This window comes from Lacerta agilis, chromosome 8 (assembly GCF_009819535.1).
Source record: "Lacerta agilis isolate rLacAgi1 chromosome 8, rLacAgi1.pri, whole genome shotgun sequence".
Lineage (NCBI taxonomy): Eukaryota > Metazoa > Chordata > Lepidosauria > Squamata > Lacertidae > Lacerta > Lacerta agilis.
The window spans coordinates 22,046,306-22,168,929 of record NC_046319.1 but is presented as its reverse complement, the minus strand read 5'-3'; the positions used below and the strand labels follow the sequence as shown (position 1 = coordinate 22,168,929).

At 46.1% G+C, this 122,624-nt stretch overlaps 3 protein-coding genes and 2 non-coding genes across 6 annotated transcripts; 3 read left to right on the top strand and 2 right to left on the bottom strand.

Annotated features, from left to right (window-relative positions):
* Positions 1 to 15,370: 15,370 nt before the first annotated feature.
* Positions 15,371 to 71,548, bottom strand: VWA5B1 (von Willebrand factor A domain containing 5B1). The gene is made up of 22 exons (XM_033156511.1): positions 71,387 to 71,548; positions 57,490 to 57,649; positions 56,507 to 56,665; positions 55,321 to 55,543; positions 54,574 to 54,719; positions 52,319 to 52,450; positions 51,674 to 51,798; positions 47,903 to 48,079; positions 42,395 to 42,505; positions 41,082 to 41,284; positions 39,901 to 40,015; positions 32,425 to 32,610; positions 30,788 to 30,983; positions 28,780 to 28,976; positions 25,583 to 25,811; positions 24,165 to 24,485; positions 23,393 to 23,530; positions 22,535 to 22,642; positions 21,253 to 21,327; positions 18,501 to 18,561; positions 17,757 to 17,880; positions 15,371 to 16,446 (listed from the first exon to the last, which is right to left on the bottom strand). The coding sequence occupies exons 2-22, from the start codon at positions 57,626 to 57,628 to the stop codon at positions 15,736 to 15,738; spliced, it is 3,876 nt and encodes a 1,291-aa protein (XP_033012402.1). The 5' UTR covers positions 57,629 to 57,649; positions 71,387 to 71,548; the 3' UTR covers positions 15,371 to 15,735.
* On the top strand, positions 20,877 to 20,950 carry TRNAK-CUU. The gene has a single exon. It is a non-coding gene; the product is annotated as a tRNA-Lys (tRNA).
* Positions 71,549 to 81,415: 9,867 nt separating the features above from the next.
* LOC117050726 (ATP-dependent RNA helicase DDX19B) lies at positions 81,416 to 104,444 on the top strand. Of its 2 annotated transcripts, XM_033156509.1 has the most exons (13): positions 81,494 to 81,555; positions 86,990 to 87,038; positions 87,157 to 87,231; positions 88,503 to 88,556; positions 90,293 to 90,428; positions 96,148 to 96,240; positions 98,246 to 98,348; positions 98,763 to 98,877; positions 99,393 to 99,570; positions 100,429 to 100,666; positions 102,155 to 102,317; positions 102,740 to 102,931; positions 104,226 to 104,443. In XM_033156509.1, exons 6-13 carry the CDS (start codon positions 96,179 to 96,181, stop codon positions 104,285 to 104,287), a joined length of 1,113 nt encoding a protein of 370 aa, XP_033012400.1. In that variant the 5' UTR covers positions 81,494 to 81,555; positions 86,990 to 87,038; positions 87,157 to 87,231; positions 88,503 to 88,556; positions 90,293 to 90,428; positions 96,148 to 96,178; the 3' UTR covers positions 104,288 to 104,443. The 2 variants fall into 2 exon arrangements, with proteins under 2 accessions (XP_033012399.1, XP_033012400.1); XM_033156508.1 differs by lacking the exon at positions 87,157 to 87,231 and having other exon boundaries at positions 81,416 to 81,555; positions 104,226 to 104,444.
* Positions 89,025 to 89,169, top strand: LOC117052540. Its single transcript, XR_004427280.1, has one exon. It is a non-coding gene; the product is annotated as a small nucleolar RNA SNORA57 (small nucleolar RNA).
* Positions 104,445 to 110,661: 6,217 nt separating the features above from the next.
* Positions 110,662 to 119,993, bottom strand: UBXN10 (UBX domain protein 10). Its single transcript, XM_033156510.1, has 3 exons — positions 119,809 to 119,993; positions 112,432 to 112,553; positions 110,662 to 111,630 (listed from the first exon to the last, which is right to left on the bottom strand). Exon 3 carries the CDS (start codon positions 111,613 to 111,615, stop codon positions 110,722 to 110,724), a length of 894 nt encoding a protein of 297 aa, XP_033012401.1. The 5' UTR covers positions 111,616 to 111,630; positions 112,432 to 112,553; positions 119,809 to 119,993; the 3' UTR covers positions 110,662 to 110,721.
* Between the last annotated feature and the right edge of the window lie 2,631 nt (positions 119,994 to 122,624).

The window sequence follows — 122,624 nt, the reverse complement described above, 5'->3', positions numbered from 1 at the left end:
CAGACCAACATGGCTACCCACCTGTAACTCCTTTTTCCAGGTTTAAGTTCCGTTCTCCACATTTCCACATAAGTTTGTTTGTGGGGTTTGTTTGTTTTTTAAGTTTTCATGTTGTCATTTTGTTGCAAATGTCTCCAAATCTACCAGTTTTTTGCAAAGCAATTTCTCCCAATCAAATCTCAATCATTAAGGTTGATGACCAGCACTAAAGAAGCAAAATAAGAAGCATATAGAATAACAACATCCAAATGTGTACAGTGAGGTTTATATGAAAATAAAAGTAGCATAAAGTAAAATAAAATGGGCACCAAAAATTTAAAAGTTGTAATCATGCCAGGAATTCCAAAAAAGGAAAATTACAAAATATTTGGGGTCAGCTCCCGGCGGGTTTTGAATGCTGCAGCACAGAAATTGGCCGCACTGAGAGCGATAGATGTATTTTGATCTGAGAGTCGTTTCCTACTGCTTGTTTGCTGTTTCTGGTTTCGTTCTCCAGTAGTTTTTGTTTTGTTTTTTGCACCCATGCGCGCACACACACAGTCATGTGCGCACATACATCCCACTGCAATCCACTGTCCGACCCACTCACCATCTGCAGCTTTCCTAACGCACAGGCAATTTCTCACTCCCCCACCCCCTGCTTTTTGCTACAGCCTCTCCTAGGTGCTGACAAGCCCCACCTCTGCCAATCTTCAGTTGACAAAGCATCCGAGCATCTAAACAACAACACTAATGAGCTGATATAGATCACTGCTGTTTCATCTTCTCATGCCTAGAAGCAGGAGGAGGAGAAGGGCTGGGCGTTGCGCTGAGGCTCATAATCTCCCAATGGGCTCTAACACAGATTAGAAAATTTGTGCTTTTGTCTCTCTCCCTCTCTTTTGATCTCTCTTTCATTTCTGGCCTTCATAGTTTCAGGGAAACATGTTTGTGCTGAGGAAAATGTGATTACACCACATTTCCACCTGGCCCTTGGCTGGTAGCTTTTCTATGATCCTGCTTATGGGCTGTGTCTCTCCCCCCCCCCCCCGGCTCTATCCCTGTGGAATGAGACACCCTGGGTTGCTTGGGTGTTGAACTCCTGGAGTTGGTTTGTGGTGGGTTATGTCCTGGCCTTTGCTGCTGGACAAAGAACTTGAACTCCCAGCTTTGTTTCCACCAAAGGTATTGATGCATAAATTAGAGGGGGTACCCAGGCAAGGCTCAGGTGTTGTAGCAGATTCAAAAGATGCATAGGACGCTAAGCAGAAGCTAAAAGGATGACCCAACAAGCGACTCTCCCCACCTCCCTTTTGGAGAGTGGCATGGGCACATCTCTTACTGTGGCCAGTGGGTGGGGCAGGTGAGCAGGCACTCCTTCCAAGTGGGCTGAGTCTATGATGTTTTGTTCATGGCAGTGTCGGCAACAGCTCACAATCCGATTTACTCTCAGTCACCTCCCCTGGAGAAGGAGGCTCCTCACTAACAGATGGTGGTGCCTCATTGGCAGGAGGAGGTGCTGGGGTCGTCCAATGTCACTCATCTGCCATCCCAGTTAGTCCCTCACTTGCATCCAGCTCTGCATTCCTTAGACCACTGGCCTGCTCCTCTGGGTCAGAGGTCATGATTCCACCTCCTACCTCCCACTAGCACCTTCTGCAGGGTCGCCTAGCTCCAACTTTCTGAGCTCTTCCCAGTCCTCCTCAAGACCCAATCATCCCCTCTACGCCACCTCCACAGGACTTGTGACAGATTGTATTGTGAGAGTTGCTGTTGCACTTGGGTCCTGCTTGTGGTCTTCCCATTGGGGCATCTGGTTGTCCACTGTGAGAACAGGATGATGGACTAGATGTAGCAACCAGGCTCCTCATACATCCTTAGGTTAGAGTGCACCAGCAGGACAGAGTCACTATTTTCTCCAACTAAATGGTTAGCTGTAATTTACTACTACTGATTGCATTCTTCTTTCAGTAGAAGGGAGATGCAATGTTGTCCTCTCTGTTACAGCTCAGTGGTGGGGGGCACCTGCTTTGGTCGCCAAGTTCAGTCCTTGGGTTCAGACATTCAGCAGGGATGCGCTTGTCAAGGCACGAATTCTCGTTCATACAATCACTGCCTGAGCCCCTTGCCCATTCCTACATCACTGTTGGCTCTACACCACCTGCTAGACTAATATTCTTTGCCAAAACTTATCCTCCACTGAGCTGAAAGCCAAGAAGGTGTTTGTTCTATGGGTTCCACTAGTCCTACCATCTGTTATTGATGGTTCAAAATATACCTTGGCAGCTGTAGGGTGTGGCAAGACAGGCTGTGTGTGATGCCTTCGTGTTCATGCACATGCAGTGACACAAGATGCACCCTCCCTTGGGCTGGAGAAAGAATTTGTCTGGAGGCGGCAATGCTTTTGAATACCAGTTGGTGGAAGCCACAGGGGGGGAGGGTTTCTCTTGTGCTCTGGTCCTGCTTGATGGTTTCCTACACGCATCTGTTTGGCCACTGTGAGAACAGGATGCTAGACTAGATGGGCCATTGGCCTGACCCAGCTGCAGGGCTCTCCCAATGTTCTTATGTCAGCTTTTCACAGTGGTCTGGCCCAATGCATCTGAACCTGTTTGCTGATTAACTCCTGATCAGATCACACACTCACCCGGGTTACACAATGCCGTTTCAGTCCATGAAAAATGTGCAGAAAAAGCCCTTACACACCTATTTATATGAAAGCTTTATTATACGTGGAAAGTATTGAAAAGCAATGAGAAATGTGAATTTTACATAAAAGTGTTTATTTTGCATAAAAAGTTTGCACATAGGGGTGCCAGCTCCAATAAAATATTTTGGGGGGGGGTGCCTCACATAGTTGATCACAGGATGTGGCACGCACACACTGTTTGGGTGGCATAGCCCATTAATTTTTTGGTGGGGGCAACTCCCTCAAATATTTTATGAGGGGGGCAAAGGGATCTTGACCTCTAGGAGTCGGCTCCTATGTTCATATATAATGTGTACACTTTAAATGCAGTTTTTTTTTGGGGGGGGTTGTTTGCACATTCCTTCAAAACAAAAATCTGCACAGAATGGGATGGGCTCTGCCTGGTTCATCCCTAATTTACCTCACACAGCTTCTATGAAAGGGCTTGGGGGCCAAATGTGGCCCTCCAGGTCTTTCTACTTGGCCCTTTGGAATGTCCCTAGGCCCCGTACCTTACTGCCCCTGCTCTGTGCCCCCTTGAAACCTTACAAAGGTAAGAGTCACATTCATGGCTCTGCCTCTGGCCTCACCCACTGCTGACGCGTGGGCCCCAGAAGGTTCTCCATGAGGGAATGTGGCCCCTGCGATGAAATCGTTTCCTCACCCTTATTCCACAGAGCCTCACTGAAGAACTGTAGCTTCGTGGCAGGCCATGGCTGTTGAATGCCGAAGGGGCCCAGGTTCAATGCCTGGCATCTCCACATCCCCTGCCTGAACCTCTAGAGAGCCGCTGACAGTCAGTGTAGGCAATATTAAGCTGAACTGGGAATCCTAAGTCGGGGCAGTGCTGCACAGCTTAGGCCCCAGATGTGAGCTTCCCATTGAGGCACCTCGTTGGCCATTGTGATGTTAGGATGCTGTCTGGATCTACAAGGACTTTTCTGATGTTTTCCCTCATATGCCCTCACTCTTACAAAACTGCAATTTGAGACTTGAGGGACCTGCCTAGGCTTCCCTTCAAGGTTCTGAAACCATTTGAACCCTAGTCTCCAAAGAAATGTATTGACAAAAGAAATCAAACCACCTTCCCCTCGGATTTTGCTTCAAACGAGAGGTGTGTCACACGGAGAAAGAGAACAAGAGGAAAACAGATGCCAAGGTGTTTGAAGCGAGGTGTTTTGTTGTTTAATTGGTCCCCGTGGGAAAGCGTTTTCCGATCACCTCACTGTTCCTTCAGGGACTAGGCCAGAGCACCTTCCCAAAGAGGCACAGTGTGTTTCTGTAGGCCCATTTCATACAAAATGGCTGCTGAGTGGCATCTGCTTGAAACTGAACCCCAGCTAGCGATCTATAAGGGCTGTTGTACTTGGACCAGTGGAAGTTTCTGAGGCATCTTCAAGGGCAGCCCGTGGATAGCTGATTGCAGCAATCTAGTCTGAAAGTTACCACAGCATGGAATACTGTGGCCAAGTCATCTCTGCCCCAATGGGACTGTAGCTGGCAAACCAGCCAGAGCAGGAAGTAGGGATTCCTAGCCAGCAAGAGACAATATTGAATCCACGAGAAACCCCAAGCTACAAATCTGCTCCTTCTAGAGGAGTGCGACCCCATCCAGAACAGGCTGTCTTTCCACTGGACTCAAAAGAGAGGGATGTTGAATTGAATAAATACTACTACTACTACTACTACTACTACTAAATAATAATAATAATAATAATAATAATAATAATAATAATAATAGGGCTGTATCTAATTTAAATTCTACTCCGAGAAGATCCATTGAAATTAATGAGCCTAAGTTAGTCACGACAACATTTTGGCGGATCCACTCTGAGCATGACTAACTTCGGATGCAAAATAGAAGCATGGTTAATTCTTAGTGCCCTGCAGAGAAAGAGGGGGCACTTAATTTGCAACTCCAGAATGAAGCAGAGAAATTCAGATGCAGGGGATTTCAGGAGTCTCTGCTCAGATACCAATGTATGACTCAGCACAACATCCCAGCATCCCAGCGTGGAATGCCTTGGGGTTTGTGTGTTTGCTGAGCTCCCCTGCCAAGCCCCACACATAGTGGCTGCTTTCCAGCACTTTCTGGCACTTTCCGGCCTCTCTGCTTCAGAGTTCAGGGCCCCCCTCCAGGAAGCTGAGTCCCTTTGATTTAGGGATGGACAACACAGCTTTGATTATCCTAATTCCGTTCATCCTTACAGCACTGCAATGTTTCTTTTTTTTCCCCCAGGGCAGGAGGGAGAGAGAGAGAGAGGAGAAGCCTGCAGTGTGATAATTGCAATTGCAGGCACAGCTCGCCAAAACCCATGGGAGAAAGCCTTTGTAGGAAATGGCGAGCATTAAACACTCCACCAGAAATAATGAGAATTGCAGATAGCAGAGGAAAAGTGGGGTGGTTGCTAAACGGTTTGTGATAACAAGATGGGCACAATGTTTATCGAACAGCCAGATAGCTCAGTTGGTACAGCAAGAGATTCTTAATCTCAGGGTTGTAGGTTCAAGCACCAAATTGGGCATAACATTCCTGCATTGCAGGGGTTGGACTAAATGACCCCTCCTGGCACCTTCCAACTCGACAATTCTATGAGCTGTGGGTGTCACGAAATGCATCCTTTCCCTCTGCAGTGCCCTGTCTGGCTTTCTGGTTTTGTGCCAAATCTTAGCCAATGCTGTGTTTTCCACTTCTGGGACTCAGAGCAAAGATGGGGGTAGAGCCAGTGGGTTGGCAAAGCAGAGAAATGGTTAGAGGGCAGTGGGGGGGGCACAGCAAGCCACAATATCCCGAAACCAAGTTCCAGTGTCACGAGAGAGGGAGAAAAACTTTTCTCGATCCACTTTCTGCACGAAATGCGTGATTTTTATAAGCTTCTATCCTGTCACCTCCTACTTGCCTTTTCTGTAAACTAAAAAGTTCCAGTCGCTGCAACCTTTCCTCCTAGAAGAGGTGAGCAACATTCCGAAAATAAGAGAAGATTGTTATGTCACATACACCTCCCAACCATCCCCATTTACTGGTGGGGAGGGTGGGGCTCCTTGTTTTCTAATCACTGTCCTAATTTTTGCCTTCTGGGGATTATTTTTCTTTTTTAAAAGTTATTCTGCAGAGTTCAGCCCACTGACAGTTAAACATCTCACATGGTAGTGACTAAAGAAGGCATCTTAGCCTTCTTCAGCTGTCCCTCCATATGTTCATGAAATATAGAAATATAGAAAGGAAGGGTGTGTGATCACTCCTGCTGGGTCCCCAGTCTCCACCTCTGCACATAATGGAATAATGTCTCCTATGCCTAAAGGTCTTGGCTAGAGGTCCTGGCTAGAGGCGTCCACTCACCACTCAGAGTTTTAACTTCCAGGACAAAGGAGGTGAATAGCAAGGCAACATGTTTTTTAACAAGCCCCCCCTCCCTACCGCCACATAGGGGCAAAACCAGGATGGCGATTTAGCAGAGACCAGGAAAGCAGGACTGTCCCAGGTCAGTAGAGACAGCAGGAACACATAGAATCCCTATTTCGACATGTAATTCTTGCTTTGGTCCAAGCGGTTGCCTGGGCAACGAGAGGCATCCGAGCTTGTTAAGGATGGAGTCTGGCTGTACAGCTCCCCCTAGCGACTTTTCCAGGGATGCAAGAGAGCGGCGGTCGTCTGCCTTGCTCCTGAGGCCTGCAACAGATGGATGGGCTTGTCCTCCTGGGATGTTCTCTCTGAGCAAAAGGGCCCTCTTGTTTTGCGGGATGAAAAGGAGCTGGAGCTCGGAGACCTGCGTGAGGAGAGGAGTTAGAAGGAGAGAGCTGAGATGGATTTGTTGACGAGGGCTCAGATGTGAGCGGTGGGCGAGGGTGGGGGGTAAGGTCCCTGCTGGGTCCGCCTAAGAGCATGTCAGAAGATCCGTGCTGGATCAGGCCAACAGCCCATCTCCTCAGTAAGCAAACTGAGATGCAGATGTCCTTCTAAGTTTGCACTTTCTCAAATCTCATAATGCAGATCTCCACCCAAAGAACATGTAGCAAAATGGATATACTGGTGGTAAAGTGTGCAGATTATACACACACACACACACACACAGTGGTACCTTGAGTTACAAATGCTTCAGGTTACAAACTCCGCTAACCTGGGAGAGTTACCTCGAGTTGAGAACTTTGCCCCAGGATGAGAATGGAAATTGTGTGCCGGCAGCACAGTGGCAGCAAGAGGCCCCTTTAGCGAAAGCACACCTCTAGTTAAGAACAGTTTCAGGTTAAGAATGGACCCCCGGAATGAACTACGTTCGTAACTAGAGGTACCACTCGTATATATATATGCAATAGTGAAAGTAACATTTTAAAAATGCATTATTTTAGGGGAACTTGCTTTGCAAAAAAAAAAAAGTATAGAGAAGGCAAACAAACATGCCTATTGAGAGAAATTTGCACTAAAATGCTGATGAGAAAAGCAAGGGGCTTTTTCTCAGGGTGGGAGGTGGGAAGATTCAACTTTCTGTATGTGTGAAGATAAAAGAAGTTCCAGTTACAGGTGAGTAGCCGTGTTGGTCTGCCATAGTCAAAACAAAATCAAAAATTCTTTCCAGTAGCACCTTAGAGACCAACTGAGTTTGTTCCTGGTATGAGCTTTCGTGTGCATGTGTGTGCATGGTATCTGAAGAAGTGTGCATGCACACGAAAGCTCATACCAGGAACAAACTCAGTTGGTCTCTAAGGTGCTACTGGAAAGAATTTAAGATAAAAGAAGAAGAAGTATTTGGATTTGATATCCCACTCTATCACTACCCGAAGGAGTCTCAAAGCGGCCAACATTCTCCTTTCCCTTCCTCCCCCACAACAAACACTGTGTGAGGTGAGTGGGGCTGAGAGACTTCAAAGAAGTGTGACTAGCCCAAGGTCACTCAGCAGCTGCATGTGGAGGAGCGGAGATGCGAACCCGGTTCCCCAGATTACGAGTCTACCACTCTTAACCACTACACCACACTGACGGCTACATAGATATAGATTTATAATCTTGTGTCTTATGATGAGTATTGTGTTTTCTTTTTCAATTTTCTTTTTTCTGTTTGATATATTGCTTTTTATTATTCCCTTTAATTTAGTTGGAATGTAATGCTACATTAGGTTGAAAACCTTTAATAAAATTGATTAAAGAACAAAACAAAATGCTGATGATCTCTCCCCCCCCCCCAGTTGTTTGTGTTCGTGTGTGATGCAGAAATGCGGAGCACTGAAGATCAGACAAACGAGAAACTGAGAGAATGGCCAGAACTGTCTTACCTGCACACAACAAAATGTTTGGGGCCTGTCCTGATTGCCTCGAACCCTGGGCTGTGCAGGACTGGTTTTCTTTTGCCCACATCAGTGTCTCTTGGGAGGAGGGCAGATCAAGTCAGGCAGGTGCTTGGCATCCGAAAAGCAACTACGTGTGCATTAACGAACACCATGGAGATGAGCACTTTATAAATACACCTGTGCTAATCATCCTCCGAACAATCACCCGAAAAACGAGCCAAGGTGTGGGCAGGAAGCTCAGATCCAAAGCACTTATCTGTCAATTTAGCTTTGCTGTGAAGCTTCACAAGCACTGCTGGCGGGGGGGGGAGACCCCGCGACGCCTCCAATACGCCCCCCTCCAATATTCCCCCCCTCCAGTCCACGTGCTGCCTAAATCAGCTGCAGCCTCCTCTTTCGGCACAGAGCTGTCAAGACTCAAGCAGAGGTGTCTAAAAGGGGTTCCCCACCCTTCACCCTGGGGATTTTTTGGGGGGAGGTATTTGCTTAAAAAAAAAGGAAAGCCTGGTGCTTGGGCTGGATTAACTTCCTACAGAGGAAAGAGCAAAGTTGGGTGGGGCTGCTGCGTTAGTCCTGCATTCTAGAACTGGGGCCACATTTTCTTCTCGGTTATTTCCTGGGGGGCCACTTTCCAGTGGCAGGCAGCACCAGAGGCAAAAGTGAGCAGAGCATGCTAGGTTTCTACACACACCTTTCTCCGTCTTCCATCCAGGCAAGCAAGAATCAGAATTCCAGGACGCATCCCAGCCAGTAGCAATGATGGCACCCACCAACCTGGATGGATTTAAAAGAGGATCAGACAAATTCATGGAAGGTGCGGCTGTCGACGTCTGCTAGGCACAATGACTATGCTCTGCCTCCACTGTCAAGGGGCAGCAATGCTTCTGAATATCAGCTTCTAGAAAACACAGGAGAGGAGACGGCTGTTGTGCTGGGATCCTGCTTGCTGGCTTCCTGCAGGCATCTGTTTGGCTGCTGTGAGAACAGGATGCTGGACTAGCTGGGCCATTGGCCTGATCCAGCAGGCTCTTCTTGTGTTCTTATCCCTGCTGTACAGTCTTTTTCCTGAGATGTTTATTATTAGATTTGAGCCCCACCCCGTTTTTAACTGGATAATTTGACCTTCCCCAAGTACTGCCATGCTTTCTCCAGATTTGGCTGTCTCCCTTCTGCAATATTGGGAAGGCGCAATGAAGGTGTCCCATAGGAGGATTCTTTGTGTCCCTGTAGAGATGAAGTAGTCAAAACCTTAGGTCACTTTAAAAAATAAAAATAAATAAACCCTGTAATCTTCACAGAGAACGACGTAACAGGCTACTTTGCCCCTTTCTGAGGAAACCTCCTGTAAGGACACCAGTCCAGAATGGTACCTGAAATCTAGATAGCTCAGTTGGTTAGAGCGTGGTGCTGATAGCACCGAGGTTGCGGGTTTGATCCCCATATGGGACAGCTGCATATTCCTGCATTGCAGGGGGCTGGACTAGATGAACATCAGGGTCCCTTCCATTGCTACAATTCTATGAAACATTTCTTGGCTGATACAAACAAGCTAATAGAGTCAGTGGCCAAGTTCCTGTTCTCTACTCAAAAGGTCTCATAAGGTGACACTCTCATTTTAATTGCAATTGGTAGTTCATTTTTTATCCTTGTCTTATGTTATTTAAATATGTTTACATTTTAATGATCATGTTCTTACTCTGTCTGTCCTATTTCAATGGGTCCCTGACTGTATAATAGATGATTCATTGATTGTTTTAATATATGCTTTTATAAGTCCCTTCAAGGTGTTTCTGTGAAAATTGCTGAGTGGGGCCCTGGCCATTTACCACAAAGTCCTTCCCTAAGGGCACCTCCTCTTCTCGGAGAGGTGCCGAAATCTGGCGATGAGGGAGCAGTGCATCGATTCCGTCAGTGCAGCCTCGCCATGCTTATAAAGCAACACAGAAAAGGTTTTCTTGCAGCAAGTTGTGGCTTTATTGCGACACTGAAGCTTTCACAAGAGAAAACCAACACAAGAAACCAGCCAAAGGAAAAATAATAATCCATGCAGTCACCATTTTGCTGATATTGCACAATGCCCTTCCCTCACCAAGCTGCTCCTCCAGCAAGCAAGCAAGCACACCAGCTAGAGTTCAAAACACAATTTGGAGAGGCATTTTCCTTTGTACGACCAAAAACACTCACCAAACCCCCATTCATAATTTGTTCCCAGATATTCCTAATGACTGTTACTGGAAATAGAGATAGAGAGAGAGAATTTTTTTTTTGGATGCTTCTGGTATTATTCTCATGTAAATTTCTCCCTAAATTCTGAAGTTCTGAATTACTTGATCTGGTTTCCATAACGGATCCGGTGCATTAGGAATCATCTCTTGTTCTGTCTTTAAGTCTCCACATTTTCGTGCGTGCAGGATCTGACACAGCTATCCATTCCTTCCAGCCTTTTGTGTGTTTCTCCCTCCTCAACACTGGGCCACACACATTGCTAAAACACTGCACAAAAGCAACCCTTAATATGACTGCGCATGCGATTGTGTCAAGATTCTTTTTATGTGGTGTTTTACCGATACGTTGTGCATTGGTGAAAACACTACACAAAAAATAATATTGGGGAGCAGATGTACAATGGCATCAATATTGCCTCTCTTTTTGGGGGGTTGTGTTTTATCAATGTACGTATATCTTTGAACTGGTAACCTAGAGAGCAAGAAAGAAAGAATTGATGCAAGTAAACTGAAAGTAGAGAAACCGATCACAGCTCTATTCCAAATGAGATTTAGAAATGCTTCTGATTAAGGGGGCAATCCTGAAATCAGCTTGGGCTGGCTGAAAGCGATTGGAGCCAGTGAAAATGCCACTTGGCTGGCAGAGAGCAACGCCTGGTGGGGCAGCATTTATGATGCTCCCAGAGGCTACTACTTAATAGCTACTATGTGGACTATCTGCAGCATAAGAGACAGCATTTAAAAAAATTCACTCAGTATATACTATCTATTCAGGGAGCAAGGGTACATAAAAAGACATTCAATAAAACCAGTCATACAGCAGAATTAGAGAGCATAATGAAAATCCTCATAGATCATAGATCAACTGCAAACTAAAAACAGCAATTCCGTTTGGGAAAGGCCTGAGAAAAACCATTTTTGCAGCACAGAGTAGTAGGCAATTGTCAAAACAGTAAAGAGGACAGAGTCCCATCCATTACGGGCATGGATATAGAGAGAAAAGTGGATTCTCAGCTATTCCAGTCCTGAGTTGTTAAGGCTTTATAACAGCACAATCTTAACCATGTCTCCTCATAAGTAAGTCTTGTTGAATTCAGTCGAGTTTACTACCAGGTGAATGAAGTTAGGATTGCAGCCTTAGACCATAATCTTGGCGTAAGGCAACCTAGCTGCTGCATTTTGCCCTAGCTGCAAATTTCAGCTCAACCTTAAAGGTAGAATGCATTGCAGTAATCCGGTCTGTGTCTGAATACCAGTTTGTGGAGACCACCAAAGGGGAGACTTCTGGCTCTTGCCCTCATAGCCTAAATGCAGGCTTCCCATCTGTTTGGCCATTGTGAACACAGGATACTGGACTGGATCGGCCCCTCCATGTTGGCGGAAAGATCTGCTGACGTCGAAGTACCAACAGCAGTGTTTCCATGGAGTTAGGGAGTAAAAGGGGGCATGTTGGAGGGGAATTAGGGAAGGTCTTGGACCCATAGGAAAAGGGCAATGATCTGTACCAGCTCTGGAGCTGATGACAAGGTTTTGTTTTGTTTAAAGTAAAAACAAAAACAAAGAATGGAACCATTGGAAATTCCACTTATTTTGAAAAAAGCATAGGAACCATTGAATCTGGCAAGCTGATGCTTCATATCCATCAACAAAAGTAAGGTTTTCATGTACTCTATTTAATTGGAGAGTGAAATACTCATTTAACAGATTTTAATCTTGGTTTTTTTATATTGCTGTAACCTTCCTCGGGACCTCATGGGTGAAGGGTGGCCAAGAAATCAAGTTGTTGTTCTTCTATTAATTTCCAGCTGGATTCCAAATGTAAAATCTGAGCTGAAAGTCAGAAAACCAAAACAAAACAAAAAAATTTTTTTGGGGGGAAGACCAAAGTTAGAATTTGTGGGTTGTTGTTCAATTACAAAAATGGCTCTAGTTTAAATTGAGGAGAGGAGTGCCTGATCCCGACTTCACCCAAAACCGTGCAAGCTGCAATAAATATGTTTTAGCCCACAGGAATACTCTGCTACATGAAAACGAAAGGGAGGCAAGAGAAGGTTTTATTCCCTCCCCCCACACACACTTTCGAGGTTTCGGGTGCATAGGGTGGGAAATGCAAAGCCCAGGCACCACAGTCGAAAGCGTCAGTGATATAGCAGGCGTGATCACATCCGGAAGGCACTTCAGACGTTAGGTAATCATATCATCACATTGAGCAGCAGGAACAATTATTGAAAGAGGCCACCTGGTGGACTGACACAACTAAATGAAGCTGCTAACACTTTGCCAGCGGTATGAACACAGCTCGGTGGAAAACCCCACTCCAACAGAGATGGGACACGTCCCTGGGGGCAGAGCCAAAGGGCTGGATTTAAGTGGCAGGCAGGGGGCTCCTTTAATTCTCCCAGTCTGAATTCCTCCCTGGAATAACTGGGAACTCTGACTCTATTTTCAAAATAAAGCTGGTGCTTTAGGCGTCTTCCACTGCTCTGTTTTAAACTTCCTCATCTTACATACAGGTATGTGCAATTTGCCATAGCTTTGTATTCCATGAGGACTGGGGTCTTATTTTACATTTAGGGGAAAGTCTATAGCTCAGGGTGGAACATCTGCTTTTCATGCAGAAGGTCCCAGGTTCAATCTCTAGCAGCTCCGGGTAGGGCTGGGTACGTGCCCAGGCTAAAACCCTGGGAAGCCACTGCCAGCCAGTGTAGACAATACTGAGCTAGAAGAATCAATGGTCTCACTCAATATTTGACAGCTTTCTATGTTTTTTCTTGTGTTGTGCCAAGACCCGCCCTTCAGTTACTCAAAAGTTTTCTCCCCCAGTTTGTCTGCTTGGTTTTCAGGGCAGTTTATGATTTTGGTAAATATGGGGCTTTGAGCTAAGCTTAGCAATGTAAGCATGCTATGTATGCTTTTCTTTACATCAAACATTTTCCTCCGTGCTCTGTAGCCTCCCCGGGTGCCCATCCTTCCTAGCCTCATGTGTGAAGTTACTTCATGATGTTTTCCCCAGGGCTTTAATTGAAGTGTGGGCACTTGGGAGGGCTGCAGAGTGCCAATCACAAGGGGTGATGATTTGCAGAGTGAAATAAAGGGCTGTGAATGTCTTGTCTTTCTCCAAATCACTTGCAGCCTTCCTAGGTGCCCTCAGCCACCTTGAAAGTAAACACAACAAAAAGCCACTGGCCCGTCCATTACAACCAACATTTTATCTTCCCTTTGGATGCAATTCCTTTTCTCATTAGTTGACAAAGGACGGTCCCTCCAAAAGAAAAGTGGGAGGAAGTTTTTGTGCTACAGCATTAGTCCTTTCACCTCCTCTGCATTACCAGTGTGTAGGAACGTGCTGATAAAAAAAAGACACTGCTAAAAACCAACCTTGATGGGACTGTGCATCTGCATCTGTCCTCACCACCATTCCAGTGGCTGCCTCAGTGGGAGAGATGAGAAGCAGAACTCACCCCATCAGCTCTACTGAAAGGCCAGATCCATCAGGCACCTCCAACCCCTAAACTGTTCCCAAGTGGTTATTATAAAAAAGTGCTATTAAACTTTAAGAACGGGTGCCTGACTGTTCCCTTTTTCTGTTGTGTGCCATGTCTTGTGATTGCAAACCTGTGGCCAGGGAATGTTCCGTTTTCATTGACTGCTTATAAGCCTCCATGGGATTCTTTCCCACAAAGCAGATTACAGTGGTGTTGTGATCTGCGGTCAAAATTACTATTTCTGCAGCAGGGTCTGTGTCCCCAGCATCCTAGAGCCAACCCAATCAACATGAAAGGGGAGATTTTTAGCCACTAAGAAGTCTTCTCGCCCTTTGTGCTGATTGGAAGAAATAAGTGTGAAAGGAGCTGAGCCAGCCAGTGAGGATTGGCTCCTAGGGTCACTCTGGAGAAGGTGTGTGGGAAGAACATTGAGAAGTTGTTGTTCTGTATGCTCCAAAGCTAAGCATTTAGGAACACTGACAACACAAGCTGCTCCAGTGGAACGTCAAGGTAAACACAGCTTAAGCCACTCTGAAAGAACATATCGGAGCACTCCGAATCCGTTCCCAACGTACACGGCACAGAAAATAGTAGATCCAGCTGAAAAGCAACAAATGGAGATTTATATTTATCATTGCAATGCATCCCTAATTATTATTGTTTTATATTTGTAAGATCATTGTATAATCTTAGAAGGTCATATAATCTTAGAAGTGGGAATGTCTGTGACTAACATGAAGGGCACTTCTGAATTTGTCACTACAGTACCGGCATAATATTTTTACATCACTCCAACATTTTGCAGAAGACAATACTGAGCTAGGCGGATCAATGGTCTGACTTGGTGGAAGGCAGCTTCCTATGCTTATAGAGGAGAAAGGCTGTAGCTTAGTGGTAGAGCAGGTGCCCTTTCTGGAGAAGATCCCAGGTGCAATCCCCAGCATTTCCAGGAAGAGATCCCTCTTCGAAAACGTGGTGATCTGCTGCCCTGCCAACATAGACCAGGGTAGTAACAACATAAGTCTTTCTCAACATCCGACTCTTCTAAAAATTAAGCTGCTGAGATGAAGAAAGTTTATTGGGAAAACCAGGAGTGGAGTTTTGTCTGGGACTGGACTGTAAGTTTAGATCTGGTGATAAAAACACACCCCTGGGCTGAGCAAATGCTGAGAAGCACCTTGTTCCTTAATTCTAGGCACATGTTGCCCTTCCCCTGACACTCTTTCACACTCTGATTGCTGGACTTTGACATTCACCGGCATCCTAATAAACCAAGAGCAGGAGTAGGACCCATGAGCCTGAAGTTTGCTGCTTATCCCTGGTGTCTACAAGAATGGGCTGGATGGACCTCATGGGCTAAGGGAGCTTCCACGGTTTGTATCTACAGATGGGAATAATATTAGCCAGCATCACAGGACCTAAGCAGGAGATGGTAATGCACATTGCAAGCTTGGACTTGATAGAAAAGGATGCATAATATTACCACCATTTAAATGATTCGAGCCCCATAGAAAATGTGTGTTGCTGGCACAGGATACAAGGCTGCAGGGGTGGGGAGTAGCCTCTGAAAGCAGCATTGATCATGGTCTGGGAAAACTTATCCCAGGGGCAGGGAACTGCTTTTCAGCCCAAAGGCCACTTTCTTTAGCAGGCAACCTTCTGGGGGCTACCTGGCAGTGGTAGATGGGGTGAGGCTTATGGTTAGGACTCCTTCTCTTCGTTCAACAGGCTACAGTCCAAACAGAGAGCAGTCAGAGAGGTTCTACATAGACAACTCTGCATCCAGGAAAGCAAGAAGCGTTATCACAGTCCAAGAACACATTTCAACCAGGTGAAAGAGCTCAAAGAAGCTCAGGAGCAGGGTCAGTGAGGGGTGTGACCTGTGAGGAGCCCCAAGGGGCAGATAGAGATGTTTGAAGGGCTGCATATGACCTCCGGGCTTGATATTCCCAGCCCAGACCTCAACCCAACATACAGGGGTGTTTCTGGCAGTAATTGGTAGGTTGTAACCTGGCTCGTGAATGCGCCACTGTGTGCCCACCCTCCCTCCTGAGATCCCACCCTCTCCTCCTCTCTATACATTATTAGGGTTGTAGCAGAGCAAATTGAACTCCAGGTTTTCATCCCAGTGCCTGAGCAGCACAAAGAGCTGCTGAGCTGCTGTCTTCACTGCCGGCAGGCTGCAGCCTTCGGGGAAATCTTGCTCGCTTAGCCAAAGGCTGGCCTTGGCTGCTGCCAACTCCCACTCAATGAAGTATGAGGCAGAGCTGTGCTCCAGCCAGGCTAGGGCCACGGCTGTGGCCCACAGCATTCCCTCTGGTGCATTCTTCTGCTGGAGCTCAATGTCCACTAACCAGGCCTGCAGCTCAGAGCTGTCCGTCTCAGAACCTCTCCCGCTGTCAGCCTGTGACTCCTGAGGCGATGGAATGCTTTCTGGAAAGGAGAAGCGCTGGATGGTGATGGCTGGAGGAGAAAGCTTGTTCTCAGCCTTCAGGGCCCCGGAGTGACTTTCGACAGTGCCACTGGCAAAATGGCAGGCCTGACCAGACTCACTCTCTTTGTTTGTCGAGGGATTGACATTGTCCAGTGGCTGAGTTCCCTCACAGCTCTTGGTTTCCTCTGATGTGGCTGATCTCCTGGAGGCGCAGGAGCCAGCCGAGGGGCTGGCAGTCATGCGGTGGCAGGCAAAAGGAGACGTCCACTTCAGCTTCTCCAGGGGGATGTTGATGGCCTCGCAGAAGGCCTTGTTCAAGAGGAAGGAGCCGCAGGCAAGCTGGAGAGACACCTGAGGAGAAGGGGGAAAACAGTAGTCCTTTTGGGTTCCCAAACAGGCAAGAAACTCGGGTGGTCGCAAAGGAGAGTGCTGGAATTCTCTAGAATACTGAGCTAAACAGCTGACAGGTGTGTTCAGTCTCCTACAAACAGGGCCGGCACATCCCATTTTGCCGCCACTGAAGCTTCCCTTAGCTGGGTTGTGTGGCCGTGCCTGCGAAGTGGCAGCAGGTTCCAGCGAGATTTCACAGAGCATACAAGATCTCATGAGATTTCAGTGGATAAGCTGGTGCCACTTCTCTTCCAGTGGTGGGGCGCCCCTGTGAGTGCCCCATCTCTTGGGCTTCTGCTACATGAGACGGCTGACTCAGCCTGCCTCATGGGTGGGCTGGCCCTGCCTAAGAAACCCTAGAACATCAGAATTGTAGCCAACTAAGTTATACTCAGATCATAACAAGGTGGGCAAGATGGCCTGAGCATATAACACCAATTTTGACCCGGCTGCACTGGCTACCAATTAGTTTCTGGGACAGATTCAAAGTGCTGGTTTTGACCTATAAAGCTTTGTGTGGCTCAGGACCCCAATGCCTCCAGGGTCGCCTCTCCCATCACATGAAGGCTGTGTCTATGTGCCTGCTCCTCGGGAGGTCCTGAGGGTGGGAATATGAGAACAGGCCTTTTCAGTAGTGGCTCCCTGCTTATGGAATACACTCCCTTAGGAGGCCCACCTGGCTCCATCATTACACATCTTTAGGTACCAGGCAAACACTCCCCACCCCACCCCTTGCCAGGCTTTAGGCTTTTAATTGTCTGAGGCCTCCCACAGTGGGTGGGATATTTTAATCATGCCTTTTAAAAACAGGATTGTCCTCTAGATTTCCTTTGTTTTCGTTTATATCCGTTTTGATATATCTTTGTTTGTTTATATATTGTAGGTCACCCTGAGTTACCCCTGGGTAAAAAAAAAGGTAACCAATACATCAAAGAAATAAATAACAAGAACAAGGTTGCATATGGAGATTACTATTATGAATGGAGGCACATAGGAACTGCAGACTGTGCGAAAGCTGCAGTCAGTTATTTATTTAGTTATTGAATTTCTATGCGCAACTCTTGTGCGAATGTCGGAAACAGGAGCTGTGCAACAAAGCATTCCTAATACCTGGGTTCCACTTCAGTAAAAAGTCAGAAGGAAATGCAGAATTCCAAAATAAGAGAATAAATTTTGATGATTTTTTTTTTTTTTGGGGGGGGGGGTTTGGAAGCATCCCAATGTGAATGCTTGGAGAGCAATGTCTGAACCTGGCGGGACCCAATACTTACAAGGGGCAGGTAGTCGATGTTTTCATTGTCGCTTTCCGAACTCGTCTCGCTGGTCCTAGTGGGTGATTTCCCCATAAAGCCTCGGGCTGCTCGTGTCAACAGTCTTGTTTTGTTAAAGGTGAGCCTGGACCACCAAGACAGGGATGTGCAAAGAAAGCAGAGGTGCGTTGTTCAGCCTTCAGCATGATGGCTGGCCTCTCCCAGTCAAGTACATGCTCTATGGCTGAAGAAAAGTAGTTTCTCTGTTCCACCACCCCACCCCACAGAATTCAAGTCAGTTTCAAGGAAAATATTTCACTCTGTGAGGAGCACATTCACCCTACTGACATCTTGACCTGCCATTTTTTTTTTTTTGCAAAGTTTTCTTGGGTGACATTTTAAACAAAATAAAGATCGCCCAACGTTTCACAGCTGAGCGCAGGGGAAGGCTTGCCACTAGAGCTGTGTAAAAACAACCTCTCAAATTCCACCATCCTCTTTGTCCACAGAGAAACTGGGAGGTGGGACAGTGTAGGCCTCTTATTGATGTAGAAAAGCTGCCTGGCCTGGTTGAGTCTTCCTTCAACACTGGTTGACAGAACAACATTCTCCAATGTCCCCAAGGATAGCAGGCTCTCCTAGGAGGTGCAAGGTGCGAGTCCTGCTCGCCATCCCTCCCCGCTCCTCGGCATTTGCCACCTGTGATGTTCACCTCATGCTGCCCTTTCAGGAGGAGAAATAGCCCACGGAAACATCAGCTCTTACCTGGCTGCAAAAAAGCTCTCAATGGATTTCTGAGAGGAGATAGATGGACTTCGTAGTGGAACTGAGGAGAGAGAGAGAAAATGGAAGATGGCGCCAGAGTCGGAACAATGACAGTTCAGTGTAGTGGTCAAAGCAGGTCTCTCTATCTGGCCCTCAGAACTCTCCCCAAGCTGCACCCCTCCCTAGTCCTGCTTTTCACCTTTCTTGAGGGTTGGTGCAATGGTGGAATGTGTCCCTGTACTCTGGCATGTTTGGGCAGAGGACAGAAAGAGGGAGGTAAATTTGTGTACAACCCAACCCACTGTAAGTGGAATTTGCATTCATTGCTCCACCCGCTTCTGCTTCACTGGCATGTGGCCCTCAGAAGGTTGCCTAGAAGGCAACATGGCCCCTCGGTCTGGAAAAGGTTTCCTAACCCTGAGATGGCCATGATCCTGGGCCTTCTCATGCCCTTTCTCTGGGGAATGAGGTTGGGGGGTCGCACTGGATTGCACAAATGCACACTGTGTCCTAAGGTAAACTGCTTTCTCAAGGATAATAATTCTAACTTATTATCTTGCAGTTTGTTTTCACAATGCTGAGATCAAGGGTCTGATTCAGTAAAATAAGGCAGCTTCCCATGTTTATTAAGGGTAACCGTAGCTCAGTGGTAGAGCATCTGCTTTGCGACCAGAAGGCCCCAGGTTCAATCCCCGGCATCTCTTGGTAGGACTGGAGAGCCCAGAGAGACACCGCTAATCGGTGTAGACAACACACTGTTAGGGGACTCATTTAAACTGAAAAGTTATGATCAAGTCAAAAGTCAAGTCCCTGACTGGTTGCAATATCATCAGGTACATGAAACTTTTAAACTAGACAAAAAAGTTGGTTTTCAGGTGGAGAAATCAAAACTGGAAACAGAACTGATCGAATCGAACTCAAAAAACCTTTCCAAGATGTACAATTTATTGCTAGAGTGGCATACTAAAGATGAGTTGGTTAAATCAACAATGATAGATTGGGCAAAAGATGTTGGTCATAATATTATGATGGATGACTGGGAGAGATTGTGGAGGAAAGATATTAATTTTACTGCTTGCAATAGTTTAAGAGAAAATGTAATGAAAATGTTATATAGATGGTATCTGACACCAGTTAAGTTAGCTAGAATGAATTCTAAAATGTCGGATGTGTGTTGGAAATGTAAATCGTCAAAAGGTACCTTTTATCACATGTGGTGGTCGTGTTCGGGGGTAAGGGCCTTCTGGGATAAGATCTATAATGAGCTTAAGAAGGTAATGAAAATTACCTTTTGCAAGAAACCAGAGGCTCTTCTCTTGAGCATGACCAATGAGGAGATACCCAGTCAGGATAGAGTGTTTTTTATGTATGCCACAACAGCTGCTAGAATTTTATTGGCAAGAGCTTGGAAGGGCGAAGAGACACCGACAATCGAAGAATGGCAGATGAAACTGATGGAGTACATGGAGCTTGCAGACCTTACCGCCAGAGTCCGAAACCAGAGGGAGGAGAAGGTGTCGCAAGATTGGAAGAAATTTAAAGACTATTTAGTTAATCATGTTAAAATGAATGTTTGAATGTTTGTGCAGGAATTCATAAAAGAATTGGCTTTAGTGGTATAAGTAGAGATATAATTGTTTAAGAATATATTTTTTGGTTGGATAGATATATTTGTATAAGAAGATGACAAGATGCAGAATATATGCTAAGGAATATTTTGGTTTAGATAAATTTAAAGAATATTAGAATATTGAGTATAAGTTAATGACAAAAGAAATGAAGCTACCTAAAAAGTATATAATGTTTTTGAAGACAGAGGAGGGACCAGGGGAAGTCCCCCTAAGAAGTCAAAACAAGTCTAGAAACAGAGATAAGTATTTAGTAAGGTTTGTATAAGTTTGTTTGGTTATATGGTTTTGTTGTATTTTTGTATTGTTGATTGTGTATTATGTTTTATTGTGTTTATGCATGTATGTTTATTGTTGTTTTGTTTTGTTTCATGGAAAATAATAAAATCTTATAAAAAAAATAGACAACACACTGTTAGATGGACCCATGTTAGATGGACGAATGATATAATCCAGTCTAAGGGTTCGTCCACACTTCCACTTGTCCTGCTACTTCTCCTCTGGGAAAACCCACTCTTTACAGCTGAAGTGGAGCAAAGGTCAACTAGATTTCCCACAAACTGCTGTTTCTAATTCAGCAGTAAAGAGTATGTTTTCCCTGGGGGGAAAGCAGCAGGCAAATGCAAAACTGTTGCCTGGAAAGCACAGGGCAAGTGGCAAAACTCTTTGACCCATGCTTTCTAGGAACTGGATGAGTGGAAGGCTGGATGAGTCCTAAGGCAGCTTTCTATGTTCCTAGTTAAATCAGTGCTTTATAGCTCAGTTGGTAGAGCATGAGACTCTTAATCTCAAGGTCGTGGGTTCGAGTCCCACATTGGGTGAAAGATTCCTGCATTGCAGGGGATTGGACTAGATGACCCTTATGGTTCCTTTCAAACTCTGCAATTCGATGATTCTTAGGACTGGAATCTTTCTTTCTCCTGAGGAGAAGGACCACAGCTAATTTGTGGAGCATCTGTTTTACATGCACAAGTCGCCAGGTTCGACCTCCAGCATCGAAAGCTAGGGCTGAGACTGTCCCCAGCCTGAAACCCTGGAGAGTTGCTGCCAGTCAGTGTGGACAATACTGAGCTGGAAGATCCCATGGTCTGACTTGGTGCAAGGTTCTCTAAGACGTTCCTTACCATCTGGGAAAGTGTAGCGATCCCATCCCGAGGAGGACGGTGTACTGCACGGAGACAGGCTGTTCTCTTCTGCATCTGCTTGGGGGGGGGGGGAGAGACAAGAACCAGTGACCACCTGGGTTAGCCTCTTCTGCAGCATGGTTGCTCAATGCAAGGGCATCTGTGAGGCTCTGCCAGGGTCCCAGAGTCCTCCTGCCTCCTTCCCAAACCCTAGTTGGTGCTTTCCCAGCTTCCAGGAAGAGACGGGAGGGCTCCAGGACCCTGACAGAGCCTTGCACCTACTTCTCAAAGCCAGGTGCTTCCTTACCTGCCTTTGGGAAGGCAGTGTGAGGACTGGGGAGGTGCACCAAATTTTGGGCTCACACAGGGCCCAATGGTACCCAAGTCTGCCACCACTCAGTGCAATTACCATTGTAGGCAAACCATCTGCTCATTGCACGCTGATAAAGCAGGGAGTCAGCAAGACTGGTGGCAGGTATGGGCATTCCAAGAGAGGAGTCAACATCCAATCCCTGGAGCTGATCCTGGAAGGAAACCCTCAAGAAACTGGGGTACGGTTCTAATTTCACCAGCTTCTTGCTATCAGAATAAGAACAGACCATTTAAATCCTGGGGAGAATTCAGATGGTTGATAAATAAATAAATAAATAAATAAATAAATAAATCCACGCCTTTTAAAAAAGAAACCTACTTTAGTAAAAAACCAACCAACCAACCAGAAGCTTTTCTTTTAGGGATTGCAAATAAAGAGATTCCAAAGGACCTTTAAATTTTGTTCTTGTATGCCACAACCATAGCCAGAATGGTGTTTTCCCAGAAGTGTAAAAAGATGCTATGCCAACTAAGGAAGAGTGGCTGATTAAACTGATGGATAATGCCAAAATGGCAAAACTGATGGATGTAATAAGAAACCAAGAGGGATGTTTTATTATTATTTTTAAAAATGGGGGAAATTTGTAGAATATCTGAAAAGTTCTGGCATGCCAATAAGTTCATTAGTAGGATTAACTTAACTTAAATCAAGCAGTTAAAAATATTAATAAGGTAAAAGGAAGAATAGCTTTAAAATGGAGTAAAGCGGAATATGCGGTGTTAAAAATCTAAAGTAGAAAAGGCGGGGGGAGTCAAATATGGAATTGTATTCATAATTTGTGTTTGCAAATTTCTGTGTCTTTGTCATATTGTGAAAACTGAAAAAAAAATCACATTTATTTTAGAAAAAGAAAAAGAAAAGAAGCCTATGGGAATGCTGTTATCTTACTCATGCCATGCAATTGGTCACCTGGTGCATCTTGACCACAGGTTGACTGGATGCGTCCCAGCCCAGAGGAGAGCGTTCTGTGCCGTCTGTTCTCAGAATTACGTTGGCTGCCTGGTTTCAGGGCTGGACCTTGGAACAAATCAGATGGAACCACTATAGAGTGAGAACTGGCAATTTTGAGGGTTTGGGAGGGGGTGGGCATGTCTTCTAACCCAATGGAAATGAAACACACAAACACACACATACACACCTGCAAAATGGAGCTATTTACAACAATTTCTCCACCCATGTTTGCCTACTGCTGGCATGGGGACCCTGGGAAGCTTCTCAGAAGGGAATGCAGGTATAACAACAACAACAACAACAACAACAACAACAACAACAACAACAACAACAACAACAACAACAAATTATTTATACCCCACCCATCTGGTTGGGTTTCCCCAGCCACTCTGGGCGGCTCCCAACCGAATATTTAAAACACAATACAGAATTAAACATTAAAAACTTCCCTAAACAGGGCTGCCTTCGGATGTCTTTTAAAAGATAGCCAGCATGGGTGTAGCTGGGTGGGTGGGCAGGGAGCGGCAGCTGCCCCCCTAAATCAATAAAAAATACATAGCTAACTGAGGTTCCCCCCCCACAACAAAAGACCTGCCCTCCCAACAAAAGACTTGCCCCCTCTCCAACAAAAATCCTGGCTACACCCATGGCAGGCAGCCCTGCATGAGATGGCTCCAAGGCCTGATTCTGCACAAGGCAGTCTCCTACATTTCTAGTCCACAGGAGCATATGCCATAACCCTTGCACTGGTCAGTCTTCCAGGTGACACCAGGTGCTGTTGCCCACAACCCTTGTGCTCCGGCTGAGCTCCTCTACCTGCATTGGGATATTCCACAACGGTCGGCAAGTAGCTGTTGTTGCTCAGGTCTGCGGGAAGAAAAGCTGTGTATTTGCTGATCACATTGCAGGCTTTGCTGGTGTGCACGGCAATCACCTGGTACCGCCGGCCGGACCCTGTTGGACAAAAAGTACCGGGTAGAGATAGTCAATCCTTTTCTTTTCCAGAGAGAGAAAAGTTTGCTTCCTACAGATAGGGCCTCCAATGTGACTGCACAGTAAGAAAGTCGTCCATATGAACCTACCTGGACCCTGAGATGATCATCTGAGGCCCTCCTTCATGTGCCTCCTCCTCGAGATGTCCGGACAGTGGCAACACGAGAAAGGGCCTTTTCTGCAATGGCTCCTCATTTGTGGAATACTCTCCCTAGGGAGGCTCACCTAGTGCCTTCATTATACACCTTTAGGCGCCAGGCAAAAACATTCCTCTTCAACCAGGCCTTGGGCTGATTAACACCCACATGTGTTTGTGGGAGCGGGTGGGGGAGATGGGGTTATTCATTTGTGGGCGTTTTTTAATCATGTATTTTGTGCTTTTATATTGTATTTTATGTTGTGAGCTACCCTGAGATCTGCAGATGAAGGGCAGTATATAAATTTTAATGATGATGATGATGATGGACAGGGCCCCAAGTTATATCTACAGCATGTTAAAACATGGTTTGGCTTACTGGGGGAACTCCATCTTCCACCCCCACCCCACCCCCCAGCAAAGAGTAGCACTTTCATTGAAGCTATCAATGCAAGTTACCGTGCTCAATTTCACATTCCCTCTCTGCGAGCTGCTCAAAGTCCCGGACGACGGACTTGGCAGCCAGGTGGTGGAAGGTCTCGCTCCAGAGATCATCTTCGTCGTTCCTCTTGCCCTCCCGACCTCGGAAAAGCGGCGCGATGTCAAAGAGTACCTCCCACTGGACCACTTCGTTGTTCCGCAGCCCTTTCACCACTGCCTTGCAGGTGGATCTTGGAGAGTGCCGCCAGCTGCCGCTGGCTGAGCCGATATCTGGGTCGTAGGATTCCCAATCCGACGACGTCTCCGTTTCAAAGAGGAAGGATGGGTGCGGGGCAACATCTGCAGGGGAGAGGCATGCAAGCAATTATGTGATACCTGTGGGACCTGCAACAAAATGTCTTGTTCAGGTTTCTACTCAGCCAACCATTCCCTTCTTCCAAGCTGCTCCATTCCTTTCCCCCCTTCCCCTTTGGTTTTCCACTGCAGTATTCCATCTCCATTGAGCATGCTCAGTCCCCATTGGAATGGAGAGGGGTTGGTGCCCTCTTCGTGGTGCTGATAACTCCAAGGTTGCAGGTACGATCCCTGTATGGGACAACTGCATATTCCTGCATTGCAGGGGTTGGGCTAGATGATCCTCAGGGTCCCTTCCAATTCTATGATTCTCCCCCTAAATCTTTTTGTACTTCTGCAGTCTTCTGGATCCCCTGCTACAATCCTGTTAGCGCTCACCAGCTGAGTTTGCTATTAGAGGGAGTGATATATGAAGCTACTTGAAAAGCCAGATCATTAGTCTGTCTAACTCAATTATTTTCAACTAGCAATGGGGCAAGGAGAGCTGAAAATAATGCTAATATATTTCACATCTGGCAACCGATGTGTACATGGGTAGTACATGGGTAGAGGTAAAGGTAACCATTTCAGATAGTACATGGGTAGAGGTAAAGGTAACCATTAGGTCCAATCGCGGACGACTCTGGGGTTGCGGCGCTCGTCTCACTTTACTGGCCGAGGGAGCCAGCGTACAGCTTCCAGGTCACGTGGTCAGCATGACCAAGCCACTTCTGGTGAACCAGAGCAGCGCATGGAAACGCCATTTACCTTCCCACCGGAGTGGTACCTATTTATCTACTTGCACTTTGACGTGCTTTCGAACTGGCAGGAGCTGGGACCAAGGAGCTCACCCTGTTGCGGGGATTCGAACCGCTGACCTTCCAATCGGCAAGCCCTAGGCTCAGTGGTTTAGACCACAGCGCCACCCGTGTCCACCCATGGGTAGACGAGTCTAAAAAGCCCGGGACACAAATTTCCATGGCCCTCTAGCAGCCACGGTGGCTCATTTGACAGAAGTAATGTACTTAGTGTTAACTCTGGAAATGTATACTCAATTCTGACCAAACTAAGCCTCCTAAGACCTGGTGATTTGGATGGCTTACCCAGATCCCCCGGGCTCCGGCTCTCTGAAAAAATGGACCCCGGGAGGGAGTCGGTCTCGAGTGGCCCAAAGTTCTTCCCAGTCTGTGCAAGGCTGACGTGCTGCTGCGGTGATTCTGGGTGGTGGCAGAAGGAGAGACGACTCTGCTGCAGCAGGGAGGGCCGCCTTGCTCCGACCCCCCGTATTCTTGGGGTAGATATTTGAGGGCTGGCAGAGAAAGCCTGAGAAGACTGAAAGGTCAGGAGAGGAGAGGTAGGATCCCATGCATACTCCCACCCAAACACACTCCGGGGTAACAAGGGCATCACTCAGGAAGAACAGCTGGTTCTGAGATAACAGTGACAACAGTGGCGTAGTGTTTGGGGGCCACAGGGGCAGTTGCCCCGGGCAGAAAATTGTTAGGGAGTGCAAAATTTCAACACCCTGTGCTGTGTCAATTCAGCTATATGCTTATGTGGCTCCATTGAAAATGACCTCTCCGTGTGAACCAGGAAGTAACCACTCCAGGCAATGAAGCAACTCTTCTTTTCTTATCTCTGCAGCTGCGATCTCCTGGGTAATGTGGATGTCATTAGGCAGTTGAATGCACATGTGTACTCCATCCTTCCCTGGGTGCTGGCAACCCACGCTATGCCACTGAGCAACAAGAGTGGTCAGAAATGGGGTCCACATGCAGCAAGGGAAGGGAAGGTTTTTGGCTCCAAGGGCTGCATTTTGGCCACCTTTTGGCGCTGCATAGGTGGGGCTTGAGGCAAAACTGGGAGGAGCAGGAGCAGATGAGACTCTTACCTTTGTGCAGCAGGCTTCATTCCAGCCACACCAAAGCCAGACAATTACACACACACACACACACACACACACACACACCACTCACTCTATCCAGCCAGGTAAAAGTGCTCAAGGACAATGTTGCCTGAAGGCCAGTTGGTAAAGCCTTGAGGGTGGCATTCAGCCCAAAGGCCAAAGGTTTCCCACTTCCAGGGTTAAACTATTGGTCGTCTTTTCTGAAAATGGTTGATTCTGGCTTGCATCAGCTTTGTAGGCTCTCATGTAGTGCAGAGTTTCCCCCTGTTTAGCTGGGGCTTTGAACTGGAGTTGCCGAGGACCAGAAACGAGACCCTCTCTGTGCAGAGCACGTACTCTAAGCCACAAGCCTTAAATAAGATTTTCTACTTTCAAAGGGTTTCCCATTCTCCAGCTCAGTAACTCTGATTCCTGCTCAGTTAGGTAGACCACTGCTACTATTCCTCAGGTTGCAGACTGGGCTTCCCACAAGGTCTGTTGGCTTATAGTAGCCCTCTAGATATTGTTGGGCTCTCAACCTCAGCCCATCAGGCCCATCAGCCTCAGCCAAGAATAATTGGGCATTACAGCTCAGTCAGTAGAGCATGAGACAAGGCCATTCAGAACTCAAAAATCTGGGGAGAAGTTTAGAAGCACCTATTTAAAAAAATGGTACAGAGAGCAGGCTAATAGGGGCCAACTCCTGGGTACCGAGTTCCCTTTGCCCCCCCTAAAATATTTGAGGGGGCTGAGGGTCCGCAAAGTTGATGGGCATTGCCATTCAAATGGTGTGCATATACCATGTCTTGTGATTGATTGTACGGGGCAGGGCTTACTTACCCCCTCCCACCCCCCCGCCCAATATTTTATTCAAGTTGACACCCCTGAGCAGGCATCTTACAGCAAGCTAAACCGAGTCTAAACAACTGCTTCCATGCTGTAATTAGAGGCAGCAATACTTCTGAATACCAGTTGCTGGAAACCCCCGGAAGGCATAGTGCTCTTGTGCTCAAATCCTGCTTGCTGGTTTGCTGCAGGCACCTGGTTGGCCACTGGGAGAACGGGATGCTGCACTAGATAGGCTGTTGGCCTGATCCAGCAGGCCTCTGATGCTCTTGTATTCTTAATCATGCTGTGTTTGAGCAAGAGAGATTCTCGCACTGCCTCCAAGACTTACTCCTTACAGCATAAGCTTTCATGCTCACTTTGTCAGACGCACTTTGGTTAAGTACCCAGTGCAGCTAGCGGCTCTCCACAATGATTCCAACCATGGTTAATCTTTGAGGTGCTACAAGGACTCTTCATGGTTTATAGAGCCAACAGACCGGCACCCTGACTCCTCTGAACGTCATGTCTAGAGTGATCTATGCTGCTCCACTTATTGGAAAGGTTTCGTTGACCTCTTGCGAGGTAGACAAAGCAAAATATATGAGCTTCAGTCAGCCAGCTGCTTTAATTACGGAGAGGAAGATTAGGTGTATGATACCAGGGCTCAGTTGCTTGGTAACCACAGCTGGAACCTCTGTGACGTTCTGTGTGTTTTAAACAAGGCCCTTTCTTAGAAGGGGTGGGGTGGGGATTAGTACTGAGAGGGTCACACTCCATTCCTAGGTTCACGCTTTTTTAAAATTCTTCTTTTTTTTAAGGATAGCTGTGTTTTGGTTTGCATATTGTTTAGGAATGTGTGAATCTGGGGAGACAGTCTACCATGGTGGGAGACAGCTTGTGCCACTTGCTCTGGTGTGCTGAACTTTCGGAGGTGTGGCAAATAAGCTTTCGACACACTCATTAAAAAAAAAAAAAGGCTGGTATAGACATTAAAAAACAAGACTTTAAACTTTTCCAATATGCAGTGACTGCGGCGAGAATCTTAATAGCACAAAAATGGAAACAAGAAGAAACACCGACAAAGGAAGAATGGACAGTGAAATTACTGGAGTATACAGAATTGGATAAAATGACAGGAGGAATTCGAGAACAGTGGGACCAGAAATTCATCAAAGACTGGACTAAATTTACGAATTATTTAAAAGACAATGGTATTCAATCAAATACGTTGATAGGATTGCAAGAAGCTTCGTAGATTATCGAATAAATGTCATTGTAAATATGAAATTATAGTGATTAAGTTGGATATGATGATTTAAAGCAATGATTGAGTTAAGAAGTATAGTATAAAGTAATAGATATTAGAAAATCATGTGGAGGGTTTGAGGGAAGTCATGGCCCTAAAAGGCCAAAATGTTAAATGAATGGAAAGATAAATGTGAGAGTTTTTCTCAATGTATTTATATAAAAACAATAAAAATGATATTTTAAAAAAATGAAAGAAAAAAAACAAAAAGGCACGCAGATAAACAGTTCCAGGGACACCCTTTCCAACGTATATTTTACTCAAAGTGCAAGGGAACTTACCTGAAACTCAACCTGCCACAATGGCGGTTCTGGGCTGAGTTGGGTGAGATCCTGCAACTGGGCCTTCCGAAGCGGATTCTTAATGAGGGCAGAGCTGGGGTCGCTAGCTGTGGGAACCTTCCGGAATGGCTCGTGGTCAGCAATTTGATTGGTGCTGTACGCCCTACGCCGTGACGGAGCTGTTGTCGCATCCACTCCTGGGAAGACAAAGTGCCAGTAGGTTGTAGGCAACTAAATCTGACTTAGACTAGGCCCACTGAAATTAATGAACCTAAGTTAGCCATGCCCATTAACTTCAATAGACCTACTTTGAGTAGGACCAGCCTTGGATACAACCCTATTTTACATAGCAGTATAGACAAGGGCGGCAGGGGGAAGTTTGATAGGCAAAGCTCTCCTCAAAGCTGCAATTCCCTTGAGAAATAAAATGAGTCAGGCAATAAAAAGGCTGGTGAAAGGCAGAGGCATGGGAAGGTCAGGTGGTACCCGGTGCGAAAAATTTCTTGTCACCCCCCCCCCCCAATTGATTCCCTCTCCCTGCAAAAAATGGTTTTGCGTTACTACATATTTTCTTACAAAGGAATAATAAGTAATAATAATAATAATAATAACTTTTATTTATATCCCGCCCTCCCCGGCCGAAGTCGGGCTCAGGGTGGCTAACATCAGATACATGATACATAACACTGGTATAAAATCAAACAATAATTAAATTGCCTCCTAAAAACATCTCAAAATCAAATTAAAGTCTAATTAGATGGCTTTCCACAGGGTTAGGGTTGGGAACAGTAAGTGCTCCACTGAACTGAAATTTCAGCCTTCATGACATAGGAAAACAGCCAAGTGAACAGCTATTTTGGTGGAGGAGGAGGGTCAAGATATTAACCGATATGCGTGAAATTTCATATATAGCTATAAAATCCCTAGTATAGTAAGATAAGACCTTTGGAGCAGGCATTTTTTTAAAAAAGCGAAATGGGAGGTTTTTTCTAAACTGACACAGAAATTGCATTAACCTAAATTGCGTGAAAATAAAAATAAAAATAAAAATTCTCCTGCGCCCAATTTTGGACCAAAAAATATTTAAAAAGTAATTTGAGGTTATCTCATAGGTATCTACACATTTTTAAAAAATGAAGAAAATATGAGTCATGAGAGCACATGGCACCAGGTGATTTTGCGTGGAATGACTCTTCAAGGAGCCTAACGTAGCATCTGTGGTTCTGCCCCCTCTCCATTTGACTCTCACAATCCTGTGAAGTAGGTTAAGCCCTAGAGATGGTTACTGATCCAAGATCACCCAGAGAGCTTCATGGATGAGTGGGGATTTGAACTCGGTCCTCTCCCAAGTCCTAGCGCAGCACTCTAACCACTTTGCCACACTGGCTTTCATCTGAAGTGTGGTGCTTTACTGCACCAGGTACAAATGCATTTCCAGGATGAGCCCCTGCACTTTGCACCATTGTGGGCTGTAAAGCGACATGCAAAAGGAACCAAAAGAAGGTGGTTTCTTTCCCAAGGACTTGGCAGAAAGACAATTCCATATTCATTTAAAGGTGAACCTACCGAATTCACACATTCTGAACCAATACACAGACTGGAGCACAACTCCTTCAAAACTAGCACTTCTCTAAATTCTGCAATGGAGATTTCCAACCAAACATTGCATACGAAAATAATAATTTTTAAAAATGAATTATGTATGGGGGGGAATGCACACATTTGTGAATATAATGCACATATTAGGGAAAGTTGCTTTGCAAAAGATGTGTGAATTAGGCAAAATTGGATAAAAGCATGTGTATCTGAAAAGAGATCTGCACAAGGACGCTAATGAATTTTCATGAGGTCGCCACACCACCACAACCAAACTTGATGTGGAAACGTGGAGAACGGTGCAAAACATCTGGAAAAGGAGGGGCGTTTAGGAACAGTAAAGGAGAAAATCTTCTTTCCCCCTTTTACATGTATGAACTACATCCAAGGAGCTGAAGGAGAGGAAACTGACCAGAGTCCACATCGGATTCACTTCCCAGGTCTCTGCCAATCCCCAGGAGTTCAGGGGTCCTCTCTGATGGCAACCCGGTTTCTGAATCCTTGAGGCAGCCCCAGGCATCCGAGCCACCTCCTTCATCTTGTGAGTGGAAGAAAACGGAGCTGCCAGACTCTTGGGAATGCAACATGCTGTAGCGTCGCCTCTTGTCCTAGGGGAGAGAGGAAAGCAAGGAAGGAAACTGGTTCAAAAGGATCATTCAGCTCCTGCCACCAAAGCTACCTGATACTGACCCAAACCATTTGGTCCATCTATCTCGTTGCTATCTACACTGACTGGCAGCAGCCATCTAGGGTTTCAGACAGGCTTCTCTCCCAGTCCTACCTGGAATTGAACATGGGACCTTCTGCATGCAAAGCAGTTGCTCTAATGATAAGCTACAGCCCTTCTCCACTTGCTGTCTTTTTTTCTCCCAGGTCTGATTTCTCAGGTAAGAGTGACCATTAATAAAAGATGCCACCTTACCTGGCTGAAACATTGCCTCATTGACTTCGGCATTGCCTGCTGTAACTGGGAGTGGACCTCCTGATTCTCAGGGCATTGTGTTTGTATAATGCCTTCTACACGGAATCATAGAATTGTAATGTTGGAAGGGACCCCAAGAGTCATCTAGTCCAACCCCCTGCAATGCAGGAATCTCAGCTGAACAGGGTACGGCTGTGACCTGGATTCAAGAACTAAGGTATTTACTTGCCCCCAAAATGGAAAGAACAGAAGTCCCAGCAAAGGAAGAATGGATATAAAAAACTTATGGAATATGCAGAAATGGCAAAAATTACCGGAAGAATAAGAAATTAAGATAACAGTTTTCTAAATAAAAAAATGGAAATGGTTTGTTGAATATTTACAGATGAATTATAAACAGATGAAATCATTGGCAGGATTGTTGTAATAATCTGCAGTTTTATAAGAGTATATATTTAAAGAAGATGAGTAAATGAGCAAATTAAGTTAATTTGGATATGCAGAAGATATTAAAACCGCAGAAAGAGGGGGAAGGAAGTCAAGTTTTGAAATGTCAAAATGATTGTAAAATTAGTGAAATGTATAAACTTGAAAAGTATTGATAGATAGACAATTTTTTTAAAAAACAAACAAAAAACTAAGGTATTCACCATCTCAAAAGAATGGCCCAGACTGGCCAGTTAATGTGATCAGTGACCATTATCTCGCTATCAGGAGAAAAGCCACACTCAAATTTCTGTTGTAGACCACCTCTTTCTATGATGTGTATATGATGCTTTTGGGTGGTCTTTGGTTAAGGGGCTGGGCAATTTCTAAGTTCTAAGTCTTTAGAAGTTCTCACACACCTTCGTTCTGGGTCCTCGCCTCTTTGCAAGGTGGGGAGGAGAACTCTGCTGCAACAGAAAAATAAGATCTACCTTGCTTTCACGGGATCTTCCCTCCATCCATTCATCTCTGACTGATAATGGACTTAGGGGACACTGAATCCTTTGAGGGAGTGTTGAGCCTGTAAAAGTCAACCCCAATTTTTTCTATAATGGTGGAAGAACAGGATGGAGCCAGATCCTGGAAGCATATTGTTCATGGCATTATATTAAGCAGAAGGTTTACTGTGGGGTGTTACTCACCATCCTGGGGTTAGAAACATACAGGGACGTATCACAGACAATGCTGTAGCCCACCAACCGGTCCCCTGGAAAAAGGCAGCTGGCACTGACAGGTGAGATTAAGACTTCGGCTGTTTCAGGGAAGACCCAGTCCACCGAGACATCGCTAATGACAGGAGCCATCGCCTTCTTCAGAGATTTTATCATCTGGAAACCCAGAGCAAGAACAAGTCTGTCAAATCAGATTCCACTCACATGTACTGGTAAACCTTTGTGCTGAGATCTGATCATAGTTATCCACATATTCAGGCTGGACTACTGCCATGAATTCTACCTGGAGCTGCCTTTGAAGGCCATTTGGAAATTTTGGTTAGGGCAGAATATGGACGCAAGGTTGCTCACTGCTATGGAAAGTCGGCAGAATAAAGAGCTTCATGGGTGCTTAGCTTGTTTCTAGGAATAATTGATGTACTGGCATTGAACTAGAAAGCCCTAAAAACCCAAATCATATCCCTATGTGTGATTGCAACAGGTAAAGCCCACTCTCCAAGTCCAATTCACAATCCACACATAGAACGTAACATAGAAAATGCATTATATATCAGGAAATTGCTTGGGGGGGGGGAAACGTGTTATTTCGGGGAGAAAATGCATACAAATGCACTTATCAGGAGAAATCTGCACAAAAATGCTGACGATTTTTTTGTTTTTTAAAGAATCACAAATGTTGCTGTGGAGAACTGAATTTAAGAATGAGAAACCGAGAGAAGCTGAAACGGACAGATTCCTCCATCCTTATGTATGAGTGAAACCGTAGAGTATGGCTCCAATTAAACAGAGTTAAGGAGGAGTGAAACACAAGACAGAGCAAACCCATGAAGAGAGTGAGTGTGTGTGTGTGTGTGTGTGTGTGTGTGTGTGTGTGTGTGTGTGTGTCTTGGGGTGCTGAATCTGCTCACTCCTAACTCCACCTTCCGAAAGCTTATGCTGCAATAAATGCATTTTAAAATGTATTGAAAGTGCCACAACTGCTTTGTTGATTTTGATTCATTCCTATGCTGCTTCCTTCCTTTGGTTAGTGCTCCAGGAACAGGGTGCATTAAACGCTACACTTATTTTAAAAAATAAAATAAATGTTGTCTGCAATGCTGCAGTCCTCAGAATCCTCTGCCTCTCCATCCTAGCCCATGGTGCAGGACCTGTTTTTCAGAGGCAAAAGAGAGTGAACCCTTCTGCTATAAATCACAGGGCAAAACAGGGAAGTGTTGTTTTAGATGAGGCTGCTCCATGTGTCCCCCAAGAGCAGTTGACACTGCTTTTTTCCAACAGTCCAACGGCCAAATGAATGGCCCTATAAATGCTTGCTTTCATCTCAGAGCGGAGAACCTCAAGCTTTTGAAGACACATAAATTCCATCCCCTCATTTGCTCTCTGTCTCTTTCTCTCCCCCCCCCCCCACCCCCACTTGGCTGATCTGCAAAAAAAGGGAGGGGTGCAAAAAAATAAATAAATTTAAAGGTTGTGCAAAACTTGTGAGCTGGCAAGATTTTATCCAGACTGGAAGGAGAAGAGCCGGTGGTCCACAGACTCTTGAAACCTTCTTTTCCAGCTGGACCAACCCTGATTAGAAGTGTCATTGCTGGACTGTGAGTTGGGAGGTCCAAACGTTTTGTGAACATTTATATATTCATGGCATTTTTATCTGACCTTTCCTCCTGGCAGCACTTGGTGTTTGTATGCAACAGCAGGAGGTTACCTTTAGCAAAATGGATCCTTGCTTGGAGCACACCTTTAACTGGAAGGCACTCGGACTAAGTGTAAGATAAGGAAGCTTATGTTTATTAAGGGAAGCGCATTCTTGTTTGGGAAGAGTTCTTATAGCCCTAGCTAACTAACTAGTTGGAGAAACAAAGAAGCTCCTATTGCCCCTTCTTTTTTGGAAGATGCAAGCACCAAGACCACGTTGCTTGTAAGTCCAGAAAAAGTGTGAGAGGAGGTGGAGGTGGAAGGGGAAAGAGGATGGAATTTAAATGACACTTTGACTTAAAAGGACAAGTCAGCACAGAGATCAAAGGGACAGAGACAATTTAGGAATCTGGACTCTCCCACTATATCTGTCTTAACACCACGCAGAGCCTTCTGAGCAAGCAGAGTTGCACCTCAAAATCCATCCAATGTCTCCAAGGAACGCAAGGAGCAATACACTTTCCCTCCTTTTGCTCTGATAATCATCTTCTTCTTCTCTTCTCTGGTGATCACTCGTAGGCAAGTAAGACTGTCTTCCATAAACATGGCTTTAACAATGAGTCGGTAAGTGACTGTGGAGGCCAATTCTGGATCCACATGTCCTTCCACAGTGGGGACATTGGTTTCCAGGCGGGAGTTGATCACGGTGTGGATTTGCCAAGCGTCCCTTCCTCTTAGCACGTTTCTCCCTTGCATCCTGAGTTCGTCTTGATCAGGCATAGGGAAATTCGGCCCTCCAGATGTTTTGGGACTACAACTCCCATCATCCCTAGCTAACAGGACCAGTGGTCAGGGATGGTGGGAATTGTAGTCCCAAAACATCTGGAGGGCTGAGTTCGCCTATGCCTTGTCTTGATAATGCCCTGATACTGATACTGTGATGGCCATTGGACAGGGATCAGGAAGGAGTGGGCATTCCTGGTAAAGAGGGATGCTTGGATAATATGGATAATATGAGAGGACGTTGTAGCAGTCAGAGTGCCCAAATGCTTGCCAAGCCAGGAAAAAACAACAACGAGATAGATCTTTTCAAATATTGGTGATAGCCACTCTTAAAATTATATGCAAACTAGCCTCTCAAACATCTTCACTCTGTTTGTGAGGTGGGATGGAGGAGAACTTTTATGTTACCAACATTTTAATGAGAAACAGTCTAATCTGCTCTTCTTGAACCAATACGCAAACTGAAACACACCTATCCTTTGAAATTCGCCCTTCTCCAAATTTCGCAGTTTTCCTGCCAAATAATGTGTGCAAAAGCGCACCTATTAAGGGCAAGAGTGCCCCAAAATCCAAATATCCCTGAAAGCAACATGCAAACAATGTGCATTATGTTAAGGGACTGCTTTGAGGGGGGGGGGGAAGGTGTGTGTATATCAAAACCGTGTACAAAAAAAGTGTTTATTAGGAGACATTTGCACTGAAATGGCTGACCAATTTTCATGAGGGTGTGTGGGGGGGGGGGAAGAAAGTTAATCAATCACAAAGTACTTCAGAAAAGTGGAGGACAGTATTTCAGAGTGGGGGCAATGAGAAACTGAAAAGCCCCTGGAAGAGCAGATTTGTCCATCCCTATTTGTGGGCACAGAAATTGGGAGATAGGGGAACCAGTTCACCTAAGTTCTCCAGCGGGTGGAGAAACTCTACAGGGCCATCTGGCAGAAGCAGAGCTTTTATCCTTTTCTTCCAAGTCTGGCCACCATCCTCCACAAGGGCCCAGGCTGAGCATCGTTCCAGGGCATGGCGTGAGGAAAACAATGGCTTTTTACTCTGGTGGTCTGAAAAAGCCTAACGTTTAAAGAGTTGTCGGTGTGGGGAGTCTGACACACCAAGCTGCTTTGACATCACACTCAGAGGCAAGCAAAACCAGCCCTGTATTATTGCTTCCCCCCTCCCCCGACCCCCTGCTTTCTGGCTAGTGAACACCCAGGTTCAGGCCCTGGCTAGAAAACAGAAGGACTGGTTCCACTTCTTGAGAAAGTTACGTCTCCTCTGCTTCTATTGTCTCCGATGCGGTGAAAGCAAATCCCTTTCTCCAACCAAGACAGTTCTTTCTTCCTGCACATAGACACGCACTCCCCTGCCAATCTCCCTGCTCTTACACACAAAAGGGTAAATTGCATCTCTCCGGTGACTGGTCCGCGGGGGCGCTTTTCATCCAACATAACTGGGCCCACTCAATGTGTGGGCGTCAGAGAGCGGAGAAAGAGCACCAGCTGCCAAACCGCCTGCCTCCGCAGTCCTTCTGAGATGGCAGGGGGGGAATCATTAGATGATCAGAAGTTTAGACTCAACTGCAAGACTAATGCTGTGTTGTCACATTAAAAGACCAGAGCATCTTGGAGGAATTTTGATTCGTAATGAAATCCGGGGGGGGGGGGTTGCTTTTTCTGGTGGGATGATGTGGTGTGTGGAGACAAGGAGACACTGCAGAGGCTGTGTAGCTACTATGTTTGATGGCTATTGTACTGCCTACCACTGACTGGCAGTGGTTCCCCAAGGTTCCAGGTGGGGGTCTCTCACAGCCTTACCTGGAGATGATGGAGAGTGAACTTGGGATGTTCAACAAGCAAAGCAGGTGCTCTTCTCACTGAGTTGTGGCCCTTCCTCCAGAAAACAGAATGTCAAAGGACGATGCTGGCCTCAGATATGCTCTGCCTGTTTCTATTTTTCAGGCATCAGTTCTGTTTTCTGGAACCTGCCCCTGACAAATCCCTGTGCCTTATGGATTTTCGCCTCTTGTTAGAATTTTGTTTGTTCAATGCACAATATCTTTTATTTTGTTCTAGGGATTGGATTCCTCCCTAGCATCTCAAGAAGCTACATCTCTATCAAACACACATGCCAGTCCAAGCACACAAACCTTTGGCCAAGCTAGGAATATCAGAAGCTGCCTGATACATGATACAAGCACATCAGGAGTGTGTGTATATATGTTTTGTGTTTGTGTGTGTGGTGTGTGTGTGTGTGTGTGTGTGTGTGTGTGTCAGGGAAAATACACAAAGGAAATGAAAGGTGCAGCAAATTGTACAGGAGCTTAGAAAGCTGCCTTATACCGAATCAGACCATTGATCCCTCTAACATGAGATTGTTTACAAAGACAATAAGAGGCTCTTTGATATTTCAGGTCTTTCCCAGCCCTGCCTGTAGATGCCAAGGACCTGGGACCTTCTGAAGGCAAAGGATGAGGTCTACCAATGGGCTACAGATGCTCATAATAAATACAGGAAGCTTCCTTAAGCACTATTAGACCTTCACATAGCTCAGTGCTGTCTACCTGCCAGGGTTTCAACTGTACCTGGAGATGCCCAAAGTGAAAATTGGAACCTTCTACATGAGGGGCACTGTTGCCTGGAGCTGATGGGAGCTGTAGTTCTAAACATCTGGTGGCACCAGGTTAGCAAAGGCTGCTCTGGTGCACCCTGAAGGTACCTTTGATCAATGATCCCAGTATGAGCCAGCAAATGAAACACTTCTTGAGAAAGCCTGGCTCAGATGCATGCAGTTGTCTTCTGTTCCCAAATGTGCTGACCTTAGGACGTTGGAGTAATATTGATAATAACAAGAAAAAATGGAAACTCTGTGTGGTCTGAAATAAAGAAAGGAGGCGGAGGGGAAGCTCAGGTATGACTGTGTTGGAAAGACAGAGTAATTGCCCTCACCTCCACTTAAAAACAACAGACAAGAAAAAAGAGACTGAGATTTGTGTACACTACTGACAGAATGAAATCTAAGATAAAGTTTAATTGGGCCATAAATCTCTTGCTGGAAGGAAAAGAATTTGGGGGCTGTGATAAGAATGCTGCAGAGACTCTGAGAGTTGGAAAGGAGTATTAAATCTTCAGTGCATTCAAAAACTGCCCACCTTTTCCTAGGCTGAGGGGGAAATGGTGAAGATCTGCGACTAGTTAGACGAAATGGTTTCCAGCAGACATCAAAGCAAGGGACGGAAAGATAAGACCTTTGAGAACCTTTGAGATTCAGTTCCGCCCCAAGCCACAATGGGAGAAAACAACAGCTGGGAAGTGAAAGAGACAACACCATATATGGACAGAAGGAATCTCCATGGATATAAGAGTTTTCACACCCAGGGCACAATAAAGATAATAGTTTGAGTTCCTCACTTAAAGCTTTATAAATTTATATACTGCAACATCACAAATGGAAATAATTAATTATGTAGCTGTTAACAAAGGGATTATTATTATAACTGAAATGTAACTGACATTAATTAGGATTATGGAACGCAGTGATATAAGATTGGAAATGCACCCAAATTATCATGCGGGGAGCCACTTTCACTAAGTGAATAATTGGGTGTTGATTGGCACTCTGATAATTGTATAGTTTGGGAATTAATTTTTACTGTTATAATTTGGCTATTTTGGGGGTATATTGGAAAACTAATAAAAATGTTATTCAAAAAAGTGTGCTGATCTTAATTGCCAATTTTGTCTTTGGGTCATGCTTCTCTGCCGTAGGGTGACCAAACTTAAATTGAGCTCATCCACAACCAATTAATTAATTATCATTATTTAATGATAGAAAACAACTGATTCCAAAGCACTTCAAAGTTTGCACTGGCTCCCTAAAGCCAAGTGAAAGCTCTCAGGCACACAAAAATGGGTGCACTGGGGCCATCATTCTGATGATTCTAGTCCCTAACGTGGGAAGATGGACTTGGAAGTGGTTGGTGTTCAGGGCACACTTTGCCCCTTCCCCAGAGTTATGGGGGGGGGCGCAGATCTATGCACATTTCCACAGTGGAAAAAACTCTTGCAATTGATTTGCTTTGGAGTGGATTTAAAGTTGCTTAGACGCTTTGGAGCATGTCTGAGAACCCACCTCCAACCACCACTTTCTGAATCATGGTTCACAAATTGCCATCTGTAGGTCCAGATAGATAGATAGATACACACACACACACACACACACACACACACACAGTGTTATGTCTTTTTTTTTGGAGTGTTCTGTCTTCTTTTACTTCTGCATGTGATTCTTGTACAGTCGTGCAGAGGACAAAGTGGAGGCAGCAAATGTATTGAGCGGGCAGGAACAATATCACCAGAACGATATTGCCACAGCACACTTCCCATCATTCCCAACAGTCCTTTTTGGGTTCAAGGGGAGCCCAATAGCCTGTTGTGTCAGAGCTTGGGGTCAGGGAACTGGAAGCCATCAGATAAGTTTTTCCAGGCAGGCTAAGTCAGGCAGAAGCAGCTTAAACAGACATCAGGACCCTGGACAGCTCTCAGTGGCCCCTGTTGGATAAACATTTCAGCAGATTGCCGAGTCCATCTGAAGCCTTAGGTAGCTTGGCAAAGCCTGTACTGTACTTGGCTTCTCCTCCTTGGAGAATCTAGCTATGCTATCTTAAAGGGCTCTTACCTGGTTGTGCAAACATGGCTTTTACAAGGTCAATGAGTTAGGTATGCTATTGGGAGCTTGCTATCCAAGTCTGATAAAGGTGGAAGGAGCTGCAGTATCTTCCCCATCAGTATCTTCCCCAGGGGTTACGTTTTGGGGGTCATGTGATAGAGAACCGTTTATAGATCAATGCATTTCATATGGAAAGTATGTGGGGTTGGGGGAAGAGAGAGGGAGAGAACTTTTTCTTCCCCTCTCATAATCATGTAACTCAGCCGGCTGGCTGGAAGAGTGAAGAGGAGCAGCCCACATTGCAACCCTTTCTTGCAGGCCCCAGTTGTTTCTCACAGGTGCAAAGGAGATGGAAAACCACAGCAGTACCTTTGGCTGCAACCTCTCTCCCTCGACCAGGAATTCCGCACTTCCTTTGGACACAGCAGCCAGGCCATTTACCAGCCTCCGACAGGCATTCTGCCCAATGCCAAAAGTATAGCACCTGCAAGAGGAAAGGACAGAGGGATTGGATGCGCCCGCAATGGTGGTGAAAGGAAATGCCAAGACTCTGGCAGTGGAAAGTTCTGCAAGGCCAGAATTCCAAATGAATTTTGCTCCCATCAACAACAGAAGCACAGCTGGTGGTGGCATGAGAGATAGACTTTTCTGTGGCTGCTCCAGCATTGTGAAATTCCCTTCTGTGCAGGATTAGACAGGATTCCTCCTTGTTATCCTTCCTTCCTGTTCCTTCCTTCCTATTCAGACAGGCCTTTGGAAACTAAGGCACAGAAGATGCTGGCCACTGTCATTTATTGGGGGTGGTGGTGGTGAAGGGACTTTGGCCGCTAGGAGCTGGCTCCTATGCTGTTAGGGCAGGCTGTACTCTAATTGCTGGCTCTAAATCTGTTCTGGTGCATCTTAATTACGGTATTCTTTTTAACTCATTTCTATTACTTCTTATTGTGTTCTACTACTTTTTATTTGTGCACCATTCTAGGATGAAGTGCAATCCAGCCAGGGGAGGTGAGAAAAGGCCCACTCATTCATCTCTATGGCAACAGAGGTCACTCTTTAAGATGCGAAGGATGGGTACTTAGCTGGCTAGCTAGGGCCATTACCTTAACAAAGGGACTACTGTAGTGTGACAAGTTCACCAGGTTTCCTCTTGTAGATTCTGCCCTCACAAATACAGAATTGTAGGTTTGGAAGAGACCCACAGGTATCATCATCCAGACTGACCTTCACCAAATCTATAACAGTCTACTAGCCTACAATGCCAATTCTCCTCCCTCCCCACCACGAGTTCTATCCACCATTCCTTTAGTTTCCTTCCAGTCAAACATGAAGGAGACATGATGGTCAGATTGAGAGCCTGGGAGCTCACAGAAAGAGCTTTCAGCTTCCACAAAGCCCCAAACTGACAGCCCAGAAAGACTGGGGAGATTTGCCTTTGCATTCAGCCTGGCATAAAGGTCACAAGTCAATAAATAGATTTGTCAATACAGTGTAGGATGGGAGAGGCTGTTGCAAAAGCAAGGGGGAGAGGAAATGCCAGAAGGGGCTTCTACCTAGTGGAGAATGAGTGGTTCCGGACAAGTTCAATGACCTTTCCCGTGTTGCTGACGGCGCCATCAGTCAGCAGGAAGAGCAGCCGTGGGTGGCCTTGGTGGATCGGCTGCCGGATGACCCACCTCAAGGGCGACAAGACGTTGGTGCCACCCATGTCAGCACGGATCTTCTTTATGCTTTCACATGCAGTGGCCAAGTTCTCCTGCAGAGGAGCACAAGAACCACCCAGGGGGCTCACACATGAACAAAAGGCAAACTGGCATTTGTGGTGGGGTTCACGTGGACACGAGGCAGGATATGGGGCAGGGTTATGTAAGGGTTATGCTAGGCGAGGAGCAACCAACCTTTGGGGGCCTTGAGAGCACACCTGCAAAACAGGGAATCTATTGTAAGCACAGCACTGCAACCAAACACACAACGCCATCGATTCTGTCAGCTGCAACACAATTGTCATGGATGCAGAAGGGTGGAGGGAGGCACCAGCTGGGAAACGCCCAAGGGAACAAGGCTCAGAGCCCAGGGATTTGATGTCCCCAAGTTCTAGTCTTACGAGAGAGGGAGAAAAACTTTTCTCTATTAGCTTCCTCAATGTCATGCATAGTTTTATAAATTTCTATCACGGCACCTCTTACCTTTTCTCTAAACCAAAGTATAATAACATCATATGTGGCCACCAACTTGGATGGATTTAAGAGCGGATTAGGAAAAAGGTCATGGTGCATAAGGCTATCAATGGCTACTAGGCACAAACTATGTTCCATCTTCAGTGATGGAGACACTGAATGCCAGCTTCTGGGACTTGCAAGTGGGGAGAGAGCGCTTAGGTATTCCTTATGGGCTTCAAAGAGGCATCTGGTTGGCCAGTGAGAAAAGGTTGCTGGACTACATGGGCCATTGGCCTGATCCTGCAGGGAACTTCTTATGTTCATATAAGAAGAGAGAACTGGGGGAGCGGGGCGGATAACTCATTTCTCATCAAGATCAATGAGATAGATGAGAATTAGCTGGGGGAGATAGAATCATGTGGATAAGTTTGACATTGAGGTTATTAGAAACTTACACACACAGGCCTAATCTACGCACAGTGAACTGGTTCCAGAAAATCCTGTTCATTCTTCAGCGAGTGGAGGGTGACAGGCCTAGTTGAGGGGGATGTGATGAAGGAGGCAGATCCAGCTAGCATGTCCCCACTGCTCCCTTATGTGAAACTCTGAAGGGAATTACGGAGTCACCACAAAGTCTGCTCATGACAGGTCAAGGTCTCTGAGGAAAGGGAGATTTGAAATAGAAGAGACAGAAAGCGTTCCCTCACCTCGCAGTAGGTCTGGCTGGAAGGAAACAAGGCCTTGAAGGTCGATCCAAATCCAATGATATTGAATAGACACGTTGGCATCAGACTCTTCAGAATGACCAGGAGGGCATCCTGGCAAAGGGAAGAAAGAAACAGAAAGTCAGGACTTCTGCTTGATAGTGGCATATATGTGGTTCCATTTTTTCCCAGAGACAGCTTTAGTTTCCTTTGGGGAAGAAAAGAAAATGAAGAGTGGAAACTTTAACATGACAAATAGCGGCTGAGGGGTCTGCAAACCAAGTCCTTTGAGGGAGGGTTGAAAGAGCTGGGAATGTTTAGTCTGGAGAGATGAAGATTAAGAAGATCATGCTTTTCAACTACCTGGATGGCTGTCTTGTTCCAGAGTGGAAATTGCATTTCAGCAGAACATTAGTAGAGGGCTTTTAATGTTGAGGACTGTTCCAGCAGTGAAATGGGCTCCTTCAAGAAGCAGTAGGCTCTCACAATCTCTCACACACACACCAGCATGGCAGCAGGCTGAGCAGTGAGAAATTCTGGGGACCATCACAGCTAAGGGAGCTAAGGCTTTGATTCATTTGGATCAAAGAGCAGTGGAGATAGAGGGTTTCCCTGCAATATTTGTTTATTTGCAAGTCCTCCCCTTTCAGCCAACTTGCAGCGCTGCTCTTTTCCTGGATTCCTATGTTCCTTTTATACTGCATTGCCCGTTGCATTATGTAACTGCGGCTTTTTGATCAACGTAATGCCACGTCACACCAGAAATTTAAATGGCATAAAAAAGTATGCCGGAAAACAACCATGAATTCCATCGCATGAAAATATGCAAAACTCCCAGGATTTTCTGGGTTGCAAATAGATAGATTCCTCTCCCCCTCCCAGATGATAACACAGAAGTTAGCACTAAAGTTCTGCAAGATTCCGCTAGCAGTTTTAGACAGGGGTCAGCAAACTTTTTCAGCAGGGAGCTGGTCCACTGTCCCTCAGACCTTGTGGGGGGTTGGACTATATTCTGAAGAACAATAACGAACAGATTCCTGTGCCCCACAAATAACCCAGAGATGCATGTTAAATAAAAGGACACATTCTACTCATGCAAAAACACACTGATTTCTGGACCATCTGCGGGCTGGATTGAGAAGGCAATTGGGCCGGCTCTGGCCTCTGGGCCTTAGTTTGCCTACCCATATTTTAGACCCCGGGCTAGGGACTGGTGAATCTGCCAAATCCAGTTGCTCTCAGTTTCTTAATTTCCCAATCTGAAGTCCAGTTCTCCACTTTTCGACATCAAGTTGTGCTTTTTGGCATTGTCTGTCACTTTCTTGGGGGTCGTTTAGGGGGTCCTGCAATGACAGAACCGTGGGGTTTGGCCCCAAGTGCTAAAGTTAGGTGACCCTGAGTTTTGCAGTCTTAGAAGGGCCCCTCTCTTTAGTTGGTAAAGTGTTTTGTTTCCACTTAATTCAAAATGTGTTCAGCTCTGCTGGGTGAGGTCCTGGGGGTGCCATAGCCTCCCAAGCAGCACCCCCTGCAGGCAAATTATCTGGGAACCACCCAGGGGCAGGGTGGTTTGTTTAAAATGATATTCCAGACTGTACTCAAGAACACATTCCTGCATTGCAGGGGGTTGGACTAGATGACCCTTGGGGTCCCTTCCAACTCTACAATTCTATGATTCTATGACTGCAGGAGAACCCAAAGTGACAGACTCATTCACAGCCATTCAACAGCAGATGCTCAACATCAAGCACACACACTATTCAACAGGGTCCCCTCCTGAGCTCTTCCAAGAGATGTAGATAAATAGACAGGCTAACAAGGAAGATTAAAAATTAAATACATACAAGGTGAATCATTGTCAGCTATTTACTCACCTTCAAAGGTATTTTTTTCCCTAGCACCAGAACATGTTTCCACACACCCCTTGGGAGTTTAAGAAATAAATCTAGATTTGTGATTTCCATTCAGGGAGCTGCCATTAGCAATACAAAGAGACAATGGGTTTCCGCTGCACCCAAAACCATTATTCCACCCACCCAGGCATAATCTTGTTTATATGAAGATAATATTCCCTTCAGGCGACCCATTTCCAATCTTGCTGTTCATAAACAGAAATTACAATTTCCTCAGACTATACAAGGTTGCCTTCTCCCTCCCTCCTCTGCTGCTTCTGAATGCACAACACAACAAAACTTTAGCAGGCCCAGCCCTCTGCAAAGTTGCTCGTTTTAAGCAAAACGGCAGGGCTGGGTTGAAAAGCTCCGTGACGGAGCACCTGCTTTCTGTACAGGAAGTTCCCGGGGCTTTTTTCAGCTGGAACTCACCAGAACTCAGTTCCGGCACCTCTCAGGTGGGGGTGCATTGCGATTATGTCCCACTCTTCCTGAGTACGTCCCTATTTTCATTGGAGAAACGTTGAAGGGTATGGAGTTATGCGACCCCCAAGCCCAGGAGATAACCTTTAGAAGACATCTAAAGGCAGCCCTGTATAGTTTTATTATGTTTTCATATACTGTATGTTGGAAGCCAGATGGGCAGGGTATAAATATTATATTATTATTATTATTATTATTGACACCCATATTTTCATCATTGTTGGAGGTTATGCAGGGCTGGCTGGCTGGCTGGCTGGCAGCAACCCAACAACATCTACAACCTCCATATAAATAGGTTTCCCTCCTGGAAGCGAGCTACAGGTGCCCCAAAGTTCTTGCTCTTCATGGGTACAGCTACTTGGCCTAAGCTTCCTGGGTGCTCCAACAGGCAGCTGTTCTCCAAGTGCAGCAGAAAATGGCTGAGGGAGCTATGGTTAGTATACACCACATTCAGAGAGAAAGCGAGAGAAACACCACAACACAGACCCACACCCTAAGCACACACATATTCACAACACAGAGAGACCCCTGTTCTCCGTACGGTAGGCGTTTCCCAATCAGGAAACCTCCCATGTGTCATTTGTTCAGTCACATAAATGCCGCTTCCCGTGCTCCGCTTGGCAAGAGGAGCGAGCGAGTGCCAAAGGCCCAAATTTGAACTATTCCACCCGCTTCGACTTTGTTCAGCATGGAAGAGCTATCAAGAGTGCTTAGCTGTGGCTGAAGGAGCACATTAAACAACATTATATGCCATTGTCAGGATGACAGAGCAGAATCCCTGAAGAATAATTAAGAAGTCACTTAGCTGAATGAAGGACAAGGAAAAGGAGACCTCCCTGTGTCTTGAATGAGGGATTGATGCACTGACGATGAGTCACCACTTTGAAAGAGTAAATAGCTGCAGCACTTCACCCTCCATTTTCCTAGCTGGGGTGGGTGAGGTGGGGAGGGGGGGTGTGACAGGAATGTGCCGATAACAGGGGGTAAAACATACCATTTTGGATTCCCACCCCCCACCCCCATTTATATTTCTGCTTTCTGAGAAGGTCAGCTCTCCAAAAGTGAAAAGAATACGCAACTTTTAAATATCTGAAAGTTTTGTAATGCCTGCATCGTAATGCCTGTGCAACACCTGAACTTCAGCCTTGTTTCTCATTCAACGTACAGTCCTGGCTTAACTGTGCATCACTTCCCATCCAACAATGCAGACCTGGTTTAATTTTATTCCCCAACACAGACCTGGCTTAACTGTGCATCGTTCCCTGTTCAACAGCACACAGGCTTGGCTTAACTGTGCATCGCCTCCCATTCAACAACACATGCCCGATTTAAATGTGCATCCATTCGTCAGCACAGATTTTGCTTAACCGTACACCATTCCCAGCCCAATGGCACAGGCCTAGCTAATCCAGATTTGCACTTGCATATCCCTCAACTGTCCTGATTAAATTGGGACATCCCATTTTGGGGGTCTTGTGTAAGCCATGTGACTCGCACGATAAGATGGCCCCAAAAAACAGGAATCACGTTTTTCTGCTGCAACATGTTGGAGGATATTCACTTGTCCCATGCTTAGAAAGAATAGGTCTGAGCAGTTTTGCCCTTGCCCCATGGCTTTCTCCTGGAAAACCCGCTGCTTATTGGTAAATTTTACCAGTTTTGCAGAACTGGTAAAAAAAAAAAATACGTAGCTTGGCTTCTCTCCAAAATCAAGGAGTGAGAATGGAATGTGTGTGTGTGTGTGTGTGTGTGTGTGTGTGTGTGTGTAATCTGTGTGGATTCTCTCCATTTTCAGGAAATTCCGCCCGAAACTGTCTAAAAAGCATGATAACGAAATAATAAAGTAACAAAACTGAACACAAACACATTTTAATAAAAGCAATCGCTTGAGGCCACAGCTATCAGCCGTCGCCATGAGAACGGGGCCGGGGAACACAGTGACGTGCAAACAGGACCACCAAGATCTCCCTGTGTGTTTGTTCTTGTTTTCAGCTTCCCTTCCCCTCTTATCTCTGAATAAATCTGGTGGCTCTCAGGGAAAGAAAAAACGCAGAGAGTTTGATTAGCCTTTACGTGTCCATGCTGAATGGATTGATCTGAAGGATGGTTCGTGCTGGGGGAGAAGATAAAAGAAACTGGGGGTGCGGCAGAAAGTAATAAAATGGTAACTGGGGTTTGTTTGAAACTGAATTGGGTTTCAATAAAAGGAAAAGACTTTGCACTGCTGAGTCTTTTAGAAAAAAGACTTGAGCACAAATTAGGTACAGCTAGGGGGCCATGTGGCTCTCCAATTTGCTCCATCCAGCCCTCCAGGTCACACACACCCTCCTGTGCCACCCCCCTTCTCCCTAGGCCACCCCCCCTTCACCATCCCTGTTTTGCACCCTCTAAGCCAGGGGTCAGCAACCTTTTTCAGCCGTGGGCCAGTCCACCGTCCCTCAGACCATGTGATGGGCCAGACTATATTTTTTTGGGGGGGGGGGGATGAACAAATTCCTATGCCCCACAAATAACCCAGAGATGCATTTTAAATAAAAGCACGCATTCTACTCATGTCAAAACACCAGGCAGGCCCCACAAATAACCCAGAGATGCATTTTAAATAAAAGCACACATTCTACTCACGTAAAAACACCAGGCAAGCCCCACAAATAACCCAGAGATGCATTTTAAATAAAAGCACACATTTTACTCATGTAAAAAACACACTGATTCCCGGACTGTCCGTGGGCTGGATTGAGAAGTTGATTAGGCCGCATCCGGCCCATGAGTCTTAGGTTGCCTACCCCTGCTCTAAGTATTTACACCAGTTGGAAAAGCATCTTTGAAGTTCGATAATGCTTGCTAGCTTACTTACCTGGGTGGGGGACAAAGAGGGCCATTGTATCTCTAGTTTGCTTTTAAGGGAGATGGTTGTCAGAAGGTTGCCTGCTCCCTGCCATTAACTGCCCCATGCTCCTTTCCACACACACTCTGCATTAACTTCCAGCATGGAAAACTGTGTCACCAGAGGGCCACTGCTAAGCATTGCATCGTGTGGCAACTCAATTTTCTACCCACTTGCCCAGTGAAACTAGAAGGCATTCGCGAACGAATGCCCTTCCCACACTACATGCAAGAATCATGTAGCCATGCACACCTTGACACGGTTGATGTTCACACCACTCATACTCCCACTGCGGTCCACGAGAAAGATGAATTCTCCGTGGCTCTTCCTGAGGTTGGGTTGGACCGTCCTCAGATCAGGACAGAAGTTCAACATGATCACCGGGTGGTGAGGGATGTCCTTGTGGAGCCGCTTCCTGATGATTTCTGTCTGCAACAACCAACAAGAAAATCAGTACAGGCTATTGTTGTCTTTCATTTAAAAACAAGCAAGCCGGTTTAATTTCTGAGAATGGAAGGTCCTTTCCATAAATTAGAATCATGGAGCTGAAGATGGTGTTTCCTGCTTGGCAGGGGGTTGGACTGGATGGCCCTTGTGGTCTCTTCCAACTCTATGATTCTAAGATAGCACTTCCTCTTATAACCTAGGGTTCATCCACACTTTCGCTTGGCCTGCATTTTGATTGTACCGTGAACTGACCAAATCCCCCCAGCCTGAGAACTTTTCTTGTTCCGCAAAGATCTGATCTTACTGAACTGGATCTTACCAGATGCGTGGAAAAGCCAAAGAGAGACTTTGCTTAACTAAGCTTCCATTCAGTGGGTAAGATAAGATTTTGGCAAGGCACAACTGTGGAGCAATGAGAAAAGCCGGGGAAATTAATTGGTATACGATATGATCAAAACAGGGGTCAAGGAAATGTGGGGCTGAGCCCTTATTCTCAGAGGTCTTTATACCTTTCCTCTTCGTGTGTGTGTGTGTGTGTACACATATTTCCCCTTTCCCTTCTCTTTTTCTTTTTTCTATGCTGTTCTTTACCTTATATACTGGTACCCTATTTCCATGCTATTACTGGTTACAGGTAGGTAGCCGTGTTGGTCTGCCATGGTCAAAATAAGCTTTCGTGTATCTGAAGAAGTGCAATGAAAAAGCTTGCCTTGATGCTTTCCCACCCCCCACTCCCAGTCCAGTGCTGCAAAGCTAGTTGTTAATACACACACACAATTGTCAACTCTGGCTGAAAAAAAGTATCTGAAGAAGTGTGCATGCCCACGAAAGCTCATACCAAGAACAAACTTAGTTGGTCTCTAAGGTGCTACTGGAAGGATTTTTTTTTTTTGTCCATGGTATTACTGCTATTAGTTTTATTTCTACACACTTCTTTTCCATTAAATCCTCATTCTCTCGGTATGTGTGTATGTGGAGGTGTGTGTGTCTCTTTTGTATTTCTTTATATTAACATGATCCCTAACGGATTGATTGAGATAATTATCTATGTAGTCACATCCAATGAAATGTGTCATTGCTTCTCTCTATTTGTCTTCAGCTTTTCATTATATAAATACCCGCTCACCCTGTCACACCCCGCAAAAAAGCAATGATGAGACGTTATGAAGATGTCAGAAATGCGTGACGACATGAAAACATTTATCTGAGCTTTTAAAAGGAAATAAAGGTGGGATTTGTTTAATAGGATGTCTTGTGTCGTGACTGATATGGATGTACCCATCAGACTACTTCCTCTCTCAGCAGCCATTTGGTAGCAACCATTCCATCAGGCTGTAATGGTGAGAGAGGAGAAGCAAAACATTTCATCAGCCCAGTTGAGAAGCCGGTGATATGGGGCTCCTCTCCTCTTCCTTAAACTGTTTATAATTTAATGGTCATTATAAGAGCTTTGTAACTAAGAACTAGTACCAGAATTCACTTTTCCTCCTCAATCCCTTCTAGGATTGCCATCTTTCAAAAAGTGAGAACCCGGACACAAAAGTTGAGCTCTCTTTTTTTTTTTTGGCAAAGCTGTTGAGCCTTCCCACACCCCCACACCCCTTTTTGGCCAACATTGTTGAGCTTTGTTTTGCACAATGTGGGAAAAAAATAACAAGTTTTGAGCTTTTTTTAAGGGAATTCGCCGAAATCTACACTTCCAACATGAGCTGCCATACGTCCGGATTTCCCCAGACGTTTCAGCGATTTCTGCCCAGACGGGCCAAATCCCAGCTATGGAAGGGAAATTCTGGATGTATTGCAACCCTACTTTTCCTCTTGTGCCATGTCTAAGGGCAGGGCCTCTCTTATTATAGATCTTGGTGAGTTGGTCTCAGAGTCTTCTTTTGGCTGAAGAGTGTAGGCAAACATTTCCCGCACTGCTAGCCTTGGTTTGAAACTCAATAGTGCAGCTGCTCTGCCAAGAATAAAATGCGTTTCTGCTTAATCATCTGAGTCCCCCTGTGCCTTGAATTGGGAAAGACATTTGCATGGGTTCTTATTAACACCCTCAACCCATTATCCAATTATGGTATAAACTAACAAAAGCTCATTAGTTGCCCACTGTTTCCCCAGGATGTTTGTCCCACGTAATCCCACTAGCTAACGAGTATTTGCATAACACGCCAAAGACAGGAGCTTAATTACAATTTCCTACCAACATTCTGAAACTTAATATTTTAAGGAAAGGAAGGAACTCCAGCAGAGTCTTGTGGAGGCTGTTTGCCACCAGAAATCGCTCCATTTGCTGCTTTCTTGGATATCGTCAACTGGGCACCCCTACAAGCTGCTGAGTGTAATAGGATCACTTTTCCTATTCAATGTACATTGATTTCACTAGCTATTCCTCCATAATATAATGGGGGACTTTGTCGAAAGCCTTACTAAAAATCAAGATATGCTACATCCACAGTATTCCCATGATCCACCAAGTTAGAAACAAAAAAGAAAACAATGTATCAATGAATATTATGTATCAATGGAAAGATAATTTAATGAAGAATGTAATGCAACAAAGTTTGTTCAATTATCTGTATTCTATCAAATGTTATAGCCAAATAACCAGAAAAAGGAAGCACAACTTGCTTAGGTTGATATGCAGAGGCTTTCCTTCATTTGAATGTAGCCAATGAGCATGACTGTGTAAAGAGAGCCAATCAGGTGTTATGAGCCACCAAACCCTGGAAATACACTTTTTCTAAAAGGTTCCACAGTTTTTGGTACTAATGTAGCATCCAGCTTTCTATAGTGGCCAAGGAAGTCACAGGCAACACCTGGGGGAAACATCCCTCCCCTGTTATTTCCCCACCAGGAATTCAGAGGCATGCTGCCCAAGAACAGGATGTACCTGGATCATAGAATTGTAGTTGGAAGGGACCCTGAGGATCATCTGGTCCAACCCCCTTCAATGTGGGAATATGAAGCCATCCCATACGGGGTTCGAACCTGCAACCTTGGCATCCCCGGCACTGCACTCTAACCCACGGAGTTATCAGCAGAAGTGGTGAGCCTGTGGGGGCCCCCCCCAGGTTGTACAACCAGCCAAGCTAATGTGACCATTGTTCAAAGTTGATGGGAGTTAGAGCCCATCAACATATTGAGGGCCGCAGCTAAGCTCCCCAAATAGTAATGAAAGCTATCAATACCCATCCAGACCCTCATTTCCTCAATGAATTTGGGCCAAACCGCACACCACCATTATGGTTGCAAACCATGCTTATCGCTGGCTGCTTCTCAGAGTGGTTTAAGAGTCAATCTCTCTCCTCCCAGGCAGTGGCGAAGCTTCATGCTCCGGCACCAGGGGCGCGGGCAGAGAGCAGGTGGGAGTGGGGCATGCCACCTGTGGGGATGTGGCGCCCAGCGCGGGCAGGGGGGCAGCCGTGATGGCACCTCACCGGGATCACACTGCCAGGGGCGGTGCGCTCCCCCCGCACTCCTCTTCCTCCGCCAGTGCTCCCAGGGAACTCTGAGAACTGTAGCTATGTGAGGCTGGCATATAAAATGGAGGGAAGACTGGCTTGCTCTTCTGCCCCTCACCTTTCTCTCTGCACTTGCATCTTTCTTCGTCCCTTTAATGAAGTCATTCCGCCCCTTCAGGTGCTGCTCATATTCCGTGGGGGACATGTCACCCTCTTCCATTAAAACATGGGGCATGTGAGGCTCTGGAACAGCAGGGAGATTGGGAGAGAAAAAGAAGAGGTCAGGTTTGCGGGATTTACTTTGTGATTTTTCTTGAACTTTGAGATCCACCGTCAACAGGAGCTGGGGGCACCAAGAATTGGGGGGGGGGGGGTTTCAGCCAGAGGATAGATGGGTAGAGTGTTGGTATAAACTAGTCTACTGTACAAAGTGTGGGATAACCAACCTCATATAACCAACATGCTTAAGTCTAATTAATGCACGAAGGGGTTAAGACCATAGAGTAAGCTGTCCTGCCAGGCTCAGCTCTCCTTGGGAGGGACTAGGTACAAGGTACATTTTTAACAAGCCACCCCCAAAATGGCAAATGCAGAGGCAAGATTGGATCGGCAATTTACCAGGGACCGGAAACTATGGACTGCCCCTGGTTAGGTGGAGCATATTCAAGATGTAATGTTTCTTGCACTGTCTAAACAGAGAAGGAGGGATCTCTGGGATGGGGAGGCCCCAGAAGTCATGAGACAGCAAGCATGGCCCACCTACCGCTTGGATGGATCAGGATCTCCACAGGTCGGTCAAAAGTATGTTTATTGGCCAGTGTGATCACAATGCTCTTGGCAGATCTGGCTGAAGGAGCGGCATCTGCGCGGATCTCGTGCGTTGGGCTTTCAACTCCTAGTTGGGGAAGCCAGCATGGGAAATATGATGGAGAACCCCAGAGAACTTGAGAAAAGGTATGTGTTTGTGGGGGGGGGGGGGAGCCATTGTGGAGTAGTGGTTAGAGTGTCAGACTAGAACCTGGGAGATGAGCGTTCAAATCCCCACTCAACTATGAATCTCATTGGGCAATCTTGGGCCAGTCACTGTTTCTCAGTCTAACCCACCTCACAAGGTTGTTGTGCGAAGATGAATCTGGAACCCGGAAAACTTGAGTTTGGAGAAAAGGTGGCAATCATAAGTAACAGCAAACTCATGCACTGCTGCTCTGAATGCTGCGCTAAAAAGCAGGATGGTAATTGATTTTAATACTGCTACTTTTCAACAAAACGTTTTCAACATGTTTGCTGTAGCCTTGCTTGCAGTTCAAACCCTACTGAAGTGTAAACTATACTAAACTCAAACTGAACTATGTTCCGGTGAATGTTACAGAAGTCATGCCTGCTTCACTCCTCCCCGACTTTTGCCGCAATAGGAGCCATGGTCTGGCTTAGCATGTGCCGTTGGTTTATTTCCAAACAAAACCATGAGCTGTGAACCAAGGTTTATTCTTTGCTTAGCACTATGGTTTGTTCGAGGGGAAACAAACCATAAGCCTAGGTCTGAACATAGTGCTAAGCCAGACAATGGCTTAGCTTTCAGCCGGGCAGCAGAAAAAGTTGGTGTGAAGTGTAGCAGCCTTAATTTTTATCCCTTGCACCAACACCACACACAAAACCATATTCTAGCTTGACTATGAGCGAGGGAAAGGGCCATAGCTCAGCAGCAGAGCATCTGTTTTGCATTCAGAAGACCCCATGTTCACTCTCTGGTAGGGTTGCCATATTTTGAAGAGAGAGAGAAGAAAGAAAGAAAGAAAGAAAGAAAGAAAGAAAACACCTTTGTCGACTTCTATTTTTAACTATGGACCACTATGGGGGAAGAGGTTGGGGGACGAGGAGAACGGGTGAGTGCTGCAGATGGTACGGGCAGATGAGACAGATAAGAAGAGTTTTACGTTTGTGCTCCACAACGAGGGCCACACCCTTTGATACATGATCATGAAAAATCCTGGAGTTCTGTGGATATAGCATCACCCATCCTTCTGAAAGAAAAATAAACCTCCGCATCCAGACCAAAGGAGGCCTACCGGCTGTTGATATGTTCCAGAAGGGGCTAGAGGATCTCATGGGTGTCTGCCAGCACGCACTCAGCAAATCTGAGGCAAGCATGGAAGAGTACAATGCCCAGAAGGATGTGACTATGGAGGAAGCATATTCTTGAGTTCCAATCTGCTGTTGAGTCCTGGCCACAGAACTTAGTCTGCTTTGGTTGTCCTGATGGATGGCCTTTGCAGAGTGTGGGACGGGGAGTGTGACCTTGCTCTTGCTTCTTGTTATCTCATTGGCATTTGATGCCATTAACCATGGTATCCTCCTGGACAGGCTCCAGCAAATGTGATTTGGGGACAGCGGTTCCAACCCCATCTTCAGGACCGAGTCTGACATTGGGAGGGTGCCTTTTGAACTGGAAGCTGCAGTTATTGCAGAATGCTGCAGCATCACAATCAAGCGGTGTATAGATTTCATTAAATGAGTAAACAATGGCACCACCGTGACTTAAATTGGATTGTCTTGTTGTGGGGAGGGGGTGGGGTTGAGAAAGAAAGGGTCTTGTTTTTTATGGACGAAAGGTTTGCCTCCCACCCCCAAATAAACATTGGATGGTGGAATCCATTCAAAAAACAAAAACAACTATGGACCACTATGATGACTCCACCCATGAAAAGAAGGACGTGTCCTGGTCAAAGAAGACATATGGCAACCATGTGAGATCAGCTGGGAAAGAATCCTCACTGAAACTCTGAGAACTCTGCCAGATTGGAGGAGTCGGCCATGGAGTAGCAGCACTGAGAATCAGAACTCACCATTGTCCCACAGAGCAGAGGTGGTGAACACGATGCCCTCCAGAAGCTGCGGACTACAACTCCCATCATCTCTGACCATTGTCCACCTTGTCTGGGAGCTGATAGGGGTTATAGTTCCACACCAGGCGGGTGTTCAAAAATGTTCCCATCCCTGCCCACTTTTATATAGACTTACCTGCAAGTAAGCACGGTCCTCTGATCTCCAGGTAGAAACTAAACTCGTACTCAGTAGGATTCATCGCCTCCGTTTCCAAAAGCCGAGCCAGACAGAATTTTCCAGGCTGATCCAGAGTAGCAGTACCACAGTAGTGTCTGTCTCTGCTAAGAAGGAGGCAATTTGTAAAGGGAATGCTAAAACGCAACTTTCAGGTTGTGCACAGGCCCATCTAAACCATCGAAAGGACTTCAAAATTCCCATCCAAAATCCTCCCTGTATTATTTTTGAGTCTTGGAACAATCTGGGGCTTTCCTTAAAAGCAGAAGCAAAAGTCCTGTTCTTTGTTACACCTCTAAACTTTAGATAGCATGGAGAGCTATCTATTCTCCTCGCAGAGCTACAATTCCCAGAGTTCCCTGTGAAGAGGGATTGATTGTCAAACCACTCTGAAAACTGTAGCTTTGTGAGGAGAATAAGGGTCTCTGAACAGCTCTCTGCACCTTTAACAAACCAGAGCTCCCAGAATTCCTTGGGGGAAGCCATGACTGTGGAAAGGGGTATCATAGGGCTTTCAGTGAACGCTGCGCATGTAGCTTAAGAGGCACACATGAGGCTCCCAGGTGATTCTGCCATAGTGTCCCTTCATGCCATGCTATAAAGCCTTGGCAGCTTTGCCCTAGGGTGTGGCAACGTTGTACCTCCCTCCCTCCCTCTTGTAGCGCTAGCTAAACCCATCAAGAGCAATATTTCATGTCGGTCCCTTACAATCGAAGGTGGTGTCCAGAGAGGGCGGCAGCGGCATCTGTGCTATTCTGGGGGACCTTAGGGACACACACAGCTGGAAGGAGGACCCTCACAGCACCGCTGGGAAGGGTCTGAAGCTCTGAAGAGGTACTGATGCAGATGGAGACATTTTCCTGAGGAGGAACGATGCCCAAATTGGCCACAAAGACGACCCTCTCCAAATCCTCATCTAGCACGATACGTCCTGTGTAAAAGAAAATAAATGACAAAATGTCAAAACATCCATATCCCCAGCAACCCCACCCACCTCTCTATATAAGGGTTGCCACAGTCTAGTTTTCAGAAGTTCTAACTACCACTAGCGATAGGTGAATCTCTCCATTTTGGTTACTCTCGTTTTCTCATGTTTTCAATCTTAAATTCAGTTCTTCACATTTCCACAGCTGGTTGCATTTTTTTTTAAAAAGCCCTCATCAGCATTTTAGTGCAAATGCCTCCAAATAGACATAGTTCTTGCTTTTCAGCCTAATATACAACAATTTTGTACACCGTTTTCATTAATATCCTCCTTTTACTGCGCACACTTTATCTTACTATATGCATTTTGGTACGCCACATCATCATTCACTATGAAAAAGTGTCAGAGCAGCTTATGAAAAGATGACAATATTAAGAATAACGCAAAAGCAAAGCAATTTATTTCAATAAAACAATTTCAGTATACCCATTTTGATCCTAGTCTGTATGTGTATTGGACTTGATTGTTTGTTTGCTTTGAATGTATGTACTGCTTGCTTCATTATTAAATTGCTTTGGGATGCCTTATGGGAAGCGATTCAAAAATGATACAAATAAATAACTCTCTGTGTAAAGGAATTCTACCCTGCATAGGACTGGGGCACTGTCAGATTGAGGAGTGGCAGGAGGAAGAGAAATTTCTCTTCAGTTTTCAGGAGGTGTTTGCTGTTTACTTTACTTGACCTTTCAAGGTGGCCAAAAGTATTCTGTTCCCACTCCTTTGCTTTTTAAACTTTCCCCCCTTAGAAAAGCACACAGTGGCAGAAGGCTGTTTTTGCCACTTCCCAGATAAGGGTGGCACTCGGCTGCCACTCTGCCACCTAGTGGCCCGGAGGGTCTACACCCTCACCAAGAGTTGCTACCATCTTAGATGTGGTTGTCTTTTCCTCACAAATAATTCTCTCACCACCTTCGTCCAGGGCCCTGCCATTGGGGAGGCTGCAGCAGTCAACGTAGCAGTCGTCAATTCTGGCCTTGTCTTTGATTTGCACGGTCACAACCCGTTCAGAAACCATCGCCTCAAAGCCAACCACAGTTGTGTATTCATCCAATGGGTAGACAAAGAGCCCTGCCAATGGGAAGCATCCTTTCAGGAGACATAACGCTTATGCCTGGCGTCAAAGGTCATTGAGGCTGGAGGTGGCTAAGGCAAGGAACCTCACACCTGGGAACCAAATCTGACCCTAGGGACTTTCTCCTCAGGCAACATCCCAGGCCAATGTTATGAGTCCCAATGAGATGTCTTGGAGGGGCTGGTCAAACCAGGATGAGAGATGGGAGGAGTTGGAAGAGTTACCCACAGATGACCCTAGGGAAGCTCTGCTGTCCCTTTCCCATCAGCTCCCGCACCAGTCTTACCTTCAGCGCTGCATCCACCACCTGCATAACTAGAACCCACCCCTAATCCAGCATCCCAGGAAGCACTCCACACCTAGCCTGGTCCACGGCTATTACTGACACCCCCTCTGTCACTTAGGTCATGGAGGACCAGTACCAGCATGGACAAACAGCTCATGCCCAGCCCAGCCCAGCTGAAGGAGTTCCTGTTTGGTTGCCCAGCGCAAAGAAACATCCTACTTGCCACACTGAAGTTGCGTCCACCCCAGTCCTAGGTACAGGGGCCAATGGGGCATGTTGTTTGCTGGATCAGCATCTTAGCTGATTTAGCCACGTGAGATTCCAGGGTCTGGATCAGCTGGGTTCCTGACATCACCACTAACACCAGGTGGGCTAACATGGATGGAGCAGGTGGCAAACTGCAGGACACCCTGCTGTGGGCCTCCTCAGAGAGGGTTGCCTCAGACTCTTTAGGAAGCCTCTCCCATGTGGACACATATCACCTGAGACAAGGCTTGAGTACGGGCCTGGGCGCACATTCCCTCTGTCCCTTACCTTCAAAGGGGTGAGCCTCTGAGTTGCTGTAGGTGAGAGAGGCCGTCATCCCAAAAGCATAGCCACTGACACAAGAGGTCACCTCAGAGGTCGCGAGAGGGAGAGCAGAGTTGGTCATCCGGTTGATGAGCCCCGGCATGGTGCCAATTGTCTCTCCAGACTGGAGCAAGGGGAGAAACCACAGTGACAGTCAGATTGTTAGCGTTTTTCTTTTCTTGGCAAGTTAACTTGAAGATTTATAGGGGCTGAGGATTGCTGGCAGTCCCATCACCTGCTACCGCTTGGGAGACTAATTGTTAACACCTGCCTGAGGGACGCCACCCAGAGATACTTGCTTACAGAATCACTCCTTCATGACAGGTGCTAGGCCAGGCCAATGGCCCATCTAGTCCAGCATCTTGAAACTTCCATTCTGGATGTGTTTCCTGATTGGTGGTTTCATACCCTCCAACATTTCTCCAATGAAAACAGGGACACCCTAAATAATAACAATAATAATAATATACCCCGCCCATCTGACTGGGTTGCCCCAGCCACTCTAGGCAGCTTCCAACATTTATTAAAATAATAATAATAATAATAAAACTATACAGGGCTGCCTTCAGATGTCTTCTAAAGGTTGTCTAGTTACTTGCCGCCTTGTCTCAAGGGTTGCTTAACTCCATACCCTCTGACGCTTCTTTGATGAAAATAAGGATGTCCTACCATAGCCTCCAACATTTCTCCAATGAAAATAGGAACCACTCCTAAGGGAAAAAAATGGGACATCCCAGGATCAAATCAGAAACTGCAATGACTTCTGTAAATCTGGGGCTGTTCCTGGAAAATAAGGGCACTTGGAGGGTGTGGGATCAGCCTGTTTGGCATTTCAAATTGCAGGTTGCTTCCAGTGACACCTTTAAGCAAATGGCAATAAAACGATATCACCCCAGTCAATTCCATAATTCGTTAAAATATGATCCACCAGGATGGTATCAGCCAAAAAAAATTATAATCCATAAAATGCCACAGACTCAATAAAAACATTAACTATGCAGCTCAGTCACACAGGCGTTCCAGCCTTTCTTTCTTGATTTAGATCAGGAAATCACTAATTAAACACATCAAATGGTGGGAACTTTACCAAGTAATGTCTGAAATTAGGAAACAACTAAGTAAAGGGCCAGTAGCCCAGAGAGGCAAGAGCTACTTTAACACACATCAAATAGAAATACCTTTCCCGATTGACAGTTTCAATCCTAAATGCACTTTCCAGGGAGCAGTAAACCACACTGAGCTGAATGGGACTTAATTACTTCTAAGCAAACATGTTTAGGATCTTTGCCCGTGGGGCCAGGCTATGGGGAATAAAGCGCTATATAAAGTTCTACATTGAGCCCATGGTTTTAATTTTGTTTCCTGCTGATTGTGAAAGAATTATGCCCCAGAGGCGCTGAAGTGTACTAGAGAGGAAAAGATGGTAGTTTTAATTAAGCGCTACCATTAACTATGTCTGTTGCTGGTTTAAAGAAACAATTACTGGTGAGAAAATTCATATAATACGCTCATTCTGGGATTACGCTACTTCGGGATTTGGCAGAGGCGGTAATCAACTTTGCATGGTTCCCTTGATCAAAACTCTCCAGCCCTGGAAATTTAGCTTCATTTAGAATTCTAAACTTTTATCTCTGACATGCAAACTTTTCACGAAAGTAAGCTCAGGTCACAGAAGAGAATGCACCCCTCCTGCATTCTTGAGAGGTACAAACCCTGGTTAGCAGAACTAACAGCTCCCTTAGATAGCTTCCTATTCATTTCAAGAGAGTTTGCACAAAACAGGTTTGCTGCGAATCAAGGCCTTAATTACATGAGTAGCAGCTTAAATCAGCTTAAATTGCGTTGCTGAAATGGAAACTCCTAACTAGAGGTGGATTTTTGTGTGTGAAAGGGCTGTGAACTCAGTTCAGTTTCTGGTACCAAAATCATAATTCTGTGCTCAGAATGTATTCAGAAGACCTCTCTGCTCTTTCTTTCTAACTCCAGACACCTTTGCAGATGGACCTGGTTCATAAAGATATTGGGATTCTAGCAGGGGGAGCCCCCCCCCCGACTTTTAGTAAGCAATGCAAATGCACTATAGCTGAGCTATAGGCCCCCTGAGCACATAAATCCTGTCCTTGATAACAGTGATCCCTTTGCAAACCTTGCAAAATTAAGATGGGGAAGACACCTAAACTCAGTGGGTTGGATGAAATAGGTCCCAGGTTCAATCTGCAGCATTTCGAGGCAAGACTGGGCAAGTCCTCTGTCTGACACCCCAAAGAGCCACTAGCAGCCACTGCAGGCAATACAGAGCTAAATGAACCCGTAGCCTGTTTTTGTGCAATGCAGACAGAGGTGTAGTAGTCAAAGATTATGGGAGGGAGAGTTGAAGACCCATTACTATTTCCACAGCAGGGTCCCAGCAGGGTCTCTGGCCCCCAAACCCTGGAGCTGCCCTATCTGTTATGTATTGAAGTTCTCACCCTAGGCCACTAGGGGTGTGTGTATATAGTTCATTCTGCTGCAGTTTTCACTCAGGTCAGCATATGCAAAAGAGGGATTGTAAAGTGACGTTCAGGGATTGGTTAACTACAGAAAGTTGTTACTGTTGCTTTGTAGCTGAGTTCTATATAAGCAGGCTGCTGAGGCCTTCAGCTCACTTCTGTTCCAGCCTGAGAATAAACAAGAGCTGCTTGGAAATCACTGTGTCGTCTGCTGTGTCCACCCACAACTTAACACTATCACCTTGAAAGGGGAACTTCCTTGCCACTGAGAAGAAGTCTTATTACTCTTTGTGTTGACTGGAGTCAATCAGAGTGAAAGAAGTTGAGTCAGCCACTGAAGATTGACTCCTAGGGTCACTCTGGAGAAGATGCACGTGAAGAACATTGAGGAGTTCTGTATGCTGCAAAGTTAAGCATTTAGGAACACTGAAAATACAAGGTGCTTCAGTTTCAAGAGGATGGTGTGCAAGTTCCGTTGCACACAACGGTACTTCAAGGGAAAACACGACATAAGTCACTTCGAAAGGAGAGATTGGAGCACCCAAAATCATTTTCTCACGTATGTGAACAGAAAGCAGTAGATCGACCTGAAAGGGCAACACATGGAGATCTGCATTGATCATTGCAATGCATCCCTATGCGTGAAAAGTATAGAGGGTTCTCAAAGAAATGCTTAAATCTATAATGTGCAGGTTGATTTCAAAATCTCAGCTTCACTTTGAGCTAATGCTTGAATATATCCCATGGTTTTCACATATGGACTAGTTCTTGTTGTTGACAAAGGTGCTTTCACTGTGAAATCGCATCAAGATATTTTATGGGAAGAGATTCATAAATGGAAGCAACTAAATAAATAATCCAAAGATTTACCCGAGGGACAGTGCTTTGTGCAAACAGATTCCTGCTTAATGACTATTATTATTAGGCTGAGCAAAGAAGGGGAGGGAAGAGACAGAGCTCAGTCCCCATAGTCATGGTGGAGATGGCTTCTCCTGAGGTCTGCCCAGATGGCGACTGGACCTTCTCTCCCAACTTGCAGCTTGCTAAGAGACTATCCAAGAATCTATTGTGCGTCAGCAAAGATCTGTGTAAAAATCACGCACTGCTGCAAACTAAGCAGGGGAGGGGGCTTTCCGTAGATCCTGGCAAGCCAAAACAGCTGGAATGGTGTGGACAGAAGCACAGCTGGGGAAGAAGGTTGCTAAGGGAAACAACAGCCAGAGCTCAGCCAATCACATAGGCACGGCACCAGGCTTTGCAAACTGAGGAAATGCGTCTGTGGGTCTTTGCAAATCTGCAGGAGGCCAGAGTGGAACGAGAACAGACTTCAGCCGCAGCTACTGGCTTGTGGATTGGTTGAGGCACCCTGGAATTCTGTGGTTCAAGTTGCACAGCTCTGAAGTGCAGTAAAGCTCAAAGTATGCTGGCGTTCGTCAGCCATCCACAAACACTAGTCTAGTGGCGGCTGGTGGCTACTGGGGCCGGAAGGGTGGAAGGCAAGGAGGCCAACACTAGATGGCGCCAGAGTCAATCACAGGAAGAGGTAGCAAAGCCTACTTTGGACCGATTCTCCTACACCTTGCTGAGTTGTACAGGGGCACTCAGTTCAGACGAAGGAGGAGGAAGCAGACAGCCGGGGCCATGCCTTGGGCTGGTTGTAAGTAAAAGAAGAAGAAAGCAAGTGGAAACTGGCCGACGTTGGTGGGGCAGTGCCCCATTCACTCCAATGGACCAACTTTCACTGTCCCATCATCGGCCGCCAACGTTCTAGTTCTCTCCTTGAGATGAACTGAAATTTCCTCCGAAGGCATTCTTTCAAGGGAAGGCCTAAGATTTTCATTGTCCTCAAGCTCCCCTAGCTAAACAAGCCCACTTTGCAGAATGTTCTCTGAATATTCATCACCATTTTTTCATGGCAACCATCACCCCCCCCCCCACTCCCAATGCCTGGGAATGGTGGTGAAGGGTATTGATAGCTACTAACCATGAAGGCTATGCTCTTCCTCCACAGCTGGGTTTCCCATACCTGGCCACTATGATGGGGTTGCCATATTTCTGGGTTTTCCTGCACATGTCTTCTTTTGGGGGGGCCAGCGTGCCTGTCCAGGTGGATTTTTGCACTTTAAATGAAATGTCCAGGTTTTCAGGGTTTATTTTTACTCATTCATTCATTTTCAGTGGGGCACATGCACGCTCGGGAGGGCACTGTGCCCTGGAAGCGGAAGCACCACAGCGGGGTCTGGAGTGAGGTCTGCAGCCTGTGCTGGTGCCACCTCTGCCGCGGCCATCTCCAGAGAAGTGGGCGGCCTGCCGTGGCCTGCTCTAGGTCTCTTGATGTCTCCAGCGGCCACCAGGCCTTACTCAGCCTTCCGGGGGGTGGGGACATCACTGGCCTGGGAGCTGCTCAGCTTCCCATCGTCTGGACACTAGCATCTCATGAGCAGGAGGCTGAAGACAGCAATGGTAATACAGGGGAGGGAAGGAGGGAATGAGCAGGCAAGCGAATGTCCTCTTTTTTGCTCTTTGGACTATGGCAAGCCTACACCGTGAGAACAGGATGCTAGACTAGATGGGCCATTGGCCCGATCCAGCAGGCTCATTTATGTTCTTATTTTCTTATGTAAGAAATCATTCTTTTAGTGTGACAGCACCTACGCCTGACACATAATTTCAGGATGCTCATTTATTTTTTTAAAAAAACTTGTTGATTTTCTATGTTTTGATCATTTTATTATGTTGGACGTCTGTTTTCTACTGCTGTTTTTATGAACGTATTATGCCATTTTATGTAAACTGCTTAGAGATTTTTAAAAATAAAATAAAATAAAACAAAATGGTACGTAGTTAAATAAGTTGGTTGGTTGGCATCCTTCTGTATCGGGAGAAAATGGAGGAGTGCCTCTTTGGGGGGTGAAGTCAAACCATTGGAAGGTTAAGTAAGTAAGTAAATAACAACGGATAATGGGAAACGTATCTTTATGCCTGAGACCCAAGTGACTCATAGTCAGTCACACTATCCTCCGGACTAAGTGAGCAAATAATCTGATCTGGTACGAGGCAGCTTTCTGTGTTCATGTTATCTGCCTTGAACTCTTGGGGGCAGGTTGGCTTTAGAATCCAAACAGATAAATGAAAGAGAAAATGTGTGAAGACTGTAAGGCTGTAACAGAAGAAAGCTGGAGGTTGCTTCTCTTGACTGATGCGCTAAGGGTCCTCTATCTGCTCTTCACAATCTGACTACCTCCTCTTTGGAACGAGGATGAGGAAGATGAAGGAGGGGTGATTTATGTCGGGACTGTCCTTTTCTTGCAGGAACGTAAACCAAGGATTTAGTGTTCCTCCCCAAGTACATTTATGGTGGCACACTCTGGTGTTGCGTTGATATGATGGGAGGAAAGAGGTGATGCTTGAGGAATGTTAACCCACCTTTGCAGCAAATTATAGCATAATAATAGTAAAAATTTTGTTATTTGTATGCCACCCATCTGACTGCACATAAAATCTGGTTCTATAAACATTAAAATATAAACATCCATTGTTACAGTAGTACACAGCAAAGCAATCCCATTCAAACAGCACAGTGTTTACGGCAGGCGGAGAGATCAACGGAAAACCTGTGTAAACAGCTGTGTCTTCCAAAGCCGGCGGGATACCAATGCAGATGGGGACTCCTGTTTTTCAGCATTCTGTTACACTGATGTGACCAGTGGGAAATATGCTATGGGCGAAGGAGAAGCCTTTGGCCCAGGAGCCAAATGCAGCCCTACAATTCTGTCCCTCAAAAAAGACTCCTCCCCAGGCCACACTCCTTCCTAGGGCAAGCCTCCCACTTGCCCAGCTCCACCCCTTTCTCAAGGGCATTGGCCTCACTGGATGGGTCCTTGGACTGTGACCATGCCTCTATCTTGCCTGGATAGGGAGTGGAGAGATGCATGTGGGTTAGTGTGTATAGAAACCTCTGACACATGTGGCTGAACAATTGCTTACTGAAGCAAGTTCATGGCCCCACACACTTTTGCCTCTGGATCCATCCATGCCCGGCATGCAGCCCCCCAGAAGCTTTCCCATCAGGCAGTGCAGCCCTCAGGATGGAAAGGGGTTCCATTCTTGCTATTCGGACATGAAAAGTGATGCATTTGCATTGTTCTGCGCAGAAGAGCAAGCGGGTCACAGAACCATGGATCAGCTGTTGGAGAAATGGGCATCTGTTCAAAGTTCTTCAGATTAAACCAGAATTCATGGGTGAGAAAGTGCACATGTGTGAGAGGCACCCCAGGCAGAGCAAATCAGAGGGATCGTACAGGAACAGGACAAGGGAAGCAAGACTCATTCCCAGATGCAGTAATATCACATGTATATTGATGCAACACATCAAAATTGGAAGTCTTACTGCTAGAATCTGATGCACTCAATAAAGAACTGAGTAATTGCAATGGGACAGGCCATTAATTGCTTTCTGAGTTGCGTCTGACTGTGGCCCAAGCTATCTTTGAGGGCTGCCAGGTTTTTGCACAAATGCAGATCCCCGAACCAACAGGCGAGCTGTTTGCCAGCAATTTCTTCAGCTGGCTCCCAGTCATTTTTGCTGAATGCAAGTCAAAGCAAAATCATACGTAGGGAGTGGGGAGTGGAGAAGGCAGCAAACTGGAGTCGTGGTTTCTGTGTTCATATACGTCTCCAGTCCATGAAAGGCTTAGCAGCATTAGTATTCCACACATCATGTCAGGTGCTAAAGGGTCTGTGCATGTTTGTGTGTCTTCAACTGGGACCTGCAGTGACCAGCAGCCTTCAGCTCCTTCCTTCTTGCACAATCAGCCAGCCAGGCCATAAGGTAAGATGGTCTCATAGGCTGCAGTATCAGCCTGTGTGCTCTCAGCTAACCCTGAAGGAAGCTGATTGTAACTACATGCTAAAGAGGAGAGGGTTTGTGCACCTTTAATAACTGTGTGGCACGCTGCACCTGCTGAAATCTTCTCTTCTACCCAACAATTAATGGTGTAGGAGTCCTGAGGAGTTCAGCTGAGCTTGCAGCCTGATGGAGAGGCAGCAAACCTGATCAAATCCCTCCTTCAGAGCTGGGTTGACAGTCTGAGCAACGTGTCCCCTTTAGTTTCCTTGCCAGCCTCATAAGAACATAAAACGAGCCTGCTGGATCAGGCCAGTGGCCCATCTCATCCAGCATCCTGTTCTCACAATGGCCAACCAGATTCCTCATAGGAAGTCCACAAACAGGACCTGATCACACGAACACTCTCCCCTCCTGTGGTTTCTGGCAACTGGGATTCAAAAGCATTTGCTGCCTCAAACCATGGAGGCAGAGCATGGCTATTGTGGCTAGAAGCCTCAATAGCCTTCTGTTCCATGAATGTGTCTGATCCTCTAAGTTGGTGGCCACCCCTGCCTCCTGTGGGAATGAGTTCCACAGTTTAACCGTGCGTCCATGCGCCCTGTGACAGAGCACAAAATAAAGGAAGGATTCTTGGGGATCAGGATCCCGGGGATCCATTTCACAGGATGAGTTAAGCGGGAGAACACTGAACCTGTTTCATGAATAAAAAAGAGGGGGCTGCAATTTTCCAGGGGTGAAGGCACCATTTAAATATAGTTTCACACACAATGGAGTCTTGATGTGACAGCTAATAATTGCATGTGAAGAACAGAGTCTTAATGGAAATTGATTCAGTGGAGCGTAGGTGTGACAGAACCTAGAATCTCAAGGGAGCAGGGAGAGGCCTCCTCAGACTGGGGCTGCCATAGGCAAAGGAGATTTGACTCATAGCTGTCAGCTTTTCCCTTTTCTTGTGAGGAATCCTATTTGGAATAAAGGAATTTCCCTTAAAAGGGGGGGAAAGTTGACAGCTGTGATTTGACTCAAAGAATGGAGCCGTGCTTTCCAACATCTTCATGAACAATCCAAAATTAGGAGTAAGTAGTGAGATGGCCGAGTTTGCCAATGGCACTAAATTGTACAGGGTCGGCAAAGCGGAAAAGGAGATCGTGAAGAGATCCAAAAAAGACCTCTCCAAACTGAGTGAAAGGGCAGTAAAATGGCAAATGGAATTTAACGTGAACAAGTGTAAAGGGATGCATGTTAACGGTGGCGGAGAAATGGGGACGCGGTGGGGGCGCTCCGCCCCGTGTGTCACCACTGAGGGGGTGACAAAATGCCAGGCAGCACTCACCACGGGGCCTGCAGCGCACCCGAGCCATGCTTGGCAGGGGGTTGGACTGGATGGCCCTTGTGGTCTCTTCCAACTCTATGATTCTATGATCTCTCCTGGGAGTGATGCGGTGGCTTGGGAGCCTGCAGGCTCCGCACTGCCCCAAATGCCTGCTGCTTCCCCCTCAGCTGTAGGGAGGCTGAGTGGGAGGAGGCAGGCCCCGGGTGGCCCAACCCTGCAGGTGGTTGGCTCCACCCCCACAGGCAGCTGGCCCCGCCCCTGGGCACAGGGCACACGCACAGCCCCAATCGGCTTGCTCGGCTGCTGCACGTTAAGGCAAAATAATCTCCATTTCACACATATGCTTCAGAGGTCTGAATTGGCAGTAACTGACCAAGGATCGTGGTAGACTTTGGGGTCATATTAGATAGCTCAATGAAGGTGTCAACCCAGTGTGCAGCAGCTGTGAAAAAGGCAACTTCCATGCTAGGGAGCAATGGGAAAGAAATCAAAAATAAAGCTACAGATATCAGAATGGTTATTATACAAATCTATGGTATGACCACATTTGGAATATTGTGTATAGTTGTGATTGACTCACCACGAAAAGGATATTGCAGAGTTGGAAAAGGTTCAGAAAAGGACAACCAAAATGTGAGAAAAGGTTGCTGCATTTGGGATGTTTACAGAAAAGGCAAGTAAGACGTTGCATGATAGAAGTTAATTTTAAACTCCTTTTTGGCCGCTCCTTGGTTGTGTGGCTCTGGTTCTCATGATGAGCTCCTGCACTTCCAGATTCCCACCCCAATTTGGCAGTGGCACGTGGCTCTTGAAGAGCCTTCCCAGAGAGGCTCTCCTCTGTGTCAGGTGAACAACTTTTTATTCACCCACACTTTAAAACTGTATTTTAAATCCATGCTGTAAACTGTTCTGTTGTAAGAATTGATGTTTAGTTCTCTTCTCTTCTTTCCCGTTCGCTTTCTAAGATTATTATAGATTGTATTTTTAATATCGTTTCGTTTGTGGAATATTTAGTGATGGACTACTAGGCAAAGGCCATCATCAACTCCAGACAACTCTCCAACAGGTACAGTTCGCGGGATGCTTCAGGTGTCCACTTTTGTGGAGCCCCACCATGTGATCAGCAAGTAACCCTTCATGGAGTTCCAAATCTACTGGTTCCAGCCAAGCTCCAGTAAGCCCCATGACGGACAGCTATGCAACAGGTGAAACCATTCCTGGCATAGAGATGGGCCCATGCTGCACATGGCACCTTCTTCCCTGCTCATTGTGCAACTGTTAAGTGCAGAGGAGCCCTGCCTAGATGACTGGCTGAGTTTTTCTTTCTGAAGCCCACTCGATCCCAGAAGCTGTTCAATAAAGGCACATTGGGAACAACTTTTTTTGTTTCATTTGACACCCAAATGGGCCACCTGATGTCATTGTGACAGGTGGGTGGCCTCGGGTCAAGCTGGATGTCCTAGATTGGTTAGATGCAGAGCAGTAGCCCAGCTGGGGAACCACCAAGGGAAGAAAGCTTAGACTCCAAGGAGAGGAGGTGGGACAATGATGAGTAGTCAGAGGGAGAAAACTAGGAAGAGGAGGTGTTGGAAGCTGAAGAGGTAACAGGGCTTAGTGAGCTGGGAGAGTCTGTGGCAGAGAGAAGTCCAGAATCAGAAGCTGGGGCAGAAACAAGAGAGGAGAGAGGGCCAGAGGCAGAGAGGAGTCAAGGCTGGTGAAGAGTCATGGGGGTCTCCACCATCTGCTATGATAAGCTCTTCTCCCCAGTTTCTCCCAGAACCTGAAGAGGACTGAAATGGGTGGAGCAGCAGCAAGCTGCGCACAGTGCAGTCTCCAATTGCTTGGGAAAAGCCCTGAAGAGGATGGGACTTAGATGGCTGTGAGCAGGTGGGGATTTTCAGTCTTGGCAACTGATTCATGGGGAAAGACCTACCCGAGATGAGCTGCTGTGCTCATTAGGCCTGACACTCAGCCAAGTCTGTGAAGGCCATGTTTTCGCTAATACTGTAAAGGGTTAACTCCAACTTTGCACAGTGTGATTTACTGATGACTCACTCTGTGACGTGTGCGTGCGTGTGTGTGTGCGCACGCGCTGAAATATGAATCTTGCCCTCTGACCAGATCCAGTCCTCGTCTTACCCTGCAATATCAAAACCAAAATAAAATGATCCTTCAAAATTTGCATGTCTCTGGATTTGGGGATGCAGTTTCCCAACCAACCAGTGTGTACAAATATGCACACCCCGTGGGAAATGTTCATCACACAAAGAAGCATTTTATTAGGCAAATAGCTTGCAAAAACATGCAAATTTGCACGAAAATTGTGATAAATTTTCATGATTTTGTTTTTTTAAAAGATCGCAAATTGCTGCAGAAATGTGATTTTGAGATTGGAAAACTGAAACTGACAGAGGGGAAAGCCAAAACTGTTATATTTGTCCACCCCCTAGTGTCTCCCTACTTTAGTGAGTGGACTGGCTGGCATACAGGTGTGGCTGCAACATCAGCCTGTGATTGGTGGGAACCAGTGGTGTTTCCATTCATGCTGGGGGCGTGAATTTTTGTGGTGGCATCATTTTTACCTTCTCAGCCTTATTGCTGGGCAAGTCTAGGATATCATTGAAGTTGGTGCCCATATATATATATTATGGGCACCAACTTCAATGTTTCCTTCTAGACTTCGGCCATATTCACACCATACTGTATATTTAAAGCACTATAATACCACTTTTGACAGTCATGGCTTCCCCCAAGGAATTCTGGGAGCTCTGATTTGTTATGGATGCACAGAGACCCCTATTCTCCTCACAGAGCTACAGTTTTCAGAGTGGTTTAACAATCAATCCCTCTTCACAGAGAACTCTAGGAATTGTAGCACTGGGAGGGGAGAAAGGGGGTCTCCAAACAACTCTCAGCTTCCTCAGCAAACTGCACTTCCCAGTTTTTTGAGGGGAAGCCATGACTGCTAAATGTGGTATCATAATGCTTTAAATTTGTGGTGTGGATGTGGTCTTTGTACCTTCCATCTCCCAATCTCTACAATGGAGCACTGATGGGGTAAGGGGAAGAGATAAAACCCAATTAGGCAGGGAAGAGAAGACCCATTACTCTCCACTGCAACCATCAAATCATCACCAAGTCTAAACAGAGCAGAAGGCCTCTGTGCCCCCATCTCCTGTGCTCTTTCACCAGTATGAGCATAAGTGGCCCTCCAGCATGTCGGGAATCATAGAATTGTTGAGTTGGAAGGGATCCTGAGGATCATCTAGCACCCTGCGATGCAGGAATATGCAGCTGGCCCTTATGAGGACTACAGGATCTCTGTCCAAAACTCAGCTGTGAACCAGGATGTCCTCAGTTCAGATCTGCCCTCTCTGCCACAAACTCAAGAGGTACCCTTAGGTAACTGCCTATTCGCTTGGCCTCAGTCTTCCCATCTGCAGTATGGGGATAACTATCCTGACCTACCTCAAATTACACAAGGCTGTTAGAGTGATTAGTGGAAGCGTACTGGACTCTCAACCACACCAGATGAATGTTAAGCTTACTTGTTGCTAGAATACAATATTTCCAGTGAATTTCCTCAAGTTATTGGAAGTGGTGAAATAGTAAATTCCAAGGTCCTTCGGAATAAGTGAGGACATGAGATTTCTACTGAATACCCCTGGGGAATTCTTAAAAGTGCAGGGAGTGAAACGGAGCTCCAAGGTTTAGCAATGGCACATTCAAATCACTCTGCTAGCCCAGGAGGGACTGTACCAAGTCTGAGTAGCACACACTAGAGTTGAGATCATGTATTTAAGCTGTCATGGTGTTGATTTCTCCACAACAATGGAATGGGTGGGTAGACACAGTAGCTCCAACAGAGTCTAATAGTAGCCTTGTGATTTCAAAAAATGGGGGGGGGGAATGCAGCCAATCCTGTTTGAGAGTGAGACTTAATCTGAATCAAGTGGCAGCTAGCTCCAGAACCTATTTATCATGCAGTGCCTGAGCCCCCCTGGGTGAAACGCAAAGGTGAAACCCAAGCCATGCTTCAAAACATGTGCCCAAAATGCTCTTCCCTCACTACAGTACTAACTGGTCCAAAACATCGTGCGTTTGTGGGGGAAAGACTTTGTGGGGCAAAGCATTTGACTCTCAGCCCTAGCCCCCCGCTGCGAGATGAAACCATTTTGAAAGCACTGCAAAAATCATAGCTCACCAATGGTTTAAGATTATTTTAACAAATAACAATGCGCTGATACAGTGCAGTCAAAGTACATGGAACTTTCCAGAGCTACGTAAGACCAGGTCCCTGCCCTGCACAGCTTACAATTTGCATGCAACAAGAGGGGAAGAGAGGGCAGAAGCAATGGTGGGGAAGAAGAAAAGAGGGGAGGAAGGAGAGAGGGGAGGATTACCGTTAATGATCTTTCATATGATCTAGCAGCTTAGCAGCCATGGAGAGGGTAATTAATGAAACAGATGAAAGCCCCTGCAGGCTATATGGATCATGTTAGAGAGGTCTGATCTAGATATGATATTCAGGCAGCTTGAGGGAGCCTGTGATTTTGTCGTGCAACTCTTTTTTCCTATATCCTCCAGAGAGACATCAACCATCAAAACAAGTCTGAATGTAGAGGTTGGATGGATCCAGCATTAGCACCGTCAATGGCACCTTGGCAGGGTTGCTATTTCGAAACTGGAGCTCTGGTGCTGTTACACACACACACACACACACACACACACACACACACAAATAAAACACACAACCATTTCAGCCAGCAAAGGGGGTTATGTGCTGCCCCAGCCTTTTGCCACCCAATCCCACCCAACTCTGCCTCCCCTTTGCCAACAACATCCCTTAACAGACTGGTGGGAAATGATGCTTTGGAAAGCAGGATCCCCTCTCTCTCTCTCTCTCTTCCTCTAAGTGGGAGCTGCTGGAGCCTGTAGAAATGTTCAGACAAGGAAGGTGAAGTGCCCAGCTACACATACACAACTAACTAGACATGGAATACGGCGCTATGGGAAGAAAAGTGCAGACAACAGACAGGCACGCAGAAGGAACGCAGACCCTGGCACCGCAGCAGAGGCCAATCTGTAAAAAAAAAACAACTCGCCCCCTCCCCCCCCCAAAAAAATAAAAAAATAAAAAGGAGAGATCAAGAGGAGAAAGTCGCTGCTTTGCTTTCCCGTCTTTCCTACCTTGTCTGGAAGGACAGATGAGCCGGGAAACTGGGAGGTGTCGAGGGGAGAGATGCCGGATCAACTTTGCAGGTTCCTGAGCGCTCGCACGCTCCGCTTGCTCGGCTCAGTGGTCCAGAACGGGCTGGACCGGTCTAGGCGATGGCAAGCCAACAGGAAACCTTTTCCTGCTTCTGTGCTCTGTGTGTGTGTGAAAGACAGTGTGTGAGAGAAAGCCACAGAGAGAGAGAGAGGAGACATGAGATAAGGAATCAGGGAGGGAGGGAGGGGAATGAGGGATGCTCAGCAACCTGTGGGATTCAACAGGCGCTCAGCATCCTGGAAGGGCACAAGGAGCAACAGCTCCGCGACAGCCCAAGCCTTGGACCGGTCTCTCTCTCTCCATCCCAGCTGGGTGGAGGGAGGCAAGGCAGAGCTGCCTCAAACGCAAGAACTGCAGCTGCCCTGCCGGTCCGGCTGGGCTGGAGCAGTTTGCCATCTGGTAGGGGGTATTTTCGGGGTGTCAGCACGCAGGAGAGCACCCTGGACCAGGATTGCACGCCAGAACAGGGTTTCCAGAGCGGTGGCCATCTATCCTGCGACAATACCACTTGCATCCTTATTATTAGTGATTCATTATTATTTGCTATTATTGGGATCATTTCCCCCAGTTTGATCTAGGATTGTCTGCGTTACTCAGCAGTTGCAAGGAACAAGCAGAAGTGATTCCAGTAGACTTTCCCGAGAATTGTGTGTGTTTGGGGGGTTTACTTCTTCACCTCTCCTATTACCAGTACTAGAACTTTTGGGGGGGGGTGACTAATGGAGCTGAACACTGGAAATTCGGGATCTCACAGAGTTAAGCTGTGCAATTTGCTCCAATAAACTGCAGTGATAGCCACCACCTTGGATGGATTTAAAAGGGGGTTTAGGGGACGCGGGTGGCGTTGTGGGTTAAACCACAAAGCCTAGGGCTTGCTGATCAGAACATCAGTGGTTCGAATCCCCACGATGGGGTGAGCTCCCTTGCTCGGTCCCTGCTCCTGCCAACCTAGCAGTTCGAAAGCACGTCAAAGTGCAAGTAGATAAATAAGTACCGCTCTGGCGGGAAGGTAAATGGCGTTTCCGTGCGCTGCTCTGGTTCGCCAGAAGCGGCTTAGTCATGTTGGCCACATGACCTGGAAGCTGTACGCCGGCTCCCTCGGCCAATAAAGCGAGATGAGCGCTGCAACCCCAGAGTCATCTGTGACTGGACCTAATGGTCAGGGGTCCCTTTACCTTTACCTTTGGTAACTTTACATAGGATAGCCACAGAGCCTAGATTCACCTTCCACTTTTCATAGGGGCCAACTCCCTTCAGCCCCCACCCCACCCCAATAAAATATTTGAGAGGGCTGGGGCCCCCAAAGTTGATGAACATTGCCATTCAAGTGGTGTGTGTGCACTGCGTCATGCCATCAATTATGTGGGGCGGGGCTTACCTGCCCCCACCCCCATATTTTATTCAATATGGGGGCACCCCTGCTACTGCTGGAGGCAATCTGCCTCTGAATATTGGTCGCTGGAAGTCACAAGTGGGTAGAGTTGCTGTTGCACTCAGGTCCTGTTTGCGAGTTTCCTATTTGTCAGGTCACTGCAAGAACAGGATGCTGGGCTAGAGAGGTCTTAAGTGGACAGACTCTCTGAGTGGTGCAGCCTGATTCTGGATTTATGAGGTCCTTCATATGATGTGGCATACGTGGTTCTCCCTCTCCCCATTTTATTCTCACAACCACCTTGTGAGTTGGGTTAGGGTGAGAAACAGGGGTCGCCAGAAACTTTTGAGGCTGTGTGCAGATTTGAACGTGGGTCTCACATCCCAGTCCAATGCTCTACATCTCACTTTGGCTGCAATCCTAACTTCACATACTTGAGAGTAAGCCCCATTGAATTCAATAGGACTGACCTCTGAGTAGATGTGGCTAGGCTTGCACTGTTAGATGGGAATGATCCTTGGCACATCTACACAGAAGTAATTTCTGCTGAGTAAAATGGGACTTGGCCCTCAGGTAAATGTGTGTAGGATTTCAGCCTTGCTTCAAAATGTGAAAAGCTATCCCTGTTGCATTGCAGTGGGGGGTAGGGGATGGTAATGGTCTGCTCCCCCCAAGACCTACCCAGACATCAGCACTTGCTTGTGTGATCCACTTTTTAAAAGGACTCAAGTGTAAAATGTTCTAGAGTGCTACAGATGGGAGTGCTTAGCTCACACAGAGAAGAGGACAAACAGGTCAATGAGCAGCACCAGATCCAGGGATTTTGTGTCAGGGTGGGGTGGGAAGATCTGGGGAAGGTACTTTCAGGGGTCTTCTTCATCTGGTTGAGATTCAAAGCATGCAGCCTGAGAATGGGATTTCTTTTGCTTATAATGCCACAACATATGCACAAGTTTTGCAGGCTCGGTACACCCTGTACCTTCAAAGCACCTTCAGAGCACATTCTTTGCCTCAAACAATTCTGGGCACTGTAGTTCACCCCTCACAGAGTTACAATTCCCAGAAACCTTTAACAAACTACAGTGCCCATAATTCTTGGGGAGGGTGTGTGCTTCAAATGTGCTTTCAAGGTATATTGCATATGCAGCCCTTCTCTCTGGAACGGGCCCTGTATGTAAGTGTTGCTGCAGGTGAAAAGTTTAGCCTTGCTGGTTTTCTCAGTCTTTAAAAAAAAAAAAAGACTGAAACATCTACCCCAAGTAGTAATTATTTTGCTGGTGGCCCTCAGGTTGGTAATCACATAGGACTAGAAGGCTGCAAGTAAACTTATCATAGGCACCTGGTATCAAAAAGATTTTATTAATATCCATCTCAGAAAAATTAATTCATCACATAGAGGTACAAAGGGGCAGGGCAGACTGGGAACCTGGTGAGGTTTCATTATTCCTACAAAGGGGTCCTTCATGGGTTGCTGGCAATGTTAGTCCTACTCAGAGTAGACCTGCTGAAGTTAATGAACATGACCAACTTAGTTCCATAAATTTTAACAGGTCTACTCTGAGTATAGCAGTTAGATAGAAACCCATGTCTCCAAGTAGACTGAGTTAATATGAAAAAAAAATTGGCGATCTCTTTGTTCTCAGTTCTTCCTTAGATAAGTTTCCCTCTTCAGCGTTACTTGTCAGAACAATTCCCAATTTGGCCAATTCTGGTACCTATCTTATGCCATCCTGTAACAAAGCGAAATATATTTTTAAACTGTGTATTGTTCATTTGTTGATTATTTTGATATTGCGTATGGTGCATCAATGTCCACTTTTGGTTGTAAAATAATGGTGATAACAATAGTTGTTTGGTTGAACAGACTTTACAGTTATTAACAGTGAGAAGGCTGAAATCTGAAGGACGTGTGTGTTTCACACAGCTACAACTCCCTGCACCTGTAACAAACTATAGTTCCCAGGATTCTTTGGAGGAAATTATGTGCTTTAAACGAACACTGGGTGTACTTTTGATGCATGATGTGGATCTTCCCAACAACATTGTGAACATTTTAAATCTCAATTCTCACCATCCCTGACATTTGGCCATGTGGGCTGGGTCTGATTGACAGTTCAATAGCATCTGGAGGGCATCCTGTTGGCTTTACCTGGACAGAGCCTGTTGGCGGCAAGGGAAAATAAATAAACAAAGGAGAATTCCCTGGATACCAAGATCCAGGGCAAGTACTCTTTGGTGAGAGAAGTTCTCAAGAGAACTCCATCAAAGATTTAAAATCACAAAATATGCAGCAAAATAGAGCATGAAAATATAGGCTGTTAGACCTTTAAAATATGCCCTTGTGAATTCTTTCCAAAGTTTGCCTCTTCACCTACCAGAGACAAGTGCATGGGGACACCTGCTTGTCAATCATCCTATGTTCCCCTCTCCATTTGAGCTGGCCTGCTCAGCAATGGGGAAATGTTCCTTTGCCCATGTAGTTTGATTTTAAAGCATGCTGGGCAAAGGTCTTGCAGCTGCCTCCTGTCAGCTAACCGGCATTGATAACTGCACAGCCTGCTTCCTTGGGCTACTTAGTTTGATTTCAAAGTGTGTGGGCAAGGGAAACATTTTCCTGGAGTCAGAAGGGCTTGCAGGTGGATTGACTTGCCCAAGAACCAACAGGAGTGCACTCTAAGGCCCTAGGATCCATTGCAGTGTAGGGCTAGGCAGAAAACCTCCCTATGTCCCTCTTTCTGTTTATTTATTTTTATATATAAATAAAAATAAGTAACCAGCTGTTTCTGCCCAATTGTGTACAAAACAGAAGGTGGGAGGGTCAGATTTTAAGGGGGATGGACATAGGGAGGATGGGTTCAGGCAGTCCTTGTGGTACCCTGGACCTAAGTTGTTCAGGGCTTTGTAAATTAACACAAGGACCTTGAACCTGGCTCCGTAGTAGATGGGCCGTTAGGGCTGATGCTTTAACTAAGGTGTTGCATGTTCTCAGCCAGATGCCCCCATCAACAACCTGGCCACTGCATTCTGCACCAGCTGGAGCAAGGAGCAAGGACCAGGACCAAGGACAGCTCCGTGGAGAACGCATTGCAGTAATCCAGCTTCAAGGTTTAAATATATGGCATGGGTGTGCTCTTTAGGTCATACTTAGCTGGGACAAAGGAGTGTGGCAATTCAGTCCCTTTGCTGCGCTGCCTGTCATCTAATGATTTAAGCTGGAATATTCTATTTAGTCTGCTTGTTTACTTTCAATATTTACAGGCCAATTTTCGCTGCAGACGGTTGCAAAGCGGCTTACACAATCCATCGATCAAAATCTCACAGTGTTTGAAACAAATGGAAGCAACGGGGGAAAGCGTCAGACCAATAAACAGGGCTGGCAAGAATTGCTTAAAAGGCCCCCTGAAATAAAAATTTAAAAAGCCACTTCACATGGGAGCAGTGGGACTTGCTCCTGAGTAAACAAATATAGACTGGCACTGCTGAAACAGACACAGAAAGCTGTCATGTCTCCTTTGGCTCCTAGCCACTGCTTTTCCCCAGCAAAGGGTTGGCAAAGGCTGAGTTACAAAAGGGTCATTCCCACCACCAGCTGAAGGACGCAGAGAAGAAAACAGAGACATCATAATAAGTAGGACGGAGACATCCCTGGCGTTCAGCCCAGTGTTCACTCAGTCAATTAGATCATGCGTCTACATTAAACTTGTCAGATATGATACATTTCCCCAGCTCTTGTGGATTCCAAAGGAGTAGAAGGCATAGGGAAAGGGTCTGCATCAAAACAAAGGGTGGGTTTGTTTGATATTGTTTTGCAGTCCTGGAAGGTTGAGATGGGTTATTTTAACAGTGTGGATCAACAGGCACGCACAAGGGCTACCTTTAGACACAGTGAGGAAGGATGCTGAGAGTGGCATCAAGGTGGCCTGCCTTGCTGGGAGGGGGCAGCCTCTGCTATTACAGAAGTCTCACCTACAGGCAGTAGCTGGCTTATACCTCCAGTATGAGATGTTTTGGGGGCAGAGAGATGTCAGAGACAGACCCTAAGCCAGCCCAGCTACCAGCAAGTAATGGCGTTGAGCCAGTTGGTGCAGCAAAGGGACTGAATTGACACACTCCTCTGTCCCAACTGAGTATGACCTAAAGAGCACACCCATGCCATACATTTAAACCTTGAAGCTGGATTACTGCAATGCGTACTCCACGGAGCTGTCCTTGGTCCTGGTCCTTGCTCCAGCTGGTGCAGAATGCAGTGGCCAGATTGTTGATGGGGGCATCTGGCTGGGAACATGCAACACCTTAGTTAAGCATCAGCCCTGCCGGCCCATCTACTACGGAGCCAGGTTCAAAGTCCTTGTGCTAATTTACAAAGCCCTGAACAACTTAGGTCGAGGGTACCACAAGGACTGCCTGAATCCTTATGTCCCACCTCAAACACTGAGATCATCGGCAGGAACATTGTTGGTCATCCCCTGAGTTGGCGAGGCTCACTTGATAACAAGAAATAAGAGTGTCTAATGTTGTCAGCCGAGTCCTGTGGAATACTCTGCCAGTAGAGATTCAGCAGGAGCCTTCTGTTTTAATTTTTGAGTGCCTGATGACAAGAATGCAGGCAGTTGAGAATATATCTTTCTGCAATGGTTAATAGATGCCTGTTTCTAACTTTTTCCTAACTTTTTTAAAGGGTGCTGAGAATTGTAGTTCTGTGAGGGGTAAATTATAGTCCCCAGAATTCTTTGGGGGACGCCACCCCCAATGTAGGGTGTGGGTGTGCCATTTTATTTCATAATGCTGTTTTGTCATTTACTGCTAGTTTCATGTGCTACAGAAAGATATATTTTTTAAAATCTATTAAGCACTTATAAATGCTTTTAAATAAAATAAAAATACAACACTTTATTTATTTATATATTTATTTACTGGATTCATTGGCATGCGTACAGCAAACGATGAGGTCAGCTTACTGGCTCTGCATGTGTATGCGAAGTTAATACTCAAATTGCATCATCTCCCTCCTCTCTTCTCTGTCAACGTTACAGACCCAAGTTTAGGTAATGTTTCAAAAGATTGAATTTGCTTCACTTTTGGGGAGCTGGGGAGGCATGTCTCCAGTCTCTCCTTGCTCAGTCTCTTGTGTGCGGCTCTTCAATTAAGTCTTTCCAATGCTGCCATTTCCAATTGACAGTCTCCTTGTGGCTTTTGCGCCTCTCAGCACCCTCTTGGGCCCGGCGACACGGTTGCCATGGCGAAAGCTGCAATGTCACCTTGGAAAAAAACAAGGCAGCGAGACCCCTAAGTTCATTTCAGCGCAAAGCGAGCAGCGTTGAAGAAGCAAAAGTTAATTAGGCCATGCATGCTGGTAGGGGAGTGGGGAAGAGAAGCAAGGCAGGCAAAAATGCAAAGCAATCCCTCATATGCTGTTCGTACCATGCAGCAAATATTCTGGCGATGATGGAACCAAGAATAAGCATCTTTCCAGACAGGCAAAAAAAAACAAAAACCTACCAAAACAAAACCCAGAGCAAGTGACAAGGCTATAGGGAGAGAATGGGGCTTCTGAGCCCTTTAACCCTGGGCTTTAAGATCATCACATCAGGCAGAAATTTTAAGAGGTCCCCCCGCCCCCCCTTTTTATGTTAAACACAAAAAACATTCCCAACACAAGATGGGTTTGAAGTCTTTCGCATATTATTAAAAGATCTAATAAGCAGGTGAAGAATTCCAGAAGATTGGCTATGGTAATGAAAAAACATCATAACGTCCAAATTTCACTAGCTGTTGCTGGTACATAAGGCTAAGCATCTGAGTTGGAGATATAGAAACCAAGTTCCACCATACCACACTGAATGATTGTGGCTTCTCTTTGCCCTTGCAATTAAAGATACTGTTTAAAAAATATCCAAGTTGGCGGCCATCGCTATACCCAGTGCTACCAAATTCCATAATGACTGTGCTGTGTGATGGCATTCTTCCTCTTGTTTCTCCTGTTGCATGCCACCCCAATCTCTGAGTGGATCAAGATTCCAGGGGCTCCGGGCAGCTTACCTAGAGTCTGTGTTTCCTCTTGGACTGTGGTGTTCTTATGATACATGGTTTATTTATACAAACATACAACCTGAGCCTAAAATGGAGGGGTTCACAGCATTAACACTCTAACAGTGTCTTGCTTCCTCCATATGCACAGCCTAGGATCCAAGCAGAGATCCTACATCAAGCTCTCCCTCTTTCTCTCTAGTTTACATCACAGCAACCAACTTTATTTTTTTTTATCTCTCTACTCTAAGCTCCAGCTTTATCAGTAGAGGGAGGCAGCGGCCTCACCCATTTGCTATCTCTGACAGAGTCCCTTGATCTTTTATTCTTCTTAATGGCCCATCACCCCAGACGACTGCCTCATGAGGAAGTTAGCCTAGCTTAATTAGCCTTTAACACTTGGCTTAATTAAAGGATTGGAGGTGTCCACCCGGGTCTGGCTATTTCCTGGTTTTAATACCCCAAGCCTTAATTAAATTCCAACACCTACTAGACCCAGGAATTTAGGGTATATAGCAACCACAAACTCATAACAATACATTATGGATGATCCCCCCCCAAAAAAAATGTAGTGATGGATCAAATGTTGTTTAGTCATAGCATCACATTATCTAAGGCTCTCCATCATTGTAATACAGTCTGATGAGCTGCAATTGATAAAAATAACAGCCAAAGTTCAGACAACCTCCTTATTTGGTCCATTAAACAAGGATAATAAAAACAGGACAGGCACATAAGCAATTAGCTCCATTACTATTTTAGAAAGCTCGTTATAGACTAGGACCCAGAACTGCTGAATACGGGGACAAAATTCTAAAGGTGTTGGTTTGGTTTGTTGGTGCAAAAAATGTATTTCCCCTAGCATAGGAAAAGACCACATGTTTGGCAAGTTAAAAATGGTTTACTTGCAAACTCTCCAAACGTCAGATTCATGTGCTTCAGTATACTTGCACAGGCAGTAAAACACATCGCAGTAATCTAACCTAGAGGTTACCAGAGAATAGACAGAAGTTAGGCTATACTTGTCCAGACAGAGCCAAAGCTGAGCCACCAGCCAAAGCTGATGGAATGGAAGGCACTCCGCACCACTGACAGGCAGCATAACTCTGTCAAGAGGAGGCAACCTACCATCCATCTGGTCTAGGGAATTGCCCACTAACAGTGCCTCAGTTGTGCTTGTTTATAAGCTCTCATCCAGTCCATTACTGAGGCAAGACAATGGTCCAACTGCAGATGCAAAGGAGAAACAGAACTGAGAGTTATCAGTGCATTGCTGACAATGTACTCTAAAATGCCGGATAACCCCACTCAGCAGTTTCATGTAGGTGTTAAAGGGGATGAAATCGAACACTGAGGAACCCCATATTGAAGGCTCCATGGGGCCAAAGAACACCCTCCCCTCAAGCATTTCTGGAAGTGACCATTCAAGTAGGATCGGAACCACCGCAAAGCAGTGCCACTCACCCCCAACTGGATACCATGGTTGATGGTATCGAAGGCTGCTGAGAGATCAAGGAAAATTAAAAGGGATAATTTTCCCACCTCTCTTCCAACCAAGGTAATCATACAGCCATAATTCATGCCTACTACGCTCTTTTTGACACCTGCTAAAAAGATTCTTATTTAGGCAAGCCGACCCAGCTGTTTAGGAATTTGAGGTCATTTTGATCTGTTTTACTATTTCAACTGTTGTATGTTTTAAAGTACTGGTGTTAATTTTTCCTTGTTTTATATTTTTTGTAAACTGTTTAAACCCCAATTCTATAATTCTGGACATGGGAACCACATACTTAATAAAACCTCAAACTTTCCAGGATTCAAACATTTGTTGCTTGCCATTTGGTCAGGGTACATTAAATCCTCAAGGCACATTCCTTTCAAACCAGGGATGGACAGCTTGCATAGCCTTAGGCCTAATTTCAAAAACCCTCTGCTAGCCATCAGCTCAGACGTCTGTGATCTGGCCTCTCCCCACTAATACACAGGACAGTGGGGAGGAAGAAGCAGAGTAAGAAAGGAGGTGGCAAAGAGAGAGGGAGGGAGGATGGCGGTGGTAGAAATAAAATTCTTTTCTGTGAACCACCCTGAGACCTCTGGGTATAGGGTGGTATATAAATTCAATCAATCAATATTTCAGGGGGCTGGCTGAAATAAGTATTTGACTACCAAACTGGGTCCCAATGGGTCATCTTGAATAAACCATTCTTTTGAGTTGGGTGCTTGTCGCGGGCATTAGGTTCCTCTCTGTTGGTGTTCGTAAGTTGATTGTCTTAAAAGATTTAAAACATAAAAAGCTAACAAGAATCCCTAGCTGGACTGGAATTATTATTATTATTATTATTAAAACTGCGTTTTTAAAAATATCATTCAAATAGATTTGGCCGGGGGGGGGGGGTAGAGAGAGAGCGAGAGCGAGTCCTAGACCCTCCGAATAAGAGAACCAGGAGTGGAAGGAGGAACTTATAGCTCCCGGTAAAGCAGCGACGCGGACTGCGTTTCCCGCCCGGACTCTTTTAATGGGTCTACCGGGCCGTGCGCGTCACTTCCGTCAGCGCCTGCGCAGTTCTTTCCGGCGGCTCCGTTGCGGCTAGCGCTGCTCAGCCAGGAGGCTCCTTCTTCGTGCACACCAGCATGGCGACGGATTCCTGGGCTCTGGCGGTGGACGAGCAGGAAGCGGCGGCGGAGTCGGTGAGAAGGCAGGGAGGGGAGAAGCCCGGGTGGGGTGGGGTGGGGTGGGGTGGGGTGGGGGGGAGGGGATCCTTTCTTCTTCAGCGAATATTTATATTATGGTATTTTTCCTATTTTCCGTAACTCGCATTTCCTCTCAAGGCAGCATGTATTGCTCTCCACGCGTTGCTGGTCTCCGTTGTTTACAACAGCCCTGCGAGGTAGGGTAGGTGGGCCAAGGTCACGTGGTGAGCTCCATGGCTGAGGGGTGGGTGTGATGGACCTTGGGCCTCCTTAGTCGTTCTCCCAACGCCCCATTTTTATTTATTCATTTATTACATTTATATAATTCGCCACCTTTTCCTCCAGCTAACGAAAGGCCCACTCCACCCCCACCCCGTGTTATCCTTGCAATAACCCTGTGAGGTAGGTTAGGTTGAGAGGCAAGCGACTGGCCCAAAGCCACGCAGTGAGCTTCATGGCCGAGTGGGGATTTGAACCCTGGTCTCCCAAGTCCTAGTCACATTTTCTCCCCTTCCCCTTATAGAGGTGGCTAGAAATGCCTGCCGGACTCGGTCAACCTTGCCTGTGGTCAGGGACGATCGGAGTTGAAGTTCCAGCCGTGCAACCCTTCGGGAACACTGTTCTAACCCCCTGAACTTCACTGCTCATAGGCATGCAATCCAAAGTGAGTGCAATCAAAATGAGTGAGCCACCCGGGGACCCTTTTTGGCTGAAATGTTGCATATAAACAAATACTAATGTAATGTACCGTAACTTCCCATGAAGGTGCCTGGAAGGAGCCTCAGACTTCTGCTGTCTGTTCTTCCATCACATGCACGTTTTGTGCATTAACCCAAGTGGCTGAAAGCAGCATGCATGTTGTTGTTGTTCAGTCGTTCAGTCGTGTCTGACTCCTCGTGACCCCATGGACCAGAGCACGCCAGGCACGCCTATCTTTCGCTGCCTCCCGCAGTTTGGCCAAACTCATGCCAGTCGCTTCGAGAATACTGTTCAACCATCTCATCCTCTGTCGTCTCCTTCTCCTTGTGCCCTCCATCTTTCCCAACATCAGGGTCTTTTCTAGAGAGTCTTCTCTTCTCATGAGGTGGCCAAAGTACTGGAGCCTCAACTTCAGGATCTGCCCTTCCAGTGAGCACTCAGGGCTGATTTCTTTAAGGATGCAGCATGCATAGTTCCCATTTTATCATCACAACAGCCTTGTGAGGTACTCTTGCTAGTGAGCTTCATGATCAAGTTGGCTTCCCCAGTCTTCGTCCTCTGTGGGGCCTGCAAATGTTGCTGGACTGAAGTTCCAATCATCCTGGACCATTCACCATGCTGGTTGGGGGCTGTTGGGAGTTACAGTCCAATAGTCTCTGCAAGTCCCCATGCCTCCTCTAGCTGCTGCACCTCACTTTTCACAGGCACACAGTCTGAATTGTGCAACATAGTTAGCTGAAATAGAAACAGTATTATTTTATTGGCTGTACTTGTTGCAATACATTCTTCTAACATTTTATCTGGTGTTCCATGCTGCCTTGGTAAAATTCTGCATTTTTGAAAGGTCATGTATTTTCCTAAGATTCCTGGGAGGAGCTAATTTCCTTAAAACAGAGGTTTGTGGTTGTATTATTAATGTTGAAAGGGAGGACATATTTTCTGACCCCACTGGAGGAGGGAGGACGAGAACTGGTTTCCTAAATACAGAGAGTATTTAAACATTTTAAAAATTCACTATTATATGGTTTTATAGAAATTGGTAACTTTGTCTGGATGCTTAAGTGGGCCATGATATAAGCAGAGTCCCATAGTGGGTGGACATATGATCTGGGCAGTTTTGTCCAGGTAATCCAGAAATGGGCGCCAAATACCATGGAAGGAATCTGGCAATTCTTGTCCCATTGGGGTATATGTATGTTTAGTGCAATGCCATTATCTGGGATAGCTCAGTTGGTAAAGCATGAGACTTAATCTCAGGTTTAGAGCCCCATGTGGGGTAAAAGATTCCTGCAATGCAGGGGGTTGAACAAGATGACCCTTGTGGTGCCTTTCCAATTCTATGATTCTATTGGGGGATAGTAGGGAAGTATAATATATCTCCAACCAGCTTTTGTGACACATGAGCTAAAGCTGTAGTGCTTTTTCCATGTTTCCTTTAAAGGAATGTGATACTAAATTAAAGATGCAGGGGCGAGAATCTGGTAGTGGAGATAAAGCACTTACTTGCAGTCTGTGTTTCTCTGTTTTTTATTAGCCAGTGTTGTCTTTTTAAAGTACTTAAAACTTGGGGATTTAAAGAAAAAAACTTTTTAGTGGGTAAAGCACTTGAAACTTTCCTTATTTTATGTAACAAAACCCTGCATATCTGTCCCATTCAAACAAATTTGTCATGATATGTGCCCTGTACAGATCTTTATTGTTTAGCCACAGGCAGTGTTAGAAAATGAGATATGAAATGTAGGAGCTAAATGGTACCTTAAATCTAAGTTATGGGTGCAACAACAATGTCTAGGGACAATTTTTAATAACAAGAATACAAAACTGAAGATGAATGAACTGCAGCTAAAATATTATACAGTGGTACCTCGGGTTAAGAACTTAATTCGTTGTGGAGGTCTGTTCTTAACCTGAAATTGTTCTTAAACTGAAGCACCACTTTAGCTAATGGGGCCTCCCACTGCCGCTGCGCCACCAGAGCACAATTTCTGTTCTCATCCTGAAGCAAAGGTCTTAACCCAAGGTACTATTTCTGGGTTAGCGGAGTCTGTAACCTGAAGCGTCTGTAACCTGAAGCATCTGTAAACTGAGGTACCACTGCATTCATTTTTCACATTCTCTAGTCCTCATCTGAAGACTGCAAAAAAAACAAAGCCATGCTTCCCCTGCCCATCCCCCAAATATTCTTAATATTTCTAATATTCTCTTCTCCAGTCTTCAGAGTGTGGCTGGAAGTGGGGATGCAGAAGAAGGTCCTCCTTTCCTTCCACTATGCAGTTTTAATCTGAAATCCTAGGCGCAGCACTGCGCCCAGAGCTCAGAAACTGCTTGCGCTAATGAAATTCCTTGTTGCAGAATGCGCCTAGAACAATGGGAGTTTCGAATGCTGGCCATAGGCCATTCCCAATCATACAAAAATACAATTAAAATGCTATGTTAGTCAAAATATGCTACTGATTTGTTTTTAAAGTAATAACCCATTGCAGTATCCATTATCTTTTACAACAACCATAGTAAAAGCTGTAACGCTCACTGCAAAAAAGGCTCCTACTGATTTACGGTGCAGCTCACCACTTTAGCAAGAGAGGTGGCAGTCTCTTACTGTCTGAAACCCTTCACCCACCATCATTCTAAATTTGGGGTGGAGAACCTTTCCTCAGTCGTGAGGAGCCAGGCCCCTCTATCTAACCCTCAGGGCTGTTCCTCAGGTCACCTCCCCATCCCCAAGCCTTGCTTTATGTTCTTTTTGAGAATTTTTGCTGTGCTGGAATGTGTCCTTGGACTCCTCTAATGCCTCTTGCTTTCCTGGAAGGAGGATAGAGAGGGTTGTGTGTACATAGTAGCACAGGGAGCAAAGGTATGGTTTAGATCAGGCACCAGCAAACTTTTTCAGCAGGGGGCCGGTCCACTGTCCCTCAGACCTTGTGGGGGCCGGACTATATTTTTGGGGGGGGGGGAATGATGCAAGAGCACCACGAGCCCTGGTGGCTGCTTACCTGTGTCTTGTGAGTGGCAGGGGCTGGCGGCGGCGGAGGGACGATGAGCAGCGCACGAAAGGGTTTCGGAGAGGGGCTGCTTAAAATGGTGGCCACTCGAGCGCTGCTACTGCTGGCACCAACAAAGCCCAGCCCCCTTCCTCCTCTAGGCAGGGTGGGGAGAAGCCAGGAGGAGGGAGGGAGGAGGTGCCGTGTGAGGGAGAGGAAAAGAATGTGCGTGCACTGGCGATCCACGTGGCGATTCCCAGACCGTCCGTGGGCCAGATCCAGAAGGCAGTTGGGCCTGATCCGGCCTGAGGACCTTAGTTTGCCTACCCATGGTTTAGATTTACCGTTCTGCCCACTTTTGCCTCTAGACTCCCCCACACCAGTGGCATGTGGGCCCCCTGGAAGGTTGCCCAGAAGGGAATGGACTCCTTGGGTTGGAAAAGGTTTCCCACCCCTGCAGTATAGAGTTGCTAAATATTATTGGTAGTGACCTGAAGTGGGATAAAATTGCTTTAAATAAGTGTGAGTATGAAGCTGAAACCACTGGATCCTGTACCTTTTGTCCCACATGTGCATGCATGGCAGTTTACCATCTTTGCTGATGTAGAGCTGCTCTCCACATACATCTTTTATTGATCAGATTCCCAAAGGACTGTAATACAACCCAGAACTTGAATGGCATTTTGGAATCTAATTGGGGCAAAGCTGCCTGGGTTCTGCCAGCTCCATTAGTCAGCATTTGTGCAAGGAATCTGCCCCAAAGTTCTGACTCGACCATATTATTTATGTCGGCTGCTGGGTAGAAAGCAAAGCGACTGTAACCCAAACCTGGATTCTGTGACAAAGATCCCATTGTGCTGGGGTGTGCTTTGAAAGTATGGAGAAGGCTAGAGAACCTGCAACAAAGTGTTGTTTATCCTCTCTTATCTATTAAGAGTCCTCCGCGTTCAGGATTCCAGCCAGTGACACCCTCTTCCAAGATACTTGGCATCAGTTGTAAGGTGGCTCACTCAGGGTGTTACCTCATAACAGGTGGAATTTTGACAATCCACTTTTCACAGTGAACATCCAGTAGCCTATGGGAAGCCTATAAGCAGCACATGAGCGCAACTGCACTCTCCCCTCTTGTGATCCACAGCAACTGGTGTTCAGAGCCATACACAGCCATTATGTGTAGTAGTCATTTGTATCCTTATCTTCCGTGAATTTGTCTAATCAGATTTGAAAGCCATCCAAGTTGGTGGTCATCACTACATTCTTCTCCTTTTCCTGCCTCCCCAAGTATTTCCGTCTGTCTTTTCCAGCTGACAGTCAATATTCTGTGGGTATGGACCATGCTTAATCCACATTGCCATGTTTTGGATGTGCTTTTTGATTTTCGCTTCCAGCTGTGCAGCCCCTGGTTCAGAATCTTGCATCTGCTGTTAGCTCACTCGCTGTCAGTGGGAGAACAGCTTTTGATCAACCTCTGTACCAGTGTTTCTCAAACTTGGGTCTCCAGCTGTTGTTGGACTACAGCTCCCATCATTAGGACCAGTGGTCAGAGATGATGGAAGTTGTAGTCCAACAACAGCTGGGAATCCAAGTTTGAGAAACGGATTTATACCTTCCCATCTGCAATGTGGGGGATATACTGGTCTGCCTTATGCCAGGCTGGCAGTAAGAATGACTGCAAATGTACAAAGCATAATGATGAAGAAACTGGACCAGCCATAGCATTTGGGTGACTTGTTCTGTTTTCGGTTTTTTAGATGAGCAACTTGCACCTGAAGGACGAGAAATCCAAGCCAGACTCTAATGGTGAGCATAGCCATGACTTACTGGGTTGAGCAAGCCATCAACTACTTTTCCTCTTTCCTCCAAATCTTTCTCTTTTTCTGTTTCTCTATTCCTTTCTTTTCCTGTTCTTGCTACGCAGCACTCAGAGCAAAAGGCAACCCTGATACTGTTGCTGCAGCTAGAATCGTACAAGGCAGGACAACTTAAGGCACAGGTGGGGGACCTGGATCAGCTGGTGGGCCAGATCCTAACCTCCTTCACCACCACCACCCACGGGCCAACTTGGGCAGGTGTGCGGGGCCCACACCTGTCAGTCGCCTGGCGCCTTTATGATATCAGGTGATGACTTAAAGAGTGCTTGCTCGCTGGCTGATGGGCGCTGAGAGCAGCCCTCTCAGTCGCACTAGGTCAGCCAACCCCAGTGACGTCTCTGTGTGCTGGATGTCACCCTTGATGTCATATGTTGGAATGGCGCATGTGGTTTGTGGGGGATGCCTTCTTGTGGGTCTAATTAGAACCACAGCCGGGATTAAGGCTGCAGGCCAGAGATCCACTGCTGCTGAATCTTAAAAGGGAATCCAAAGTTGGCTGGGAGGTTACAAAAACAAATCTCTGCGGCTGGCACTTAAACACAAACAATATTGTGGCATAACCTTTTGGGGACCAGAAGCCACAACAGATGCACAAAGCAGTCTTCTGAGTTGGCAGGTATTTGTACAGATGGGGTTGGTGGGTGGTAAATGAAACTATAGACCTGAAAAGGCATGAAATACAATTAGTGGCTGCATCAGAAATGAATACAAGGTTCAGTTGGTTTACTTGTGACTTGCTCCCCCCTAATAGCTGCAGCAGTTAAATTAGCAAAGCAAACTGGAGAGAGTGAATATTGAAGTACTTGCTTCCTTTAGCAAGAGAGTGATTCCCAAGTCTCGGCTCAGTCCCACAGTATCACATGATAATGAATTTAACTCAGCTACTGCACTTCAAACCGACTCTTCCCATTCAAATTCCTCCAGATAACTTATTCAATCTATTTACACCCCACCCTAGATCACACCAACATAGTTCCTCTTCAATTTATTTACCCCAATTAATTTATCAATAGATTCTGCCTCAAATAAGTTAATTACCTTTCTGTTACCCTTGTTTGTTACCCCATCCCACATTATCCCTAGATAAATGCATCTTTTCATCAACCCCTCCAAATTAACATGCAGCAACCCAAAACCATTGCCCAGCCAGAAATACTTGGGGCACTTTGAAAAGGATTTGGGAGCCTCTGCCCTGTGGGCAACAATCCCCACCTCCCTGGGTGAGAGATTGGCATAGGTAGCCTGTGGGCTTTACCTAGCCTGTAAAACTCTCTGGAAATCTAGCATAGTTGCCTACATGAGCTCCTTGGCTTGTTGGTACAGCATGAAACACTTGACCCATTAAGGATGATTGTTCTGCCTCAGTTTAATTGTACTGTTTGTCTGAACACAGGAGCAGTTCTCAAGACAGATGACAATACAGAGAAGATTGAAGAGGAGGAAAAAGGTAAGCCTCTCGGACCCCAAAGGGCAAGCTGGGGGAAGCAAAGATAAATGGGGGGCGCAATAACTCGGTGGGTAAAGCATGTCCCGTTGCACATACAAAGTCCCTGGTTCAATCCCCTGCATCTCCAGGTAAGTGGTGGTGGTGGGAGACATGTGGCTCTCCAGCTGCTGCTGGGCTCCAACTCCCATCAGCCACAGGCAGCATAGCCAGCAGGTAGGGGTGTTGGGAGTTGTAGTCCAACAACATATGGGGGCTACATTTCCCCTTCTGTGGCTGGTGCTGATGGGAGCGGTAGTTGAAAACATCTGGAACACATGCTGGTGAAGGCTTCTGTCTGTCTTGGAGAGCCACTGCCTGCCTACCTGGATCGACCAGTGGTATTACTTGTTCCTTTAGGGTTGGAGCCATAACTCGGTGGTAGAGTGGCTGAACACAAGAAGAGCCTACTAGATCAAGCCTCAGCCACAGCCTCCTTTTCTTGGCAGGCCTGGTCAGCCAAGCGTCACTGTCCAGTTCTTTTATGTCCTGAGGGAAAGCAAAGCCCACCAGGGTTCCGTTCATGGTGCCAGCAGCTATCTCATCTGCTGGTTCTATCTCAACCACTGGGATAAGAATCCACACCTTCCACTTTCTAATTTAGAGTGAAAGACTTGGCAGGATGTACCCCCGCCCCATTCACAGTACAGATAATGTTCAGTGGATTTGAAAGGATGTTATTTATACGGGTGTCAAGGGACACATTCGCATGGCACATTTAAGGCACTGATAGAACTTTCAACAATCAGGACTCCCCCCACCCCATCCAAAGAACCTTGGGAGCTGTAGTTTGGGAAAAGTTATGGGAGTTATTAAGAGGCCCCTGTTCTCCTCACAGAGTTACAATTTCCAGAGTTCCCTGGGAAGAAAGATGGCTTGTTAAACCACCCTGGGAACTGTAGCTCTGTGAGGGCATTAGGGCTCTCGGCACCCTTAACAAACTACTACTCCCAGAATTCTTTTGGGGCAAAGCCAGGACTTAAAGTGTTTAAAGTAGTATCATAGTGCTTTAGATTGTGACCCAGGAAAGGAAAAGTATAAGGCACCAATTACAGCGGGGAAGAGGTAGTTGTGTGTGTGTGTGTGTGTGTATCACTGACCTTCTTCCAAAGGAGTCCAGCATGTTTTGAACCGAGTTCTTGTGTGGTACTCCTAAAGAACCAATTTCAGTTCTGGTCTTTTTGTGCTGTTCACAATATTCCATACATTATAGGTATCCAGCCAGTAGCTGGTAGCTGCCATCACCCCGGCCATTGGCCACGCTGACTGGAACTGATTGGGGCTGGAGTCCCAACAACCTCTGGAGGGCTGCAGGTTGTTCATCCTTGCAGTATATGGATTAAATAGGCGCTAGGGAACAACCCATATCTCCTTTATTTTCAGTTTCCCCAAAGTGCTTTTACCAAAAATGTGCCAAGTTTGGTGGAGGGAAAACAGTATGAGTCTCTGTAGGGTAGCCTTGCCAACTGCTGCCCTCCAGATGTTTTGGACTATAGCGCTACTCAGTCCCAGGTCTCTTGGGTGTTCCACGCTGCTACTCCACACAGCTTCATTCAAACAAGGCCGTAATTCGGTTGACGGAATTCAGAAGTGGTGGTCGCTGCTGGCTTTGATCTGCTTCTGCCCAGGGATTGAACTGCAGACTACTTGCTCCCCCTTCAACATTTTCTTCCTTTCTTTCTGTCGCTGCTTCCTGTCAGAGGACCGAGCCGCCCAGTCGTTGCTCAACAAGCTGATCCGCAGCAACCTGGTGGACAACACAAACCAAGTGGAGGTTTTGCAGAGGGATCCTACGTCGCCCCTCTACTCCGTGAAGTCTTTTGAGGAGCTGCGGCTGTAAGTGCCTCTCCCAGCTTCCCTTTTTGAGCCACGGGCTCATGTTTCCCTGCACCTGTTGGGTAAAATGAACTTTGCAGCCTTGCCCCTTCCTGGTGCATCCCCAGTTTTTCCAGAAAGGGTGACCTTAGTGGGTGGGTGGTGGAGCTGCTGTGTAATTTGTGCGAGGTGGGACCCCAAGTTGCACTGAATGATGTGGACAAATTCTGGACTGCGTCACTGCAGGCAGAGATACCCATTTCCTCTTACTTGATTCCAAAGTGTGAACAGCTGGGGCATCTACTATCTTCTGGACTTGATTCAAATTGTTAGGCTTGGCTTGTTCATGTCTCGGAAGCAGGCTTTTAGATCTGGCTTGGACCATAGTTCATGAAATGCAGCAAAATAGCTTAAGCAATTCTAAGTTAGGGGTAGGCAAACCCAATGGCCTTCTCAATCCGGCCTGCGAATCAGCGTGTTTTTACATGGGTAGAATGTGTCCTTTTATTTAAAATGCATCTGTGGGTTATTTGTGGGGCCTGCCTAGTGTTTTGACATGAGTAGAATGTGTGCTTTTATTGAAAATGCATCTCTGGGTTCTTGTGGGGCATAGGAATTCGTTCATTCCCCCCACCACCACCCAAATATATAGTCAGGCCCACCACATGGTCTGAGGGACGGTGGACCGGCCCATGGCTGAAAAAGGTTGCAGACCCCCGTTATAAGTCCTTGCCATTGTTTAAAATAGAACATTAAAATTCTGTTGTCCCATTTCAGGAGGACTTTTAGGTTTGTATTCAACCAATACCTCATTAGAGTAGACCTGTTAAAATTATGGACCTCCAGTTACTTGCGCCTATTGTCTTCATTGGGTCTGACTCTGGTTGGGACTAGCATTGGATGCAGCCCTTAGTTTCTGTTGTGGCACCACTAGCCTGTTAGGGACTAGCATCTGGCCCCTCCAGCTATCATTTCCAGGCTGGAGTTATTTCTTCTGAGTCCTGCCATGGCGCAGGTGTGAGAGTTGCCTTTGACGCACCTGAGAATGGGGGGCTAGGGGAGCAGGGAGATATTTTGCCTCTCCCTAATAACTCTAGTTCATCTTAATTTTATTTTGACTATATCGTCAGCTGCCTCGAACTTTGGCTAATAGGTGGGGTATAAATGAATGTTTTGTAATTGAATTAATGTTGCTGCCCTAATTATAGTTGTTGCCTAATTGAGCTGAGTTTGCCGTTGCTGCGAGGGAAGAGAGACCTCGCGTCATGGTCGCGGCATAGAGGCCAATCCGTGCCCTGTGTTAGCAGCTGGCAACGTGGGTAGATAATGGCTTTCCTGGCTTTGTTCAAGTCCATTTAAAGATGAAAAGCATCTGGGATTAACAATTGATCACTGTCTCTGCCAAGCACACAGGGAAAACAGAGTTGCATCTTCTCTAAGGAGAGATACAGCCTCATTTTATACAGTATGTCTTGAAAGAAGGCCTGTTGAGTTCAGGGGGCTTCTAGAGAAACACCCTGATATCAAATGGAAGAGCTTTGAAGGGGCTGGACAAAATCGGAGCTGCTGTCCCCCCCCCCCACTTCCTGTCCCGGAGGCATTACACTGCAAGCTCTAAAGCTGGGTCAGAATCTTTTTGTGGCCAATGTGCCCCACTGCCGCTGCCACCCTTCCCTGTGGCTGGTACATTGTGTGCATGTGGTTGCTGCATTATGTGAAAGGGCTATGGTACCAGTCCTCATGGCAATGCACGGGAAGCAAAGGTGCAGGATAACGAGATGGGCAGGTGGGGCTGAGCTTCCATTTGCTGAGTGGTGTCTTGGAACAATTTGCCCCCTTTCCATGCTTCTCTCCCAGTGGATGTACCCCTTCCAGCCTACTAGCTCCTCTTCCTTTTGGTGTGTGTTCTATCCTCCCCATTCCTGGCCCTATGACCAGCTGTCCCTAACTTGTATTTCCTGTTCCAGTACATCAGGTGCCCTCTAGATACTCTTGGACTCCAGCGCCGACTGGGGCTGATGGGAGTTGGAGTCTTCAAAACATGGAGGGCTACCCCTGAACTGGATCTTTACCATGATGGTTCCCATCCCTGCTGCAAAGTTTGCACTGTTCCAGTTTACCCTATCCACAGGGCGATACGCCTCCTCCTGTCAAGCCATACATACTTGTTTCTGTTGCTCGTACTGGGAAATCCGTTTGCTCAGTGGTGTCGAACACTTTGGGTTGTATCCAACTATGATATACTCAGAGTAGACAAGATTGAACTTCATATTAGTCGTGTCCATTAACTGCAGTGGGTCTGCTCTAAATTGGACCAGCATTGGCTACAACCCAGGGTCTGCCACTGATGACTACCCAGTGTGGCCTCCCTTTATCTACCTGGGTAAGAAGATCCCATCTTTAATTGCTTTGCAGCATCCCATTCCTGCAGGATCTTCTAGGCAGCCATCTCCTAAAGAGCCCTGCTTCTTGCCGAGGAGCTGAATGGTTTTGTCTGCTGAGGGCTCTGTTGTTGCTGGGAAAGATGCTTCCCTGCTTGTGCCCCTCCTTCAGGAGATTGCTACCAACTGGCAACTCAAGAGACCTCCTTGCCTTTATATCGGGGTCGGCAAGGTTTACCTCGACTGGGCCGGTTCACTCCAGTGGAGATCCCTCCGTGGGCTGGATCAACGCGCATGAGCATCTGCACAGATCCTATTTTCGGCATCTGCACAGATGCAGTTTTCAGCATCTGAGCATGCGCAGATGTGATTTCCAGCACCTTGGAAGCGATTCCCTGCGCTGCGCTGGTTTAGTGCAGTTCATGGGGACTCGCCAAGTGGGCGGCTTGGTTCGGGGGCGGCTCGGGGGCTGGTTAAACGACCCCTGTGGGCTGCTTGTGGCCCATGGGCCTTAGGTTGCCTACCCCTGTCTTATATCTCCAGTCAAGTGTTGCGGTCTGCAGCAGCGTTTTCTCCTGTGAGTTTCAAAGGTCCCTACAGCCCACTTCGCAGTAACTCTGAGCAAGGGCTCTTTGTGTGGTGGCTGTCCCTGATCTGTGGAACAGCATTCTGGAAGCAGTTGAATATATTTTTTGCTCCAACAGGCTTTCCCAGCTGAATAAATGGGTCTGTGCCACAAGTGTCCACTTGTTAGAGTTTTAGTCTTGTTCTGTTTGTGGTTTTAATTGTTTAATTATATGTAAATCACATTGAAGATGGTGCTTTAGAAGGTGATTTTTAAAATCGGTTGCAATAATAACTGGTAGACGTGTAGAGGGGGGAGGTTGGGGGAAGTTGCTTTAGATTGTACACTCTTCTCTATTTGGAGAGCAAAGGATTTCATTGGAAAAATCAAAGGCAAGGCTAATTATAGTGATCTTCAGATAAGTCAAGTCTCCGGTTCCTCTTCATAGCCTTCGTGTCTCCTTGGCAACACACTCGAAAGTTCAAGGCTTCGCAGATTTCTGGTTTTTCGAGACAATTCCTGGCTTCTTTCCAGAGGGCTTTTCCAGAGCCCATACAGAGCCCAGGGTGGTCACATGGAAAAGCCTGCACCAATCTTTCATGAAGCGGAGGATTGGGAGGGGGGGGCACCTTCACTCACCTTGTGATCTCTCTTCCCGGATATGGGAAGCTCAGTGTTGGGAAGACAGATTGGTGAAAGGGCTTCTTCACATAACACATAGGTAAACTTGTGGAACTCCCTCCCACAGGAGGTAGTCACGGCCACCGACTTGGGAGGCTTTAAAAGAGGATTGGACAAATTCACAGGGGAAGAGAAGGCTGTTAGTGGTTACTAGCCCCAATGGAGGCTATGCTCCACTATTGGAGGCTGTGATGCTTCTGTATGTCGGTTGCTGGAAACTGCAGGAGGGGAAGAGTGCTCTTGTGCTCACGTACCCAGAGACAACTGGTTGGCCAGTGTGAGAACAGGATGCTGGACGAGATAGACCATTGACCTGATCCAGCAGGCTCTTCTTAAGAATGTAGGAAGCTCCCTTTGCACCAGGTAGGAGAGTCAGTCTAGCCCAGTGCTATCTTCTGGGCGCAGTAGCAGCACTTCAGGATCTTGGGCTGAGACAGGTTTTTCCTGTCTCCTGTTACCTGACACTTTTAACTGGACGTTCTTGGGATTGAACTGGAGTCTGTCACTTGAGCCAAGGGTCCTTCCCTACATAAAAAAGCTGTCTTTATATGGAGTCAAACTGTTGGTGCGTTTAGTCTAGTATTGTCTGCGCTGATCGGTAGTAGCTCTCTGGGTTTTCAGATGGGAGCCTTTGTCTACCATTCCTGGAGATGCCAGTGATTGCAGTTGCGTGCAAAACTTGCAACCCTTCCCCAGAAGGAATTGTGAGTGTTCATAATAAAGAACATAAGACACTGTCATACAATAGATAAGCCTGTTTGCTCATCTAGGAGACCCAGAGTTTGTCTTCTCCCCAGGATCTTGGACCGAGAAGATTCTTCCACATCACCTGTTCCCCTGATGCCGGGGATTGAACCTGAGACCTTTTTCTATGAACTCATACCCCAAGCTATTGTTTCTCTAACCCAGTATTCTTCAACCTTGGGTCTCCAGATCTTGCTGGGCTACAACTCCCATCATCCCCGACCGCTGACCTTGCTGGCTGTGGATAATGGGTGTTTTAGTCAAACAACATCTGGGGACCCAAGGTTGCAGGACACTCTGCAGGCCAGGGGTGGCTAACTTGTGTTTGACTCTTGACTCAGCCCCAGCCAGCATGGCCAGTGGTCAGAGAAGAGAGTCTGGAGGGCCACAGGTTTTGCTATTGCTGCTCTAGACACTTTTCTCCCCACTGAGCTCGCTTTGGTACGCATTGGGATACCAAGGATGTTCAAAGCCCCCTTTTGCAGTTGAGGCTTCCAGACTCTGCTTCATACTGATTTGGGGCACTGCAGTATTTAAAAAGGGAGGTCCACATCTGCATTTTAACTAGGTATAAGAGTGTGTGGAATCTATTTTTGAAAAGCTGCAGAAAGAAAACTGGTGTTTTTGTTTCTTTGATTTCATCGCCTGCCACTACTCCTACAACAAATTCTAAGGCATCCTCAGTAGCAGTTGAAGTAACTAACTTTTTAAAACCTTTTAAAACATGCCATTTTTAAAGCTACTGTCCTTAGCAGAGACTGGCCTGGGAAGTGTTTGCCTTCATAAACGTGGGATTGGGGAAAGACATAGCATAGGGCTTAGCCTTGCTGGCCTTTTTTGCTGAGATTGCAATGTCCAAATCCATAGCCTCTGTTGCTGAGCTTCTGATGCTGCCTGTTAACTACTTCCTGCCCAACACACAGCTTCTCATCAGAAAAGCGAGGAATGAAATCCAGCCGCCGGGCAGCCATGTGTAAACTAGGGCTTACTAGACGGTTCGGAAATAGTATAATGTATATATGTATGTATGTTTGTTGCTGTGCCCATTTTTTCCCTCAGGCCCAACTCAACATTTGCATGTGGCACTCAGAAGGCTACCCAGAAGGAAATGTGGCCCTCAGACTGGGGGGGGGGGGGGAGGTTAATCATCCCTGTTATTTCTGGTTCCCAGAATGTGTAAAAGTAAAATGAAGAAACTTCACCCACAGGTGCAAAACAAAAAAAGAAAAAAAAGTTCTGGCAAGCCTCCTATTCAGACAGCTGCAAGGCCCGGTCCTGCTCTGCTTCTGCCGCAGGAGTGTGCTGTGCCTGCCTTCAGGCTGTTCCTTAGCAGCCTTTTTACTTAGCCTTTTTGTCTTCTTCCTTGTAGGAAGCCACAGTTGCTGCAGGGTGTCTACGCCATGGGTTTCAACAGACCATCCAAAATCCAAGAGAACGCCTTGCCCATGATGCTGGCAGAACCGTATGTATTGATGCATGCCTGTTGCAGTGCCTGATGGGTTAGGGCAGTGTTTTTCAACCACTGTTCCGCGGCACACTAGTGTGCCGCGAGATGTTGCCTGGTGTGCCGTGGGAAAAATTGTGTTTATTTGATTCCTATTCAAGAGAATTACTTTATATATAGTCAATATAGGCACAGAGTTAATTTTTTTAACATTTTCTAATGGTGGTGTGCCTCGTGATTTTTTTCATAAAACAAGTGTGCCCTTGCCCAAAAAAGGTTGAAAAACACTGGGTTAGGGGCAGGTGTGGGGTTGGCTGGTTATGCCAGGTAGTCAAGAGAGTCTTAAGGCTGGGAGGGGCCCAAAGACTAGGGATGGTGGGCAAGCTTCCCTGTAAAGTTGCCCATCACTTCTGATCTTCCTCTTCACTCGCCGCACAGCTTGCAGCTAGGTGTGTTTTGAAAGGCACATGTAGCTCATGTGATGCCACAATGTGGCCTGACAGGGATTTTCCAGCATCCCGGCTGCAGGAATGTGAGTGAACCCTGCAGAGTGTGCTCTCTAGAATCCTCTGCAACATGTGGGTGTTCTGGGGGCAGAGAAGTAAAAATGATGCAAAAGATTCTAAAGCAAAGCTTGAAAACTGCTGCCAGATTCAGGCACGGCTCCAGTGGCAAAGGCTGGTGTACTCTGTTAACATGCGTACACATGTTGGGCATATGCAGTTGGCAGTCTGTTCTTAACGTTGGTACATGACATGATGAAATGTTTTATTTTTTGCTCATGGGGGAACCCAAGATGGTGTGCAGGCAGGGAGGATGTTCCCAGCCAGTTTCCATCCAGATGCTGACCCAGACCCAAACCTGTTTAGCTTCAGAAAGGTGGGCTACACCTAGTCCATTTTGACCGTAGCTTGGGGCCTCTGTGCCAGCCTTCGCCAACAGGGCACCTCCAGATGTTTTGGACTACAATTACTGAAGTCCACAACATCTGGAGGCTGCCATGCACTTGAAGCCTGTTCAGTTCAGTCTTCACATGGCCGCCTCACTGATGGGCTTCCCTCTGTTCTCCCCCAAATGCCATCGGTGGGGGACGGGACATGTCTGAAATGGCCTGGACACCTTGATGAGTAGAAAATAACACCCAAAATAAGGTATTTGGGAACTGGGCAGGCTGAGGTGACTTTGGGGTGTACACAATGTTCCCCTATTGTGCTACAAGAGAAGAGACAAAGATTGCAGTTCTCATGCTTCCAGCTGCATCTGGAAAGGGCTGGCGTAGACCTGTGCTATGGGCAGTAGGCAAAAGCCACATACTGAGTGAGGTGGAGCCACTGTGGGAGCTTCCTGGCAGGTGCGTCACTGTCACCAGTGCTGGGAATCTGTGGTGAGATGCCCACGCAGCAGAAGTTGTCCCCAGTTCCAGTCACCACATAGAAACAGCTTGAGGTCCAAAGTAGTTTACTGCTGCAAAGGATAAGGCTTCAGTAATACAGTTCGGGACATTGAGATATATGTACATACAGCATGTAGGCTCTTCAGATACAGATATATACAAAGTGCAAAGTATTCCTGTTGCTCCAGCAATTCAAGATGTAACACAGAAGGCTGACTGACTAATGAGCTGACCTGTCTCAGTCACTTGCCTAAACAGCACATCGCTGTTTCCATAGCAACTGGTTTGGGTGACTCTGCCCCTATTGGCTTATCTCAGACCTAGGGTCATTTGTGCTCATGAAGGAAACTAACCTCTTCCTCCATGTCTAGTTCCTCCAACAACTAGGAAATGCAGTGCTCATACCCGGGTGGTAAGGTCGGTGTGGTGTGTTTGCCCCATGCGATCTGCCCCATGCCATCTGCTAGCAAAGCAGTTCCACCCCACCCAGCAAGATGCTTCTGGTAGCATGAGAACATTTTCCTGTTCCTGCCATTGGCGATGAGACCTCGGTTCTGGCTTCTGCTTTAATAGTCCTGCCCCCATACACAAGTCTTATAATCCCCCCCCCACCTTGGTGTGTGTCTCCAGTCCACAGAACCTGATTGCGCAGTCCCAGTCTGGTACCGGTAAGACGGCAGCTTTTGTCTTGGCGATGCTTAGCAGAGTGGAGCCGGAGCACAGATACCCCCAGGTAACAGCGGGTCTCTTCAGCATAGCCTCCTCAGAGGGCCAGTGTCAGGCTTTCTTCTTTTGCAGAGCTCCTCTCACCACTTTATTCAGCTGAACCATGGGTTGGAAGCCTTTTTCCAGCTTGAGGGCCACATTCCCTTTTAGGAAACCTTGTGGGGGTCACGTGCCAGTCATAGAAGGGACCAAAAGCAAAGTGGGCCGAGCAACATGCATAAAAGTGGGGGGCAGGGAGGGAGAGAACGGACTGGGGATAGGTTTCTCCCCGGGAATGAATGGTAACCAGTCCACAAGCACGGCAGGAACTGAGGCCATGTGGCAGAGGACACTGCAGGGTGGGTATGGCTGCGCCATAGTAACATCATAACATCCACTTGCCTTAGGACAGTGTCCCAGACTTGCCTCCTTCCTCTTGCAGTGTCTCTGCCTCTCTCCAACCTACGAGCTGGCTCTTCAGACAGGGAAGGTGATCGAGCAGATGGGCAGGTTTTATCCGGAGCTGAAGCTGGCCTATGCGGTTCGAGGCAACAAACGTGAGTGTGAACTCCATCCGACTGAATAATACTCAATATCTCAGCAGTGTATGCAATATCTCAGACTAGTGTACGCAGGCAAGGAAATGTCAAAAAGGGCATATTAAGTCACCAGGGAGGGACCGAATCCTAACTGGAAGGCCTTTGCGGGGTTTGTGTGGCTGTGGGACTCATCCAGATGATGCTGATAATAGTTTGAGCCAGCAGGATCTGGACCAGACCAATTGGCCCCTCAAGTTGGTGTTTCTATAGTTAACCTTCTGGGTTGCTTACAAATGTGGGTTTTCTGGTTACAGGATTGATGAGCTCTTTCAATGCTGAATTTTAGACAGTGCGAGTAAGGGCCTGGGGCTGGGGCAGAGTTGGTTTCCACAGATGGAAGGAGACGAAGCACAGTTTGGTCGCTCCAGCAGTACTTTCCCAGGAAAGCGTTCCCAAGCAGATAGTGCTGCCCTTTCTGGGTCTGCTGAGGTTCTGCCTACCCCACATCTGCCCTTGATCTCTTCCATGAATAGTGGAGCGTGGCCAGAAGATTGCTGAGCAGATTGTCATTGGCACACCTGGTACCGTCCTGGATTGGTGCTCCAAGCTGAAATTCATTGACCCCAAGAAGATCAAAGTCTTTGTCTTGGATGAGGCCGATGTCATGATAGCCACCCAAGGTCACCAGGATCAGAGCATCCGCATCCAGAGGTAAGGGTGGACTCCTTGTACAATTGACTGGGTGCCTTGTCACCAGTTCAAAGCCGGATTTCCCTGGCACAGCTGCAGCTGTGCCCACATCCAGTACCCTTCCTGTTAGTTGCAAATTTCAACAGAAACGAAACTTACTTCTGACTTTACTGGCCAGAAGGAGCTTGGGCCTTGCATAATAGTAGTTGCTCCAGGAACTCTGCTATCTCCCTATACTTGTCCCAGTCTGCCAAGTTTGGCATTGTGGGTACGATGCTACCACATCGATGGCTACCAGCCACAATGGCTGTCCTCTGCCTCCAGAGTTGGGGGGCAGTAATGCACCTGAGTTTCAGGTGCTGGGAACCACAGGAGGGGAGAGGGCTCTTGTGCCCGGGTCCTACTTGCAGGTTTCCTGCAGGCTTTTGGTTGGCTGCTGTGAGAACAGGATGCTGGACTAGATGGGCCATTGGCCTGGTCCAGCAGGCTCTTCTTAGGTTGTAGTAATGGTCACTAGTTTAAAAATCAAAGGGGATTAGACACATTTATGGAAAAGGAGAGGTCTTAAAAACGTTAAGATGTTGATGGCTGTAGCAGTGATGGCTCAATGGAACCTCCCAAGTTTGTCAAATGTCTTTCTGAATAAACTCTGCTGGGGGAGCAGGGATCCCAAGATGGCAGTGGAGGACTGTTCTCTTCAAGCCCTGATTGTGGGCTTCTGGGAACTTCTGGTCAACAGCTGCTGTGAAGAATAGTCTCTGGCTAGATGGGCCATTGGTGTGATCCAGTGGAGTTGTTCAGTTCTTACTGTGACTCTCTAGCTGAGGAAAGAATGTGACTTTTCTCCCCTCCCCTCCCCTCCCCTATCCTATCTCTCAGGATGCTTCCCAGAGACTGTCAGATGCTGCTCTTCTCAGCCACGTTTGAAGACTCTGTGTGGAAGTTTGCCCAGAAAGTTGTCCCCGACCCCAACATCATCAAGCTGAAGCGGGAGGAGGAGACCCTGGACACTATCAAGCAGTATTACGTCCTGTGCAACAGCCGCGAGGAGAAATTTCATGCCCTCTGCAACATCTATGGCGCCATCACAATTGCGCAAGCCATGATCTTCTGCCACGTGAGTCCTTTTTTCGTTTGCTGCTCACCAACCCCTCTTGCTTTTGGCTTCATGCAAATCCAAAACGGTGATGCAAATCCTCCAGTGGGGGCTGTGCTATGGCAGCCTTGCATTTTTTATGTGTATAGGAAGAAATTAAAAATATTTCCAACTAAATAGCGGATCATATAGATAGCACAGCTAGTATCCTTTTGCAAAATATTTTTGGAGATGGTATTCATTTTTGGTGGTGGTTTTGCCCTTCTGCTATTACAGTATTCTCAACAGACTGTGTGATTCAGCATTTTCCTAAGTAATGGGACCCGTTTTTCAACACATTCATGGTCAATTTGTCTCCTTTCTCTCACTTTTATTGTATTAGTTGATTTTATCATTTGGGCACCATCCCATAGTTTTATAATTCAGCAGTCCAATGCTGGAACATTAGTTTTTTTTCTTGCTTGAAACTAATTGCCATACAGGCAGCTGTTGGAAAGTGTTGTTATCTCCCTGTCCTTTAACAAAACATAGTCTGTTTCGTATCCCAATGTTACTGGTAGCAAATGCCCTATTATATACTCAATTTATTTCAACGCTGAAGTCCAGAAGGGTATTATATGACCCGGAAGCTGTACGCCAGCTCCCTCGGCCAGTAACACGAGATGAGCGCCGCAACCCCAGAGTCGGACACGACTGGACCTAATGGTCAGGGGTCCCTTTTCCTTTACCTAGCCAGGGAAAAGACCCTGGTGTTGGGAAAGATGGAGGGCACAAGGAGAAGGGGACAACAGAGGACAAGATGGTTGGACAGTGTTCTCGAAGCTACCAACATGAGTCTGACCAAACTGTGGGAGGCAGTAGAAGACAGGAGTGCCTGGCGTGCTCTGGTCCTTGGGGTCACAAAGAGGCGTAAATGACTAAACAACAACAAGCCAGGGTCAAGTACGACCTGAAGATGAGTTTGTAGAAATCTCCTGAGACTGATGGGGAATATGTATGCATCTCCATTTCCAAGTTTTGATGGGTTCCCAGAAACTTGTCCCAGGATCTTTCCTCAGATCTCTTCCCATATTTCTGGATAGCTATTGGGCATTGTATCCAGATTCACAATTACTTTCCAAGTCTTCTGGAGTAGCATGTAAGTGCTTTGAGGGAAGAGGTGGGGACATCCCAGTTTTAAAAAGAACTAAATCGGCACCTACATCATCCACTGCCACACTCAGAGAGAGAGAGAGCTTTTTGCACCTCAGCTCTGTTCTGAACCACTGGGAGGATAAGTGTCTAATCCTGGCATCATCAAATGTAACTTAAGCCTGTTTAAGAGGCTCATGTTCAATGTCGGGAGAGGCAGAGCCAATGCAAAGAGGAACTGAGCAGGAAGTGACTAAGTGGAGTTCTTCCTTTATTTCCAAATGTAGGGTTAAGCAGAGGTGGAAATCCCTTGCCATAAAAAGCCCCTCTCCGTTGGTGTTAATGGGGGTGCCCCTCTTTTTGTTTCACATTTTGCAGACTCGCAAAACAGCTGGCTGGCTAGCCGGGGAACTCTCCAAGGAGGGTCACCAGGTGGCTCTCTTGAGTGGCGAGATGATGGTGGAGCAGCGTGCCGCGGTGATTGATCGCTTCCGGGAGGGCAAGGAGAAAGTGTTGGTGACTACGAATGTCTGTGCCCGAGGTAATGGTGTACTCCCTGTACTCTCCAAAATTGGCTTTGGGGTCAGGAGGACCCCCAGAATGGGGGTGGGGGGAGATGGCAAACCAAAGTGCTTGCCCTGATGGAACAATTGCCTTAGTGCGCTACTGAACACCTCTCCCATTCCTGCATTGCAGGGCGTTGGACTAGATGGCCCTTGTGGCCCCTTCCAACTCTGATTTTATTATTCGTTTCCATTTTGTTTGTTTTTGAAAATAAAAAATCAGAGAACTTGGAAAAGGTTGCTAGATTTAAAAATAAATAAATTGGTGGCTGGTTTGTTTGTATGTTTTAAGGGCACATTTTAGGCTTTCTGTGCTGCAAACATTCTGTGCTGCTGTAAACCTTATTCCTTCTATAAAGGAGCTGTCCTCTCAAAATCTCACAATGCTCTCCTCCCCTAGGGATCGACGTGGAGCAGGTCTCTGTCGTCATCAACTTTGACCTTCCAGTGGATAAAGACGGGAATCCGGACAACGAGACATATCTTCACCGCATTGGCCGCACAGGACGTTTTGGCAAGCGGGGCCTGGCCATCAATATGGTGGACAGCAAGCACAGTTTGAACATCCTCAACAGGATCCAGGAACATTTCAGTATGTCCTGCCATGCTTCTTTCCCCCATCTTTTGTTGAGCATTTTCCTTAAGCGACTATTGTACAACCTAACAGGGCGCTTCCAAGTCGAATAATTGTGTGCAGTTCTGGGTGCTCTGCACCCCACATCAGAAAAGTGGGGGTAGTGGCGGAAACTTGAATCCCTATTGCTGGGATCTCCAGGTGTTGTTGGACTCCAACGGCCCCCATCAACATGGTGAGTTGTTGTGGATGTTGGGAACTGGAGTTCAACACCATCTGGGGGGCTGCAAGTTCCCCCCTATTAATCTTTTGGGATAAACCACACATCTCCACTGGGTAATGATTGGATATCCTCAGAAACAGGCCTCTGGGAAAACCTCTCTGTCCAAACTGTGATGACAGGTGAGGTTGGTGATGCCTCTCCATCCCCAGCCAAAGCAACTTGGCCAAGGAGAATATCTCTCTCCTTCCCAGATTGAAGCTTCACAGTCACTGGATTAGATCAGTAATCCTCAAACTCTGCCATGAGAGAGAGCTGCCAGTGTTGTCCCAATAATTACCTTTTAAAAAATGAATTGAATGCAATATTTCCCAACCTAGCTGTCCTCTGTCTAGCTGCCATCAGACTACGATTCCCATCAACCCTGCTGGCCAGGGATGTTGATGGAAAGTTGGGGTGCACCAGGTTGGCCGAAGCTAATTTAATGTCTCTTAGGGGTTATCGACTCAGAAGGCGGACCACTATTTCTGTGGAAGCAGGCAAGGCCAGAACAGAGAGCCATGTCGTTGGCTCTGTTCCCAGGGGACTGTCATTGTGTGTGCTGGGACCCACTGCACAGAAGCTGCCTAACTGCCTTCCTCTCTGAGAGATGGTGTCTGTTGTCTCTCTGCATGAGGCACTGTGCTGGACTTGCCTTCTTCCAATTAGGGATGTGCTCTGAGGCTTTGAGCACTGATTTGTGCAGTAGCAAAGGAGGTGGGCCTTGTGGGAAGGCGGTCGACTCTTAATCTTGTATACTGGGAGGCCACCCAGAGTGGCTGGGGCAACCCAGTAAGATGGGCGGGGTACAAATAATAAAATCGTTGTTGCTGTTGTTATTACTGTAAAAGTGAAGTGGTATGTTTCTCCAGGTTCTGTTTTAATTGTGAAAACGATGTTTGGCTGTCAGCCTTTAAATGTTTCTCACCCCCCCCCCCTTGGTTTAACCTGAGGAGGATTTGGTTTGATACAATCCCTGGTCGTAATTCCAGTTCTTTCTTGATAATTTGACTCCCACTTTCTCTCTCTCTCTCCTCCCCCCCCCCCCAACAGACAAGAAAATTCACAAGCTGGATACAGACGATTTGGATGAAATTGAGAAAATAGCAAATTGAAGCCCGGCTGCCGGAATTGGTGCACAATCCCTCCCACAGTAGCACTCCTACTGCAATTGGACCGCATCCTGATTGGCACATGTCTTAGCCAGTCACACGCAAAGGGACTTTTTAAAGATAACAAATACACAGAAATTACCTCAACTTAAAAAAAAAGTGTGGCTGGACTTGATTTTTAAAGAAGTACAAACTTTGGAGAACGAAGAAATGTTTACAACAAATTTTAACTTCCTTTTTATTTTTTAGTTTAGCCTTAAAATGGGAAGATATCTTAAATTCTAAAGATGATGCCAAAAACATAGCCAATCACTAAGTAGAGGAGAGAATCAGACACACCTGCTTTGATCTCTGTCAAGAGAGGAGCAACATTTTAACCATGGCCAAGCGGTATATTAAATGTTCCAACAACCCAGCTGTATATAAAGAGGACCTTCCATTCTTTGACGGAGAGAGCTCGAAGTCTGGCAAAAAGGAGTTTTTGTGAAATGGCATTTTTCACTTAGAGCTTTCTATTTCCTAGATCTCTGCAGATCACACTGCTAATTCCTTAGATAGGTGGTCCAGAGGTAATTGCTCTTCAGTAGGCTGAACAATCACCTGACTCCCTTCTCCCTTGCAAGGAACATGCCCTAGGAACGTTATTCTAACCTGCTGACCTGCAGAAGCTTTTGGACTCCAAACTCGCAGCAGGCAGCATGGGCGCTGTAGTCAAAATATGATGGGTGTGATAGTCCAACTGCATCTAGGGAGGTCCTACACTGACCACCCCTGTTCTATGGAGTCTTGAGATCCTCAGTCACCACGCAGGACTACCCAGAGCTGCTTGAGAGGAGAGCTGTTGCTTTTGGATTTTTATTTTTGTTGTTGTTCACAGGGTTGGCAGAGGCAGTGTCTGCTGTAGATTTTCAAAGGTCAGGCACCCTTTGTGAGCCTGCCTCCTCATTGCTTCAGGTCCAGGAGTCTCTTTTGGCTCTCAGCAAATGCATGGTCATGCCAGTCTTTGTGGTACCCATGGAGCTGTCATTGTATTTAAAACGCTGTTGTGGCAAAGGATGCCAATTTAGCACAGCGGATGTAGGGTGTACATCAGTTCTGCCATACCAGAAAAGACAACCTGCGCTACTTCGGTCAGGAAAAAGGGATGAAGAGGTTAATCAGCAAGTCCTCCGTTGTGTCAGAGTATCGGGCAGATCTGCTCTTTGCAAGCAGGGAGCAATGAAGAAGTAGAGGAGGGGGGGATTAAAGATTTGTTGGTTGCACACCACCACCACCACCACCACCCAAGGAAAAGGATTGCAAAGGATGGCTCTTACTCTAGCAGTGCAGCTGCAAAGCCAGTATAACCTCTTTCCTGGGCCTTGTTTCATTCCTATCATAAAATCTGCCAGCAGGCTGCGTTTTAGACAGGTATGGCAATTCTAAGGCCACCTGGTTGCCAGGGTAGACTGTCTAATAGGCCAAGTTGTATTCCTGGCCTCTGTAGCAGCTGATCTGGAGGCAGGGGAAGCTCAGTCTTATCTTTTTGCCCTTGTGACACAAGGTGTGGCCGATTCCGGGAATCCACCTAGAACAGGGAATGGCGGACATCTAACTGTCTCGGCTAATTCAGGCCAATTCAGACTAACTTCTGTTGCAGCACAGCAAAAAGGGAACTTGGTTAGCATGGTAAGACTGAAAGGTTAATGTGGTCAGGCAGGAAAAGGGATGCATTGTGGGGCCAAAGACCTGTACTAATGCAGTTTTTAAGTATGTTTTATCTTGAAAGGGGGGCAGTTCCCCCAACCTCATGACAGTTGGAGGATAGGGACAACCCCCTACTTGGCACAGGAATCTTAAAAAAAACCTAATAAATGGTAAATTTTGTGGATTTATCCATATCCTTTTTTAAAATGTCATTTTGACTTTTTTTAAAAAACATTTCAGTTGTTAACTTCTGTTCAATGATGGAAATGTGGAATCTAAATATAAATATATACTTTAGGAAGTGGACAAATGCAGGCTCCAATTTGTGTTAAACGGCTTTAAGAAGTGGTGAAGCCATTAAAAAAAAATACATACCAACTTTACCAGGATATATCTATTTTTCTTCCTTGCAAGGGGGACAGCTGAGTGTGTGCTTTTTTGTGGCAGAGGCTATTCACTTTCTTTATGTAGAACTGCCGAGTGACAATATTGGGAGCATTGTGCTGGTCTTGAATAGAAGATGGGTGGGCCCGCGTGGTTTTCCTAATGTACTTTTCAGTTGGAATAAAGAACCCAAAAGACTGAAATGTAGTCCTGGCTGCCTTTCTCATTCAGGTAGACTTTTTTCAAAATAACAAATATAAAAAATTCCTTCCAGTAGCACCTTAGAGACCAACTAAGTTTGTTATTGGTATGAGCTTTCGTGTGCATGCACACTTCTTCAGATACTTTTTTTCAGCCAGAGCTGACAATTGTGTGTGTGTATTAACAACTAGCTTTGCAGCACTGGACTGGGAGTGGGGGGTGGGAAAGCATCAAGGCAAGCAATTTCATTGCAGCATGGCTTCTGGAAGCCAACTAAAACATTGCAAAATAATTTTTAAAAAATTTATCCCAGGACTGTACTTCAGGAGGGATGTTGAGCAAACTGGGCAAGATGAAATGGGTCTCATGTTTAAGTCTTAAAGGCTGTAGTTTGTATACATCTTAAGGTTTATTGTCAGTGTAGACAATAATGAGCTAGACCAGGGGTAGGCAACCTAAGGCCCAGGGGCTGGATGCGGCCCAATCACCTTCTCAGTCTGACCTGCGGACAGTCTGGGAATCAGCGTGTTTTTACATGAGTAGAATAAGTGCTTTTATTTAAAATGCATCTCTGGGTTATTTGTAGGGCATAGGAATGTTCATTTCCCCCCCAAAAAATATAGTCTGGCCCACCCCACATGGTCTGAGGGACAGTGGACCAGCCCACGGCTGAAAAAGGTTGCTGACCCCTGAGCTGGACTGACCAATGATCTGACTTTCTGTAGGAGACTGAAATAGTTTAGACCCTGCTAGATTAGACTGTGGTGGGTGCAAAACAAGATTCCTTGCTACATCAGCCATAGTTGTTTACTACTTCTTTTTTGGAAAACTTAAGAACTGATAGTTCTGGAGACCATCAGAGTTAAGGGGGGAGAGAGCAGAAGTAATGGAAAATGGGATTTAGCATGCCACCTAAGTACAAGGAGTTGTCTCCAACTTAATTCTACTATTGAAACCAATGGGTAGTACCCAACTAACTTGGTTCCATCAGTGCAAGGATTTCAATTTGTGCAATGGACATTCCTGCTCTCCCTATATGGGCCCTGTGTCCTCCCCAAATGGGAAACCACAGAGCAGATTTCTATTGTGCAAATAGAAATCCTTGCACTAACAGGATGCATTAGATATGCTGGGCAGGATCCAGCTATGTCCCATCAATTTCAATGTATCTGTTCTTGAGTAGGGCTAATACTTAAAAGCAACCTGGTTTGTTTGCCAACATGGGTAAAGATGGCTGTGTTATCTTTGTGCTCAGGGGTAGTGGGATGGTTGCTGTTAAGCACCAGATCTTTGATGAAGACACCTCTTTGAGCTGGTCCAATGTGCTTACCATTAGCCACCTTGGCCTTCTGTCAAGAAGAAAAGTGGGATAGAAACTATAAAAGGGGGATGGGGACCTTTGGTGCCTGCTCACTTACCCACCCAAGTATTGTGTGTGTGTGTGTGTGTGTGTGTGTGTGTGTGTGTGTGTGTGTGTGTGTTCCAAATTGTTAATCTTGCAGCACTAAAAAATTAGGCACACAAAATGAACACTTGCCTGGACAAAACTAGTCCAGTACACCCAGAATATATTTATTGTATCTAACAGCACACGCAACATATATTCAAATTATACTGAAGTGCAAAAAGCATACTGTACTTTCCCACCCTCCATCCAGTAAACTGTTCCATTGCTTTAAGCCTTGGTTGTTTTTTCCCCTTGACATTTTCCAGGTTTTTCTTTTTCTACTGTTCCCATGGGGGAGACAAGCTTTCAGGCCATCAGATTCCTGGCCCCTTTCAATGGTCCTTGCAGCTGTAATTCTGAAAATACTCGGCTTCCCTCTACCCTGAGAGGGCTCCCCCCAAAAGTCAGAAACCAAAGTCAGCATTTGTTCACACAGCCCAGAAGTCATCTGCCTATATATGGAATAGTGCTGTCACGTAGGTGACAGCTTCATATACGGAGCAGAATCAAGTGGTGAAGTCTTTCTGGACTGCCTTCTCAGGCTGGGGACAAGGTTTGACAATACTCTCCTATGAGACAAAGAGGGAATTGGGAGTTAGACCAGTAGCCTCCCAGAGATGATTTACTGAGTGCAAGGGGAGGCAAATGATGCAGTCCAAGGGAAGCTTCACCACTTGAACCTATGCCATGTAGAAACTGACCCTAAGCTGGAATGACTTCTGAGTAAGACCACTGCCACCGCTCCCCTTGGGTGAAGAAAACACATTTTGTGCCCCATACCCATGGTGCTGCTGGTCAAGCAAACCAGGCTGCTCATACAACACTCTTCCTTGTCTTTCTGCACTATAACCCCTGCTAGGTAGAACAGGAAGTTTTCCCCATCATTCTTGACCCTGCTGCATGAATCAGGAAGGTCAATGTGGGCTCTCAGGATCAGACCTTGCCTTGTGACTGCAGGGTAATATCTTGTCCAGACATGGCATTGCTGCCTGTCACCCAAGTGTCTTGGGCTGATGGCCCAGGATGCCCTGCATTCTTTCATCTCTTTCTGCCATACGTGTCACACTTTGGGGTACTGACACAATGTCACCTCATACCACCTTGCTGTTGTAGGCATCTCTGTTTCCCAAAGGACCCACTCGCATTTCAGAAGCGGGAAAAGCAAGTGAAAGGCAGGCCTCTGCAAAGAGAGAAACCCAGTAGCTATAACTGAAGCAAGGCTGGGCACTCTACTAGTCTCACCCGTGAAGATGTGAGAGCAGAGATGGCCACTGTGGTGTCCCTATAGCTGCTGGTGAATTCCACCTTTCATCAGCCCCAGCGAGCAAGGCCAATAGTCAGGGATAATGGGAACTGGAGTCCATCAACAACTGGAAGGCCCCAAACTGGCTGTTATTGAGTTAGAGCAAAGAAGTGAGGAATGTCTGCCCCACTCCGCCCAATCCTCATTTGTGTCAAAGTGATGCAGGCCCTGGCCTAACCTTTAGCAGCTGCCATCAAAGCAAAGGTCAATTTCCTACCAACCTCCAAGGTTCATTTGACCATCTCGGCAAGGCAAAAGTGAGATTGGGTAAAGAGGAATTAACACTTGGAAGCAGAATGTTTTGGCAAGCTGTGTACTTACAGAGCTTAACCCACCCCAACCCCTCAATAATACTAAGATTTCAAATCCTGCACGTGAACAGAAAGTTTTTAAAAAAACATTCAAACACAGATTTTTAAAAAACAATATAAATGGCATTTTGATAAACACAAACTGGTTAAGATTCATTTAAAAAAAAATGAGAAAGCAGCTTTCAGGAAAAGCCCCTTGCTCATCCCCAAGCAAAACTCGATTGATAACAGAATACCGAAATCACACGTTTGCAATTAACTCATTTTTTTGTTTCAAAAAAGCAAAGGTTCTGTTACCTGTTGCCAAACAACACTCAACGTTCAAATTTACACTGGATAAGCCCACTTAGCTGGGATCTTTCCAGTCTAATTTGTGCCATAATCTTGTGAAAGGAACATCTGATTAACAATACAGCAACAAACTCTGGTAGGCTGAACTAATGCAGCTCTCATAAATCTTGGCTTTTTCCATGGACGAGAGAGAGCAAGTGCTGGGGTCAGTTGCACTTCCATCAAAGCAAAAAACTATTTGGATCTTGACTGGAAGAAATTGGGGGGGGGGGGAGAGAAGAATTGGTCACAATCACCAGAACCTTCTCCTGCACAACCCCTGCTGAAAAGAAGTTTTGCAAATGGATGACAACATTGTTAAATGGAATTTGTGCAAGAGACATTTGGGGGCGGGCAGCTATTTATATCCATCTTTCCCCGTCCACTCATCTTAAAACTCATGTTGGTGTGGGGAAAGGATGTATTCCTGGAGCCAAACAAATATCAAACCAATCCCTTCCACTGGAATAAAGGAATTGGGTTTGTAAGACTTCCCTGGAGAACAGGCCATCTTGAAAACAACTCAGCAAACCTACAAAATGCAATGGAGAATATGGGATGCTGGGAGAGGGGGTGGGTGGGGTTTTCAATATAAAGCTTCAATGCACATTTTCAATGCAAAGCTTATGAAACAAAATGGTCCTGCACAGGGAAGAGCTGGGGTGGGGGGGGGGAGTGCTACACCAGAGTGCTACACCAGAGAAAAGGCGTCAGCTGGATCTAAAGGAGATCCACTCTCCAATGGCATTTAATGCAAAGAACTGCCTCTGGACGCTTACAGCTCCCCTTCTTGCGCCTCCTGCAGGATACACAACACTGACTTGTGAGGGATCCCGCACTCTTGCAAGGACTTGGTGAGGTCCGCGAAGGTCCTCCGAGGCACTTCCACTGTTTCAATGCTGCAGCGTCTGTACACGACTGAGTTCTTTTGCTCCGCCACTGTAAGGACGGTTTTCAAGCTGTCTGTCGGCCTGAAGTGATGCTCAAACCTGTGACCTGAAGGAGACCTGATGGCAAGAAGCAACCTCGGCTCCTTCTCGCTGGGCTCTTCCAAATTCAGCACGGGATGGGCCCCTTCCGTTGTTTTACTTCGGGGCTTTGTCTCCAGAAGAGGAGGTGGATTCTGAGCGTATTCACCACCACCCCCTTTGTGTTTTGCCATGGTAGTGGTGGAGGCTTTCCCCGCTAGGGGAAGAAGCTCTTTGAAGCCTTGCTGTTTCTCTTCTGGTTGGGGAATCCCTTGGAGCTGACCAGCCTGCTCAGACATCATCTCCACGGCACCCTTCTGCAGTTCTTTCCTGCTGATGGATGGCAGCACTCTGTACTTGTTTAAGGAGGAGGAAGTTCTCATGGGCACCTGCTGGAGGAGATCCGGGATTTCAGCAGGGAACACCTGAACAGGTTGGTACAGCTGCTGGGTCGACAAGGTCTTTCGGCTACTTGCAGCATCTTCGCAGGGAGCTAATGGCTGAGGAGACGATGGCACCTGGTAGGAGTAGGCTTCTATGCTGTGGGAGTAATTCAAGTTGGACCTCGTGCGCCCCTTTGCAGATTTTGGCCGGGTGACATGCATGCTGAGGGAATGTGGCTGCCAGATGGGAGGCTTTGCAATGCCAAAGGAGGTCTTCCGTTCAGAGGATGAGATGTTCAGGTGCGAGGCAGCAGCCATTGCTTTTCAGGAGACCTGGGGAAACAAAAGTCAGAAAGGGCCAGGTACCACCCGGCTTGCAGCAGCCTGCTTTCACTTCCTGCAACAGACCACTTTTCGGCCTAGCTGAATTAGGCTTTGGGCTGGACTGACAGGAATTCATATGAGCCTGCCACTTTACACCAGAAGGACAGCACTAATCTATCAACCCCTCCAGTGGTGTGCAGTCAGTGGACTAGGGGGACTAGGCTAGCTTTACATGTTCTCCTGGTACCTCCTTCCCAAAGCCCGGGAGCCCTGAATGTGACATGGAGAAGAGAGGAAGGGTAAAAGGGGAAATTATGTCAGTTACACTTATTCAGGCATTAGTTTCAGGAGGCTGACTTGGAATAGAAGCAAAAGGGTTGTGGCTCTCGCGTCTACCTCGTGGCCTTCCCTGGCTGGGCATTGTGGGAACAGAATGCTAGAATATTTTAGTGAAGACTGCTTGAACATGACAGCCACTGTCATGTGGAAGGTCCAGAGGACAAGACTTTGCCTAGGCAGGCATTATGATGGCACCTAAGTGTAGCACTGCCTTCCTGTGTGCTTGTTTCTGCAGCCCTATTATGCCTGCTCAACTTTGCAAGCAAATAGGTTACGAAAAAAGGAAACCGAAAGGCTTATGTTGTGCATAGATTGACTTCTTAGGTTTATTCTGTAGTTGCCTCAGGGCCAGAACACCTCAGAATTAAAGGACAGCAGCAAAAGCAACCCAGGATATTTCAGGAACCAGTTAAAGCTTTGTCATTGAAGGTCATGGTTGGGAAAAGTTCAGAAGCAAACCAGAACACTCACATGCAGAAGATGCTCCATCGGCTCAAAAGGACTGACAGCTCAAAAGCTCCAGAGGATCAAACAGGCCAGTCAGTCTGAGAGGATCTCCGCCTGCACCTCCTGGGAGTTGCAGATTTTCAACCCTGAAACCAAGCAAGAGAAAAGAAGGGCGGAGATGACATTTCTCTCTGTGAGAAATCTGTTAATTGTCCTCTAGAGGCCAAGGCAAGTATTGGAACTGCCCATTTCCAGCACGGCCTCGTGCTTCTAGAAGCTCATGACAGGCAGAAATCCAATAGGTATAGCTTTTATTGAATTAAACCTCTTAAAAGTAGAGGATTTCTGCAATGAAAAACAGCCACAGATTCTTAATGAACACTGAAGCCACCCCAAGGCAGATGCTGGGCTGGGGGGGGGGGGAGTGCCCTCTGCGCCTAGCCCTCATTCCATCAGCTGTTGCTGCCGGTGGCTGAAAGCCCAAAGAGTACTTAGACTCACCTACAAAGTCAGAGTGGCTGCATGCAGTCCAGCTCAGCATTAAACCCATTGAGATCATGGGCCATAAACATGCCTAATGCCAGGCTGGATTTTGACATTCTGGCTTAAGCAAGAAAAGAAAAAAGAGTGCCACCTCCCTCTTGATTGACATTATTCCTCATGACTGCATTAGAGCGAGAGACCCCAGCAGCTTAGCAGCCTCCTGGACTTCTTTTATGCAACTCCACTGCACATCACAAAGTCTGTGAATTGAAAGTGGAGACACTATATGTACTTTTTTCTTGTTTGTTCTGTAACACAAGAAAATCTTCAATGAAAACTATTTCTAAAAAAAGAGTTGTACCTTGAATTTGCTGCTAATCCTCTTCTCTCACCACCTCTTCCCCCTTTCCCATGGGTGTAGACAAGGGGGGCGGAGAGGCAGGGAGGGGCAACTCAAAATCAATAAAAATACATAGCAAACTGAGGTTCTGCCCCCCCCCAACAAAAGGCCTGCCCCCCCACAAAAATCCTGGCTATGCCCATGCTCTTTCCTATTATGTGATTTCTTCTGTTTTATGTTTCCTGAGCATTATTTGACATTTTAAACCACCCTGAATACTTGGGTAGGAAGGTGACATGTAGATATAGTTTAAAAACTGATGCATCAAATTTGCATATCTAAAACAAAGGTTGTGAAGAAAAAGAGACACTTCTATGTATTTAAATCAAGGAACCAGGTGTTGCTTAAATGATACATGCATGTGTCACTCCCAACAGGTACCATCTTCCTCCTGTGTGAAATGAAAGGGGGCGTCTGCTACCTGTATTGCTTATGTTAAAAATATTTCAAGAGGAATGCTTCTTAAGACAATTTTTAAAAGGTTTTACCTGACTAAAGGTTGCTGCTCTACAACCAAAGAATAAGTGTAGTGGAGGCACATTTTTTAAAACACAAAAGTTAACAGTTGTCGAACTAAAGGGATGGACATCCCCAGCAGGGGAGACACATTTCTTCCCTTTATACATTAACAGCAGCACAATTTGTGCCCATCTGTTTATTTACATCTATTTAGACAACTTTCCAAACAACACTCACAGCAATGCAAAACTAAATTAAAAATATACCATCACCACATAAATATACAAGAGATCACTTTAAGCACCACATTCAGTGCAAGCTTACAAGGGAAAGCAGCAATACAAATACTCCCACCTTAAAAGTCAAGGCACTTTGAGATGCCAATTGAAAAGTAAGCTAAGAGAAGAGTTGTTTTTCTTTTTTAATCCTTCTGGCAAAAAACACTGGGAGCAATGAGGGCATCTCTAAATCAGGAATAGGAAAACCTTTGTCAGCCTGAGAAACACATTCCCTTCTAGGCAAACCTCTGGGGGCAGGATGCCAGCACTGGGCAGAGCCAGAGGCAAAAGTGGGCAAATTGATGCATGTGAATTTCACCTTTGTCCAGGTTGTTAATTTCAACACAGACTCACACACCCCTCACACAATCATCCATCCAAGCCATCAAAAAGCATTGCCAGACTTCAAGGACACATTCCAGCCAGGCAAAAACACTCATGGAGGGGGCAAAGTAGTGGCAGTGAGAGGTGTGGCAGGGGAGGGGTGTGGTTTGGGGAGAGTCCCAAGGGCCAAATAAAAAGGACTGGGTGGGCACCTCTGGCCCTTGGGCCTCAGGTTCCTCACCTAAAGAGACTGTACCACAGAATGATTATGTGTGCGCTCCTCCCCAATACATACTGTACCAGAATTCTGGTATGTACCTCCTTAAAAGATGGCAGTCAGAGTAGAGGATTTCCATTATGGATCTGAGTCTGGAGGGAAACTTGGGAATGACAGTGTTTTGTGATGCATGCTGGAGATAGGGATTGCAGGGTTTTGAAAGGTAGGAATCAGCTCTCTGGAGTCAGGAGGAGACTGATCATATAGGCTTCCTAGTCAATAGCAGAAACCTTCAAGGAAAAGTGCTCCCCAAATTTTGGGTACCCACCCTGACAACAACAAATCTGAGATGAGGGCCATTCAAATTTACAGCCCTTCACTGTCTCTAAATATCAGTTGCCTTTGATGATCAAGGAAGACAACATCTCCAGGGCTGTGGCCCTGGTGTCCTCTTAACAGAGCTTCAGCTAAGACCTTACTTAAATAATGGCTCGGCCTTTTAATGAACACTAATTTTCATGTAATGCTACTTCAGGACATTTTTAGTGCTAATTTCACAGTTTTGATTTATGAATTTCTTTTTACTTTGTGTGACATTTAAAAGTTTTAAAATTGATTTTTCACAAACTGCCTTGAACTTCCAAAGTAGTAGGCAGGATATACATGTTGAACACACACACACATTTTAATGGACTTGAATAACTTAGGTCAACACTTTCAATGGGTCTACTCTGATTAAAACTTAGGTGGCTACAAGCCTTTGACATTAAACCTATTTTGAAGCTGCCTTCCCATCCAGAGCATCTCAAGTTCACCCCAAAAACTGTTAGTCCAAAGAGTAATTACCAATCCTTCTGCTTTCACAAAACTGGACAAAGAAAACAAAGCTCTTTTTCACCTTATGCCTTCTTGTTTTCTCACATCCACAAAAATGGGGAAAGAGTCTGTAGCAAATGATGAACTCCATTCTTGTGGCCAAATCTGGGGCACTGCTGCTGCCTTGTTCCAACTGACAATGGCACAGCACCCACCCATATCTGCCAGCTATATATAATAGGGGAAAGGTCCCACTGATTTGGGTTACAATAAAAGGTGTAGGAACCACCAGCTGGCCACAGAGGCCAGGCTCACCAAGACAATCATCTACTGCTATATTGGAGTGGGGATGTACAGTAGAGTAAAAAGAGTAGGTGTGTTTGTGTATTAAGCTTAATATGCCAAGCAACAGATATAAACTCCAAGGCAGCACAATCAATACAAAGCGTTCTATGTGCCATGTCATGGAGAAAACACGTACAAACAGGAGTCCAAGCTACATCTAATCTCAGTCCAAAAGAAAAGACCATACAGATGAGGATTAAAAGTGAGTTCTCCCATTCAGTTTTACACTCCTAGAATCCATCTGAATAGCATCTCGGTTCAACCTTTAGAAACAAATATTTGCTGTTTCAAAACAAATGTGAGGCAGACTTTCAAACCTATTCATTCGACATTTTATACTTGATTGTAAAAGAAACCCCAAACCTCTAAATGGTTATGTTAAAATGCTTCGTAAAAGCTGTTAAAGCAATTATGTAAAGGACTCAAAAGATTAATTGAAATCAACAGTAGCAAAAGGAGAAAGAATACACATAACTTCTGCATGTCTGGATAGGCTTTCCTAAACAGAAATGTTTTAAGCACAGTACAGGGAAGGCACCTGCCTGATGTTGATAGGCAGGCAGCTTCAAAGGTGCTGTCAACTAAAAGACTGATTTCTTACAAGTGCAGAACAGGTATTATGGGGCACCAGTAAGAGCCAGTTCCACAGACTGAAGCAGCCGAGTGAGCATATAGGGGGAAAGGCAATCCCTCAAGTAAACTGATCCCAAGTTGTTATGGGATTTATATACTAACTGTAACACAATGAATTCCGACCAGTAGCAAATGTGCAGCCAGTGCAGATCTCCGAGCAGAGGTGTTATATGCTCACAGGGTCTCATTCCTGTTAGCAACCGTGCGGCAACTTTCTGCACTAGCTGCAGTTTCCAGATAAAGTGCAAGTGAAGCCCTACAGAATACATTACAGTAATCCAATCTTGAAGTCACCAGTGCCTGAACTAATGTAGTCATGCTCTTCTAATTCAGGAATGGCCATAGTTGTCACTCATGCTAAAAGGAACTTCTGGCCACTGAATGTTGATAATTCTCAAACTTTGGTGTAATATTAAATGTAAGGTGGTGGAGCTTGGAGAAAGGGCTTTTAAAAAAGAAAAGGTGGAACATATCCAGCAGTAACTTGCACCTATTTGCATTTATTTGCTTTCCCCCAAGGGGCTCATGGTGGCACAAATCCCAACCCCACCCTGCTTTATTTCACAGCAACTGTGTGAGGTAATTTAGGCAGGGTGTGTGACTGACCCAAGGTAGTGATTTAAACATAGAGCTTCCTGATCCTAGCCCTGTACTGTAACCTCTATACCACACTGGCTTTTAAAATGTCAGGTAGCTGTGCTGATCGAGAGAAGGGGAAATTAGTACAGGCTCTGGGGCTTTTCCATCAGCCCTTGAGCATTTCTCCCCCACACCCTGCTAACCCTTTCGGAACATGAATAGTCTAGCCTGATGAAGGGTTCTGTAGAACTCAAAGGTATACTCATGGCTTTGTGACCTTTTAGTTGGTTCCAATAAAGGCCTCGTTTTGGCTTGCACCTGTCTCGCCTTCAGTTGCCTTTTCCACAATGTGCAGTGAGATTTACTGGACCAACAAGTGCTATCCAAAGGGCAGACTACTCTTGTGGCAGGACAAAATCCCAAACCCTGTTAGGAGCAAGAGTGTACAACTTGGACAGCCTGACAGATTTTTCTGTGCCCCTCATTCTATACTCGCAACACTTCCATGAAGCCACCTCTCTCCCCCCTGCCTGTTCAGATCCAGAAAACTCAAACTACAAGGCTAACTATTCACTGCTGGCTTTTCTACTTTTCCTCCTGCAAATTTCAGACTGCAAGCTCCTTCTGGCAGAGACCTGTAGTCAGTTGCTTATGCAAAGTATACTGATCCATTTCCTTTACCCCTTAATTGAAAATTTATCAGTGTCCAAAACTAAGGCTGCAACTAATCCAGGGGTGGGGAACTTGATGTTACTGGACTCCAGCTTCCATCAGGCCCAGCCAACATAGCCAATGGTGATGTATGAAAGGAACTGAAGTCCAGCAGCATCCGGAAAGTCACAGATTCCCTGTTAAGATCCTCATCTGATGCCTTGCTCTATTTACCTTCCCTTTTTGCCTGCCATGGAGGAGACGGTGGCTACCAGTGGTGTGGCCTTTTTAGCACTGGCACCTCATCTATGGAATTCCCTATTCAACCAGCATCAAATCTAAAAACGTTTTTGGCTCTTCTAGGTAAAAATGTGTATTGGTGCTCTCAACAATCTGTGACAGGTTTGGGGTTTTTATACGTTTCCTGCTAGTGTGTGTGTGTGTGTGTGTGTGTGTGTGTGTATTAATTGAAATGCTTCTATATGCCACCTTCAAAGTGCTGCTGGTCAGCAAGAACCGTCTGGGGATTAAGTGAATTGCCTGTTTTGGTCACTAACCTTGAAAAAAACAGGTTCACCTCTTGAAAGTTCTCCTACACCCAACACTGCTCTTCAGCACGCAAACGGCAGCTGTGGCCAGGAATGCATTTTGCAGTGTCGGCTGGTATGCCAGCTGTGCTCTTCCTGGAGAAGGCTGATCCACTTGCCATTGATACAGCTAAACTGGATTAGTGCAACACCCTCTATGTGACTTCACTGTTGCACCATTTTACTATCTCCCAGTTTGTTTACATCTCCAATTAAAAATGCTGATTATAACTGCAAAGCACTACCCAGTTTATGACCAGCATACTTGAAGGATCACTTCTTCCCACTCAGATCTTTGGCAGAGGCCCTCATCCATGCCCCAGCACCATCCAACTTGCAGTTGATGAGTAGGGGTGGCAGGGGCTTCTCTACTGGGGTGCCTGGTCTTCAGAGTTCTCAGCCCCAGCTGGCCCCATCACTGATGACACTTTCACACCCTGTGAAAAACAAATCTGTGCCATTGGGCCCCTTTGGCCTAAATACTTAATCCCACTCCTTTTCATTCCCTGTCCTTCCTGATGCTGACACTTTTTCATTATGCTAATAATACCATTTTATTGTGTGCTGTTTTTTGCATGGGTTTAAGTGGATAGTTGTTGGCCATGTTGGAGGCCCTGTTAATGGAAAATAAAGTGCAGAATAAAAATATTTTGATAAAAATACACTCACATTATATTTTAAATACACATACATAAAACCAGATACACAAACATTAAAATATAAAACATCCAATAATTAAAATATACAGTAGAACAATCCCAAACAACACAGCCATTAGAACAGGATGCTCACATTCATATTGCACACCATAGTAAATAAACACAAATGCAAACAACCTTCCAGAAAAACTGCCACATTCTATGCAATGTAAGTAACAACTAAACAGAGCATTCTCTTTAGGCTTAATTTCAATGAAGCAATATATAAATGTTGCAAAATAAATCAAATTCAGCATCAAAACAAACATGGCACATAAAAACTACAAAAACACACACATACGCCCAAGGAAAATCCTACACTATATCAGAAAATAAAATGTGACCAATGAAAACTGAGCAAAAAAGAAAAGTGAAAATGTAAACATATAAGGTATTTTAAAATCCACAGATTAGAACAGGCCAAATTACAAGTACAGTGTAAGACCAAATCCATGCCATACTTTTAAAAAGCACACCCAACTCATGTTTAAAGCACGTGGATTCCCTGAAAGAATCCTGGGAACTGTAGTTTGCTAGGGGGTGCTGGGAACTGTAGTTCTGTGCTTTTAAATGTAGGGTGTGCAACTGCCCCAATACCGTGTGTGCGTGAGTTTCTATGAACGTTTGTCACTCAGCCTGTGCCAAGCCGGTGTCCTCCCAGAAGAAATTCTGGACCACAACGCTCACCAGAGCTGATGGGAGTTGTAGTCCAAAACTTCCAAGAGGGCACCGAGTCGACCATTTAACCAAGTATCTCATACACGCGCATGCTCGGTCTCTCCCACCACCCAGCGGTAGGGAGGAGGCCTGTTGTGAGGCTCCTCGCGGAGGAGGCCGAGGCCCCCCGTTCCCGAGGCGAGAAAGGGTGGGTGGCGGTCGCGTCAGGTAAGGTAAGGGGAGCCCCGCGCTAGGCCTTCGCCCGCCCTCTCACCTCGCAGCGGCTCCATCCAGCAGCCCTTCTCGCTGCCTCGCCGCAGGTCCGGTCCTCCTCGGTGGTAAACAGCGCCGCGTTTCCACGGCAACGCCCGCCAGTAGCCTACTTCCGGCCTTGACCGGAACAAAGCGCAGCCACTCCATCCACGACTGAAGAACGTCCTAGAGAGGTCGAAGCGGGGGTAGGTAGGTGGGCGAGAGAGCGCGGTAGCGTGGCAGTTCTAGGACATGGTTTTCTATGGGCGCGGAGTGGCGTCGCTCTAGCCTTCGTCACCTCCCTAGTAAACAGAGCAGGAACTCTGGAATACCTACTGTAAACCTAGAGACAGGGAAAGAGAAAAGGGGCGATAGAAATACTGCGAACTGGCTGGATGTGGGCTGTGAGCAGGGGCTGAGGGTCAATTTAAAGGGAATTTTCTTTGGAGATCTTGGCACCTGCAATATTAGCAGTGGCCTGTAATATGGATGCTCACTCACTTGCAAAAGTAGTAAATGAAGAACCGTGGACTACATTGCAGGGGTGTTGTGCTCCAGTTTTCTCTTTTAAAATAATTATTCATACTTTTCAAGTTTATACATTTCACTAATTATACAATCATTTTGACATTTCAAAGCCTTTCCCCCTCTTTCTTTAAATTTATTTTTAATATATTCTCCATATCCAAATTAACTTAATTTGCTTATTTATTAATCTTCTTTAAATATATACTCTTATGAAGCTGCAGGTTATTACAATAATCCTGCCAATGTTCTTATCTGTTTACAATTTATCTGTAAATATTCATTAAACCATTTCCATTCTTTTATTTAAAAATTGTTATCTTGATTTCTTATTCTTCTGGTAAGTTTTGCCGTTTCTGCATATTCCATAAGTTTTTGTATCCATTCTTCATTTGCTGAGACTTTTGCTTCTTTCCATTTTGGGGCAAGTAAGATTTTTGCCACTGTAGTAGCATACATAAATAAGTTTCTATATAGTTTAGGTAGTTTTACCCTTTCCCCCTATAATTCCCCAAAGAAAACCTCAACCCACCTGCCTTAGCCTGGAGCTTGGTGGGCATAATTGCACTGAGCAACACCGCAGGGCTGTTTCAATCCATTCAGTCCCCCTTATTAAAGAAGACCCAGCACGTAAAAATCACCCATTAAACACCTGCAGCCGCTGGCAGTGTGGACATTTGTTTGCAGGTGTGTATAAACAGCTTGTCACGTTTGTGATTATGTTTTATGGGCTGTTTTTATTTTGCCATACCCTGAGCTCAGCATCTGAGCACAACCTCTTACTCTGCATCTGGTGTGCTCCTGAAACCGTGTTAGCAAGATCTGTTGGGATGTTAATGCTGTGAGCCCCTCCAGCCTATGCTCAGGTTGTATATACTCTGTGTAAATAAATCCATATATATTAAGGACACCACAGTCTCCGCTGACCTTCATTCCAAGGAAACCAAAGTTGGGTAACAAAATAAAATTCCTTCCAGTAGCACCTTAGAGACCAACTAATTTTGTTATTGGTATGAGCTTTCATGTGCATGCATTTTTGATGTACTTTCTCCCAAGGTAGATTTGATCCAAATTGATAAAGTGAATGACCTAGCCGTGTTTTAAACCGATAATGTTTCTGATGACCTGTTGGCCTGTTTCTGATCACCCAAACTTAGCACATGTTCCTAATTCCAGCAACTGCTGCATGCTGAAAGCATAATACATTCATGAGCCTTGTGAATCATTATGGAGATGGCAAGACCTCTGTATTTATAAATAACAATCTATCAGCGCATTACACATCCCTAAGCCAGCTTTTTAGGTGCAGCAAGATACCGAATCATTCAGTGTGATTAAAACATACAAATCCAGATGAATGCTGAATAAACAGGTTTTATGGAATTGGTTTTGCTGAAGTAACCCAGGAAATTCTAGAAGCTCTTATTTCCTTGGCTTTTTTGAGTTGTTGCCATGAGATTTATTTATTTAATCACTGAATGGTTTATCTTTGAAATAGCAATTATTATTATTCTTTCTTTTCTGCAAATAAAATACAGTGGTACCTCTGGTTACGTACTTAATTCGTTCCAGAGGTCCGTTCTTAACCTGAAAATGTTCTTAACCTGAAGCACCACTTTAGCTAATGGGGTCTCCCGCTGCTACCGCGCCGCCAGAGCACGATTTCTGTTATTATCCTGAAGCAAAGTTTTTAACCTGAAGCGTTATTTCTGGGTTAGTGGAGTATGTAACCTGAAGCGTATGTAACCCGAGGTACCACTGTAACTGATTTACTGAATTGTTTTTGTTTTATGCAGATGAATCTTGCTGGAAGGTTGCTAAATCAACTTGTATTAGCTTAATTGTTTTGACTTGTTTTATTGCTTTGGCGTGAGTTTGCTTATGATAAATCTGACACCGAATCGCTCGTTACCTGGCTGCCCGGTTGACAAGTTTCTATTGCCAACGGCTGTGTGCGCCTTTTGTTTTTCTTGGTTGCTAAACTGCCATGGGAGCATTAGGCTGCAGACTTATAAATCTGCTTTGATGGACAATAATAATGCCAAATGACTTAACAGGGATGCTCACAAGATTACAGTACCAAAAAAGTGATGCGATGCCCTATGAAATCTAAATAAGAAAAGTGTTAGCGTGCACTCTCTTCTACTTCTGTTCCTGAGAAAGTTTTAAAAATGGCAAAGGCTGTTTGACTAGAACCTGAGGCTTGCTGGGGCGGGTGCCAAGTGCAGACCTCTTTGGCTTTTTGGTATCACCCCAGGCTACCCTCCTCTTTCCAAAAGCCGCACCTTGGGTGTTCTAGCCTGCCTAGAATGT

Coding starts and splice junctions, on each gene's coding strand:
- VWA5B1 (XM_033156511.1), bottom strand. CDS start 57,628: ATGCCGGGGCTCATCAACCGGATGACCAACTCTGCTCTCCCTCTCGCG. Junction 40,016..41,081: donor AACCACTCATTCTCCACTAG/GTAGAAGCCCCT, acceptor TTCCTCTTGCAG/GTGCTATACTTTTGGCATTG. Junction 25,812..28,779: donor TGTGGCAGGTTGAGTTTCAG/GTAAGTTCCCTT, acceptor CTGACCTTTCAG/TCTTCTCAGGCTTTCTCTGC.
- LOC117050726 (XM_033156508.1), top strand. CDS start 81,499: ATGGCGACGGATTCCTGGGCTCTGGCGGTGGACGAGCAGGAAGCGGCG. Junction 87,039..88,502: donor ATCCAAGCCAGACTCTAATG/GTGAGCATAGCC, acceptor GTCTGAACACAG/GAGCAGTTCTCAAGACAGAT. Junction 88,557..90,292: donor GATTGAAGAGGAGGAAAAAG/GTAAGCCTCTCG, acceptor GCTTCCTGTCAG/AGGACCGAGCCGCCCAGTCG.
- UBXN10 (XM_033156510.1), bottom strand. CDS start 111,615: ATGGCTGCTGCCTCGCACCTGAACATCTCATCCTCTGAACGGAAGACC.